Here is a 144,179-nt window from a genome sequence, read left to right on the forward strand (position 1 = left end):
AGTTTTTGCTGAGGAGGACAAGGAAGCGACTTGTCCCTGACCGTGAACATCCACAAGCGACGCGCTGCTTTTACATTTACCAGTTTCAGAAGAGGAGGCAAAAGAGCTAGAGGCTGAGTCTGCAATGTAAGCCAAAACTTGCTGTTGCTGCTCCGGCTTTAAAAGCGTTTTTCCTACTCCCAGAAAAGAGAGCGTTCGAGGCCTTGTGTAGCCAGACGACGAAACTGGCTGCACAGCTCCAGACTTAGGTGGAATATTTTTATCCCCACGACCACCTGATGCTCCACTACCACTACCATCATTACCAGCTGACAATGAACGCCCACGGCCACGACCTCTTGCACCAGACTTCCTCATTGTTTTAAAAAATTAACCAAAGTAACTTTATTTGTTGCTGTCAAACAACTTACACGGTGAGCTATAACTTCAGTATGATTTCTATATCCCTTAACAGGTTGGTGAGACCACAAGGAAAATCAGGCACAATGTTACACACTCTGTTTTCTGTGGCACAAAATCACAGAGATGACACACACGCAGGACTGTCACTCAAGCACTAATGTCAATATTATTCTCCCACCTAATTTTTTTTTTTTTTTTTTCCTCAGGGAGACTTTAGAAACCAAATAAGATAAAATGTTTTTTTCAGGGACAATTTAGAAACCAAATACTAATTAAAAAAAAAAAAAAAAAAAATAGCCTTTCTATGGCCCACAATTAGAGAGAGAGAGGTGGCACACCCGGGAGTCAAGACTGGCACACAAGCTGAAAGGGCAATATTACTCTCCCACTGTTTTTTTATGTATTTTTTTTTTCAGGGAGACTTTAGAAACCCAATAATATTTAAAAAAGGAAAAAAATAAATAGGCTTTCTATGGCCCACAATTAGAGAGAGAGAGGTGGCACACCCAGGAGTCAAGACTGGCACACAAGCTGAAAGGGCAATATTACTCTCCCACTGTTTTTTTATGTTTTTTTTTTTTTTTCAGGGAGACTTTAGAAACCAAATAATATTAAACAAAGCAAAAAAATAAATAGGCTTTCTATGGCCCACAATTAGAGAGAGAGAGGTGGCACACCCAGGAGTCAAGACTGGCACACAAGCTGAAAGGGCAATATTACTCTCCCACTGTTTTTTTATGTATTTTTTTTTTCAGGGAGACTTTAGAAACCAAATAATATTAAAAAAAAGCAAAAAAATAAATAGGCTTTCTATGGCCCACAATTAGAGAGAGAGAGGTGGCACACCCAGGAGTCAAGACTGGCACACAAGCTGAAAGGGCAATATTACTCTCCCACTGTTTTTTTATGTATTTTTTTTTTTTCAGGGAGACTTTAGAAACCAAATAATATTAAAAAAAGCAAAAAAATAAATAGGCTTTCTATGGCCCACAATTAGAGAGAGAGAGGTGGCACACCCAGGAGTCAAGACTGGCACACAAGCTGAAAGGGCAATATTACTCTCCCACTGTTTTTTTATGTATTTTTTTTTTTCAGGGAGACTTTAGAAACCCAATAATATTATAAAAAAACAAAAAAATAAATAGGCTTTGTATGGCCCACTGAATGAGAGATGGCACACACAGGAGTGGCACACAAGCCCTGACTGAGGCCAATATTTTTCTCGCCCTGATTGATGTACTGTTTTTGTGTTGAGGTAGATTTTAGAACACAAATCTAGGAAAAAAATAAATAGGCTTTCTATGGCCCACAATTAGAGAGAGAGAGGTGGCACACCCAGGAGTCAAGACTGGCACACAAGCTGAAAGGGCAATATTACTCTCCCACTGTTTTTTTATGTATTTTTTTTTTTCAGGGAGACTTTAGAAACCAAATAATATTAAACAAAGCAAAAAAATAAATAGGCTTTCTATGGCCCACAATTAGAAAGAGAGAGGTGGCACACCCAGGAGTCAAGACTGGCACACAAGCTGAAAGGGCAATATTACTCTCCCACTGTTTTTTTATGTATTTTTTTTTTTTCAGGGAGACTTTAGAAACCAAATAATATTAAAAAAAGCAAAAAAATAAATAGGCTTTCTATGGCCCACAATTAGAGAGAGAGAGGTGGCACACCCAGGAGTCAAGACTGGCACACAAGCTGAAAGGACAATATTACTCTCCCACTGTTTTTTTATGTTTTTTTTTTTTTTCACGGAGACTTTAGAAACCCAATAATATTAAAAAAAACAAAAAAATAAATAGGCTTTGTATGGCCCACTGAATGAGAGATGGCACACACAGGAGTGGCACACAAGCCCTGACTGAGGCCAATATTTTTCTCCCACTGATTGATGTAGTGTTTTTGTGTTGAGGTAGATTTTAGAACGCAAATCAAGGAAAAAAATAAATAGGCTTTCTATGGCCCACTCAGTGAGAGATGGCACACACAGGGATGGCACTGTAGCAGAAATGCCAATCTTAATCTTCCACAAAAAAAAAAAAAACAGGGACTGTCCTACAATTACTATCTCCCTGCAGTAATGTAAGCCAGGTATGGCAGGCAGCAATAGGAGTGGACTGATGCACAAATTAAATAAAAAGTGTGGACAAACAAAAAAGATAGCTGTGCAGAAAGGAAGGAACAAGAGGATATGTGCTTTGAAAAAAGCAGTTGGTTTGCACAGTGGCATAAACACAGCAATACAGCTATCACGGAGCCTTCTAGGGCAGCCCAATGAGCTACAGCGCTGAGGGAAAAAAAAAAAAATAGCTTCCACTGTCCCTGCACACCGAAGGTGGTGTTGGACAGTGGAAATCGCTACAGCACAAGCGGTTTGGTGGTTAGTGGACCCTGCCTAACGCTATCCCTGCTTCTGACGAAGCGGCAGCAACCTCTCCCTAAGCTCAGATCAGCAGCAGTAAGATGGCGGTCGGCGGGAACGCCCCTTTATAGCCCCTGTGACGCCGCAGACAGCAAGCCAATCACTGCAATGCCCTTCTCTAAGATGGTGGGGACCAGGACCTATGTCATCACGCTGCCCACACTCTGCGTTCACCTTCATTGGCTGAGAAATGGCGCTTTTCGCGTCATTGAAACGCGACTTTGGTGCGAAAGTCGCGTACCGCATGGCCGACAAGCACAGGGGTCGGATCGGGTTTCATGAGACACCGACTTAGCCAAAAGTCGGCGACTTTTGAAAATGAACGACCCGTTTCGCTCAACCCTAGCCACAAGGACTATAACCCGCATCAGAACATTTGCGGCTCAGGAAATCGTAGATATGGTAAGTTTACTGAGTGAACTGCTACTATTTTCTTTGCTATTCTCCTTTGTTCATTCCCTGTTTAACTGTTTATCTCCCTGCGAGGAGTACCTTACTGTTAAATTAAACTGTTAACTCTTGCTCTGCCGTTCTTGCATCACTGCATCCCGCAACCTGCTTACACCCACATTGTGTAGAGCAGGCTGTCAGTAAATTTGCAGGGGGAGTGATTATGTTGTGTTCATTTTGTAATGAATGGTGACTATTACAGCTCCATGTCCCACCCCGATGACGGGAAGTGAGCGGCTTCAGAAAGAGTGTACCTTAATTTTCTCCCTTTAGCCGCTGCTCTAGTTGTATTGCCAAACATGATGAAAACGCTACCTACCTGCAGATTTCTACTATGCTTGCAGGCGAATAGTGTTTATATAGGGGAAATGTAAACTTTCAGTAGTTAATTAAAATGAGAACAAAAATATATACAATAACAAGTGTATAAAGAAATACAAACACTATAATAGTGAAGATGGAATCTACAATGACTGGTGCAAACTCAATACAACATAAACCTATAAAGAATTGAGTTCATCCTTCTCCTCTATGCCTTGCGTTTATCACATCACCTGGTATAGCAAAGTCAGGAGGGAGTGTCATAGCCTGTATAAAATCACAAGTAGGGAACGCAGGCGGCCATTTTAGGATGATAGGGCATAGTAGCATACAGCTCAGCCATAGAAATAGGGAAAAAATATCTGTCAAACAGTGATCATATTCTACAGATAGTGTATGACAACACAGAGGATACAATCCATAAATAGTGAGATCACTATGATATTACAAAGGCTGTGTTTGCACGAAAGACCTTAAAAGGTATTGTATACAGTCCTAAGAAACGTCATAGTGTCATATGCTTCCTTTGAGACTATTTGGAATGCTTACAATTCGTCAAAAATCAAACTTTTTTGAAAAATTCTGCAAAGCTGGTGATTTCTAATTTCAAAAGGTTTTCTTATCTATAATGGTGTCGTGCCAAGTGGTATAGGTATCTGGTGTATAGCTGCTAAAAACATAGTAATGTTACATTCTGTAAATCTTCTCAAGTTGTCTCTTGAACACATGCATAATGACCAATGTGCTAGAAGGGCATATAAAAATAAGAGCACTGAATGTTTCCGAAAAAAAAAAATCAGCTAATAAACCATTACAACGTTATTTTATGGTTTCTGACATAGCTGCCAGCTAAATAAAGTGAGAACGTTCTCACAATGAATGTAATTACAATAATCACATTTACAGGGTAAATAATGACAGCTACCTTCAAAGCCGATGTGTGTTTTATGTATAATTGCTGCGTTCCACAATTTAATAGGCATTTAAAAAGATCTATCACTGGACAGAATATCCGCTCAATGATGCAGAAGGATATTAGCTTCCTTTCTTATGACGTAGATGCATTCAGCTAATCAGAGGCTGCCAACCTAAGAAATGGATATCTTATCAGAAATCAATAGGAAAAAGCGCCTTTCCTATACTTCTCCTGCGCCTTAATTCTGCCCCATTTTTTTTTTCTGTAGAAATGATTTAAGATGTTCCCATAGCAAATATTAGTAATATAAACACAACTTATTTCACTATTTTTCAAATGGATTTTACCTTAAGCCTAGTACTTTATATAATGAGCCATTGTATCTAATAATTATAATAATGTAATTCTCCAAATATATAGAGAGTAAATGTACAATATGAGGAATTATATTATAGTAGTGTATTGATTTTGCTCCCACAAACTATATAATAATATAAAACTTAAAAAATATATATATTAACAAAATTAGGAATTGCATTATATTACCGCACTGCTAAGACCTTGCAAACTGCATGTGCTGTGAATGATAGCAGCCACTTCGGCTTTGCAAGAAAAGTGTTCTGGTGACCTCTTGTGGTAAAATAGTGATAATGCTATTAAATATGACAAATTATAATGCTATTATTTAGGAAAGGGAAATATAACATTGGTCAGAGTCAAAATTTCTTATTTCTATATTTTAGGAGGTAAAAAAATTCAGAATGTGCAGGTACGGAAAAATAAAAAGTCTGGTATTTTGATGAGCTTTTTGTGGTTGCTTTTTTGCTTCACAGCCCTTACTATAAATAATTTTATATTTTGATCTGACTTTTGAGGATGTGGCACTAAGAAAACTGATTATTTATATTAATTTGTTTTTGTTTTTGTTTTTTGGGGAAAAAAACAGTAATCAATGTTTTAATTTTTTTATTTTTACACAAGTGTTTTTGTAACTTTTTTAAAACCTTTAAACTTGAACTGCAATATCAAACTTGATAGCTTGCCCTATATACTGAAATACTTCAGCATTGCAGTATAAAGTGAAATAATCTATTATCTATGAACCCACCCATAGACTTCCAGTAGTCCCCTGAGTGGTAGCACCTTCTTAATTCACGTGACAGAGATTGACAGTGACATTTTGTTGGTTAAATACTTGTCTTCGATTGCTGCTGTTAGAAGCAGGTGCCTCCTTGTATAATACAGCTGCCGCCCTCCCTGTATGTTGCGGGTTTAGCTCCTGTGGTTTGTTATCTATGATTGTTTGCTATGTGCACCATAGACAGTTTTTCTTTTATCCGCACTTTTTTATGCACGTTCTAAAGGCCCCGTCTCACATAGCGATTTACCAACAATCACGACCAGCGATACGACCTGGCCGTGATCGTTGGTAAGTCGCTGTGTGGTCGCTGGGGAGCTGTCACACAGACAGCTCTCTCCAGCGACCAACGATCAGGGGAACGACTTCGGCATCGTTGAAACTGTCTTCAACGATGCCGAAGTCCCCCTGCAGCACCCGGGTAACCAGGGTAAACATCGGGTTACTAAGCGCAGGGCCGCGCTTAGTAACCCGATGTTTACCCTGGTTACCAAAAAAAACAAACAGTACATACTCACCATCTGATGTCCGTCAGGTCCCTTGCCGTCTGCTTCCTGCTCTGACAGTGCCGCCGTACAGTGAGAGCAGAGCAGAGCGCAGCGGTGACGTCACTGCTGTGCTCTCGCTGTACGGCCGGATCTCAGTCAGAGCAGGAAGCGGACAGCAAGGGACCTGACGGACATCAGAATGTGAGTATGTACTGTTTGGTTTTTTTTTACATTTACGCTGGTAACCAGGGTAAACATCGGGTTACTAAGCGCGGCCCTGCGCTTAGTAACCCGATGTTTACCCTGGTTACCAGTGAAGACATCGCTGGATCGGTGTCACACACACCGATTCAGCGATGTCAGCGGGGCCTCAACAACCAAAAAAAGGTCCAGGCCATTCCGACACGACCAGCGATCTCGCAGCAGGGGCCTGATCGCTGGTACGTGTCACACATAGCGAGATCGCTATGGAGGTCGCTGTTGCGTCACAAAACTAGTGACTCAGCAGCGATCTCGCTAGCGATCTCGCTATGTGAGACGGGGCCTTTAAGCCGAATAAAGTTGTAAATCTACCAAGAAGGAGAAGTATAATAGCATTTTCCCACAGCAGCTTTAGTCTTTGTTTTATGTATGCACCAGAAATGATTTTGGCACATATGATAAACAGATCCATAGACCCCCATTTACCCAGTGAAGGTTAATTTGGTCTTCTTTCAGTTCCATATAGCTGCACAATAAATGTACAAAATGTACTGTACAATATTCATTTTTTTGCAATGGATTTCTAATGGGTGACAGAAACTACAATATGGTATCTACTACAATCTGAACTGCTGAATATACAGTACAACACATAGCAAACGCTGCACAGTGTGCCAGCTTTGCCATAAAGAACCTCCTGATGCTGCCATTCACAGGGCTTTATTGGGAAGCCCGCATGGCCAGAGCCGGCGTTAGCACCCGGCACACCTGGGCAAGTGCCAGAGCCCTGAGCAGGTGAGGGGGCCAACTGTCTGTCGGGGGCCGCATGCTATGGGGGCAAGGGGCCTGTGCCAGTGCTGGTGCCCACGAGTGGACCCCCCGCTTGTGATACTTACTTCTCCCCGCTCCACCGCTGCGGCATCTTCTGCATCTTCTGACTGTGATGATCAGGTCAGAGGGTGAGATGACATCACGTCTGTGTGCCCTCTGTCTGAACAGTCACAGTGCAGAGAGCCGGAAGACGCCAATGCTGAGAAGTCCGTAGCAGAGCAGCGGCCAGTGAACAGAGGTGAGTATTTTTTTTATGTTTTGAGCAATATATGGGGCCAAATATACACTGGAGCATCATATATGGGCATATTATACACTAGAGGATCATATATGGGCCCATCATACACTAGAGGATCATATATAGGGCCTATTATACATTGGAGCATCATATATGGGGCTCATTATACACTGGAGCATCATATATGGGGCTCATTATACACTGGAACATCATATATGGGGTCCAATATATTAGAGAGTTATATGGTTCCCATCATACATTGAAGCACCATATATGGGGCCCATTATACATGGAGCATTGTATGGGCCCATCATACACTGGAGCATCATATATGTGGCCCATTATATATGGAGCATTACATGGACCCATCATACACTTTAGCATCATATATGGGTCCATAATACATTGAAGCACCATATATGGGGCCCATTATACACAGTGCATCATATATGCGGACCATTATACACTGGAGCATCATATATGGGCCCATCATACACTGGAGCATCATATATGGTCCCATTATACACTGGAGCAAGCAACATATATGGGGCCCATTATACACTGGAGCATCAAATTTGGGGCCCATTATACACTGGAGTATCATATATGGGCCCATCATACATTGAAGCATCATATATGGGCCCATTATACACTGGAGCTTCATATATGGGGTTCATTATACACAGGGGCATCATATATGAATCCCATTATATATGGAGCATTACATGGGCCCATCATACATTAAAGCATCATATATGGGGCCCATTATATTTGGAGCATCATAAGAGGCCCATTGTATATGGAGCATCATATGGGGCCCATTACATATTGAGTATTATATAGGGCCTATTCTGTATGGAGCATTATATGGGGCCATTCTGTATGGAGCAATATATGGGGCCCATCATATACTTTATGGAGCATTATATGGCACTCATTATACTGTATGGAGCAATATATTGGGCTCATTATACTCTATGGGTCCCAACCTATACTGTATAGAGCATTTTATGAGACCCATTATATATGGAGCAATATATGGGGCACATCATATACTGGAACATTATATGGAGCCCATCATACGCTGTATAAAACATTATATGGGACCCATCATAAATGGAGCAAAATATGGAGCCAATTATCCAGTATAGAGCAGTATATGGGGCTCATTATACTGTATGGAGCAATATATGGGGCTCATTATGCTGTATGCAACAATATATAGGGCTCATTATTCTGTAAGAAGCAATATATGTATGCAACATTATATGGGGCTCACCATTTTGTATAGAGCAATATATGTGGCTCAGTATACTGTATGGTGCAATATATGCGGCTCATTACACTGTATGGAGCATTATATGGGGACCTTTATTCTGTATGGAGCAATATATGGGGCTCATTATACTGTAAGCAGCAATATATTGGGCTCATTATTCTGTATGGAGCAATGTATGTGGCTCATTATACTGTATGGAGCATTATATGGGGCTCTTTATTCTGTATGGAGCAATATATGGGGCTCATTATTCTGTAAGGAGCACTATATGTATAGAGAATTATATGGGGCTCATTATTCTGTACGGAGCAATATATGTGGCTCAGTATACTGTATGGTGCAATATATGTGGCTCATTACACTGTATGGAGCATTATATGGGGAACTTTATTCTGTATGGAGCAATATATGGGGCTCATTATTCTGTATGAAGCAATATATGGATCTCATTATTCTGTATGGAGCAATATATGGGCTCATTATTCTGTATGGAGCAATATATGGGGCCCATAATACTGTATGGAGCAATATATGGGGCTCATTATTCTGTATGGAGCAATATATGAGGCTCATTATTCTGTATGAAGCAATATATAGATCTCATTATTCTGTATGGAGCAATATATGGATCTCATTATTCTGTATGGAGCACTATGTGGTACCCATAATACTGTATGGAGTACTATACTGTCTGTTTTTGTTGTCTATAGATATCACTCATGTAATGTAAGAAGTAAGTGAAATCTTTGACATTGTTTTAGTCCTATATTTTTCTGCTGTATCTGTGCATCATGAATTGTGGTATGTGTCAAAGGCAGGGGCGTAACGACCGCGGTCGCAGCGGTCGCCATTGCGACCGGGCCCCGCAGGTCAGGGGCCCCGGGCCGGCAGGTCAGGGCAGGGCCGGGCTGGACATCGGGCACTTCTGGCAAATGCCAGAAGAGCCGATGCCAGTAGTGGGCCGCTGCACTGTTCCTCCCCCCCCCCCCCGCCGCCGCCGCCGCCGCCGCCGCATTTAACTATACCGGCGTCTATGACACCGGTATAGTTCAATGCAATGATGGAGGAGAGCGTCACCTGACGCTCCCTCTCCCATCATTCCCCGCTCTGCCTCTGACAGTACACTGTGGGTGCGCGATGACGTCATATCATCGCGCACCTGCAGTGTCCTGGGCAGACTGCAGCCACCAGGAGCAGCGCGGGCAAAAGGAAAGGTGAGGAGAGTTTTTTTTTTTCTTTTTCACCGGACTGTGGGGCCATTATCGGGGGGGGGGGGGGGAGATGAGATGCGGGCTGTGCTCTATATACCCCTGTGCTGGCTGTGCTCTATATACCCCTGTGCGGGCTGTGCTGTATATACCCCTGTGCGGGCTGTGCTGTATATACCCCTGTGCTGGCTGTGCTCTATATACCCCTGTGCTGGCTGTGCTGCATATACCCCTGTGCGGGCTCTGCTGTATATACCCCTGTGTGGGCTCTGCTGTATATACCCCTGTGCGGGCTGTGCTGTATATACCCCTGTGCGGGCTGTGCTGTATATACCCCTGTGCTGGCTGTGCTCTATATACCCCTGTGCTGGCTGTGCTGCATATACCCCTGTGCGGGCTCTGCTGTATATACCCCTGTGTGGGCTCTGCTGTATATACCCCTGTGCGGGCTGTGCTCTATATACCCCTGTGCGGGCTGTGCTCTATATACCCCTGTGCGGGCTGTGCTGTATATACCCCTGTGCGGGCTCTGCTGTATATACCCCTGTGCGGGCTGTGCTGTATATACCCCTGTGCGGGCTGTGCTGTATATACCCCTGTGCGGGCTCTGCTGTATATACCCCTGTGCGGGCTCTGCTGTATATATCCCTGTGCGGGCTGTGCTGTATATATCCCTGTGCGGGCTGTGCTCTATATACCCCTGTGCGGGCTGTGCTGGATATACCACTGTGCGGGCTGTGCTGTATATACCACTGTGCGGGCTCTGCTGTATATACCCCTGTGCGGGCTGTGCTGTATATACCCCTGTGCGGGCTGTGCTGTATATACCCCTGTGTGGGCTGTGCTGGATATACCCCTGTGCGGGCTGTGCTGTATATACCCCTGTGTGGGCTGTGCTCTATATACCCCTGTGCGGGCTGTGCTGTATATACCCCTGTGCGGGCTGTGCTGGATATACCACTGTGCGGGCTGTGCTGTATATACCACTGTGCAGGCTCTGCTGTATATACCCCTGTGCAGGCTGTGCTGTATATACCCCTGTGCGGGCTGTGCTGTATATACCCCTGTGTGGGCTGTGCTGGATATACCCCTGTGCGGGCTGTGCTGTATATACCCCTGTGCGGGCTGTGCTGTATATACCCCTGTGCGGGCTGTGCTGTATATACCCCTGTGCGGGCTGTGCTGTATATACCCCTGTGCGGGCTGTGCTGTATATACCCCTGTGCGGGCTGTGCTGTATTTACCCCTGTGCGGGCTGTGCTGTATATACCACTGTGCGGGCTGTGCTGTATATACCACTGTGCGGGCTCTGCTGTATATACCCCTGTGCGGGCTGTGCTGTATATACCCCTGTGCGGGCTGTGCTGTATATACCCCTGTGTGGGCTGTGCTGGATATACCCCTGTGCGGGCTGTGCTGTATATACCCCTGTGCGGGCTGTGCTGTATATACCCCTGTGCGGGCTGTGCTGTATATACCCCTGTGCGGGCTGTGCTGTATATACCCCTGTGCGGGCTGTGCTGTATATACCACTGTGCGGGCTGTGCTCTATATACCCCTGTGCTGGCTGTGCTGCATATACCCCTGTGCGGGCTCTGCTGTATATACCCCTGTGTGGGCTCTGCTGTATATACCCCTGTGCGGGCTGTGCTGTATATACCCCTGTGCGGGCTGTGCTGTATATACCCCTGTGCTGGCTGTGCTGTATTTACCCCTGTGCGGGCTGTGCTGTATATACCACTGTGCGGGCTGTGCTGTATATACCACTGTGCGGGCTGTGCTGTACATACCACTGTGCGGGCTGTGCTGTATATACCACTGTGCGGGCTGTGCTGGATATACCACTGTGCGGGCTGTGCTGGATATACCACTGTGCGGGCTGTGCTGGATATACCACTGTGCGGGCTGTGCTGGCACCCAACACCATGTTGCAGTGCAGGAGATTCCTGCAACAGTCCGAGGCGTATCTAGGGGAAGGGGGTGGGGGGGCGTCACGGAGGTAGGGGGGGGGGGCGTCACGGAGGTAGGGGGGGGGGCCCCATTTGGAAGTTCGCACCGGGGCCCATAACTTTGTAGTTACGCCACTGGTCAAAGGATATCACTGAGACTCTTTAGCCTGGGGCATATGAAAACCTGGAGCCGGTCCTGCGTGTGGCCATGCCATTAGCATGCACACTGTAATTCAGCAGTGTGTGAAATGGCTCCAGATATAGATAGATAGATAGATAGATAGATAGATAGATAGATAGATAGATAGATAGACAAAAAGGAACACAGCAGCACATGTGCATGAATCAATTCATGTATGCCCATCAACCACGGCAAAATTGTAGGCTTAGCCTGAGAGTGACATGTTTTGTCCATAGTTGTAGGCTGGTGGCCCAAAAGTGGCATGTACAGTAGATTAGGACCCATCAGAGGGAAGGTCACCTTGCCGTGGTTGATGGGCATACATGATAAGGCCAATTTATTTTCATCTATTACTGTAACGTTTATGAAAATAAAAATGTGAAAAAATTTGTGAAAAAATATTTTTGAGAAGTATAATCTATATTGAATATTTGTCTGTGTTTTCACATGGCCTAGATTCATGCACATGTGCTGCTGTGTTCTTTGATCTCTACTTTGCAGCATTTTTGCATATACTGTAAGTAAAACATCTTTTCAGTGGTTATACATTCTAAGATTTTCTATATTCCAAAATAAATAATAATAATATCCACATGACATTTTGTTAATTTCTTATGTCAATTTGCTCTTGGATTTCCACAGATTGCATGTTGTTATTTTGGAATCTGTAGGGTTAATAGAATTTTTTCTGATTGTATTAGTTACAGTTGTGATTCCACAGCTAGTGACAGCTCTTATTGATTTCATTCAGGTGTCACTCCATATTTTGGACTTTTCAGGAACTAGCACTCAAATACAATCACCTTCACACAGTTGAGCTTCAGCCAAAACAGCTTCTCGTACAATATTTTGTCCATAGAAGGAGGATGATCAGAAAAAACAAACAAGTGAAAAACAATGAAGCACCTGTACACCATAACAAATTGCTCAATTCCTACCACATTAATACTGCATGGCTAATACACTAGCTTCACCCCTTGGCATTTTTCGTATTTTGTTACCCCACAATCTGGAATTTCACTGTTTTTTAAGGTTTGCATCAGTTGATGTAAAGAACATGCCTACAACTATGAACGTTTGGTTTCATTTTTATTGTGAAGCAAACAAAAAATAGGATAAAATAACTGAAAACTTCACTGTGCATAACTATTCAGCCCCCTAAAGTCATTACTTTGTAGAGACTCTTTTGCAGCAATTACAGCTGCAAGTGATTTAGGATATGTTTTTATGAGCTTTCCACATTTTGTCACTGGGATTCTTGCCCAAACTGCTCTAGCTCCTTCAAGATAGATGTTTTTTTCTGATATATGTGCAGCGCCCCAGAGTCCTGGTCGTTGCAGTACTGATGCTCCGCCGCTAAGGGGGGTGTTGGTACGTCTGATTGCAATAAAGGAGTTCACCTGACCAGGTATCACACACACTACACTTCACACTCTGGCCACCAGGAGGAGTGGTTCTATCTAGTAGGCCACTCCTCACACTTTGGTAAAACTGGGGGTTGGACAAGAAGACAGGGAGAAGCAACTGGGAGAAGCTAGAGAGAGGACCTGTCAGGGATGGGATCCTGGCAGACTCCTAAGTAAGACAAGAAGTAAGAAACGGGAATACAGCAAAGAGGCGAGAGAACCAGAAGGAGTCGTGCTGTAAGATCGAGGCAACATCTTTCTGAGGCGCAAACGATCGGTGGCCGGAACGCCGAGCAAGTAAGAGACTCTAAGCATTACTTCAAACCACGGCCGGACAGCCAATTATAGGTTGGCTGTCTCACTTAAACACCTAAGCAGACAACGGAGGCAGCTGTGGGAGAGGGGCGACTCTAGGGTCCCGGAAGAACTCCAGGCCTACCCCGTCATACGGGTGCGTCCTAACCATATCACCTGGGGGACAGAGGGAACGAATATCAGAGACAGACACAGCCGTTGTGAGGACTATCCCGGGGTGCTCAGAAGGGAAGGACTACAACACACAGGCGCTAGAAGGTAGACACTGATTCCCACCTGTTAAGGGAACTCCAGATGTGCCATTGGACTGGCCGGTCTCAGACAGCCCTGTTAACAGTGCTCTGGATTGAGTACCTCGAGACCTTCAGTAAAGAGGTAAAGAGACTGTACCCCTGTATCCTTGTTATTCACCGCGGCTTGCACCACACCACAACCTCACCCCTCTCCACTTTCACTGGACGCCCCTCAGCAGGGTCACAGGCCGGGTCTAGCCCAGGACTGAGAAAGTGAGGCCCGGTACCGGGTGCCCCTCGGCCCTGCGGCAGTGGGGGCGCTCCAACTTGGCGTCACGAACAGGATCTACTTAAGCCTGAAGAATCAGGTCATGTGTGCCTTGGAACTGTGATTTATTGTGCTTGGACTTTGACTTATTGCAAAGACTGTGCATTACTATTGCCGCCAGAGTTCCCACCACAATTCGCCATCGCCGCGCACGGAGGGAGGAGCCTTAGCTTCGTGGGCGGAACTGGTCAAAAAGAGCGCGGAACGAGAAAGCACGGTAAAGTGCCAACCCCGGAAGAGGGACCCCGACCTCCAGCAGGTTAGTAGGAGGAAGGGACGGCCATGTCTGAGTCGGGAGGAGCGGAGGCGGCGGTCGCAGCCGTGGACACAGAGGCAGCTCCGGTCCTCGGAGCGGACGTAGTCGCGGCCCTCATACCACCACCGGTTGCCGCAGAGCCCGCTGCCCTCATCAGCCAGTCGGACACTGCTGCTACCACAAATGCCATAATGCCCTTCTCTATGCCGTACCTGCCCGGGGCGGCCTGGCTCCTGCGATACTCCGGGGAGTCGCATACATTCACTGACTTTAAAGAAGGGATCTGCAGCGTACTTGAGTTCTATCCCCTGTCTGAGCCTCAGAAGGTTCATATGATAATCGGCCAACTCTTTGGGGCGGCTCTGAGAGAAGTGAAGTCCTGGCCCGCCGCGGATAAGGGAACTGCACAGCAGGTTTTTGCAAAGCTTAAAGCCACCTTCGATACCCGTACTGCTACGGAAATTAAATTGACTTTCTATGGATGCAAACAGAGACCGCAGGATAGCTTACGGGAATATGCCCTTAATCTCCAGGAGGCGTTGCGGGCCATTAAGCAGAGGGACCCCGGCAGCATGCAGGATGAGGATAAACTCCTGAAAGAGCGGTTCATTGAGGGGCTCCTGTGCAGTCACCAAAGGGGCCAATTGCACTTCCTGGCCATGCAGAATCCAGACTTGACTTTTGCGCAATTCAAGGATAAAGCTATCCAGGCGCTGCAGGAGCGACAGCCCAGCCGTGCAGTGCCACCCAGGCATCCTGCTCTCACATACCACCAAGAGGTGGCGTCGGATGCCCCAGTCTCCGCCGACGCCGATGCCTAGAGCCTAGAGGACGACTCCCCTGCAGGACTCCGCCTCCAGATGCAAGAGCTGACCAAGAGCGTTGCTGCCCTAGCCCGGACGGTGCAGTCCCTACAGGAGGCCCCCAAGGCGAAGATCCACCTGGCCTCCAAACCAGAGGATGTCCCCTGGATGCAACAGAGGAGGACTCCGCCGACCAGAGGCCGGGACGACGATCGCTTCCATCGAGACGGACGACCTATCTGCCGCCGCTGTCACCAGGTGGGCCACCTTGCAAGGTATTGTCCTTTAAACGAGCAACCCCTGGGGCAAAGGGCCAACCCCCAGGAGTAGGACGATCAGGCCAGCAGCATTGGAGAGCCAAATACGTTGGAGGACGACCAGTTCTTCCTGTCGTGATCGACGGTATCCCCATGAACGCTCTGCTGGACACCGGTTCTCAGGTGACGACTATGCCTTACGTGCTTTATAAACGGTATTGGGAGGACACCGATATTACTCGTGGCCCCGATGATGATTTCACCATAATAGCCAGTAATGGTCAGCCATTGCCACAAGTGGGGTATAAAGAGGTCACCATCAAGGTGGGGCGGGTGGAATTGAAGGGCCAGGGGATTGTAATTGTTGATATTGACCGCCGTGAATGTAATCCCATGATGACTATTGGCATCAATGTTATAGAAAATTGTCTTGCAGAAGTTATCGTCTTGTTGCAACAGGTAGCAGAAACTGCTGGCTACAGTGAATAACGCGCCCTGCAAAAAGAAATCAGAGCTCTGATGCAGAGACAGCAGGTAGAGCTGACTGGTGGTGAAATTGGTCATGTCACTGTGAGTGATTCAAACCCTTTCGCAATACCTCCCAGGAGTGAGATGTTGATATGGTGTCGGGCAGCCATAGGCCTCAGGGGTAAGGACTACCAGGCCCTGGTAGAACCCATCTATTCAGACAATAGGCCCACTCTCCTAACAGCCAGGGGGGTGGTCGACGTCCGCCAGGGGAGGGTGCCAGTACGTGTCCTTAATTGCGGGGAGTAAGAGGTCCATCTCACCAAGTATGTCACGCTCGCCAAACTGTTCGCCATCAATCATAGTGTGATACAGACACCTGGACCCTTGGCCCCGTCTAACTTGGCGGGGGACAACGGTTCTGCAGGGCACCCGAAAGATTGGTGTCGGAAATTGCACGTGGGCACTGACTCCACCCCATCCCATCAGAAACAGGGGGCCTACAGGGTGGTTCACGAGTACGAGCGGGTATTTAGCAAACACCCCTTAGATTTTGGACAGGTGAAAGGGATCCAACATCATATCCCCACGGGAGATCACCGGCCCATAAAAGAGAGATACCGCGCTGTACCCCCAGCTCATTACCAGTGTGCTAAGGACATGTTGCGAGAAATGAAGGAGGCTGGGGTGGTGAGAGACAGTTGTAGCCCCTGGGCAGCTCCGTTAGTCCTTGTTAAAAAGAAAGATGGCACAATGAGGATGTGCGTTGATTACAGGCAGTTGAATCGCATTACACATAAGGACGCATACCCACTGCCCAGGATAGAGGAGTCTCTGGCTGCCCTAAAGTCTGCTAACTATTTCTCTACCTTAGATCTCACCAGTGGGTACTGGCAGGTTCCCGTGGCAGAGGCGGACAAAGAGAAGACGGCCTTCACGACACCGATGGGTCTCTGCGAATTGAACTACATGCCCTTCGGATTGTGCAATGCCCCAGGGACGTTCCAGAGGATGATGGAGTGCTGTCTGGGGCACAAGAACTTTGAAACCGTACTGCTATATTTGGATGATGTCATTGTCTTCTCTAAGACCTACGAAGACCATCTGAAGCACCTGGCTGAGGTGTTTGAAGCCCTGTCCAACTTTGGCTTAAAGGTGAAACCGTCCAAATGTCATCTGCTGAAGCCCAAAGTGCAGTACCTGGGCCATGTGGTGAGCGCTGAAGGAGTAGCCCCAGACCCCAACAAGGTCACAGTGATCCAAGACTGGCCAAAGCCCAGCAATCTCCACAAAGTCCGGCAGTTCCTCGGGCTGGTAGGCTATTACCGAAGGTTCAATAAGGACTTCACCAAGAATGCCGCGCCCTTGCAAGACCTGTTGGTGGGCCAATGAAAGAAGACCAAGGGGAAGAACGCCCCATTTGATTGGAACGAGGGGCTAAAAGGATCCTTCACGTGTTTGAAGTCGGCACTGACGGGAGAAGAGGTACTGGCCTACCCCGAATACGACCAACCGTTTGTGCTGTACACGGATGCCAGCAATGTGGGATTGGGAGCCATGCTGTCCCAGGTCCAAAAAGGCAAGGAGAGGGTGATCGCTTACGCCAGCAGGAAGCTCCGTCCCACGGAAAGGAACCCTGACAACTACAGTTCCTTTAAACTGGAGTTCCTTGCCATCGTCTGGGCAGTGACAGAGAGGTTCAAACACTACCTGGCCTTGGCGAAATTCACCGTCTTCACGGATAATAATCCGCTGACGCACTTGGATACAGCCAAACTCGGGGCCTTGGAACAGCGGTGGATGGCCCGGCTGTCCAACTATGACTTCACCATCAAGTACCGGGCAGGACGCAAGAATGCGAATGCCGATGCCTTGTCCCAGATGCCCAATTTGCCAGAAACGGGGGAGGACCTGGAGGCACTTGAAGAGGTAGAGTTGCCTGCGTTCCATAGCCCCAAAGCCGCTCAGTACTCCCATCATGTGAAGAACCGGTACAAGAATCAACAGGATGCCACGCTGAATCCCCTGCCCCATCACGGATGGGCAGAGACCCAGGATGGTGACACCGCGGTCCGTCGGGTGAAAGAGCTCCTGAAGCAGGCAGGGTTGCATCCCGGCCCAGATGATCCACAGGAGACACGACAGCTGTGGAAGGGGAGAAGCAAACTGTTTATCCATGATGGCAAGCTGTGCCGGAGGAGGATCGACCCGCGTACTCATGAATTGGTATGGCAGATAGTGGTGCCGAGGCGAGATGCGCCCATGGTTCTGGGAGCCTACCACGATGGAGCCGGACACTTCGGATGGAAGAAGCTGGAGAGGCTACTCCGAGGGAGGTTCTATTGGATTGGCATGAAGAGAGCCATTGAGAAGTGGTGTCGGGAGTGCGGTCCATGTAGCCTACGCAGGAAGGACTGTGACAGCCAACGGGCTCCCTTGCAGCCCATCATCACCAAACGGCCGCTCGAACTGGTCGCGCTGGATCATGTGAAGCTGACACCTAGCCGGTCGGGCTATATCTACGCTCTTACCATCGTAGATCACTACTCCAGATTTTTGGTGGTTGTACCTGTCAAGGATCTAACGGCCAGGACAGCTGCCAAGGCCTTCCAGCAGAACTTTTGTAGGCCCCATGGGTACCCGGAGAAGGTACTGACTGATCAGGGACCAGCATTCGAAGCAGAGGTGTTCCAAGAGTTCTGCCATCTGTATGGGTGTAAGAAGATCAGAACCACACCGTACCATCCCCAAACCAACGGGATGTGTGAAAAGATGAAACAAGTGGTGATCGACTTACTGAAGACCTTGCCCGTAGAGGAGCGGAACCTGTGGCCAACAAAGTTGCCTGACTTGGTGGACATATACAATCATATCCCAGTAAATTCCACCAACTTTACTCCAGCATACCTGATGCGAGGAAGATCTAGCAAGTTACCCGTTAACCTGGACATGGGGGTCCTAGTCCCCGCAGATACCTCGCCGGATGCAGATTGGGATGCAGAAAGGCAGCGAAGGTACCGCAAAGTACAGGAATGCGAAGAAAGAAGTCTCGCCCAGGCTAGACAAAAACAAGAAAGAGACTACAACCAGCATGCTCCTGCGATTCCCTTGTCACCCGGTGAGCACGTACTCAAACGAAAGAGGAGGCTACACAAACTCGACGACCAATGGGAAGCGGAACCGTATACTGTCCTGCCATCCGATTTCGACAACATGAAGGTTTGTCTCATCAGCAAGGATGGAGGGGAGACCTCGACGGCGATATCCAGGGACCACCTTAAAGTCTGCCCTGATAAGTTGAGAGAGAGGGAAACGGATCCAGGAACCTCCCCACCTGTAGAAAAGGAGAAGATGATACACACTGTTCTCGGTGATTTTCCCCAGTCCTGGACTCAGATAAATCAGGCAATCATGGTACCTGTTCTAACGTTCCGCCAGCCGGACCCACCAGAACTAATTGTGGTGCCAGATCATCCAGGCCCGCAATCTCAGCAAGCCCTACCTGAAGATGCCATGCCATCCGTTGAACCGGCAAATCCTCCCTCTGCTATCGGCGAATCTGCCTGTTATGATCCTTAGTGGTTGAGGATCACGAATTACACCAGCTAAGTAACAAACATAGGACAAGCTCTAGGGAGGTGGCAAACTGGACTGACCGCAAATCTGAACCTATCCAAACACACTAGAAGTAGCCGGTGAACGTGCCTAAAAATCCTAGACGTCTCGAGCCAGCCTGAGGAACTAACTACCCCTAGAGAGAAAGAAAGACCTCTCTTGCCTAAAGAGAAATAATCCCCAAAGATATAGAAGCCCCCAACAAATAATAACGGTGAGGTAAGAGGAAGGCACATACACAGGGGTGAAAACAGATTCAGCAAATGAGGCCCACTAATACTAGATAGCAGAAAATAGTAAAGGGGTCTGTGCGGTCAGTAAAAACCCTTACAAATATCCACACTGAGATTTCAAGAACCCCCGCACCAACTAACGGTGTGGGGGGAGAAACTCAGTCCCCTAGAGCAACCAGCAAGCGAGGAGATCACATCTTAGCAAGCTGGACAAGAAACATGATGAATGCTGATAATCAAAAAATGAACGGACAAAAACTTAGCTTGTCTTGGAGAGGCTGGGAGCAAGGTAATCACAAGGAATCTGAAGAGCACTGAATACATTGATAGCAGGCAAGGAACTGAGTATGCAGGTGAGCTAAATAGGAAACCAACCAGGATAACGAACCAGCTGATGCAACCAACCTGCAGAAAGACAACACTACACAGTACCGCTTGTGACCACTAGAGGGAGCCTAAAAATAGAGTTCACAACATCTGCCGTACCCACTGTTGGTAGCAGCAGCCCTGAGAGCTCCAGCCTGCCAGTGCTACCCAGACTCACTAGAAGCATAGCTAGAAGACAGTGCACTACACCAGCGGTAGCAAGCATAGCAGGCCCTGTTAGGCCAATAGCAACCCCTGCGCTGCGAAGGTCTACACGCAGCACCAAGAATCAAACTCCCCTCCGCTACAAAACTTGTAGGTATTAGTGAGGGCTGCTATTTAGTTGAAAATGTTTGTGTGCATATCTTTTGTTACAGGTTTTAAAATGGACAACGGAGTAATGGACAGTGAATTGCTCCAAAAACTTCTAAAAGGGGACCCCTTTGTTTAACCGGGGTCCCCGCTGTTTCAACCACTGAACTGAGAGTCATAAACTGTGCATGACCTAACTTTCGCAACGTTCAAGAGTCCTCACCTCCCATAAAGGGAAGCACTGTTATGTTTAATTGTTTATAATATTTCAAAATTTTGTGTTTTCTGTTAACATGTATTGTTGTTCTTACTTTCCCAGTCCGGGAGTACTGGATTTAACCGGGGGGGAGTGCAGCGCCCCAGAGTTCCTGGTCGTTGCAGTACTGATGCTCCGCCGCTAAGGGGGGTGTTGGTACATCTGATTGCAATAAAGGAGTTCACCTGACCAGGTATCACACACACTACACTTCACACTCTGGCCACCAGGAGGAGTGGTTCTATCTAGTAGACCACTCCTCACACTTTGGTAAAACTGGGGGTTGGACAAGAAGACAGGGAGAAGCAACTGGGAGAAGCTAGAGAGAGGACCTGTCAGGGATGGGATCCTGGCAGACTCCTAAGTAAGGACAAGAAGTAAGAAACGGGAATACAGCAAAGAGGTGAGAGAACCAGAAGGAGTAGTTCTGTAAGATCGAGGCAACATCTTTCTGAGGCGCAAACAATCGGTGGCCGGAACGCCAAGCAAGTAAGAGACTCTAAGCATTACTTCAAACCACGGCCGGACAGCCAATTATAGGTTGGCTGTCTCACTTAAACACCTAAGCAGACAACGGAGGCAGCTGTGGGAGAGGGGCAACTCTAAGGTCCCGGAAGAACTCCAGGCCTACCCCGTCATACGGGTGCGTCCTAACCATATCACCTGGGGGACGGAGAGAACGAATATCAGAGACAGACACAGCAGTTGTGAGGACTATCCCGGGGTGCTCAGCAGGGAAGGACTACAACACACAGGCGCTAGAAGGTAGACACTGATTCCCACCTGATAAGGGAACTCCGGATGTGCCATCGGACCGGCCAGTCTCAGACAGCCCTGTTAACAGTGCTCTGGATTGAGTACCTCGAGACCTTCAGTAAAGAGGTAAAGAGACTGCACCCCAGTGTCCTCTTTATTCACCACGGCTTGCACCACACCACAACCTCACCCCTCTCCACTTTCACTGGACGCCCCTCAGCAGGGTCATGGGCCGGGTCTAGCCACCGTGACAACCCCAGGACTGAGAAAGCGAGGCCCGGTACCGGGTGCCCCTCGGCCCTGCGGCAGTGGGGGCGCTCCATATGGAATAACTAAATCCGAATCAGCCATTGCTCCCTGCATTTCCTCAGCTCTGCATGCGTTTGGTTCTGCTGTAAGTTATCAGGGATCTCCACTGCTGGCTAACCCCATTTAATGTCCTCAACTTGTCTAGTTATCAGACTGCATCAATCCACCCTGGAATCAGTTGTTACCGACACATACTTAATTTGGTTAGCGCATACAGTTCAGGTGACAGGGGGACAGGAGTTTTCCTCTCATTTTTTAGCAGGGTCCTTTAGGATTAATTTTTAAAAATTGTAGAGGAATTGTGCAAAAATCCTTTAATTCTCTGCAACATGTTAAGTAATAGCTCACAGTCCGACTGGAACAAAGTCCCCTTGTCAGGAGGCAACAAGGCTATCAATAAAGGATATATAGGGTGAAAGGGGTTCTGTGCCTTCACTTTTGGATACGACTACTTTGTATTATATGATTGAGAAAAAAAGGTGCATACAAATGGGTCTGGCTTTCAAATTAGCTAGTTTTTAGTGATGAGCGAATATACTCGTTACTCGAGATTTTCCAAGCATGCTCGGGTGTCCTCCGAGTATTTTTTGGTGCTCGGAGATTTAGTTTTCATCGCTGCAGCTGAATCATTTACATCTGTTAACCAGCATAAGTACATGTGGGGGTTGCCTGGTTACTAGGGAATCCCCACATGTAATCAAGCTGGGTAAGAGATGTAAATCATTCAGCTGCGGTGAGGAAAACTAAATCTCTGAGCACTAAAAAATACTCGGAGGACCCCCAAGCATGCTCGGGAAATCTCGAGTAACGAGTATATTCGCTCATCACTACTAGTTTTTCTAACACACAGAGAAACCGGTTATAAAAAATTAGATTTCTAACCCTGGGTGGAGCCATTTCTCCAAAGTGTCCCAGGAGCCATTCTTCCACATAAGACTAACAGATCACATTTTTCTCTTACAAATTGTGAGCAGCCTGCGAGACTTAAACCTGCTCCCATAGCTGCAGCTTCTCCATGCTTGTCTCCATAGAGCACGTTGGGGACTTCATTGATTGGTGACTAAAATTCAGGCCCAGCATTTGAAAGCCCGTGTCAGCTCTGCCTCTTCCCTGGATTTTGCTCTGTTGCTTATAGTGTCCTGCCTATAGGAAATCAAGATTTATTACTACCTATATTTCCAATAAAGTCACTATATAATATTCAATATTATTGCAAAATAACAGAAATATTACCAGATATATAGTCATTTCCTCTACATACCAACAGGTTGGAGCCAAAATGCGGGACTGGCTATTGAAGCCACAACCACATCATCATTATAATAGACTCAAATTTATCAGAATTTACAATAACCTGTGGGGACATATTTATAAGATATTTTATATACATTGGAAAATGTTAAAAATTTCATCCCCATTACCTGATGGCTAGATATACACCCAATCTCGCAAAACTCGCAATGTTGCATATGCCTTAATTTGCCCTTGTCCTCAGGTTTATATCACATGAACTGCTCAAGAACTACACACAAAAATATCAATATCAATCTAGCATGATAAAATTTGGCAAAAGGAAAGACTTTGTCTCCAGCTGTTCTGCATTTCCTGCAGGCCAACCATTGCAAAACTCATGGACTATGTGTATTTGGCATACAGAGCGTTCAGGCCAACACTTGACGCGGTGACTCTCAGGGTGAACTACTTAGACTGCTGTAGGCTGAAGTCCAGGTTGATTTATAATCTGAACTCAGCTGCACCCTTGGATATTAAGGAGGATTTGTTTTCTGGCTTCCTTATTAAATGATTTTGCCATTACAGATTTTTCTGGGCATCTTGTTCTCATATATTCCATTGATTGGTCTTACTTTCATGTATAGTTGCTTGTGCAGACTTTCAGACCATCTGGGTGTTTGACCATGTGCACATGCGTTTGTATTTTTATTCAAGGCTTCACAATTCTATACGTTATGATCTCTTTGGCTACTTTACCCTTCAGGACCCTTTGGTTTACATTCACATAACTACACATGTCTGCATAATCGCTATCTGGGTACTTACCCATTTATTGATTGATATTCACGCCTGGTTACCAATCCACTGACATTGAATATTTTTCTTTATGTTTAATAATCATATTTATTCACTTTTTGGAAGCAGGTTTTATATCATGTACGTTTACAATTTGTATCATGTATTACTTCATATTCCTTTTTACACTTCACCAGTTCATTTGGGCTCCTGGTAAGTGTGGCTGCATGCGTGTTGTCGGGACCACACTCAGTCGGAGCAGCCTTTGGAAGTGGGGAATCACCAGAAATAATACACAAGACACGTCTCGTATAGTATATCACTGGGAAGCCTCTGAAGCACGCCTGCCTTCAAGGTGCTATCCCCTCTTTATATAGTTGTACAGGTAGTTTCAGTGGTTATACAAGTTTTGCTTGTTTAAACAAAGAGAGAAAAGAGAAGACAAAAGAAAACAGTTTCGGCTATGTGATAGTTTCACAACAAACAAAACAGTACAGTTTCGCCTAAGTGGCAGTTTCACAAACAAAAAATAGGATTTCACACTATGGCTAAAATGTCCTTGAATGGACAGGTCAATATTGATCACAAATTCTTTTTGGTTCATTGAGGTAACCATTTTTGTTCCGCTCTTCACAATCCCCCCTTTGACATATTCCATTCAAAACCTTGTCATATAGACGATTATTTTAGTCATTCTTTTTGTGATAAAAAAAACAAAAAACTTTATATTCTCGCATCCATTACACAAAATTTATTTGTGCATACCGAGATACCCTTGAATACAACCTTGAATAATACATATATAATTACAATAACTATAACTGTATGTATTAGGCTTTGCATAATCCCGGTAACCCACCCACCAATCCCCCTGAACCAATTGGCCGGGTTAAGAAAAGAAAAGGTATCTGACCACCAGCTATCCTTATTTTGGTCATTGTCTTTGTCATACTGATCCCTGAGTCGTTGTACGTCTTCTAATTTAAATCTCATACTCATAGTACTATTCGGGTCTATATAATGACAGCAGGTGGGTCCGATGATTTGACACATACCCCCTTGTGAGGCAGTTAGGTAATCCAATACCAGGGTATGTTGGTTAGTGACTATTATAAGCTGATTCTGTACAGCTATACTAGTATTTAATATGTCCAATATATCCCAGATCTGGTCATCTAGATAATCCGTGGCTCTAACTAGTTTATCCCACATCTGTGTTAACATAGGATAAATAAAAATGGTACTAGCAATTTTGTTGGGAATTCCCATTTGTACTATATGTGGCCTCCCCGAGGGACGTGGTGAGTTATCTGCAGCTCTTTTATACAGTGTGTGCTTGGGCACGGCTTGCATATTCACTTGTTTGTTCAAAGGGGCTAGAGAATTCAATTTTTCCCATGCCTCCGTTGAGGTTAACATTATTAACATCAATATCATGAGTCATACTGCTTTTTTGCAATGGCTTGCATGTATCCATGATGCCTTTCCTTCAAGCTTGACTGCTGTTGGAGTTGTTAACAGGACTTGGAAAGGTCCGTCAAATCTCGGTTCCAGAGTCTTTCTGGTGTGTCTTTTCACGTAGATTTGATCACCAGGTTCCAACTTGTGGCCTCCTTCGAGATTTTCTGGATCTGGAAGGGAAGCAAAAACTTGCGAATGCACTTTAGTTAAACGTTTTTGTAATTCTTGTACATAAGCAGTTAAAGTCTCAGTATTCAACATCAGTTGTTGTGGAAAATAACAACCCAAATTTGCTGCTCTACCAAAAAGAATCTCATGTGGTGACAGCTTAGCCTTCCCCCTTGGGGCGTTTCGGATGGAATACAGGGCAAGTGGTAGACACTCGGTCCAAGGCTTTCCTGTTTCTGCCATGGCCTTCTGGATTTTTAATTTTATTGTTCCATTTAATCTTTCCACTTTACCTGAACTCTGTGGGTGATACGGAGTGTGAAACTGGTTTTCTACTCCCAACATTTTCATAACATTCTGGAATATTTCTCCAGTAAAATGGGTACCCCTATCTGACTTGATCACCTCAGGCATGCCGTAACGGGGTATCAGTTCATGTGCTATTTTAATGGCAGTAGTTTTTGCTGAGGCTTTACGAACTGGATAAGCCTCTGGCCACCCTGAGAACATGTCCACACACACAAGCACATATTCGTATCCATTGTACCTAGGAAGCTGGATGTAGTCGATCTGGAGTCTTTGAAAGGGATACAGTGGTCTTACATGATGCTTGGTTGGGGTTTTAATGGTCTGACCTGGATTGTGTGCCAGGCATATAGCGCATGCAGCACACATGTTCCGAGCGAAATTACCAAAGCCTGGAGCCAACCACCTTTCTTTTACCTTGAGCGTCATACCGTTTGCCGATACATGCGTAGGTAGGTGGAGGTCACTCGCCACTGCGGGGTACCAGGCTCTGGGTAAACACAACAAAGTTCCTTTTTTCCATAATCCTTGCTGATCTTCTGCCCCTTTTTTCTGCCACTGCCCTCTTTCTTCGTCGTCTACCTGTTTCTGAGCTTCCTTCAATCTCTCCTCATCATCTTCAGAGCTATCTAGTGTGTGGGCATGATGTAAGGGTTTACGTGCTGCCTGTTTTGCTGCTTTGTCGGCTTTATCGTTACCCCTGGCTTCCTCGGTGTCGAGTCTCACATGTGCAGCTACCTTTATCACCGCTATTTCTTTAGTTTCTTGTGCTGCCTCCAGAATCTGTCTAATGAGGGAGGCATGTTTAACAGGTTGGCCTGAAGCAGTCATATAACCTCTGGCTCTCCATATTACGCCAAAATCGAAAATAATGCCATGTGCATATCTAGAATCAGTGTATATGTTTGCTGTCTGATCTTTGGCTATTTTTAGAGCTTCAACTAATGCCGTAAGTTCTGCTTCTTGTGCAGACTGATTAGCAGGGAGAGGTTCTGCTTTCAGCACTTCATGCTGAGTTACTACCGCATAACCTGTATGAAATTGTCCATTCATATCTGCATATCTACTGCCATCTATGAAAAGTTCAAATGTAGCATTACAGAGTGGCTTGTCACGTACATTACGTAAGCCCTGAGTCTCTTGTTCCATTAATTGTACACAATCATGCATTGACTCTGATGGGTCAAAGGAGTTGGAGAGTGCAGTTTCCTCAGGTATGGTACCCCCCTCAGACTCTAAAGGGAGCAAAGACGCGAGATTAAGAGTCTGAACCCTGGCAAAGGAAATGTTGGGCGGCAGTAGTAGGGAACATTGGAGACGGAGGTGTCTGGCCATTGAAATATGTTTAGGTTGGACCTGGTTAAGAATGCCATGTACATCATGAGTGGTCTGAACTAGAAGTGGGTGATCAAGAACAATCTCAGAAGCTTTATCTAATAACAGTGAAATTGCGGCTACTACTCTTACACAAGAAGGTGCGGCTCTAGCTACAGGGTCCAGATGAGCTGATATGTATGCCACAGGTCTCTGTTTGTTTCCATGTTTTTGTGTGAGCACCCCTGTAGCATGTGAGGATATCTCAGCCGCCATCAATTGAAAAGGTTTAGTGTAGTCTGGGAGTCCCAGAGCCGGAGCTGATACCAGTGCTGTTTTCAAAGAGGAAAATGACTGTTTAGCCTCTTCACTGAGTGAATATGGCGTGTTGGCAATACAGTCATATAAAGACTGCATGAGTTGACTTGCATGTATGATCCACTGTCTACAGTGTGAAACAATACCCAGGAAAGCACGCAGCTGTTTGTGATTCCTGGGTTCAAGCATGTTACGTATGGCTTCCGTACGTTGAGGTGTGAGGTGTCTGATGCCCTGTGATATGCAGTGACCTAAGAACACGACTGTTTGTTGACAAGCCTGGAGTTTCTGTCTATTTACTTTACAGCCTTCTTGCGCTAGGAAAATTAAGAAATTAACAGTTGAGGTAACTGCCGTCTGCTCATCAGGGCAACAAATAAGTAAGTCATCTACATACTGTAGAATGACTACTCCTGGTTCTGGGGTGAAATTTTTCAGCACGGTCTGCATTGCTTCAGAGTACAAAGTTGGTGAGTGTACCATACCTTGTGGCAATCTTGTCCATGCTAATTGTTTACCCTTGAATGTAAAGTGAAATTGTAGAAAGCATATAAGGAACCCAAACAATAGAACCATCATGGTACCATGCAGGGAAACCTAAATGGATACACGTGTGCAGGACACACCAAAAAGTAACATAACCACAAAAGAAAAAATAGTGTACCAGTCCTAACGTAGAAAAAATCAATTTTATTAAAGCTATAAAACATGAGACAAATCAAACAGTGACAGTAATGGGTTAAAACCGGCGCACAGGCCGTAGCTACAACAAAAGAGGAACAACATGGCACCCATTATAGAAAACATACTGGTACAGGCCCATATGGAGACCATCCATAGGCTAATAGTCTATATATACTCCATAATCCACTGTGGGAACGCTCATGAACAGAACAACATAAGGGCTGAAACGTACCGATGTAAGTAAAGGATAAATATACAGCAGGTACCGTGATGTCCCCTTCCTCCCCCCGTTGTAGCTACGGCCTGTGCGCCGGTTTTAACCCATTACTGTCACTGTTTGATTTGTCTCATGTTTTATAGCTTTAATAAAATTGATTTTTTCTACGTTAGGACTGGTACACTATTTTTTCTTTTGTGGTTACCTTGAATGTAAAGGCAAACAAATGCCAACAGTTCTTATGTAGTGGCACAGAAAAAAATGCGTTTGATAAGTCAATTACCGTAAAATATGCAGCAGTGCTGGGAATTTGAGACAGTAAGGTATGAGGATTCGGTACCACAGGGGTGACCGGTGCCAAAACCTTATTGATTTCCCGTAGGTCGTGCACCATGCGATATTTCACCATAGTTTCTTTGGAGGAAACTTTCTTTTTAACAGGATATAAGGGTGTATTGGCGGGTGACCTGATTTCTACCAAAACACCTTGTAATACATAATCCTGAATTTGTTGAGAAATCGCCAGTTCTTGCTGGGCGCTGATGGGGTATTGCCTAAGCTGAGGTAAAATGGTTCCCGGGGCAGTTTCTAACAGTATAGGAGCTACTGATAAGAATCCTACATCAGTGTCTCCTTTTGCCCATAGGCTGTCAGGAACCCGAGACAAGTCAATTTTTGCTTGTTGAGTGCAAATTTCGGGAAAATCCTCCATTGCCTGTATTCTAACATATTGTTCCAGAGTTTCTGCATCTTCAGGGATGGTCAGCATAACTGTGCCATTTTCTCTAAAATGGATGTTTGCGTGCATTTTACTTAAGACATCAGTACCCAGCAAGCAGGTAGGTGCACCTTTAGCAAATAAAAATTTGGATACAAAGGTTTTAGGGCCAAAGCTCACATTTAAAGGTTTTGTAAAAGGCAACGCCTGAATTTTACCATCATACCCTTCTGCATATGTTACCTTTGAGGATATATTGTCAGGATATGGTAAAAAGTCTTGATTTAAAATGGAGGATGTTGCTCCCGTATCTATCAGAAAAGGTACATTTTTACCCTCAACCTCAACTTGTATTATTGGTCTTCTAGAAGGAAGAGAGACCTGCATAACCTTCAGTCATTCTGAGCTGTCTGTTTGATCAGGCGCTGGGTTATTTATCCTATTTTTGGGTACAAAGGTTCCTGAATCTATATCTGCTTTTCTCTTCCTACATTCCCTTTGGAAATGTCCTGGCTTCTTACAGTAATGACAAGTAAACTTTTGATTAGCAGAGCCAGTATTAGCCTGTGCAATTCTTACTGGCTTAGAATTTTCTCTTAAGTCCATTTCTATCCCTACAGCTTTCTGTCTAGCCAGGTGTGGGTCTTCCAAGGTTCTCCAATCAGGGGTTGCGGCCTTAAGCTTTTCCTTCACTTTTGGAGACAATCCATCTATAAAGGTTTTTGTAACTAACCTCATCATTCCTGAAGCGGTTAGATCCATGCCTTCATCTCTGAAATTATTTTCTACACTTAGATAATATTCGTCTACTGATTGTCCAGATTTCTGAGCCACCACTCCCGTTGTTCCTCTCTGCCTCTGTTTTTCCCTCATGAAGACCATTAAGTGATCTATAAATTGCGTACCTGATTCTATCGTTTGTAAGGCACCATCTCCTGCCTGGGGCCTATGTACCTGTAGATTTGCTAATAGCTCCTGGAAGAGTCCAGGAGTCATTTTCATTCTACATAATTCTTCTCCATCTGCCCAAACTCCAGCGTGAGTCTGCATAATTTGCTGTATATATTGTGCAAATCTAACTGGACACTGGGTGGGATCTGGTGCGTTATGCAAGAGAGACATGCCTTCAGCGGGGGGGACCAAGGGAAATATTGTCGAGTTTGGTGATATCTAGTTCCCATTACTCCGTCAGCACCAGGTTCCCTAAAGGGTCTTGGTACTACCCTAACAGGGGCAAGTACAGCGCCATGTCTAGGTGTACCACAGGCTAGGCAATCATTTCTCCAATCTGGATTTTGTTGTCCACAGTGCGGACATACCCATCCTCCTGGTCCGGCTAAACTTTGAGGTGGTGTTTGGAGAAAAGATGGGGCATGTGGGTTAAGGTATGGGGGTGGGGTGTTCTTATATTCCACATTTTGTTTTTCTCCATAGCCTGCGGGTCTAATACACCACTTTTTATTCTGTTGATTATATGTCCATCCCTCTTTTTCTGCTACCCTAGAGACATCAATCAACGCTTGGATCTGATCTATCCATTTCTTGTCTCTGATTATGCCTTTTTTTTTTCCTGAATTCCTTCCCATTTTTTCCTACTAAAGGCTTCTGCCTTAGTAACTCCAAACTTACTAAAAATCTTTCTCAGCCCCTTAGTGGCATCTTCACCACTTCTCTCCTTTATGATAGTATAGATATCTAATTCTTCTGGTTCCGACTTTGTTTGCTTATTCCCAATTTTCTTATCCTGAGCTTTTTTCTTTTCTTGCCCTAGGTGGCGTTTGGGTATGAGAATACCTCGTTACCTTCTTCCTAAGGAGCTAGGATGTTTAACGGCTTCTGCGTACCGTGCTGATGTAAGAAAATCCTGATTCCTACACCTATAGCAAACAACATAAATGCAACCAGACAGAGGATCAAAATACAACGTATCTTGTCCCAGGCTAATTTATCTGTCCTGGGCTCATACTATCATACACTTATCCGTCACCAGGTTTTCGTCAAAGACAGGATCAGAGATTGAACATAGGCGCGGAGGTCTCCCCGAAAGGACGCAACCACGTTGCCCAGTGGGACAGTCACTTCTTCTGTTTCAACACCCTGGGCGGCTTATAGGGCTATTCCCAACTTCCACACACCTTCTATTCACATTCACTCTCATTCAATGCCGTACTCCATGAGGTGGTCAATTCCTAAGTAGTTCAAGAACCCGAGCTATAGGTATCCTCCTCTACTAGAACTACCCGCTAAAGGACACGACACAGAAAATCTTACGGACAGTGCAGGGCAGATATAAGAGATCTAACAGTGTCTCTTACCTGGCCAGGTTTTTATTCATCTGCCGTCCATTATCCCAGATTCTCTTTTCGTTCGCATTCTGCCGGTGTTCTTGAAGGAGTACACAGACCTCGGGTCCCTGTTCGGGCGCCAGGAAATGTCGGGACCACTCTCAGTCGGAGCAGCCTTTGGAAGTGGGGAATCACCAGAAATAATACACCAGACACTTCTCGTATAGTATATCACTGGGAAGCCTCTGAAGCACGCCTGCCTTCAAGGTGCTATCCCCTCTTTATATAGTTGTACAGGTAGTTTCAGTGGTTATACAAGTTTTGCTTGTTTAAACAAAGAGAGAAAAGAGAAGACAAAAGAAAACAGTTTCGGCTATGTGATAGTTTCACAACAAACAAAACAGTACAGTTTCGCCTAAGTGGCAGTTTCACAAACAAAAAATAGGATTTCACACTATGGCTAAAATGTCCTTGAATGGACAGGTCAATATTGATCACAAATTCTTTTTGGTTCATTGAGGTAACCATTTTTGTTCCGCTCTTCACAGTGTGCTTAAATAACATCATGGTGCCCTTGACTTGGCAGGAGCAATCACATCCCCATTATACCTCTATGTCACCATACCTTCTTGGCCATTATACTTTTTAGAGTCTCACATTTGACCCTCTTCTTCATTGACATGCCACACACATTTTTTCACTTTGTTGACAGTGTGCCATGAGCCCCTCCACAGGATTACCCCTGTAATATATATTATTTTAATTTAGCTTATTATCTGTCCTTTATCATGTACATTTCAAGTGGCATTTTTATGAATTCATTCTCTGCATACTTTTTCAGTTGATTATGCTTGCTTTTTTTTTTTTTTTACTTTGTGCACCTGCATGTTGCACTATTGAACTTTTATAACCACTGTTATTACCATATTTATTTGTGTCATTTTCTTCAAAAAATATTTTACCCTTTTCGTGTCATATTAATACAAACATTGTTATATGCATATATAATAGAGGTATTATTTTGTATAAATATTTTAGTAATGTCACTGTATAGAGGTTCTTTATAAAGGCATCTAACGGCAGTACACAAAGTGCCAAAGTACACAAAGTAATGCTGAGCTGCAAGAATTCTATATGCCTTAATAACTGCACATACTGTACAAATCTATGGGGAAGCTGTGGATTTTTGTTGTTGTTGTAATATTCAATTATTGTACAAAACTTTATTTCCAATCTGCCTGCACGAAAATGTAAAATAAGCGCATATGTCTGTAACATTGCTGAATTTTGTGATTTCTCATGTATTTATAGCTCACACTTGCCAAAATATTAAAAAGTACAGTTAAAAGAAAAATACTCACACCTAGAAGTAGTCCCGATTAGCTCCTATTTTCATGGTCAATTGCAGTTGTCAGAGTCTGTCTATCCCCTATATTTGTAATGAGAAGATCCTGCAGTTAATTAGAACATTGCACTTCTGCAGAAAACTTCAATTCTAAAGACCATTTCTCCAAAGTAATAGAAAGCTTTAAACTCATCAAAATGTCACACAGAATAAAGTCAGTATCAGTGCCCTTGTCATTTCATTTAAGAAACTATACAAGAGTTTATTTCTCAACTAATTTCCTCTTAAAGTATTAAATACTTTTTGTGTTCTTTAAAAACACATGTTCCCCCAGCAACAAATGTACACTTTTAAAGCTTAAAGTACACAAAATATTAATAGATCCTTCACTAGCTGCATCAATGAAATTTTCAGTTACCGTCATATGTGTTTTATTATATGTGAATGCTCTTGCTTGGGGCTCTTCTGATAGTATCAGAGGGTTGTATAAAGCATCAAACTTGTCAAGCTGCTTTATTTTTTTCAGTTCTATATCTTTTTTCTTTACTCTTTTATGACATCGCCATTTTACTTTTTTTGTTTTTTATTTTTTCTCCTCCTTTTCTAAACAAGAGCCATAACATATTTTTTTCTGTCAATATAGCCTTTTGAGGGATTTTTTTTTTATTTGTACTTTTGAGGCAAAAAATAGAAGAAAACGAGATATGTAGACAAAATTGATCACCTTACATAATTTTTATTAATTTTAGCAAAAACAAGACCAAACCACAATAAAAAGTTTAAAAGCATTTAAAAAGCACAAAACTGGATATTATTAGTGATGAGCGAAAATACTCGTTGCTCGGGTTTTCCAGAGCACGCTTGGGTGATCTCCGAGTATTTGTTAGTGCTCGGAGGTTTAGCTTTCTTTGAGGCAGCTGAATGATTTACAGCTGCTACACAGCTTGAATACATGTGAGGATTCCCTAGCAACCAGGCAACCCCCACATGTACTCAGGCTGGCTAATAGCTGTAAATCATTCAGCTGCGGAGATGAAAACTAATTCTCCGAACACTAACAAATACTCTGAGATCACCCGAGCGTGCTCTGGAAAACCTGAGCCACGAGTACACTCGCTCATCACTAGATATTATACAACAAACACCAAACTAGTCTATGTAAAGATCAGGTGTATCTACAGGTGCATCTCACAAAATTAGAATATCATTAAAAAGTTAATTTATTTCAGTTTTTCAATACAAAAAGTGAAACTCATATATTAGATAGAGTCATTACAGATTGATGTATTTCAAGTGTTTATTTCTGTTAATGTTAATGATTGTGGCTTACAGCCAATAAAAACCTAAATGTCATTGTCTCAGTAAATTAGAATACTTTATAACACCAGCTTGAAAAAAATGATTTTAAAATCCAAAATGTTGGCCTACTGAAATATGTATTCAGTAGGGTTGAGCGAAACGGATCGGTCATTTTCATAAGTCGCCGACTTTTGGCAAAGTCGGGTTTCATGAAACCTGACCTGATCCCAGCGTGGGATCGGCCATGCGGTACACGATCTTCGCGCCAAAGTCGCATTTCCTATGACGCTTAAAGCACCATTTCTCAGCCAATGAAGGTGCATGCAGAGTGTGCGCAGCGTGATGACATAGGTCCTGGTCCCCACCATCTTAGAGAAGGGCATGGTAGTGATTGGCTTGCTTTCTGCGGCGTCACAGGGGCTATAAAGGGGCGTTCCCGCCGACCGCCATGTTACTGCTGCTGATCTGAGCATAGGGAGAGGTTGCTGCCGCTTCGTCAGAAGCAGGGATAGCGTTAGGCAGGGTAAATTAAGCCCCAAACCGCTTGTGCTGTAGCGATTTCCACTGTCCAACACCACCTTTTCTTTTTGGGACAGTGGAGGCTCGATTTCTGTGCAACAGCTCTGTAGGTTATAAGACTCCCTGATAGCTGCGTTGCTGTGTGTACGCCGCTGTACAAACCAACTGCTTTTTTCAAAGCACAAATCCTGTTGCTCCTTCCTTTCTGCACAGCTATCTTGTTTGATTGTCCACACTTTTGACTTTTGTGTGCAGCAGTCCTTTTTATTGCTGCCTGACATACTTTTCTGATATAACTGTAGGGAGATAGTAGTTGTAGTACAGTCCCTTTTTTTTTTTTTTTGTTATATCTCTTCAAGCCACTTTTTGCCACAGAAAATATACTCTAATACAGTGGCCCAGATTTCTTCACAATTCTCCCAGAAAAAAAAAAAAAGTGGGAGATTAAGATTGGCATATCTGCATTAGTGCCAGTCCTGTGTGTGGCATCTGTCTTTGTTTTTCTGCCACAGAAAACCTACTGTGTAACAGTGGGCCTGATTTCTTCACAATTCTCCCAGAAAAAAAAATAAAAGTGGGAGATTATGATTGGCAAATCTGCATTAGTGCCAGTCCTGTGTGTGGCATCTGTCTTTGTTTTTCTGCCACAGAAAACCTACTGTGTAACAGTGGGCCTGATTTCTTCACAATTCTCCCAGAAAAAAAAATAAAAGTGGGAGATTAAGATTGGCAAATCTGCATTAGTGCCAGTCCTGTGTGTGGCATCTGTCTTTGTTTTTCTGCCACAGAAAACCTACTGTGTAAAGGCCCCGTCACACATAGCGACGCTGCAGCGATACAGACAACGATGCCGATCGCTGCAGCGTCGCTGTTTAGTCGCTGTGTGGTCGCTGGGGAGCTGTCACACAGACCGCTCTCCAGCGACCAACGATGCCGAGGTCCCCGGGGAACCAGGGTAAACATCGGGTTGCTAAGCGCAGGGCCGCGCTTAGTAACCCGATGTTTACCCTGGTTACCAGTGTAAAATGTAAAATAACAAACAGTACATACTCACCTTCGCGTCCCCCGGCGTCCGCTTTCTGCACTGACTGAGCGCCGGCCCTAACAGCAGAGCGGTGACGTCACCGCTGTGCTGTGCTTTCACTTTCTGGCCGGCAGTCAGTCAGTGCGGGAAGCGGACGGCAAGGGACCTGACGGACACCGGAATGTGAGTAATGCTGGCGGCATAGAAAACAAAATAAAAATAAAAAACTGAAGTCAGATACCATTACCCATCATGGTGCAGTGCGATGGAGCCGGGACCCACTCCCCAACATACATTTCAGTACAAGATGACCTTCTTCAGGGGGTATCTGACTTCAGTTTTTTATTTTTATTTTGTTTTCTGTGCCGCCAGCATAACATCGATATCTAGAGAGGGGTGAGCAAGGAGTATGAAGGCAATATGGGGGCCCCTATGCATTTAGTGGTAGCTTGTAGCACCTGCGGGAGTGCCCTTGCTAAATTTTGATTACACCTTTCTTCTGCAGTTAACCCCATCTTTTCTAAGAGTACTATGTCTATGGTGGCACAATAAATGTTACAAGCCCTTGGTGCACTGCTTTGCAGCCGGTACCCTATATCTTGGGATTTCTTGGTCACTGACCCATTGTTTATTTATTAGTCTATTTGGCTGCTTTACACGTTGCTTGTTTTATGTATCTCCGCATTGTGTGTTTTACATGGTTTAAATAAAGGTATTTTTTGTATTTTTGATAAACTAGCTAAGACTCAGTTTTCCTTTTTATATAATATATGGTCAGAGTCGCTATTTCACAATATGCAATGGGCATATAGATGTAGACTTATACATCGCACTATATATATGCAATAATGACTTGGAGAGGTTATATATTATTTAGCTGTGATTATATGTTATATAGTCGTGTTACACTCCCCTCACTTCTTGTAACCTACAAATGTACAAAGATATTATAGTCACCATGTGACAAGTGGGCCTGTGTACCTTCAAATGCCAGGGCTGAATTTTAGTCCCAGTCTGGCCCTGGTCTCCTCCCTGCAGGCCCCAGATTCAAAATGGCCACCGGGCTCCTTCCGGGTCCTGCAGGGAGGTGGCTTACAAGAGCCTGCTCAGACCAGGCGCCGGCAAGCCTCCCTGCAGTGCCTGTCAGATCGCTGATCTGACACAGTGCATTGCAAAGTGTCAGATCAGCGATCTGACACTATATTGTGATATCCCCCCTGGGGCAATGTTATAAAAGAAAAATCCTAAATAAAGAAAAAAAAACATATATTATTCCAATAAATACATTTCTTTCTCTAAATAAAAGAAAAAAACAATAAAAGTACACATATTTAGTATCGCCACATCCGTAACGACCCCACCTACCGACCTATAAAACTGTCCCACTAGTTAACCCCTTAAGTGTACACCATAAAAAAGAGGCAAAAAACGCTTTATTATTATACCGCCAAAAAAAGGTGGAATAATTTGCGATCAAAAAGACGGATATAAATAACCATGGTACCACTGAAAATGTCATCTTGTCCCGCAAAAAACAAGCCACGATACAGCTTCATCAGGGAAAAAGTAAAAAAGTTATAGTCCTCAGAATAAAGCGATGCAAAAATAATTATTTTTTATTTAAAATAGTTGGCATCCTATCTCAATTCCAGTCAATTTTTCATTGAAAAGTCAAACTGCGCTCATTCCCTTCCGAGCTCTGCCATGCGCCCAAACAGTGGTTTACCCCCACATATGGGGTATTGGCATACTCAGGACAAATTGTAAAAAAACTTTTGGGGTCCAATTTCTCCTGTTACCCTTGGTAAAATAAAACAAATTGGAGCTGATGTAAATTTTTTGTGAAAAAAGTTAAATGTTAATTTTTTTTTTTAAACATTCCAAAAATTCCTGTGAAACACCTGAAGGGTAAATAAACTTCTTGAATGTGGTTTTGAACACCTTGAGGGGTGCAGTTTTTAGAATGGTGCCATACTTGGGTATTTTCTATCATATGGACCCCTCAAAGTGACTTCAAATGTGATGTGGTCCCTTAAAAAAAAATGGTGTTGTAAAAATGAGAAATTGCTGGTCAACTTTTAACCCTTATAACTCCCTAACAAAAAAAAAAAATTGTTCCAAAATTGTGCTGATCTAAAGTGGACATGTGGGAAATGTTACTTATTAAGTATTTTGTGTGACATATCTGTGATTTAAGGGCATAAAAATTCAAAGTTGGAAAATTGCAAAATTTTCTAAATCTTTACCAAATTTCCATTTTTTTCACAAATAAACGCAGTTAATATCAAAGAAATTTTACCACTATCATGAAGTACAATATGTCATGAGAAAACATTGTCAGAATCATCAGTATCCATTGAAGCGTTCCAGAGGTATAACCTCATAAAGGGACAGTGGTCAGAATTGTAAAAATTGGCCCGGTCATTAATGTGCAAACCACCCTTCGGGGTTAAGGGGTTAATGGATCAGTTTTCCCATATGCTTCAATGATAAAAAATGGACCCAGTTGAAGCCAATTTTAGTCTACACTAAAGGTACCTTCACACGAAGCGACGCTGCAGCGATAGCGACAACGATGTCGATCGCTGCAGCGTCGCTGTTTGGTCGCTGGAGAGCTGTCACACAGACCGCTCTCCAGCGATCAACTATGCCGAGGTCCCCTGGTAACCAGGGTAAACATCGGGTAACTAAGCGCAGGGCCGCGCTTAGTAACCCGATGTTTACCCTGGTTACCAGCGTAAAATCTAAAAAAAACAAACAGCACATACTTACATTCACGTCCCCCTGCGTCCACTTCCTGACTGACTGAGCGCCGTACAGTGAGAGCAGAGCGGTGACGTCACCGCTGTGCTGCTTTCACTTTCACTTTGCGGCGCTGAGTCAGAGGAGGAAGCAGACTGCAGGGGACGCAATGTGAGTATGTGCTGTTTGTTTTTTTTACATTTTACGCTAGTAACCAGGGTAAACATCGGGTAACTAAGCGCGGCCCTGCGCTTAGTAACCCGATGTTTACCCTGGTTACCAGTGTAAAATATCGCTGGTATCGTTGCTTTTGCTTTCAAACACAACGATACACAGCGATCGGACGACCAAATAAAGTTCTGGACTTTATTCAGCGACCAGCGACATCACAGCAGGATCCTGATCGCTGCTGCGTGTCAAACTAAACGATATCGCTAGCGAGGACGCTGCAACGTCACGGATTGCTAGCGATATCGTTATAATGTCGTTTCGTGTGAAGGTACCTTAAGTCTACTGAACATAACTTTAGTCTACACAACTATTTTGTTTGGGGATCACTGCTGGATTCGTTCCAAGTAATGATTACCTGACATGTGAGCGCAGCCTTAACAGGAAAGGCCATGTGTGTAAGGGAGAGATAGCAACAATAGTAAAACAAGTTGCAACCATGGATTGAAGAAAACACAGCAAGGAGAGAAATGAAACCCTTGGTACCCCAGATTTGTGACATAGAGAAGAAGGAGGTCGGGTCAGCTGTATACAAACCCAAGGGGTCCAGGTATCAATATGGTTATAAAGGAAGACCCTGAGACATTATGGAAGTAAGAATAGGGCCAGCATAAAAGGGTCTAGGAAGTCAAGTTAAGGAATATGAGTCTATTATTATTATTATTTATTATTATAGCGCCATTTATTCCATGGCGCTTTACATGTGAGGAGGGGTATACATAATAAAAACACGTACAGTAATATTAAACAATACAGGTCATGACTGGTACAGTAGGAGAGAGGACCCTGCCCGTGAGGGCTCACAATCTGCAAGGGATGGGTGAGGATACAATAGGTGAGGGTAGAGCTGCTCGTGCAGCGGTTTGGTCGATTTGTGGTTACTGCAGTTTGCAGGCTTGTCGGAAGAGGTAGGTCTTCAGGTCTTTTTTGAAGGTTTCAATTGTAGGCGAGAGTCTGATATGTTATGGTAGAGAGTTCCAGAGTAGGGGTGATGCACAAGAGAAATCTTGTATGCAATTGTGGGAAGAGGAGATAAGAGGGGAGTAGAGAAGGAGATCTTGTGAGGATCGGAGGTTGCATGCAGGTAAGTACCGGAAGACGAGGTCACAAATGTATGGAGGAGATAGGTTGTGTATGGCTTTGTATGTTATGGTTAGGGTTTTGTACTGGAGTCTCTGGGCAATGGGGAGCCAGTGAAGGGATTGACAGAGGGGAGAGGCTGGGTAATAGTGGGGGGACATGTGGATTAGTCAGGCAGCAGAGTTTAGAATAGATTGAAGGGGTGCGAGAGTGTTCGAGGGGAGTCCACAGAGCAGGAGGTTGCAGTAGTCAAGGCATGAGATGATGAGGGCATGGACTAGGGTTTTTTCAGATTCTTGGTTTAGGAATGTACGGATCCATGAAATATTTTTGAGTTGAAGGAGGTAGGAAGTGGAAAGGGCTTAGATATGTGGTTTATTAGGAGAGATCAGTGTCAAGGATTACGCCGAGGCAGCAAGCTTGTGGGACTGGGGAGAATAGACAGCGTTTACTGTAATGGATAGGTTCATTGGGGGGGTCTCGTAAGATGGGGAAAATATGATGAATTCTGCTTTGTCCATGTTAAGTTTTAGAAATCTAGCGGAGAAGAAGGATGAAATAGTGGACAGACATTGAGGGATTCTGGTTAGTAGGGTGATGATATCTGGTCCAGAGATGTAGATCTGTGTGTCATCAGCATAGAGGTGATACTGAAAGCCATGAGATTCTATGAGCTGTCCCAGGCCGAAGGTGTAAATGGAGAAGAGCAGGGGCCCTAGGACTGAACCTTGCGGGACTCTGACAGATAGGGGGCAAGGTGAGGAGGTGGTGTGTGAGTGGGAGACACTGAATGTCCGGTCTGTTAGGTATGACGAGATTCAGGATAGGGCCAAGTCTGTGATGCCAAGGGATGAGAGGGTCTGTAGTAATAGGGAATGGTCCACTGTGTCAAAGGCAGAGGACAGGTCCAGGAGGAGGAGCAGGAGGTCTATCTAGACAGTATCAATGAGGTACTACATTGAAGCTGGGAGAAGACCCCCATCACCTCTTATTTGCACACTCTGGTGTGGGCACACATGCTATGGGCTTGATATCAACAAACTGAAGGGATGAGTGATGGTGTTCCTGGACTAGTCTAAGTACATCTGCTCCAAGATTAAACATTATTTTTAAATACAGTCCAATTACTTTTAGGTGAAATAAAGGCATCATTAAAATCAGCAGCAGCCAGACACTCATAGATAGGACTCAGCATTCACCTCCCACTCCTAGTACATTATAGAGGAAAATCCCATTGAAAGTTTCCATTTAGATTAGTTTACATAAAACCAGAGTCTATCTACAGAAGCCTCGAGCCGAGTGCTGAGTCCTCCCAAGACACATTAGTGTCTTGCTGTCTTCAACCTACCAATGCTGATTGACCTTTTCTTCCGTATACTGTGCATAAAGAGATTAGCTGCATAGAGAAAAAGATGTCCAACTGGGGTGGGTGGGCTGGGATCAAAGGCTCATAAATATTGAGGACAACAGAGTGCATTTGCATACATTGAGTGAACTACAAAGTTCGGCTCATGCTAAAGCAGATAATCTTTAATTTTGAGATTTCCAGTATTTGGTAAAATACTGCGAGTGAGAACTCCTTTAAATAGAATGAAAAGAGGTAAGGGGCAGTAATGGATTGTGTAAAAGGAGGTACTAAAGGTTTAAGGAATTAGATAGTTATGGTGACAGAAGAGTCAGGATCAAGGGTGAGGTTTTGAAGGTGGAGGGCATTTCAAGTTTGTAATGGCAGTGTTCAGGGTTCTCTTTATATGGTTAGTTCATTTTAATAGCTATGCTAATTATGGTAGACTACTCAGAGCATGGTTCCAGTGGAATTAAACAATATATCTTCCAGAGTTAAAGGGGTTGCCCGGAACTAGGATAGGTCATCAATATCTGATCAGTGGGGTATGAGACACCCAGCACTCCTGCCTATCAGCTGCTTCCAATGCGATAAGTGCTCGGTTGCGGAGCTGCACAGCACAGCTCCAGCAATTGTACAGTGGCTGAAACCAGTTACTGCATATCCAGGCTATATTCAAATCAAAAAGGGTTAGATGTGCAGCACCTGGCCAAGGCCGCTATTCTGTTGGCATACCTGTGCTGTACAGCTCTGCAACTGAGCAGCTACGGCACCGGCAGCAGCTGAATGGTGGGGGTGCCAGGTGTCGCACCCCCACCGATCAGACATCGGATAGGCCATCAATGTTAAAAGGTTGTCTGTTTATAATGGTCCTGCAGTGTGCCTCCATTGTCCTCCCCTCTCACTTTATTACTCGTGTCATTAATCTAAGTGACTGAGAAATATTTATTATGTAAATATATTTACTATGGTCATAGACAGCTGCTATGGCCTCTATACCCAAGACGTGCAGTGTGTGCATCCTTATTTAATTAGTTTTGGAATTATGTTAGTGGATCGAAAGATGTCAACATTTCCATATTCAATAGCATAAGATAAAACCATAATATTGATGTATTGTATCCTCTACTTTCTCTAAAATGGTGGAACTGTAAAATCCGTCTTTGCCTTATTTAAAGAGTTACTTTGAAAATGTTTATGTTCATTATTTCCTAAAGAAGTGTCCATTACTGTTTTTTATATACAAATCAAGTACACTGAATTATTACATACACCTGACATAACAGCTGATTTAGGCCACATTCACACAGTCAGTATTTTGTCAGTATTTTACATCAGTATTTGTAAGCCAAAACCAGAAAAGGGTGAAAATGCAGAAGTGGTGACGTGTTTCTATTAGGGTACTGTCTCACAGTGGCACTTTTGTCGCTACGACGGTACGATCTGTGACGTTCCAGCGATATCCATATGATATCGCTGTGTCTGACACGCAGCAGCGATCAGGGACCCTGCTGAGAATCGTACGTCGTAGCAGATCGTTTGGAACTTTCTTTCGTCGCTGGATTTCCCACTGTCATCGTTGGATCGGTGTGTGTGACACCGATCCAACGATGCGTTCGCTTGTAACCAGGGTAAACATTGGGTTACTAAGCGCAGGGCCGCGCTTAGTAACCCGATGTTTACCCTGGTTACCATCGTAAAAGTAAAAAAAAAAAAATGTACATACTCACATTCCGGTGTCCGTCAGGTCCCTTGCAGTCTGCTTCCCGCTCTGACTGACTGCCGGCCGGAAAGTAAGAGCAGAGCACAGCGGTGACGTCACCTCTGTGATCTGCTTTCACTTTACGGCCGGGAGTCAGTCAGAGCGGGAAGCAGACTGCGAGGGACCTCACGGACACCGGAATGTGAGTATGTACTGTTTTTTTTTTTTTTACTTTTACGATGGTAACCAGGGTAAACATCGGGTTACTAAGCGCGGCCCTGCGCTTAGTAACCCGATGTTTACCCTGGTTACCCGGGGCCTTCGGCATCGTTGGTCGCTGGAGAGTGGTCTGTGTGACAGCTCTCTAGCGACCACACAACAACTTTCCAACGATCACGGCCAGGTCGTATCGCTGGTCGTGATTGTTGGAAAGTTGCAGAGTGTGACAGTACCCTTATACTTTTCCTCTGATTGTTCCTCTCTTGATTTTGGTTTACACTGTTGTTCCAAATTATTATGCATAAAGAGTTTAGGAGTGATAAGGTTAGAATTTTTTTGTTTGTCATTTAAACTCATTGATGGTGATGTGTGTCAGGGCTCTTTATATCACTGAAAGCAATTGCAGATACCTGTGCAAATTAGTTTGGCAGGTGTGTCCAAATAAAGGCAAGACTACTTAAGAAGGCTGTTCCACATTATTAAGCAGCCTACATTTTTGGCCAAAATGGGAAAGAAAAAGGATGTGTCGGCTGCTGAGAAGCAACAAATTGTGGAGTATTTAGGTCAAGGCATGACTACAATCAACATTGCCAAGACACTTCATCGTGATCATCGCACAATCAAGAAGTATGTAGCTGATTCCCAGCCCACACGTGTGCGTGCTGATAAGGAAAAATTGAGGACCCTTTCCAACAGGCAATTGCGTAAGGTTAAAAGAGCAGCTGCAAAAATGCCTGGTCATAGCAGCAGACAAGTTTTTGAAGCTGCTGGTGCCTCCAACGTCCCCAGAACAACAAGATGCAGGGTCCTTCAGAGGTGCGTATACCATCCTGTCGACCACCTCTATCCACTGCACACAAGCAGAAACAGCTCCAGTGGGCCAAACGATACATGAAGACTGACTTCCAAACTGTTTTGTTCACCGATGAGTGCCGTGCAACGCTCAATGGTCCAGATGGATGGAGTGGAGGATGGCTGGTTGATGGACACCCAATGAAAACACGGCTAAGGCGCCAACAAGGAGGAGGTGGAGTAATGTTTTGGGCTGGAATCATGGGGAGAGAGATTGTCGGCCCCTTTATGATCCCTGAAGGGGTAAAGATGAACTCCATAATCTATGTGGAGTTTCTAAAAACACTTCCTGCCAGGGTTCAAGAGGAAGAACCGTGCTTTCCGCAGCAAGATCATTTTCACGCATGATAATGCACCGTCTCATGCTGCAAAAAACACATCTGCATCTCTGGCTGCTACGGGCATAAAAGAGGACAAACTTATGGTGTGGCCACCATCTTCCCCTGGCCTCAACCCCATTGAGAACCTCTGGAGCATCATCAAAAGGAGTATCTATGATGGCAGGAGGCAGTTCACATCTAAGCAACAGCTCTGGGAGGGTATTCTGTCCACATGCAAAACAATTGAAGCAGAAACCATCCAAAAACTGACAAATTCAATGGACGAGAGAGTTCAGAAGCTTCTTTCGAACAAGGGGTCCTATGTGCAAATGTAACATCACCTAGAATAAAGTTTTCACTTGAAAACTGTTTGATTTCATTTTGTAATAAGCTAATAATGCTTATAACTTCACAATTGACCATTTTTTTGTTCAAAATAAAATAAAAAAGGTTGAAAACTCTGCTGTGCATAATAATTTGGAACATGCATTTTGAGTGTTTATTTTTTTTTAAAAGATACTGTTTTCATAGGCAGTTTGTTCCAAAACATTGCAATTATACTAGAATAGTAGATGACTGGAAAATAACTGACTGCAATTCAGATAGGTAATTTAGAGAAAATATGAGGAAATATTATTTGCATAATAATTTGGAACACAGTGTATAAATACTGATGTAAAATACTGACCAAATACTGTGTGAATGTGGCCTTATTGTATATCGCTGCAATCCAGAGCAAGATATTTCATTACTATTGATTGATAAAGCCATTCCTTATTGTATGTAACAAGTAACAATTTACAGTTACATTTAAAGAACTCGAGTTACAGTGTGGTCAATAGGTCAATGTCAGATTTAGATGGCAAAATGAATTAAATGATGTTATAACAGGAGAATTTGACCGATTTGACTTTACTACTAATTCTTTTCTAAGAATACTAGCTGCGGGCACATTATATAAAGGAATAATAACATTTCTCAAAGCAAAAGCTCCATTTTATCATTTATCATTGTATGACACTAAGCTATTGAACTTTATAAATGGCAATAATTATACTACTTTGAATCAATTTAATATACTTCTTTAGGTCTTCTTCTAAGGGGATTATCCTCTTTGTGTTATAAAAGAAAGAGTTGCACATCACTCACCATCCTATAGTCCATTAAGCTTTACTCACCTTCCCTGGGTCCAGCGCTGAGTCTCTGGTCCTACTCCTTGTGTCCGTATTAGCTGCAGTGCTGATGTCCCCAACCTCACTAACATGCTCATTCCAGCCCTAACCAATCTCTTCAACCTATCGCTATCTTCTGGTACCTTCCCCTCTGCCTTCAAACATGCCACCATCACACCCACTCTCAAAAAAACTAACCTTGACCCAACCGCTATGCCCAGCTACCACCCCATATCACTGCTCCCGTTTGCTTCAAAACTCCTTGAGCAGCATGTCCATGCTCAAATTTCCTCCCACCTCTCATCTAACTCTCTCCTTGACAACCTCCAATCTGGCTTCCACCCCAACCACTCCACCGAAACTGCCCTGACAAAAATTACTAATGACTTACTCACAGCCAAAGCTAACAGACAGTTCTCCATCCTCCTTCTTCTTGACCTGTCCTCTGCTTTTGACACAGTTGATCACTGCCTACTGCTACAGATTTTTTCTTCCCTTGGCATCAAAGACCTTGCCCTGTCCTGGATTGCCTCATACCTTTCCGACCGCACATTTAGTGTTTCCCACTCCCACACTACCTCCTCATCCTGCCCTCTCTCTGTTGGAGTCCCTCAAGGCTCTGTCCTAGGGCCCCTACTTTTTCCATCTATACCCTTGGCCTAGGGCAACTCATAAAGTCCCATGGCTTCCAGTACCACCTGTATGCGGACGACACTCAGATCTACCTCTCTGGCTCAGATGTCGCCTCTCTTCTGTCCAGAATCCCGGAGTTTCTGTCAGCCATATCCTCCTTCTTCACCTCTCGCTTCCTAAAACTCAATGTAGACAAAACCGAACTAATCATCTTTCCCCCATGTCACGTATTCCCCTACCTGATCTATCTATTATGGTAAATGGCATCACGTTTTCTCCCGCACCTGAAATCCGCTGCCTCGGGGTAACTCTCGACTCTGCCTTGTCCTTCAAACCGCACATTCAAACTCTTGCCACCTCCTGTCGCCTCTAACTCAAAAATATTGCCAGAATCCGTCCCTTCCTCACCCCACAATCTACTAAGACTCTTGTGCTTGCCCTTATCATCTCCCGCCTCGACTACTGCAACACCCTCCTCTGTGGCCTCCCCGCTAACTCTCTTGCACCACTCCAGTCTGTCCTCAACTCTGCTGCCCGGCTAATCCACCTCTCTCCTCGCTACTCCCCTGCTTCTCCCCTTTGCAAATCCCTCCACTGGCTCCCAATTCCCCAATGAATCCAGTTCAAACTACAAACACTGATCTACAAAGTCATCCACAACTTGTCCCCTCCCTATATCTCTGAACTAATCTCCCAATACCTCCCCTCACGTAATCTCCGATCCTCCCAAGACCTCCTACTCTCCACCACACTTATTCGGTCCTCACACAACTGCCTCCAAGATTTCTCCCGAATATCCCCCATCCTCTAGAATTCCATGCCTCAACACGTCCGACAATCCAACACCCTCGGATCCTACAGACGGAACCTGAAAACCCATCTCTTCAAGAAAGCCTACAGCCTGCAATACCCATTCTGCCGCCTCGCCATTGCCAGAGCAGCCCCCTCACCACCGCAAGAGCTGCTGCACCTCCGACCTTCTGTCTCTTCCCCACTATCCCATAGAAAGTAAGTCCGCAAGGACAGGGTCTTCTCCCCTCTGTACCAGTCTGTCACTGTAAACTTGATTACTGTAAACGATATTTATAACCCTGTATGTAACCCCTTTCTCATGTACAGCACCATGGAATTAATGGTGCTATATAAATAAATAATAATAATAATAATAATAATAATAATGTCACTAACACCAGCTAATCACTGAGCTCAGTGGCTTTCCCAGTGTAGATGGAAAGTCTCATTCATGAGCTCATTGATTGGCTGTCGTATTGTCAAAGTGATGTGTCAGCACTGAAGTCCGTAACTGACACCTGGAGAAGGACCAGAGACTCAGCGCTGGACCCAGGCAATAGGATTAAAGTTTTGGCTTTATAACAAACTGCACCAGGTAGCCAGGATTTTTTGAACAGGGGAAACCACTTTCATTCATGTGAATACTTTTCTGCCCAATGATGACAAAAGTATTCTCAGAGTGATACCTTTATTGGCTAACCAGAAAATAATGTTTGCAAGCTTTCAGAGCACATTGGCTCCTTCTTCAGGCAAGATTACAAATAGATTAATAAGAAAAAGGCACAACATTTAAATGTTACTACAGTAGGACATTTGTTCATGAGGTGGGAGGTGTGATGCCTCCTAAAGATAAGCCAAGGAAATCAAATTAGGCATTTTGTTACAAATGGAGAGGTGGTGGGAATGTACCTCTTGGTTATCTGGTGGAGGTGTGAATTGTATCCATGTAGTGACCCATAAATCCAGATGTTAAATTGAGTCCTAGCATCAAAGAATTGAACATCCTTATCAGTTTGAATTCCAAAATTTTTCTTTCTCTGTCATCCTTAAAATTACTTTTTAGTATTAAGACTTTTAAGTCTGTCATACTGTGTCCAGGTCCAGAGAAATGTTTTCCCACAGGCGTGTCCATTTCATTTCTGATTGTGTGTCTGTGTAGGTTCATCCTTCTTTGTAGTTTTTGCATGCTTTCCCCAATACAGATACTTCCAGGGCATCTCATACATTGTATCATGTACACCACAATGGAGGATGTACATGAAAAGAAACCCGTGACTTTATAGTCCTGATTTATGCTTGGCACGCGGACTATATTTGTTGGTAATATGTGGGTACAAGTTTTGCATTTTTTTATTGTTACATGGGAATGTGCCAGTCACTGATGGTGACTGACAAGGAGATTCCTTAAGTTAAGGGGCTGTTTGTAGGAGAGAGGTGGTAGTTCTGGGAATATGTCTTTTCATTTGTGGTCTCTATGAAATATGGGTTGGAGATCAGCACTAATCTTCCTTAGGATGCTCATGTGCGGGTTGTGTGTGACCACAAGAGGTACCCTGTTGTTGTCCTCTCTCAATTTGTAATCCAGGAAGCCGCTTCTTGGGATCCTTGTAGCCCTGTGGATCTGTTCATCTATTACCAGTGGATTGTATCCTTGTTGTAGGAATGTATTCCTCAGTGATCGCAGCTGTAGTTCCCTGTCTTTACTGTCTGAACAGATCTGAATATACCTCAGAACTTGACTGTAGATGATGGATTTTTTTGTGTGACTTGGATGAAAGCTGTTCCATCTAAGATATGCTGAACGTCCTGAGTAGGGTTGAGCGACTTTCATTTTTTAAAGATCGAGTCGGGTTTTGTGAAACCCGACCTTGTCCAGAGTCGAGTCGAGTGCAGTCGGCCGATTATCGCTAAAAGTCGGGGATCGACCGAAACATAAAACCCAATGCAAGTCAATGGGGAAGCATAGTCGGCAGTGAGTGGAGGTCAGGAAAACACCTACAGTGCCCATTTTAATGCCAAAAACATCCATTCTTGTTTCTGAAGCTTGTCAATCTTAATTAACTTTATAATAATAGTTGTTCAATGGAACTTGGGGGTCATTTGGCAAAAGTTGTGGGGGGTAGGGCTGGTTCAAGGTTTTAGTGGGCCCAGGAATCGTGGACTACGTCACGGCGGTGGAGCAGGGAGAGGTAAGTATTTCAACGTTGCAAATGCTGTGATCCTGAGCAAGCAGGGGGGCACATTCGTTCGCATTGGCACTGGCACAGGGCCCCTCAAAGTACAGCAGTGTGTTTGCACGGCGGGGGCGCCTCCCACCAGCAGCGACACTTTTGCGTACTCTGAGGGGCCCTGTGCCAGTGACGTCGCCAACGAGTATGCCCCCCCACCTGATGAAGGAACCTGCACTTTCATCTGCACCTTCCTCTTTGTCCCTGTGTAAGGTGGTATAACATGCGGGAAGGGGAACCTTACTTTCAGCAGGGTCAGATTCTGGCTGTGTAGAGTGCAAGGGGAATGTAGTGGTCTAGGTCAATGTACCAGCAGACTCATCTAGCAGTGGCTGGGCAATGGGCAGGATGAGGAGGAAACAGATATAGGGCCAAAGAATAAAGTAGGCTAAATGCAGTTCAAAATTGGTAACAGGACTAAACAGGCGGCATTGCTTTGTTCAGTGGAGTAGCAAACCCAGGAGCAGCAGACACTGTTTTAAGGGCCCAAACACACAAATAGGCCAAATGCAGTTTAATATCTGATACTTTAGGCCAAAAGCCTAAGACTGAAGCTCAGCTTTATTCAGTTGAGGGCAAACACCAGGGAGGGGCAGACACTGTTAGTAGGCCCTAACCACCAATTTTTAAAAACACAGCACTTAATGAGAGCCAGAAGGTTGAAGCTCAGCTTTATTCAGTTGAGGACAAACACCAGGCAGGGGCAGACACCGTTAGTAGGCCGTACCAAAGTTGAAGGCCAAATGCAGTTTAATATCTGATACTATAGGCCGAAAGCCAGAAGGTGGAAGCTCAGCTTTATTCAGTTGAGGGCAAACACCAGGGAGGGGCAGACACCGTTAGTAGGCCCTAACCACCAATTTTTAAAAACACAGCACTTAATGAGAGCCAGAAGGTTGAAGCTCAGCTTTATTCAGTTGAGGACAAACACCAGGCAGGGGCAGACACCGTTAGTAGGCCGTAACCAAAGTTGAAGGCCAAATGCAGTTTAATATCTGATACTATAGGCCGAAAGCCAGAAGGTGGAAGCTCAGCTTTATTCAGTTGAGGGCAAACACCAGGGAGGGGCAGACACCGTTAGTAGGCCCTAACCACCAATTTTTAAAAACACAGCACTTAATGAGAGCCAGAAGGTTGAAGCTCAGCTTTATTCAGTTGAGGACAAACAACAGGCAGGGGCAGACACCGTTAGTAGGCCGTAACCAAAGTTGAAGGCCAAATGCAGTTTAATTTCTGATACTATAGGCCAAAAGCCAGAAGGTGGAAGCTCCGATTTAGACAGTGGAGGACAATTTGAATTAGGGACTGCAGACAGACTTAGTAGGCTGTCCCCTGTGGACCATGCATCCACCACATTAACCCATTGCGCCGTAATGGACACGTAATCTTCCGTGGCCATGCCTACAGGTCCATGCGTCTGTTGTCAAGTGCACCTTTGTACTCACAGATTGCCAGAGTGCATGGACAATGCGGTCTTTTACATGCTGGTGGAGGGTTGGGATGGCTTTTCTCGCAAAAGAAGTGTCGACTGGTTAGCTTGTAGCGTGGTACAGCGTAGTCCATCATGGCCTTATTAATAGTAAATAAAATATATAACTAGGCTCTATGAACTTTTAAATAGGTTACAGGGGTACACGGGCAGCATTGGTGTGGTCAGTGGAGGAGTATTGCAAGTAGGGGCCGCAGACAGGCTAACAAAGGCCTAAAATAACAAACAATAGGCAGGCATGGCAGTTTTAAATCGGTTACATGGATACACAGGCAGGCACTCCAGGCAGCATTGTGGTCAGTGGAGGAGTATTGCAAGTAGGGGCCGCAGACAGGCTATCAAAGGCCTAAAATAACAAACAATAGGCAGGCATGGCAGTTTTAAATCGGTTACATGGATACACAGGCAGGCAGCATTGTGGTCAGTGGAGGAGTATTGCAAGTAGGGGCCGCAGACAGGCTATCAAAGGCCTAAAATAACAAACAATAGGCAGGCATGGCAGTTTTAAATTGGTTACATGGATACACAGGCAGGCACTCCAGGCAGCATTGTGGTCAGTGGAGGAGTATTGTAAGTAGGGGCCGCAGACAGGCTATCAAAGGCCTAAAATAACAAACAATAGGCAGGCATGGCAGTTTTAAATCGGTTACATGGATACACAGGCAGGCACTCCAGGCAGCATTGTGGTCAGTGGAGGAGTATTGAAAGTAGGGGCCGCAGACAGGCTAACAAAGGCCTAAAATAACAAACAATAGGCAGGCATGGCAGTTTTAAATTGGTTACATGGATACACAGGCAGGCACTCCAGGCAGCATTGTGGTCAGTGGAGGAGTATTGAAAGTAGGGGCCGCAGACAGGCTAACAAAGGCCTAAAATAACAAACAATAGGCAGGCATGGCAGTTTTAAATCGGTTACATGGATACACAGGCAGGCAGCATTGTGGTCAGTGCAGGAGTATTGCAAGTAAGGGCCGCAGACAGGCTATCAAAGGCCTAAAATAACAAACAATAGGCAGGCATGGCAGTTTTAAATCGGTTACATGGATACACAGGCAGGCAGCATTGTGGTCAGTGGAGGAGTATTGCAAGTAGGGGCCGCAGAAAGGCTATCAAAGGCCTAAAATAACAAACAATAGGCAGGCATGGCAGTTTAAAATCGGTTACATGGATACACAGGCAGGCACTCCAGGCAGCATTGTGGTCAGTGGAGAAGTATTGCAAGTAGGGGCCGCAGACAGGCTATCAAAGGCCTAAAATAACAAACAATAGGCAGGCATGGCAGTTTTAAATCGGTTACATGGATACACAGGCAGGCACTCCAGGCAGCATTGTGGTCAGTGGAGGAGTATTGAAAGTAGGGGCCGCAGACAGGCTAAGAAAGGCCTAAAATAACAAACAATAGGCAGGCATGGCAGTTTTAAATCGGTTACATGGATACACAGGCAGGCAGCATTGTGGTCAGTGGAGGAGTATTGCAAGTAGGGGCCGCAGACAGGCTATCAAAGGCCTTAAATAACAAACAATAGGCTGGCATGGCAGTTTTAAATCGGTTACCTGGATACACAGGCAGGCAGCATTGTGGTCAGTGGAGGAGTATTGCAAGTAGGGGCCGCAGACAGGCTATCAAAGGCCTAAAATAACAAACAATAGGCAGGCATGGCAGTTTAAAATCGGTTACATGGATACACAGGCAGGCACTCCAGGCAGCATTGTGGTCAGTGGAGGAGTATTGAAAGTAGGGGCCGCAGACAGGCTATCAAAGGCCTAAAATAACAAACAATAGGCAGGCATGGCAGTTTTAAATTGGTTACATGGATACACAGGCAGGCACTCCAGGCAGCATTGTGGTCAGTGGAGGAGTATTGAAAGTAGGGGCCGCAGACAGGCTAAGAAAGGCCTAAAATAACAAACAATAGGCAGGCATGGCAGTTTTAAATCGGTTACATGGATACACAGGCAGGCAGCATTGTGGTCAGTGCAGGAGTATTGCAAGTAAGGGCCGCAGACAGGCTATCAAAGGCCTAAAATAACAAACAATAGGCAGGCATGGCAGTTTTAAATCGGTTACATGGATACACAGGCAGGCAGCATTGTGGTCAGTGGAGGAGTATTGCAAGTAGGGGCCGCAGAAAGGCTATCAAAGGCCTAAAATAACAAACAATAGGCAGGCATGGCAGTTTAAAATCGGTTACATGGATACACAGGCAGGCACTCCAGGCAGCATTGTGGTCAGTGGAGAAGTATTGCAAGTAGGGGCCGCAGACAGGCTATCAAAGGCCTAAAATAACAAACAATAGGCAGGCATGGCAGTTTTAAATCGGTTACATGGATACACAGGCAGGCACTCCAGGCAGCATTGTGGTCAGTGGAGGAGTATTGAAAGTAGGGGCCGCAGACAGGCTAAGAAAGGCCTAAAATAACAAACAATAGGCAGGCATGGCAGTTTTAAATCGGTTACATGGATACACAGGCAGGCAGCATTGTGGTCAGTGGAGGAGTATTGCAAGTAGGGGCCGCAGACAGGCTATCAAAGGCCTTAAATAACAAACAATAGGCTGGCATGGCAGTTTTAAATCGGTTACCTGGATACACAGGCAGGCAGCATTGTGGTCAGTGGAGGAGTATTGCAAGTAGGGGCCGCAGACAGGCTATCAAAGGCCTTAAATAACAAACAATAGGCTGGCATGGCAGTTTAAAATCGGTTACATGGATACACAGGCAGGCACTCCAGGCAGCATTGTGGTCAGTGGAGGAGTATTGAAAGTAGGGGCCGCAGACAGGCTATCAAAGGCCTAAAATAACAAACAATAGGCAGGCATCGCAGTTTAAAATCGGTTACATGGATACACAGGCAGGCACTCCAGGCAGCATTGTGGTCAGTGGAGGAGTATTGCAAGTAGGGGCCGCAGACAGGCTATCAAAGGCCTAAAATAACAAACAATAGGCAGGCATGGCAGTTTTAAATCGGTTACATGGATACACAGGCAGGCAGCATTGTGGTCAGTGGAGGAGTATTGCAAGTAGGGGCCGCAGACAGGCTATCAAAGGCCTAAAATAACAAACAATAGGCAGGCATGGCAGTTTTAAATCGATTACATGGATACACAGGCAGGCAGCATTGTGGTCAGTGGAGGAGTATTGCAAGAAGTGTCTGACACAGTTAGTACTCCCAAAAAATAAATAGATGTTAATGTCTCGCAAAACAACTATAAATAAAAAAAAGGGTGGCATGCTTAGGTACAGGGGTGGGCTCATCTGCAGAGTTTATGACAAAGTAATTTGGCAGTAAATTAGTATTTACTGGTGTCAATATAGGACTACTTTAACTATCATCATAGATGTCAACAAATTGGTATTGATTGCAGTGCCAGGCATTGAATGATGTCAGCGCATAGACTAAACATTGGTGGAGCTGTGCGAGATAATTTGGCACGTGGCAGAGCACAGTTTGAGCTGGGGGGGGGAACTCTCTTGTGGCCGGCGGTACCGCCCCAGGGCCCCTCATGTTACAACGGTGTGTCTGACGTTGGGTGCGCACCACCACCGCCAGAGACACTACATTGTACTATGAGGGACCCAGTGGCAGTGCCATCGACCAAAAGCGAGCACAGTCACCCACCTCTTCTGACAAACAGCACTGTAACTAACGGGTGCTTGCGCCAAGTGTTGAGAGTGAGACAACGGCCCCGTGGGGGGAGTTTTCCCATTGGGGGATGTGTAAACATGTCATATGCTGGTCAAACAGCTGCTGCAAATTAAGAGATTTGAACACTCAGTAAGACCAGTCCACAAGCAAGACCTTTTTATAGGAAAGCTAGGTGTCAGCCGGGAAAGGTGGGGCAAAATAATTTGAAATCCAGGAGTGGTTCATTTTAATGAAGGTGAGATCATCCACATTTTGGGTAGCCAGACGAGTCCTTTTTTCGGTTAATATTGAACCAGCAGCACTGAATACTCTTTCTGATAGCACACTAGCTGCTGGGCAAGCAAGCTCCTGCAACGCATATTCTGCCAATTCAGGCCAGGTGTCTAATTTGGATGCCCAGTAATCAAATGGGAATGACGGTTGAGGGAGAACATCAATAAGGGCTGAAAAATAGTTAGTAACCATACTGGACAAATGTTGTCTCCTGTCACTTTGAATAGATGCTGCAGTACCTGTCCTGTCTGCCGTCATTGCGAAATCACTCCACAACCTGGTCAGAAAACCCCTCTGTCCAACGCCACTTCTGATCTGTGCACCTCTAACACCTCTGCCCTGTAGCCCCCTGCAGCTCGTGTGAGAACCATCACCGGCGCTGTGTGCTGGGAATGCCTGAATCAAACGGTCTACAAGAGTAGCTTGTTTGGTTGCTAATATTTGTTCGAGGTTCTCATGTGGCATAATATTTTGCAATTTGCCTTTATAGCGAGGGTCAAGGATGCAGGCCAACCAGTAATCGTCATCGCTCATCATTTTAATAATGCGTGGGTCCTTTTTGAGGATACGTAAGGCATAATCCGCCATGTGGGCCAAAGTTCCAGTTGGCAAATCTTCGGTTGTGCTGGTTTGAGGGGCAGTTACAGGCAAATCTACGTCACTTGTCTCCCTTACAAAAACAGAACCCGGCCTTGCAACGCCACTAATTTCTGTTGGCCCAGGAGAAGCTTCCTCATTAAAAAAGTACTCATCCCCATCATCCTCCTCGTCCTCCTCCTCCTCTTCGCGCGCTACCGCGTCCTCTACACGGCCATGACCAGACAATGGCTGACTGTCATCAAGGCTTTCCTCTTCCTCGGCTGCAGACGCCTGCTCCTTTATGTGCGTCAAACTTTGCATCAGCAGACGCATTAGGGGGATGCTCATGCTTATTATTGCGTTGTCTGCACTAACCAGCCGTGTGCATTCCTCAAAACACTGAAGGACTTGACACAGGTCTTGTAGCTTCGACCACTGCACACCTGACAACTCCATGTCTGCCATCCAACTGCCTGCCCGTGTATCCTCCCACAAATACATAACAGCACGCCTCTGTTCGCACACTCTCTGAAACATGTGCAGTGTGGAGTTCCACCTTGTTGCAACATCGATGATTAGGTGATGCTGAGGAAGGTTCAAAGAACGCTGATAGTTCTGCATACAGCTGGAGTGTACAGGCGAACGGCGGATATGCGAGCAAAGTCTGCACACTTTGAGGAGCAGGTCGGGTAACCCCGGATAACTTTTCAGGAAGCACTGCACCACCAGGTTTAAGGTGTGAGCCAGGCAAGGAATGTGTTTCAGTTGGGAAAGGGCTATGGCAGCCATGAAATTCCTTCCGTTATCACTCACTACCTTGCCTGCCTCAAGATGTACAGTGCCCAGCCATGACTGAGTTTCTTTCTGCAAGAACTCGGACAGAACTTCCGCGGTGTGTCTGTTGTCACCCAAACACTTCATTGCCAATACAGCCTGCTGACGCTTGCCACTAGCTGTCCCATAACGGCACACCTGGTGTGCAACAGTGGCAGCTGTGGATGGAGTGGATGTGCGACTGCGGTCTGTGGACGAGCTCTCGCTTCTGCAGGAGGAGGAGGAAGAGGAGGAGGGGGGGCGAACGCCTACAGCCAACTCTTTCCTTGACCGTGGGCTAGGCAGAACTGTCCCAATATTGCTGTCCCCTGTGGAGCCTGCATCCACCACATTCACCCAGTGTGCCGTGATGGACATGTAACGTCCCTGGCCATGCCTACTGGTCCATGCATCTGTTGTCAGGTGCACCTTTGTAGTCACAGACTGCCTGAGTGCATGGACGATGCGGTCTGTAACATGCTGTTGGAGGGCTGGGATGGCTTTTCTAGAAAAGAAGTGCCAACTGGGTAGCTCGTAGCGTGGTACAGCGTAGTCCATCAGCGCTTTGAAAGCTTCGCTTTCAACTAACCGGTAGGGCATCATCTCTAATGAGATTAGTCTAGCAATGTGGGCGTTCAAACCCTGTGTACGCGGATGCGAGGATGAGTACTTCCTTTTCCTAACAAGAGTCTCATGTAGGGTGAGCTGGACTGGAGAGCTGGAGATCGTGGAACTAGCGGTGGTGCCGGTGGACATGGGTGAGTGAGAGAGGGTTGGAGATGGTATTCTTGCCGGTGCCCTACATGCAGTGTTTCCTACTACTAACCTGGTGATTCCCTGACTGCTTTGGCCTGGCGACGAAAGCTGCACAGATACTGCAGGTGGTGTGGGAAATGGTCGGCTTACAGGGAGGGAAGGGATGTAGCGTTGCTGACTAGCTTCATTGGCCGAGGGTGCTGCAACCTTTAGGGACGTTTGGTAGTTAGTCCAGGCTTGCAAATGCATGGTGGATAAATGTCTATGCATGCAACTTGTATTTAGACTTTTAAGATTCTGACCTCTGATAAGGTTGTTGAACATTTTTGACAGATGACTTTGCGCTGATCATTTGGATGTTGTTTAAAAAAATGCCAGACTGCACTCTTTCTACTATCGGATACCTTTTCAGGCATTGCAGACTGAGCTTCCTCCAACTGGTTTTGGTTTTGCCACGCATTTTTGGCCAGATACGGGCCCGGTAGATGGAACCTGTTGTGATGTTGATGCCTGCTGCGGCTCCTCCTCCTCCGCTTCAGAACTACTGCCGCCTGCACCCTGTTCCCCCAATGGCTGCCAATCGGGGTCCACAACTGGGTCATCTATGACCTCCTCTTCTATGTTGTGTGCAACTTCGTCTGTGTCACCGTGTAAGCCGGTGGTATTGCGTTTGTGACGGAGCACCATAGTCTCCGCTGGTTTTGATTCTGCCTCAGTACACTGCGAGGGCAATGTTCTGGTCTGAGTCAAAGGAACAGCATAGTAATCTGGCTGTGGCTGTGCATCTGTGCACTCCATGTCCGATTCAACTTCTAATGGGCATGGCCTGTTAACTGTTTCACTGTGTAACGCAGGAACGGTATGTGTAAAAAGCTCCATGGAGTAACCTGTTGTGTCGACTGACGCATCCTTCACTGTTGTTTTTAGTGAAGGACACAAGGAAGCGACTTGTTCCTGACCGGGAGCATCCACTGACGATGCACTGCTCTGACATTTGGCACTTTCCGAGGAGGAGGCGAAAGAGTTAGAGGCAGAGTCAGCAATGAAAGCCAATACTTGTTCCTCCTGCTCCGGCTTCAAAAGTGGTTTTCCTACTCCCAGAAAAGAGAGCGTTCGAGGCCTTGTGTAGCCAGACAACGAACCTGGCTCAACAACTCGAGACTTAGGTGCTGTACTGCTTTTACCATGACCACCTGATGCTCCACCACCACTACCATCATTACCAGCTGACAATGACCACCCACGGCCATGACCTCTTCCACTAGACTTCCTCATTGTTTGCAAAACGTAACCAAAGTAACGCTATTGGTTACTGTAAAACAACTTATCAGGTGAACTCAAACTTCTGTAGGATTTATATATACCTTTGTAGGTGCCTGACACTGAAAGGAAAATCAGGCTCAATGTTACACACTAGGTTTTCTGTGCCCCAATAATTTGAGACAGATGGCACACACAGGACCAGCACTCAAGCAGAAATGCCAATCTTAATCTCCCACTATTTTTTTTTTTTCTGGGAGAATTTACCCTAAAAAAAAAAAAATGGCCAAGTATTACACAGTGTTTTCGGTGCCACACAATGAGAGACAGATGCCACACACAGCAATGGCACGGAGGCAGACTTGCCAATATGTATCTCCCACTAATTTTTTTTTTGGAAAAGGGAGAATTTAGCAAAAAAAAAAAAGGGCCAAGTATTACACAGTGTTTTCGGTGGCACACAATGAGAGACAGATACCACACACAGCAATGGCATGGAGGCAGACTTGCCAATATTTATCTCCCACTAATTTTTTTTTTGGAAAAGGGAGAATGTAGCAAAAAAAAAAAAGGGCCAAGTATTACACAGTGTTTTCGGTGCCACACAATGAGAGACAGATGCCACACACAGCAATGGCACGGAGGCAGACTTGCCAATATTTATCTCCCACTAATTTTTTTTTTTGAAAAGGGAGAATGTACCCCCCCCCCCAAAAAAAGGCCAAGTATTACACAGTGTTTTCGGTGCCACACAATGAGCGACAGATACCACACACAGCAATGGCACGGAGGCAGACTTGCCAATATTTATCTCCCTGCAGTTATCTCAGAAAAGTATGGCAGGCAGCTATAAAAAGGACTGCTGCACACAAAAGTGTGGACAAACACACAAGATAGCTGTGCAGAAAGGAAGGAAAAACAGGATTTGTGCTTTGAAAAAAGCAGTTGGTTTGCACAGCGGCGTACACACAGGCACAGCAACGCAGCTATCAGGGTCAGGGAGCCTTCTAGTGCAGCCCAATGAGCTACAGCGCTGAGGAAAAAAAAATGTAGCTTCCACTGTCCCTGCAATCAAAAGGTGGTGTTGGACAGTGGAAATCGCTACAGCACAAGCGGTTTGTAGCTTTATGTACCCTGCCTATCACTATCCCTGCTTCCGAAGAAGCTGCAGCAACCTCTCCCTACGCTCAGATCAGCAGCAGTAAGATGGCGGCCGGCGGGAACGCCCCTTTATAGCCCCTGTGACGCCGCAGAAAGCAAGCCAATCACTGCAATGCCCTTCTCTAAGATGGTGGGGACTGAGATCTATGTCATCACGCTGCCCACACTCTGCGTCCACCTTCATTGGCTGAGAAATGGCGCTTTTAGCGTCATTGAAACGCGACTTTGGCGCGAAAGTCGCGTACCGCATTGCAGACCCCACACAGGGATCGGCTCGGTTTCATGAGACGCCGACTTTGCCAAAAGTCGGCGACTTATGAAAATGAACGATCCGTTTCGCTCAACCCTAGTCCTGAGGGTTTATGGTATATTGATGTTTGTATGGCGTTGTCCTTGATGTATATGGTCATGTCCAGAAAATGTATTTGGGACTTTGAAAAGTTGAGGGTGAGCTTGATGGTTGGATGGCACCTGTTGAAGTTATTGTGGAAGGTGAGCAGATCATCTTTTGAGCCTGTCCAGATTATTAGCAGATCATCAATGTAGCGGAAGTATGCAAGAGGTTTAATAGAGCAAGATGACAAAAACTCCTCTAGTTTCGCCATAAATAGGTTAGCATATTGTGGGGACATTTTTCTTCCTATGGCGCTGCCCATACACTGTTGGTATAAATTGTTCCCAAAAGAAAAATAGTTGTGCTGGAGCACAAACCTGATAAATCGCAGTGTTGGTTCTGTGGCTAGATTTGTTTTTCTGAAGGAAATATTTGCATGCTGTAATTCCATCCTCATGAGGAATGTTGGAATAGAAAGACTCTACATCCATGGCGCTAGTATTGTGTCCTCTGGAAGTGGGCCCAGCGCTGACAATTTGCAAAGAATATATCCATGGTGTCCTGGATATAGCTGGATGTGCGTCTCACCAAGGGTTTCAGAATGTTCTCCACCCAGCTTGAGATATTCTCAGTTAAAGTCCCAATACCATAGATGATAGGCCTCCCAGGATTACCCTCTTTGTGTATTTTATTCAAGATGTAGAAGATACCTGTTTGGGGATTGTCTGGTATTAGTTCCAGCCATGAGGATGAAGTAGAATCAAATCCACTGATAATATTTGTTAGTTCCTCTGTATATTTTTTGGTGGGATCTCCCTGAAGTGGAGTATAGTATTTTGTATCCAAGAGTTGTCTGTTTGCTTCCTGGATGTAATCTGTCATGTTCATTATGACTACAGATCCTTCTTTGTCTGCTGGTTTGATGATGATATCATTGTTTGCTTTTAAGGATTGTATGGCTTTTCTTTCCTCTATACTGATGTTATGTGGCACTTTATGGTATCTGTCCAAAATGTCAGATTTAACTTTTTACGGAAACAGTCTATGTAGTGATCCAGAGTTTGGTTGTGCCCAGGTTGCGGGGTCCAGTTTGTCCTCTTTTTCTTTTTTGCTGTGTCATTCACATTGTCTTGTGATGTGATATCTGCATGGTTATGAAATAATTCTTTGAGTCGCAATCTGAGGAAGAATTCCTTGATATCACTACAGAACTGAGCCCTATCAAGCTGTTTTGTAGGACAGAATGCTAGTCCCTTTGATATAACTTGCATTTCTCCTGAGCTTTGCTCATATTGTGAGAGGTTTACAACAGAAGGGTTATCCAGGATTATTAACCCCTTAATCCCATATGACGTACTATCCCGTCGAGGTGGGGTGGGCCTTAATTCCCACCGACGGGATAGTACGTCATAGCCGATCGGCCGCGCTCACGGGGGGAGCGCGGCCGATCGCGGCCAGGTGTCAGCTGCCTATCGCAGCTGACATCCGGCACTATGTGCCAGGAGCGATCACAAACCGCCCCCGGCACATTAACCCCCGGCACACCGCAATCAAACATGATCGCGGTGTACCGGCGGTACAGGGAAGCATCGCGCAGGGAGGGGGCTCCCTGCGTGCTTCCCTGAGACGATCGGTACAAGGGAATGTACTCACCTTGTACCGAGCGTCTTCTCCATGCAGGCCCCGGATCCAAAATGGCCGCGGGGCTGCATCCGGGTCCTGCAGGGAGTACTTCTGGGTCGGAGCAGGCAGCAGAGCAGCCTGCTCCGATGAAAGTATGATCGCCGATCTGATAGAGTGCTATGCAAACTATCAGATCGGCGATCTGTGATGTCCCCCCTGGGACAAAGTAAAAAAGTAAAAAAAAAAATTTTCACATGTGTAAAAAATAATAATAAAAAAAATTCCTAAATAAAGAAGAAAAAAAAAATAATAATATTCCCATAAATACTTTTCTTTATCTAAAAAAAACAAAAAAAACAATAAAAGTACACATATTTAGTATCGCCGCATCCGTAATGACCCAACCTATAAAACTGTCCCACTAGTTAACCCCTTCAGTGAACACCGTAAGAAAAAAAACGAGCCAAAAAAACAACTCTTTATTATCATACCGCCGAACATAAAGTGGAATAACACGCGATCAAAAAGACGGATATAAGTAACCATGGTACCGCTGAAAACGTCATCTTGTCCCGCAAAAAACGAGCCACCATAAAGCATCATAACCAAAAAGATAAAAAAGTTATAGTCCTCAGAATAAAGCGATGCCAAAATAATTATTTTTTCTATAAAATAGCTTTTATCGTATAAAAGCGCCAAAACATAAAAAAAATTATATAAATGAGATATCGCTGTAATCGTACTGACCCGATGAATAAAACTGCTTTATCAATTTTACCAAACGTGGAACGGTATAAACGCCTCCCCCAAAAGAAATTCATGAATAGCTGGTTTTTGGTCATTCTGCCTCACAAAAATCGGAATAAAAAGCGATCAAAAACTGTCACATGTCCGAAAATGTTACCAATAAAAACGTCAACTCGTCCCGCAAAAAACAAGACCTCACATGACTCTGTGGACCAAAATACGGAAAAATTATAGGTCTCAAAATGTGGAGACGCAAAAACCTTTTTGCTATAAAAAGCGTCTTTTGGTGTGTGACAGCTGCCAATCATAAAAATCCGATATAAAAAACGCTATAAAAGTAAATCAAACCCCCTTCATCACCCCCTTAGTTAGGGAAAAATAATAAAATTAAAAAATGTATTTATTTCCATTTTCCCATTAGGGCTAGGGTTAGGGTTAGGGCTAGGGTTAGGGTTAGGGCTAGGGTTAGGACTAGGGTTATGGCTAGGGTTAGGGTTGGAGCTAGGGTTGGAGCTAAAGTTAGGGTTGGGGCTAAAGTTAGCGATAGGGTTGGGGCTAAAGTTAGGGTTAGGGTTGGGGCTAAAGTTAGGGTTAGGGTTGGGGCTAAAGTTAGGGTTAGGGTTTGGATTACATTTACGGTTGGGATTAGGGTTGGGATTAGAATTAGGGGTATGTCAGGGTTAGGGGTGTGGTTAGGGTTACAGATGGGATTAGGGTTAGGGGTGTGTTTGGATTAGAGTTTCAGGTAGAATTGGGGAGTTTCCACTGTTCAGGCACATCAGGGGCTCTCCAAACGTGACATGGCGTCCGATCTCAATTCCAGACAATTCTGCGTTGAAAAAGTAAAACATTGCTCCTTCCCTTCCGAGCTTTCCCGTGCGCCCAACCAGGGGTTTACCCCAACATATGGGGCATCAGCGTACTCGGGACAAATTGGACAACAAAATTTGCGGTCCAAGTTCCCTTGTTATCCTTGGGAAAATAAAAATGTGGGGGGCTAAAAATCATTTTTCTGAAAAAAAAAAAGAATTTTTATTTTCACGGATCTGCGTTATAAACTATAGTGAAACACTTTGGGGTTCAAAGTTCTCACAACACATCTAGATAAGTTCCTTGGGAGGTCCAGTTTCCAATATGGGGTCACTTGTAGGGGGTTTGTACTGTTTGGGTACATCAGGGGCTCTGGAAATGCAACGTGACGCCTGCAGACCAATCAATCCAAGTCTGCATTCCAAATGGCGCTCCCTCCCTTCCGAGCTCTGCCATGCACCCAAACAATGGTTTACACCCATATATGGGGTATCAGCGTACTCAGGACAAATTGCACAACAATTTTTGGGGTCCAATTTCTTCTCTTACCCTTGGGAAAATAAAAAATTGGGGGCGAAAAGATCATTTTTGTGAAAAAATATGATTTTTTATTTTTACGGCTCTGCATTATAAACTTCTGTGAAGCACTTGGTGGGTCAAAGTGCTCACCACACATCTAGATAAGTTCCTTAGGGGGTCCACTTTCCAAAATGGTCTCACTTGTGGGTGATTTCATTGTTTAGGCACATCAGGGGCTCTCCAAAAGCAACATGGCGTCCCATATAAATTCCAGTAAATTTTGCATTGAAAAGTCAAATGGCGCTCCTTCCCTTCCGAGCTCTGCCATGCACCCAAACAATGGTTTACACCCACATATGGGGTATCAGCATACTCAGGACAAATTGCACAACAATTTTTTGGGTCAAATTTCTTCTCTTACCCTTGGGAAAATAAAAAATTGGGGGTGAAAGGATCATTTTTGTGAAAAAATATGATTTTTTATTTTTACGGCTCTGCATTATAAACTTCTGTGAAGCACTTGGTAGGTCAAAGTGCTCACCACACATCTAGATAAGTTCCTTAGGGGGTCTACTTTCCAAAATGGTGTCACTTGTGGGGGGTTTCAATGTTTAGGCACATCAGGGGCTCTCCAAACGCAACATGGCATCCCATATAAATTCCAGTCAATTTTGCATTGAAAAGTCAAATGGGGCTCCTTTCCTTCCGAGCTCTGCCATGCGCCCAAACAGTGGTTTACCCCCACATATGGGGTATTAGCGTACTCAGGACAAATTGTACAACAACTTTTGTGGTCCATTTTCTCCTGTTACCCTTGGTAAAATAAAACAAATTGGAGCTGAAATACATTTTGTGTGAAAAAAAGTTAAATGTTCATTTTTATTTAAACAGTCCAAAAATTCCTGTGAAACACCTGAAGGGTTAATAAACTTCTTGAAAGTGGTTTTGAGCACCTTGAGGGGTGCAGTTTTTAGAATGGTATCACACTTGGGTATTTTCTATCATATAGACCCCTCAAAATGACTTCAAATGAGATGTGGTCCCTAAAAAAAAAAAGGTGTTGTAAAAATGAGAAATTTCTGGTCAACTTTTAACCCTTATAACTCCCTAACAAAAAAAATTTTGGTTCCAAAATTGTGCTGATGTAAAGTAGACATGTGGGAAATGTTATTTATTAAGTATTTTGCATGACATATCTCTGTGATTTAAGGGCATAAAAATTCAAAGTTGGAAAATTGTGAAATTTTCTAAATTTTCGCCAAATTTCCATTTTTTTCACAAATAAACCCAAGTTATATCGAATAAATTTTACCAATAACATGAAGCAGAATATCACACGAGAAAACTGTGTCAGAATTGCCAAGATCCGTTGAAGCGTTCCAGAGTTATAACCTCATAAAGAGACAGTGGTCAGAATTGTAAAAATTGGCCCGGTCATTAACGTGCAAACCACCCTCGGGGCTTAAGGGGTTAAAAAGGTACTAAAAGGAAGAGAATGAGCCAATGTACAAATATTTATACTCACTTGCTAATTTCCTTGCCACTCCAGTACCCCTTCTCTCATACGGATTGGGATATATGCACCCTTATGATCAAGTTTGGTGTAACAATGGGCTCCCAAAGGCTGTTTATTGAGAACATAGGTTTAAAGTGAACTTGTCACCGGGTTTGGCCGATACGAGTTATGGCCACCTCCTCTCAGGGCTGATATACTGCATTATGGAATGCGGTATATAAGCCCCTGATCCAACCTGTAAGAGAAGAAAAATAACTTTTATTATACTCACCTGCGGGGCGGTCCGGTTTGATAGGCGTTGCTGGTCTTGGTCCACCGCCTCCCATCTTCTTACGATACCCGTCCTCCTGCTTGCTTTATGTGGATGAGGCTCCTCAGCATCGTGTTCCTGTGAATACATACTTATCTGCCCTGTTGAGGGCAGAGCTAAGTCCTGCAGTGCGCAGGCACTGAGCCTCTCTGACCTTTTCTCGCACCTGCGCACTGCATGCATCAGCAGTATTCCTAATCATAACTATACGTGGATCATGTTGCAGATAGTGCAGCAAAAAGGCAATGATATGTCTGGCTCTACCATGAAGTTCAAGCCCATGATGTGTTGGTGGCTGGGTAATAATGAGGCTAATTTCCTCTGTCCCCTCCTGCCAACCACAAAGAACAGAGAAGGGAGGATTATTCTCTTCATCTGACAGTTACTCGCCCATCATCTCTTCCTCCTCCATTTGTTCCTCGGATCTTGCACCTTCGATAATGGTTTGTCTGTTATCACCGGCCCCCCTTGATTGCAGTAATCCACCCTCCCTTGGCACCTGCCTGTGTGACAACAGTCTGGAACTTAGAGACAATGTTATCCCTTTTGCAATCTCCTCTGCTTCTTCCTATTCTTCTGGGACCACCGTCTCCGCCCGCAGGCTATTCAAAGTCTGCTCCAGCATATAGATGACCGGAATAGCGATGCTGATGATGGCGTCTTCAGCACTAACCATCTTAGCAGCCTTTTCAAAACTATGCAGAAGGGTGCGTTAATCTGTGCCCTCTCTGTAAACATGATATGCCCCACGTCCGTACTGTGTTGACCCAGTATATACAACATGACATACTGCATTAGGGCTCATTGCTGCTGCCACAATCACTGCAACATGTGCAGAGTGGAATTCCACCGTGTCGGCACATCGCATATCAACCTGTTAATTGGCATGGACAAAGACCTCTGTATCGATGCATATCAATAAACTGAGGGGTGCAAACGGAGGAAATGAGCACACAACTTACATACTATCTGGAGCAGCTCACCCAGGCCAGGATGGTGGTGGAGAAAACACTGTACCACCAGGTTGAGGACGTGAGCCATGCAAGGCACATATGTGAGCTTGCCTCATCATAGGGCTGCCACAAGGTTCGCACCATTATCGGACATGGCCTTCCCTGGATGCAGGTTCAGCAGAGACAGCCATTGATCAAACTCAGCCTGGAGAGCTGTCCACAAATTTTCAGCTCTATGACTGCAATGTCCAAGGCATATCAATTTTAATACTCCTGATTGCGGTGAGCCCTGGCTGCACAGTACAGAGGTGGTAGTGATACGCTCTCTACTGTTGGAACACATGTCTCATTAAAGCAGAGGTTGAGGACACAGGTGGAGGTCCTAGAGGAGATAGAGAAAGGCAGAAGCAGTGGAGTAAGTGTAAAATGTAGATGTTTGTCCTGCAAGCCTTCGGGATTCCAAGACTTGTGGAGCAGCACCTGCCCCCACAGCCACCAGAGTCTCCCAGTGCCCAGTCAGCGAAATGTAACGTCTTTGGCCATGCTTACTAGTGTCTGTGTTGAAATGCACCCTGGCAGACAGAGATTTAATTAAGGAATGGGTGATGTTGTATGTGAGCTCCGTGTAGGTCCACGGTCTCTCCAGGTGTTTCCAGGAAGACTCCACTGGCAGGAGCTTCCAACATCGACCGTCCAGGATCTACAGCACACAGGCCACTCTATGCCAAAGCCTCACCATGTGCTGTTCAGGAATCCTACTCCCAGGACTTCCAACACAGGCTTCCAGGACCTTGCACTTGGACCAAACAAATCCAAACACTGGAACCATGTGATCCACACCCTGGTCACATTATATACCTTTAATCACTCCCCTAGGTGGGAGTGTGTGTGTAGCTAGTTTGACCCGCCCATCTCTCATAACTAGCCTTGCCAGCCTCTCTTTATAATTACACAATTACAGTGGTGTTCAAAAGTCCTGCATAGGATAAATTGAATTTTCAAGTTTTAAATGTTTTCTGTCGAATATCTTCGATGCTAATATGACATATTATATATGGTTTTGTTCAGAATACAATTTTGCATTCTCTCCCTGTAATATTTTTAGCTTTTGAAGCAGTTTTGCCTGAAATTATTGCAAAAATATGGGAATTGAAAGCACAACTAAATATTGTACAGCTTCAGATCCAAAATTAGCCAATCACAGATGAGGTTCTTGTGACCAATCATAACCTGGATATGGCAGCCAATCACATTGCATCACATCTGCTGCTTTGTTTGTTTGTTTTATCTGTTGGTCTATCTAGTGAATCATACTGTAGAGTTTTATGATGGGAGCCTTCAGATTTTTGTCAGTGGAGGATCGTGGGCATTGAAATATTTAAAATGGAGGAAGGAGGAGTGGGAAAAAGTGCTATTTAGTGATGAAAGCACTTTTTGCATTTTAGGAAATGATAGCAAGTCTTATATGAGAAGGTTCCCACATGAAGAGTACAAGCCAGAGTGTTTGAGCTTCTCTGTGAAACATCCGATGAAAGCAATGGTCTGGGGCTGTATGGCAGCCAATGGTGTTGGAAGGCTTCATATTGTGGAGGGTATGGTTAATGCAAAAAAATGCATAGACATCCTTAATAAAAAAAAATGCTGCCTTCTGCTCAACACCTGTTTTCAGGGGATTATATCTTCCAGGATAATAATGCTCCTTGTCACAGAGCTAAGACAGTAACGGAATGGAAAAAAAAGAACAAGGTGGCTACTATTGACTGGCCAGCTCAGTCCCCGGACCTCAATCCAATAAAAAATTTGGGGCACAAGGTATCATTAGTAGTGTTGAGCGATACCGTCCGATACTTGAAAGTATCGGTATCGGAAAGTATCGGCCGATACCGGCAAAGTATCGGATCTAATCCGATACCGATACCCGATACCAATACAAGTCAATGGGACTCAAGTATTGGAAGGTATCCCTGATGGTTCCCAGGGTCTGAAGGAGAGGAAACTCTCCTTCAGGCCCTGGGATCCATATTAATGTGTAAAATAAAGAATTAAAATAAAAAATATTGATATACTCACCGGAAAGAAGCAGGGCGCGTCCGAGGGTGAGTATATACCTAATAGGAATATACTCACCCTCGGCTTCTTTCCGGCAGCCTTCCTTCCTAAGAATGAGCACGTTCTGGGCCTTAGATTACGTCACGGCTTGTGATTGGTCGCGGCCGCTCATGTGACCGCCACGTGACCAATCACAAGCCGTGACGTAATTCTCAGGTCCTAAATTCCTAATTCTGAACGCGCTCATTTTAAGCAAAGAAGGCTGCCGGTTACCAGCAGTGATGTCCAGGGGTCTCAGGAGAGGTGAGTATATCAGTATTTTTTATTTTAATTCTTTATTTTACACATTAATATGGATCCCAGGGCCTGAAGGAGAGTTTCCTCTCTTTCAGACCCTGGGAACCATACACTGGGAACTTCCGATTCCGATTCCCGATACCACAAAAGTATCGGATCTCGGTATCGGAATTCCAATACAGCAAATATCGGCCGATACCCGATACTTGCGGTATCGGAATGCTCAACACTAATCATTAGAGATATCTAAAAAATAGCCAAGGACCAAGAGTGAGTTGATTGAGGCTCTGATACAGGCCTGGAACCACATCATCACTCGTGAACATCTGCAGAAGCTTGTTCACTCAATGCCACAGAGATGCAAGCTGGTGCTCAAGAGCAAAGGCTGGCCAATAAAGTATTAGAAGCTAAAGATGCACTAAAAAAGCCCTTTTCAGGACTCTGAATTAAATAAAAAATAATAAATCTTAAAAAGTAAAATTTAAGTCTGTGTGAACGTGCATTGGAAGTTAATGAACTTAGAAACCTGTTCACCATTCTACACACTGTACTGGTGTAGGTATGGTTATGCTGTAAAAAAAATTATCAAAAATGCGCATACCATAACAATTTATACACTTGGGACATTCAAAAATGAGTATGGCATACAATGAGGGATTACAAAAACATATATGTTCCACCAGTTTCACTGTAGAGATGCAGAAGTATGAAACATATAGTTTTCTTCACGCCTATGCAGGACTTTTGAACACCATTGTACTTGTGGGACTACAGGTCCCAGAACAAAACATCGCTTCAGGCTGACAGCGGAGAGTTTCTTTCTCTGCGACACACATACCGACCATTCACAACAATGACGGGCTTTGTCTCACCATGACATCCAGGCATGCAACTGCCATGCACTCTCCCGTCCTCAATACGCCTCCGTGCGTATACTGGGGAGACCATACAGCGCCCCGTACCTGTAACAGGGGTCACTGTATCACGCTGCCAATAATTACAATTTCCAATATCATAATTCTTTTCTGCAGATAGAAACTTTTGTGAAAAGAAGGAACATGAATGGAGTTGAGTGAGAAATGGAATATATACTTTCACCATGAAAGGATGTTCTAGGTTAGGTTGGACCAATACAGGGTCAGATGAGAAACATTCCCTTAACTCTGTGAAGGCTTGCATAATCTAAGGCTTCCATTTAACCCAATGATCCCCATTCATAGCCAAGTCAGTAAGCAGTTTGATAATCTCAGAAAAACTTTTAATAAATTTATGATAATAGTTTGCAAACCTCTGCAAGGCCTTCTGAAATTTGGGTTGTACTCACTCATTAACAGTTTGAGCCTTTGAGGATTCCATTCAGAAACCTTTAACTGACAAGCTATACCCCAGGAAAGTTTTTTTCTTGGACCAAGAAAACAAATTTTTCTAGATTAGCAAATAAAATGTTTCTGTGAGTTTTTGGAGTACAGTACATACATGTTGGATGTGTAACTCAATATTAAGTGAATAAACCAAGATGTCATCCAGATAGAAAACCACATATTGACCATTAAAAAAATGTTGAAACACAGCCGACTCCTTGCATAGCCTAAAAAAATGATACACAATACTTATAATTACCCTTAGGTGTTTTAAATTATGTACTTCATCTATCTCTTTCTCTTATTCTCTTTCTCAGGTTATGCGCACCACAGCCATCAAGCTTGGTGAACCAATGGGTTCCCAACAGCTGGTGATAAAGATTAGAGGTTTAAATAGGCAGAAAGAGGGATTCCTGGGCCTCCATCTCATGGACTCCAAAGCAACTGTATGGTATGCTATTGTAGGGACTATGCTCATGCTTTCAATCCCTATCTTTATGGCTAAGCTATGACATCCTCTCACTATCCAGATTCACCACAAAATGATTGCTGCATTTCCAGCATTGGTTTTATATAGACTATGATTGTCCTTCTTGATTACCTGTGCCATGTCATGTGATGTAATAAATGCAAAGCATTATGGGGAAGCCCATCAGGCTATGCCCGAGATCAAGTGATCCTGCTCTAGATGATGCCATTTTATGTAATGTGAAAAAAGTGGTGGCCATTTTTGGCTATTTGCACAAAGCACATGTTCAAATTTGGTGGGAAAGCATTATTTGAATGTGGTGGCATGGTTGAGTTCCTAAAAGTTATATATGAGTTTAATTTGATCATAATTGGTTTGATGATCTTTAATGCCATACTTTGGGTAGCATCTTGTGTAGGATGTTTTTAGCACCCCTGCCACCACCATACAGTGTTTAATAAGACTATATAGTGGCAAAAAAATCCTGCTGTAACATAACAGGGATATACAATAAATAATACCATTTGTGGATGTCACAACCCTAAGGTGCAGAGCCAGGGAGGATGTAAAATCCTTCAGAATGGTAGAGTGATGCACAATTTAGGCACTATTTTCCCTCTGCACCAGTTTTGATAAGGCCCCTTCATTGGGCTCATTTATTTGAGCACAAAGCATAAGCCGATAGAATTAGTCATTGCATTAATCTGTTATCACCACTAGAGGTCAATGTTTTCCAACTTCTAGAAATATTGTTTTTCGCTGGATAATTCTCATACAATTTATGAGACTATTCTGAACTTTTCCATTAACCATCTCGGAGAAACTGTAAATCATTTTTGTTCCGTTTGATGTAAAATGCATTCCTAGTGTCCTAGTCAACAATTTGCAATTACATATCTGAAAAGAATATTCAGGTTCAAAGAAATTTGAAGAAAAATGTTTGAATTAAATCTTTGTTAGGGTTTTCTGTTAGCTAAATGGTAACACATGTCAAAATGTATCTAAATCTATATCAGAAATATCAGCAATAGTAATGGAATACAAAACTGATAGGTATAGGTGCATTGATGAAAACTAATAATTCAGGGGCACAGTTATGAGGGTACAGGGGCTGTAGTTGTACAACCCTGGTGTAATAGAGAAACCAAGATAAGAAGAAACCATAATTATAAATAGTACATTGTATACATTGAAGCAGTTTCAAGTTACAAAGAAGTTTCTCATCACATTGGTTTTAGTCCGTTGGTTGATAGCATATCAGGGACATCACATAGTATGAGGCTCCCACCGGGTCCACACACACTATGCAACAGCAACACACAAATACACATTAATCTCTTCTATGTCAACATGCACAGATCTGCTACATCAACACATGCAGTGGGGAAAATAAGTATCTGATACGCTGCCAATTTAGCAAGTTTTCCGACCTACATACAATGGAGAGGTCTGTAATTTTTAGCATAGGTAGACTTCAACTGTGAGAGACAGAATCTAAACATAAAACCCAGAAAATCACATTGTATGATTTTTACATAATTAATTTGCATTTTATTGCATGAAATAAGTATCTGTTACAACAGAAAAAACTGAACTTAATATTTGCAATTACAGAGATCAGACATTTCCTTTAGTTTTTGACCAAGTTTGCACACACTGCAGCAGGGATTTTAGCCCACTCCTCCTTATATATCATTTCTCAATCATTCAGGTTTTGGGGCTGTTGCTGGGCAACATTGAGTTTCAGGTCTGGAGACTGGCTAGGCCACTCCAGGACCTTGAAGGACCTTCTTACGGAGCTTCTCCAAAGTTGCCCTGGCTGTGTAAAACCGGGTCATTGTCATGCGGGAAGACCCAGCCATGACCCATCTTCAATGCTCTTACTGAGGGAAGGAGGTTATTTGCCAAAATCTCACAATACATGACCACACCCATCCTCCCTTCAATGCAGTGCAGTTGTCATGTTCCCTTTGCAGAAAAGCACCCCCAAAATATGATGTTTCCTCCACCATAGTTCATGGTTTGAATGCTGTTCTTTGGGTTGTATTCACCCTTCTTCTTCCTCCAAACGCGACAAGTAAAGTTGATACCAAAAAGTTATATTTTTGTCTCATCTGACCAGATTACCTTCTCCCATGCCTCCTCTGGATCATCCAGATGGTCATTAGTGAACTTCAAACAGGCCTAGACAAGTGCAGGCCTGAGCAGGGGACCTTGCTTGCCCTGCAGGATTTAATCTATGAGGGCGTAGTGTGTTACTAGCGGTAATTTTTAAGACTGTGGTCCAGCTCTCTTCAGGTCATTGACAAGGTTCTCCCATGGTGTTCTGAGCTGATTCCTGACTTTTTTCAGAATTATCCTTTCCCCATGAGGCGAAATGTTGAATGGAGCCCCAGACCAACGAAGATTGATGGTCATCTTGCGTTTATTCCATTTTCTAATAATTGTACAAACAGTTGTTGCCTTCCAACCTAGCTGCTTGCCTATTGTCCTGTAGCCCATCCCTGGAGTCCTTAGACAGCTCTTTGGTCTTAGCCATAGTGGAGTGATTGGAGTGGGATTGATTGAGTGTGTGGACAGGGGTCTTTTATGCAGGTCATGAGTTCAAACAGGTGCAAATAATACAGGTAATGAGTGCAGAGTAGGCGCGTTCCTTAAAGAAAAACTAACAGGTCTGTGAGAGACAGAATTCTTTCTGGTTGGTAGGTGATCAAATACTTATTTCACGCAACAAAAGACAATTTTATTATATAAAAATTTTACAATGTGATTTTCTGGCTTACAGCCAATGAAAACCCAAAAGTCAAAATCTCGGTAAATTAGAATACTTTGTAACACCAGCTTGAAAAATGATTTTAAAATTCGAAATGTTGGCCTACTGAAATGTATGTTCAGTAAATGCACTCAATACTTGATCTGGGCTCCTTTAGCATCAATTACTGCATCAATGCGGCATGGCATGGAGGCGATCAGCCTGTGACCCTGCTGAGGTGTTATGGAAGCCCAGGTTGCTTTGATAGCAGCTTTCAGCTCGTCTGCATTGTTGGGTCTGGTGCCTCTCATCTTCCTCTTGACAATACCCCATAGATTCTCTATAGGGTTAAGGTCAGACAAGATTGCTGGCCAATCAAGCACAGTGATACTGTTGTTTTTAAACCAGGTATTGGTACTTTTGGCAGTGTGGACAGGTGCCATTTCCTGTTGGAGAATGAAATTTCCATCTACAATAAGCTTGTCAGCAGAGGGAAGCATGAAGTGCTCTAAAAGTTCCTGGTAGACGGCTTTGCTGACTTTTGTCTTGATAAAACACAGTGGACCTACACCAGCAGATGACATGGCTCTGCAAACCATCACTGATTGTAGAAACTTCACAGTAGACCTCAAGCAGCTTGGGAGTTTGATTTCCAAGGTCTAGTGTGAAGCATCCAAGTATATTCTGGACATATGCCAAGTCAGCAGTCTTCCCCATGATAGTGGAGACTAAGGGACCTTTTTAAAATCATAAGAAGCCTTTGCAGGTGTTTTTTGTCAATTATTCTAATTTAACGAGATAATGACTTTTGGGTTATCATTAGCTGTAAGCCATAATCATCAACATAAACAGAAATAAACACTTGAAATAGATCACACTGTTTGTAATGAGGCTACCTTATATATGTGTTTCACTTTTTGTATTGAAGAACTGAAATAAATTAACTTTTTGATGATATTCTAATTTTGTGAGAAGCATCTGTATGCCAAGATGTAAATCAATTAATAAAATGTAAATGAAATGCAGATAGTAGCCAGTGTGCAAGAGGCATTAGAGAGAGGGAATGTACAGTGGGTACGGAAAGTAGTCAGACCCCTTTATATTTTTCAGTCTTTGTTTCATTGCAGCCAAACTCAAGAAAGTTCTTTTTTTCTCATTAATGCACACTCTGCACCCCATCTTGACTGAAGAAAAACAGAAATGTAGTTATTTTTTAAAATTTATTAAAAAAGAAAAACTGAAATATCACATGGTCATAAGTATTCAGACCCGTTGCTCTGTATTGAGCAGAAGCACCTTTTTGAGCTAGAACAGCCATGAGTCTTCTTGGGAATGATGCAACAAGTTTTTCACACCTGGATTTGGGGATCCTCTGCCATTCTTCCTTGCAGATCCTCTCCAGTTTCATCAGGTTGGATGGTGATCGTTGGTGGACAGCCATTTTCAGGTCTCTCCAGAGATGCTCAATTGGGTTTAGGTCAGGGCTCTGGCTGGGCCAGTCAAGAATGGTCACAGAGTTGTTCTGAAGCCACTCCTTTGTTGTTTTAGCTGTGTGCTTAGGGTCATTGTCTGGTTGGAAGGTGAACCTTCAACCAAGTCTGAGGTCCAGTGCACTCTAGAAGAGGTTTTCAACCAGGATATCTCTGTACTTGGCCGCATTCATGTTTCCTTCAATGACAACCAGTTGTCCTGTCGCTGCAGCTGAAAAAAACACCCCCATAGCATGATGCTGCCACCACCATGTTTCACTGCTAGGATTTGGAAGGTGATGAGCAGTGCCTGGTTTTCTCCACACATACAGGTTGGAATTATCACCAAAATGGTCTATCTTTGTCTCAACAGATCAGAGAATCTTATTTCTCATATTCTGTGAGTCCTTCATGTGTTTTCTAGCAAACTCTATGAGGGCTTTCATATGTGCTGCACTGAGGAGAGGCTACTGTCGGGCCACTTTGCCATAAAGGCCTAACTGGTGGAGGGCTGCAGTGATAGTTGACTTTGTGGATCTTTCTCCCATCCCCCTACTGCTTCTCTGGAGCTCAGCCACAGTGATCTTTTGGGTTCTTCTTTACCTATCTCATCAAGGCTCCTCTCCCACGATTGCTCAGTTTGGCTGGATGGCCAGGTCTAGGAAGACTTCTGGTGGTCCCAAACTTCTTCCATTTAAGGATTATGGATACCACTGTGCTCTTATGAACCTTGAGTATTGCAGAAATTCTTTTGCAACTTTGGCCAGATCTGTGCCTTGCCACAATTCTATCTCTGAACTCCTTGGCCAGTTCCTTTGACCTCATGATTCTCATTTGGTCTGACATGAACTGTGAGCTGTGAGGTCTTATATAGACAGGTGTGTGCCTTTCCAAATCAAGTCCTATCAGTTTATTTAAACACAGCTGGACTCCAATGAAGGAGTAGAACCATCTCAAGGAGGATCACAAGGAAATGGACAGCATGTGACTTAAATATGAGTGTCTGAGCAAAGGGTCTGAATACTTATGACCATGTGATATTTCAATTTTTCTTTCTTAATACAGTAAATTTGCAAAAATTACAACATTTCTGTTTTTTCAGCCAATATGGGGTACAGAGGATACATTAATATGAAAAAATGAACTTTTTTGAATTTACCAAATGGCTGCAATGAAACAAAGAGTGAAAAATTTAAAGGGTTCTGAATACTTTCAGTACCCACTGTATATTACCTGGGTTATCAGCTGTGCAAGTCGGGCGCACACCCTGATAGGCGTTTCGGAACTTGTCCTTCATCATCCAGAGACTGAAATTGTGTCCATTATTCTTTGCAAAATAGCTCTAGCTAAGTGAGCCTAGATATAAAAGCAAATCTTGCTACATATTCTCAATGGGATTTAGGACTGGACTGTGACTGGATCATTCAAACCCATGAATATGATTTGATCTTATCTATTCCATTCTAGTTCTGGCAGTATGTTTTAGGTTGTTGTCTTGCTGGAAGGTACACCTACGCCCCAGTCTTAAGTCTTTTGCAGCCTCTAACAGGTTTTCCTCAAGGATTGCCCGGTATTTAGCTGTGTTTAGCTCTATCCCATCAACTCTGACCAGCTTCCTTGTCCCTGCTGAGAAAAGCATCCCCACAGCATGATGCTGCCACCACCATGTTTGGCGGTTAGGATGGTGTTTTCATGATGATTTGCTGTTTTAGGTTTCCAGCCACACATAGTGTTTTGCATTTAACCAAAAAAAGTTCTACTTTGGTTTGATCAGAGCACCTATTTTGACAAGATAGCTGTGTCTCCTATATGGTGTTTTGCAATCTGCAAATGGTTCTTCTAATATCTTGCTTTCAAAAATGGCTTTCTTCTTGCCACTCTTGCCAGATTTGTGGTGTATAGTACTAATAGTTGTCCTCTGGAAACACATTCTGCCACCTGAGCTGTTGATCGTTGCAGTTCCACCAAAGTCACGATGGGCCCCTTGGCTGCTTCTCTAGTTAACTACTTGCTTGGAATATTAGTTTAGGTGACAGCCATGTCTTTGTGGGTTTGCAATTATGCCATTCTCTGATGGACTGAACAATGCTCTATGACCTGATAAGACTTGTCTATTTTTTTATAACCTAACCCAGTTTTATGTTTCTCCACAACTTTATCTTTGACTTGTCTGGTTTGTTTCTTGTTTTTTAAGTATGCCGTTTGGTCATTAATGTTCTCAAACAAAGTTTGGAGACTTTCACAAAATAACTGTAGTTATACTGAGAATAAATTACACACAGGTAGACTCAATTATATTTTACCAATTATGAGATTCCCAGATAAGAAGGCTTACACCCCTACTTTGGCCACCATGTCTTTATTGAAATTTCAATTCAAAGCTCTAAATGCTAACCCAGACCCTGATATCTCATTCATGGTACATGGCTGACTTCTGCTGTGCCATTATCAAATTTCTTCAGTAGGTAAATTGATACCACGTTTCCTGTTGTTTGCCCATAATTTTGGAAATTATTTGTACTCCAAGTTGGGTCTTCTTCAAGCGTGGTGCCTGTTGCAGTATGGCTCCCAGACCGGCAGGCCTGCATTTACTTTTAGTTAACTACCAGTTTTACTATCGTTACATTTTTCTAATACTAGTGCTCTACCAAGCTGATTTTTGGGCAACCTGTGTCTGGCTGGGAAAAAAAAAATGAGCTGTTGCATGAGGTATCAGGGCTCCCAGCACAGCTGACCTACATTTGTCACTCACCCAAATAGTCTTATGTTAAACTTAAATTCAAAGCTCTAAATGCTGGCCCAGACCCTAATACCACATGCATGGTGTTTTGCTGACTGCTGCTGTGCCGTTATAAAATGTTCTACTGTGGGTTAATTGATCAGACACCTACCTGTGTTGTTATCCTTACATTTTTCTACCAATAGTAGCTTATGAAATTGATGGTGTGCCGTCTGAGTGTGGCTGAGAAGCTAAAGAAATTGAGCTGTTCCATGAGGTATCTGGGCTCCCAGCCAAGAAGGCTTACACGGTTCCCTTTGCCACCACATCTTAGTTGAAACTTCAATTCAAAGCCGAAAATGATGTCCCAAACACTGATATCTCATGCATTTCTTATAGCTGACTGCTTCTGTGGGTCGATTCTACTGTGGGTCAGTTGATCAGTCAACTACCTGTGTTGCTTTCCTTACATATTTCTACCAATAGTACTGTATGAAACTGATGTTTGTGCCATCTGAGTGTGGCTTGAATTAAAAAAAATGGAGATGTTGCATGAGGTATCTGGTCTCCCAGCCAATAAGGGTTACACGGTTCCCTTAACCACCAGGTCCTCATTAAAACTTCAGTTTCAAGCTGTAAATGCTGAGCCTGATTCCTCATGCATGGGTCATGGATGACTGCTTTTGTGCCATTATATGAGGTTCTGCTGTGGGTTAATTGATCAGTCAACTACTTGTGCTACTGGAGCACCCCCAAACGCAGGGCTGCGGGGTACTCGATACCGGGCCTCTCTGTCTCGGTCTTCGGGTGTCACGGTGGCCTGACCCGGTCCGTGACCCTGCTAAGGGGCGTCCAATTAAAGGTGGTGGTGCGTGGTGCGATGAAATAACGAGGACACAGGGTTGCAGTCTCTTTACCTCTTTACTGAAGGCTTCGGCATCCGCAATCCACAGCATTGCAAACAGGGCTGGCTGAGACCGGCCGGTCCGAAGGCACATCCAGAGTTCCCTTTGCAGGTGGAAATCAGTGCCTACCTACTAGCGCCTGGGTGTTGTAGTACTTCCCTGCTGAGCACCACGGGATTGTCCTCACAACTGTCGTGTATGTTTCTGATGTTCTTTCTCTCTCCGTCCCCCAGATGATATGGATAGGACGCACCCGTATGACGGGGTAGGCCTGGAGCTATTTTATAGGGACCCTAGAGACGCCCCTCTCCCACAATTTGCCTCCATTGTCTTCATTAGGTGAATTAGGTGAGACAGCCAACCTATAATTAACTGTCCTGCCGTTGGTTTGAAGTAATGCTTAGAGCCCAATACTTCCTCGGCGTTCCGGCCACCGGCTATGTGCCTCAGTAGGATGTTGCCGATCTCGGGGAACGACTCCTACTGGTTCTTTCACCTTTGTGCTGTGATTTCGTTTCTCACTTCTCCACAATAAACCTCGCTTCTTGTCCTTTCTTAAGATACTGCCGCAATGTTGTGCAGGCGCGGCTCCGTAACGATCTGTCCTGTTCGCTAGGCCACTGTCAGGATCCCACCCCTGACAGGGACCCCCCTGAATCTTCCCAAGCAACCTCTTCTCTCACTAGGTGTTGCCTGGGCAAAACCCAGTCAGCTTCTCTCCTAACTTCCTATCCAGCCTCCAGTTTTACCAAAGTGTGAGGAGTGGCCTAATACATAGAACCCTTTTCTCCCCCTGGTGGCCAGAGTGTGAAGTGTAATGTGTGACTGTGATACCTGATCAGGTGAACTCCTTTAGTGCAATCAGACGTACCATCACTCCCCTTAGTGGTAGAGCGACGTTACTGCAACGACCAGGTCTCTGGGGCGCTGCACTACTATTCTTACATTTTTCTACCAATAGTAGTCTATGAAATGGATGTTTCTGCCACGTGACTGTGGTTAGGAAACTTAAAAAAATTGAGCTGTTGCATGAGGTATCAGGTCTCCCAGTTAGCAAGGCTTAGGGTATGTGTACACGTTGCGGATTCGTGCGCGGATTTTTCCGCTCAGATTCCGAAAAATCGGCAGGTAAAACGTCCTTCATTTTACCTGCGGATTTACCTCGGTTTTTGTGTGGATTTCACCTGCATTTTTACACCTGCGGATTCCAATTATGGAACAGGTGTAAAACGCTGAGGAATCCGCTCAAAGAATTGACATGCTGCGGAAAATAAACTGCAGAGTTTCTGCGCTGAATTTTCCGCAGCATGTGCACTGTGGATTTGGTTTTCCATAGGTTTACATGGTACTGTAAACCGCATAGAAAACTGCTGCAAATCCGCAGTATCAAGTCCGCTGCGGATCTGTAGTCAAATCCGCAACGTGTGTCAGACTCTTACACTGCTCCCTAAACCATCAGGTCCTCATTGAAGCTCCACTTCCGAGCAAATGCTGGGCCAGACCCTGAAACCTCATGCATGGCCCATGGCTGACAGATGCAGTGCCATTTCTAAATTTCTACTGTGGGTTAATTGATGCCAGTTTTCATGGTGCCTACCCCTAATTTTAGCTGTTTTTCAAATAGCCAGATAGGGTAACGTCACTTGAACCTTAGTAAGGCTGTATTTGCAATAAAGAGCTCAAAATGAGATCAATAAAGTTGTAGCAGACCTTACATCTATTTTCAGAGTTGGTAGAAGCTTTGCAATATTGAGGTTTGCAGTGAATAATAAATCATGTCGAAAAATTTACAAAGCTTGTGAATTCACATCTCAAGCAGTTCAAATATCTCTATCTCTAAACTTAATTCCTTCACGACGTTGTTATTTTCTGTTTTTTTTATTTATGTTTCCTCGCCCCTTCTTTGTAGAAGCATGACAATCATCACTTTTGTAGCTAAGTGATGACTTAGTTTTTGCACCCTGAGCAAATGATTTTACTGAAAAATGATAAAGGTTGCACCATGATTTACCAACAATGGTTACTCTAGAACATTGAAGATGCATTACTGTCATAGAAAATGTGACAAAAAGGAAAAAAAGCGCTATATAATGTATATATGAAATATTCATCTGCAAAATTTGCTATGAAAAATACAGTAGAAAAGAAGGTACTTAGTGCATAGATTGGCCAATACATGTGTGCCCAACTGCCAAGTCAGGGCGTCCTTCGAAAGTTGGGTCCTTGTCCTGTTTTGTCACCTCTCCTGGGCAAAAAAGCCTACAATTTATGGGTCAGGAGTGTGTTGTAAACTGTGTTTCTGGGCTCCCTCTGGTGGTCACTAACGGTATTGTGTTAGGCATGTCTTGTTGCAGGCCTGAGCTCCAGCTGTGTCATTAAGCAGCGGGTGTTCCCTATTTGAGTCTCCTCTGGACTCAGTCTCTTGCCTGGCATCGTTGTATCCAGACCTATATGGTCTCCTCCGGATTCCTTTCAGTCTGCCTCATGCAAGAAAAGCTAAGTCTGTTTTGTACATTTGGATCGTTTGCATTATTCAGTGTTTTTGTCCAGCTTGCTTTACATTTGGTTTTCTGACTCGCTGGAAGCTCTAGGGGGCTGATATTCTCCCTCCACATCGTCAGTCGGTGTGGGAGTTCTTGAATGTTCAGCGTGGATGTTTTTGTAGGGTTTTCTGCTAACCGCATAGTTCACTATCTATTTTCTACTATTTAGACTATTGGGCCTCACTTTGCTGAACCTAGTTCATCTCTACGTTTGTGCTTTCCTCTTGCCTCACCGTTATTATTTGTTGGGGGCTTTCTATATCTTTGGGGTTCAATTTCTCTGGAGGCAAGTGAGGTCTTATTTTTCCTCTCTAGGGGTAGTCAGTTCTCCGGCTGGCTCGAGACGTCTAGAACCAACGTAGGCATGTTCACCGGCTACTTCTAGTTGTTTGTGTCAGGATCAGGTATGCGGTTAGCCCAGTTTCCACCTCCCTAGAGCAGTACTTATATTTTTGCTTTCTTGCCGGAATATCTGAGATCCTCAGCCATTGGGATCATAACAGAATGCCAGGCCGAAAGAAAATGTTTAATGCATCGCAGAAGCGGGATTAAAAAGAAGTTCTGAGTTTTTTTTTTTTGCTGCAGTTTGCCTAGCTTCTTCCATCCCCTTTTTCTCTGAGTGGCTGAAACTCTGCTGCAGATATGAATGTCCAGACTCTGACTTCTAGTGTGGATCAGCTTGCTGCTAGGGTGCAAAACATTCAGGATTTTGTTATCCATAGTCCTATGTCTGAACCAAAAATACCTATTCCTGTGCCGTGTTTTGGAGATAGATCTAAATTCCTGAATTTCAGGAATAATTGTAAATTGTTTCTGTCTCTGAAACCTCGTTCCTCTGGTGATTCCGCTCAGCAAGTTAGGATTGTTATTTCCTTCTTGCGCGGCGACCCTCAGGATTGGGCCTTCTCTCTGGCGCCAGGAGATCCTGCATTGGTGAATGTTGATGCGTTTTTCCTGGCGCTTGGTTTGCTTTATGAGGAGCCTAATCTTGAAAATCAGGCTGAAAAAATGTTGCTGGCTATCTCTCAGGGTCAGGATGAAGCTGAGGTATATTGCCAAAAATTTCGGAAATGGTCCGTGCTTACTCAATGGAATGAGTGTGCACTGGCCGCAAATTTCAGAAATGGTCTTTCTGAAGCCATTAAAGATGTGATGGTGGGGTTTCCTATCCCTACAGGTCTGAATGACTCAATGGCTCTGGCCATTCAAATTGATCGACGTTTGCGGGAGCGCAAATCTGTTAATCCTTTGGCGGTGCTGTCTGAACAGTCACCTGATTCTATGCAATGTGACAGAATTTTGACCAGAGCCGAGCGACAAAATCATAGACGTCAAAATGGGTTGTGTTTTTACTGTGGTGATTCAACACATGTTATCTCAGCATGCTCTAAACGTTTAAAAAAAAAAGTTAATCCTGTCGCCATTGGTACTTTTCAGCCTAAGTTTATTTTGTCGGTGACTTTAATTTGTTCATTATCTTCTTACTCAGTTATGGCTTTTGTGGATTCTGGTGCTGCTTTAAGTCTGATGGATTTGTCGTTTGCCAAGCGCTGCGGTTTTGTCCTGGAGCCTTTGGAAAATCCTATTCCTCTTAGAGGAATTGATTCTATGCCATTGGCAGAGAATAAACCTCAGTATTGGACGTAAGTGACCATGTGCATGACTCCTGTACATCAGGAGGTGATTCGTTTTCTGGTACTGCATAAAATGCATGATGTTGTCGTTTTGGGTCTGCCATGGATGCAGGCCCATAATCCAGTTTTAGATTGGAAAGCTATGACTGTGTCTAGTTGGGGGTGTCAGGGGATTCATGGCGATTCTCCATTGGTGTCTATTGCTTCTTCTACTCCTTCTGAGATCCCTGAGTTTTTGTCAGACTTTCAGGATGTATTTAATGAGGCCAGGTCCAGTGCCCTTCCTCCTCATAGGGACTGTGATTGTGCTATAGATTTGATTCCTGGTAGTAAGTTTCCTAAGGGACGACTCTTTAATTTATCTGTGCCAGAGCATGCCGCGATGCGGAGTTATATAAAGGAGTCTTTGGAGAAGGGACATATTCGCCCATCCTCGTCCCCTCTTGGTGCAGGATTCTTTTTTGTGGGCAAGAAAGACGGGTCTCTGAGACCTTGTATTGATTATCGTCTTCTGAATAAGATCACGGTTAAATTTCAGTATCCTTTGCCATTGTTGTCTGATTTGTTTGCTCGGATTAAGGGATCCAGTTGGTTCACCAAGATAGATCTTCGTGGTGCGTATAACCTTGTGCGCATAAAGCAGGGAGATGAATGGAAAACGGCATTTAATACGCCCGAGGGTCATTTTGAGTACCTGGTGATGCCTTTCGGATTATCTAATGCTCCTTCTGTGTTTCAGTCCTTCATGCATGACATCTTCCGGAAATATCTGGATAAATTTATGATTATTTATCTGGATGATATTTTGGTTTTTTCTGATGATTGGGAGTCCCATGTGAACCAGGTCAGGATGGTGTTTCAGGTTCTGCGGGAGAATGCTCTATTTGTGAAGGGCTCAAAATGTATCTTTGGGGTACAGAAGGTTTCTTTTTTGGGTTTTATTTTTTCCCCTTCTACTGTGGAGATGGACCCAGTCAAGGTCCATGCCATTCACGACTGGACTCAGCCCACGTCTGTTAAGAGTCTGCAGAAGTTCTTGGGCTTTGCTAATTTTTACCGTCGTTTTATCGCTAATTTCTCCAGCGTGGTTAAACCTTTGACGGATATGACTAAGAAGGGTTCTGATGTTGCGAACTGGTCTCCTGCGGCCGTGGAGGCCTTTCGGGAGCTGAAGCGTCGGTTTACTTCAGCGCCAGTCTTGTGCCAGCCGGATGTCTCTCTTCCCTTCCAGGTTGAAGTTGATGCTTCTGAGATTGGTGCAGGGGCTGTTTTGTCACAAAAAAGTTCTGATGGCTCCGTGATGAAGCCATGCGCCTTCTTTTCAAGGAAATTTTTGCCTGCTGAGCGGAACTACGATGTTGGTAATCGGGAGTTGTTGGCTATGAAGTGGGCATTTGAGGAGTGGCGACATTGGCTCGAGGGAGCTAGACATCGTGTGGTGGTCTTAACTGATCATAAAAATCTGATTTACCTCGAGTCTGCCAAGCGCCTGAATCCTAGACAGGCTCGTTGGTCGTTGTTTTTCTCCCGTTTTGACTTTGTGGTCTCGTACCTGCCTGGTTCGAAGAACGTGAAGGCTGATGCACTTTCTAGGAGTTTTGTGCCTGACTCTCCAGGAGTCTCTGAGCCGGCTGGTATTCTCAGAGAGGGAGTGATTTTGTCTGCCATTTCCCCAGATTTGCGACGAGGGCTGCAAAAATTTCAGACTGATAGGCCTGATCGTTGTCCACCGGAGAGATTGTTTGTCCCTGATGGATGGACCAGCAGGGTTATTTCTGAGGTTCATTCTTCAGTGTTGGCAGGACATCCTGGGATTTTCGGTACCAGAGATTTGGTGGCTAGGTCCTTTTGGTGGCCTTCCTTGTCGCGGGATGTGCGTTCTTTTGTGCAGTCTTGTGGGATTTGTGCTCGGGCTAAGCCTTGTTGTTCTCGTGCCAGCGGGTTGCTTTTACCCTTGCCTATCCCAAAGAGGCCTTGGACACACATTTCCATGGATTTCATTTCGGATCTTCCGGTATCTCAGAAGATGTCTGTCATCTGGGTGGTGTGCGATCGTTTTTCTAAAATGGTCCATTTGGTGCCCTTGTGTTGTGAAATTGGATTTTGGGCTCCCCCGGTGGCCACTGGTGGAATTGAACTGGTGTGCATCATCCCCTCTGTTCACCTGTTTCCATCAGGATCTGGGAGTCGCTATTTAACCTTGCTCCTCTGTCACTTCCATGCCGGTCAACATTGTAATCAGAAGCCTTTCTGTGCATGTTCCTGCTGCTAGACAACTCCCAGCTAAGTTGGACTTTAGTCCTCATTTGTTTTTGCATTTTGTTCCAGTTCACTGCTGTAGTTTCGTTTCTGTGTCTGGAAAGCTCTTGTGATCTGAAATTGCCACTCTGATGTTATGAGTTAATACTAGAGTCTTAAAGTAATTTCAGGATGGTATTTTGATAGGGTTTTCAGCTGACCATGAAAGTGCCCTTTCTGTCTTCCTGCTATCTAGTAAGCGGACCTCAATTTTGCTAAACCTATTTTCATACTACGTTTGTCATTTCATCTAAAATCACCGCCAATATATGTGGGGGCCTCTGTCTGCCTATCGGTGAAACTTCTCTAGAGGTGAGCCAGGACTATATTTTCCTCTGCCAGGATTAGTTAGTCCTCCGGCCGGCGCTTGGCGTCTAGGGATAAAAAACGTAGGCAACGCTACCCGGCTACTGTTAGTTGTGCGGCAGGTTTAGTTCATGGTCAGTTTAGTTTCCATCCTTCCAAGAGCTAGTACTTATGTTTGCTGGGCTATGTTCTCTTGCCATTGAGAACCATAACAGTTTGACCGGCCAAAAAAGGGTTAAATTAATTGACAGAGAAAGGAGAGAAAAGAGAAGTCTGCTGAAGATTTTTTTTTTTTTTTTTCCCTTCCCTTCAGTTCTGAGTGGAGTGTGCTTGTAATTGAATCTCTTGCAAGTCTGCCTATATTGCAGCCTTTCTCTCTCTCTCTCTCCTTCTAATCCTGGAATGGCTCTGTGTTCACCTGTTTAAAATGGATATTCAGAGTTTAGCTGCAGGTTTGAATAATCTCACCACGAAAGTTCAAAATTTACAAGATTTTGTTGTTCATGTTCCTATATCTGAACCTAGAATTCCTTTGCCTGAATTTTTCTCGGGGAATAGATCTTGCTTTCAAAATTTCAAAAATAATTGCAAGTTGTTTTTGTCCCTGAAATCTCGCTCTGCTGGAGATCCTGCTCAGCAGGTCAGGATTGTGATTTCCTTGCTCCGGGGCGACCCTCAGGATTTGGCTTTTGCATTGGCTCCAGGGGATCCTGCGTTGCTCAATGTGGATGCGTTTTTTCTGGCCTTGGGGTTGCTTTATGAGGAACCTCAGTTAGAGCTTCAGGCGGAAAAGGCCTTGATGTCCCTACCTCAGGGGCAAGACGAAGCTGAAATATACTGCCAGAAATTCCGTAAATGGGCTGTGCTTACTCAGTGGAATGAGTGCGCCCTGGCGGCGAATTTCAGAGAGGGTCTCTCTGATGCCATTAAGGATGTTGGGAATCAGGAGCTTTTGGCCATGAAGTGGGCTTTTGAGGAGTGGCGTCATTGGCTTGAGGGGGCTAGACATCAGGTGGTGGTATTGACTGACCACAAAAATCTAATTTATCTTGAGTCCGCCAGACGCCTGAATCCTAGACAGGCGCGCTGGTCGTTGTTTTTCTCTCGGTTTAATTTTGTGGTGTCCTACCTGCCAGGTTCTAAGAATGTTAAGGCGGATGCCCTTTCTAGGAGTTTTGAGCCTGACTCCCCTGGTAACTCTGAACCTACAGGTATCCTTAAGGATGGAGTGATATTGTCTGCCGTTTCTCCAGACCTGCGGTGGGCCTTGCAGGAGTTTCAGGCGGATAGACCTGATCGTTGCCCACCTGGTAGACTGTTTGTTCCTGATGATTGGACCAGTAAAGTCATTTCTGAGGTTCATTCTTCTGCGTTGACAGGTCATCCTGGAATCTTTGGTACCAGGGATTTGGTGGCAAGGTCCTTCTGGTGGCCTTCCCTGTCTCGAGATGTGCGAGGCTTTGTGCAGTCTTGTGACGTTTGTGCTCGGGCCAAGCCTTGTTGTTCTCGGGCTAGTGGATTGTTGTTGCCCTTGCCTATCCCGAAGAGGCCCTGGACGCACATCTCGATGGATTTTATTTCGGATCTTCCTGTTTCTCAGAAGATGTCTGTCATCTGGGTGGTGTGTGACCGTTTCTCTAAGATGGTCCATTTGGTTCCCCTGCCTAAGTTGCCTTCTTCTTCCGAGTTGGTTCCTCTGTTTTTTCAAAATGTGGTCCGTTTGCATGGTATTCCGGAGAATATCGTTTCTGACAGAGGAACCCAATTCGTGTCTAGATTTTGGCGAGCATTCTGTGCTAGGATGGGCATAGATTTGTCTTTCTCGTCTGCTTTCCATCCTCAGACTAATGGCCAGACCGAGCGGATGAATCAGACCTTGGAGACATATTTGAGGTGTTTTGTGTCTGCAGATCAGGATGATTGGGTTGCTTTTTTGCCTTTAGCGGAGTTTGCCCTCAATAATCGGGCCAGCTCTGCCACCTTGGTGTCTCCTTTTTTCTGTAATTCGGGGTTTCATCCTCGATTTTCTTCTGGTCAGGTGGAATCTTCGGATTGTCCTGGAGTGGATGCTGTGGTGGAGAGGTTGCATCAGATTTGGGGGCAGGTAGTGGACAATTTGAAGTTGTCCCAGGAGAAGACTCAGCTTTTTGCCAACCGCCGGCGTCGGGTTGGTCCTCGGCTTTGTGTTGGGGACTTGGTGTGGTTGTCTTCTCGTTTTGTCCCTATGAGGGTTTCTTCTCCTAAGTTTAAGCCTCGGTTCATCGGCCCGTACAAGATATTGGAGATTCTTAACCCTGTGTCCTTCCGTTTGGACCTCCCTGCATCTTTTTCTATTCATAATGTTTTTCATCGGTCATTGTTGCGCAGGTATGAGGTACCGGTTGTGCCTTCCGTTGAGCCTCCTGCTCCGGTGTTGGTTGAGGGCGAGTTGGAGTACGTTGTGGAAAAAATCTTGGACTCCCGTGTTTCCAGACGGAAACTCCAGTATCTGGTCAAATGGAAGGGATACGGTCAGGAGGATAATTCTTGGGTGACTGCCTCTGATGTTCATGCCTCCGATCTGGTCCGTGCCTTTCATAGGGCTCATCCTGATCGCCCTGGTGGTTCTGGTGAGGGTTCGGTGCCCCCTCCTTGAGGGGGGGGTACTGTTGTGAAATTGGATTTTGGGCTCCCCCGGTGGCCACTGGTGGAATTGAACTGGTGTGCATCATCCCCTCTGTTCACCTGTTTCCATCAGGATCTGGGAGTCGCTATTTAACCTTGCTCCTCTGTCACTTCCATGCCGGTCAACATTGTAATCAGAAGCCTTTCTGTGCATGTTCCTGCTGCTAGACAACTCCCAGCTAAGTTGGACTTTAGTCCTCATTTGTTTTTGCATTTTGTTCCAGTTCACTGCTGTAGTTTCGTTTCTGTGTCTGGAAAGCTCTTGTGATCTGAAATTGCCACTCTGATGTTATGAGTTAATACTAGAGTCTTAAAGTAATTTCAGGATGGTATTTTGATAGGGTTTTCAGCTGACCATGAAAGTGCCCTTTCTGTCTTCCTGCTATCTAGTAAGCGGACCTCAATTTTGCTAAACCTATTTTCATACTACGTTTGTCATTTCATCTAAAATCACCGCCAATATATGTGGGGGCCTCTGTCTGCCTATCGGTGAAACTTCTCTAGAGGTGAGCCAGGACTATATTTTCCTCTGCCAGGATTAGTTAGTCCTCCGGCCGGCGCTGGGCGTCTAGGGATAAAAAACGTAGGCAACGCTACCCGGCTACTGTTAGTTGTGCGGCAGGTTTAGTTCATGGTCAGTTTAGTTTCCATCCTTCCAAGAGCTAGTACTTATGTTTGCTGGGCTATGTTCTCTTGCCATTGAGAACCATAACACCCTTGCCTAAGTTGCCTTCCTCCTCTGATTTGGTCCCTTTGTTCTTTCAGAATGTGGTTCGTTTGCATGGCATCCCTGAGAATATTGTATCTGACAGAGGATCCCAGTTTGTGTCCAGATTCTGGCGATCCTTTTGTGCTAAGATGGGTATTGATTTGTCTTTTTCGTCGGCTTTTCATCCTCAGACTAATGGCCAGACCGAGCGAACTAATCAGACGTTGGAGACTTATTTGAGATGTTTTGTTTCTGCTGATCAGGATGACTGGGTTACCTTTTTGCCACTGGCCGAGTTTGCCCTTAATAATCGGGCTAGTTCTGCCACCTTGGTTTCACCCTTTTTTTGCAACTCTGGTTTTCATCCTCGTTTCTCCTCGGGTCAGGTTGAGCCTTCTGACTGTCCTGGGGTTGATTCTGTGGTGGATAGGTTGCAGCGGATTTGGAACCATGTGGTGGACAATTTGAAATTGTCACAGGACAGGGCCCAGCGTTTTGCCAACCGCCGCCGCGGTGTGGGTCCCCGACTTCATGTTGGGGATTTGGTTTGGTTGTCTTCTCGGCATGTTCCTTTGAAAGTCTCCTCTCCTAAGTTCAAGCCTCGCTTTATCGGTCCTTATAAGATTTTGGAAATCCTTAACCCGGTGTCTTTTCGCTTGGACCTTCCAGCGTCATTTGCTATTCATAATGTGTGTTCCATAGGTCCTTGTTGCGGCGGTACGTGGCGCCTATGGTTCCTGCTGTTGAGCCTCCTGCCCCGGTTTTGGTTGAGGGCGAGTTGGAGTACGTGGTGGAGAAGATTCTGGATTCTCGTATTTCTAGACGGAAACTCCAGTATTTAGTTAAATGGAAAGGCTATGGTCAGGAGGATAACTCCTGGGTTGTTGCCTCTGATGTTCATGCGGCTGATTTGGTTCATGCCTTTCATGCTGCTCATCCTGATCGCCCTGGGGGTCTTGGTGAGGGTTTGGTGACCCCTCCTCAAGGGGGGGTACTGTTGTGAACTGTGTTTCTGGGCTCCCTCTGGTGGTCACTAACGGTATTGTGTTTGGCATGTCTTGTTGCAGGCCTGAGCTCCAGCTGTGTCGTTAAGCAGCGGGTGTTCCCTATTTGAGTCTCCTCTGGACTCAGTCTCTTGCCTGGCATCATTGTATCCAGACCTATATGGTCTCCTCCGGATTCCTTTCAGTCTGCCTCATGCAAGAAAAGCTAAGTCTGTTTTGTGCATTTGGATCGTTTGCATTATTCAGTGTTTTTGTCCAGCTTGCTTTACATTTGGTTTTCTGACTCGCTGGAAGCTCTAGGGGGCTGATATTCTCCCTCCACATCATCAGTCGGTGTGGGGGTTCTTGAATGTTCAGCGTGGATGTTTTTGTAGGGTTTTCTGCTAACCGCATAGTCCACTATCTATTTTCTACTATTTAGACTATTGGGCCTCACTTTGCTGAATCTAGTTCATCTCTACGTTTGTGCTTTCCTCTTGCCTCACCGTTATTATTTGTTGGGGGCTTTCTATATCTTTGGGGTTCAATTTCTCTGGAGGCAAGTGAGGTCTTATTTTTCCTCTCTAGGGGTAGTCAGTTCTCCAGCTGGCTCGAGACGTCTAGAACCAACGTAGGCACGTTCACCGGCTACTTCTAGTTGTTTGTGTTAGGATCAGGTATGCGGTTAGCCCAGTTTCCACCTCCCTAGAGCAGTACTTATATTTTTGCTTTCTTGCCGGAATATCAGAGATCCTCAGCCATTGGGATCATAACAGGAGTGGACCAGCTAACTACTTAAAATCACCTGTGGCTGATGGGAGTGGGAGTGCACATGTGCAAAAAGGCTTTTGGGCTGTGTGCACACGATGCAGATTTAGTGCAGTTCTGCAGCATTTTTTTCTGCTGCAGAAACGCTGCAGATCTGCACTGTGATTTACAGTACAATGTAAATCAATGTGAAAAAAAAGCTGTGCACATGGTGCAGAAAAATCAGCGCAGAAACGCTTCAGATTTCAAAGAAGTGCATGTCACTTCTGTTGTGCGTTTCTGCAGCGTTTCTGCACCCCTCCATTAATAGAAATCCGCAGTGGTAAAATCTGCAGAAAATCCGCACAAAAAATGCATCAAAACCACGCAAAAAACGCATCAAAAATGAGCAAAAAGCGCATCAAAAACGCAGCTGCGGATTCTGCCAGAAGATGCAGATTTTGTGCAGAAAATTCTGCACCAATACTGCATCGTGTGCACACAGCCTAATACAAGTACGTTTTCTCCAAATGTTTTTACTGATATCATTTTGGGGAAAATTCAATGTTTTGATCGCCTCTTATTGCATTTTATTGCAATGTTTTGCAGCGTTATCATACAAAAATTATGATTAAACTTGACGTGTATCCACTAGGAGACTCCCTCGTCAAAGCCAAGGCGAAACGCGCATCGGGCTGTGCTGGTTCAAACACCTGGGTATGTCTTTGTTTAGCAAGTGAATATTTTTTTGACTGTGTGTTAGCACTAGGAATGTATATTGCACAGTGGCACTTTTCCATTAGCGAATGCTATATTAATCACCGCTGTTCCTAATATTTTGATCAATATCACTGATATTTATTATTAATATATATTACAGTATTATGGCATAATTAGATTTGAAGTGAAATATTATATTCTAATCATTGTATTTATTGTTGATTCATTATAATTTGATATATACTATATATATTTTTTGCGCTACAAAAATATCACATAATAGTCTATTATTATTGGACAGTGGGATACAATTTTCTAAAAATCCTTTTTAAATATTTAAATATCACTTGCTAGTTTTTGCAATATATTTTGTACTCACTTTATGTAATTTATCATATGTATGTAACTATTCATGCCCTAGTGCTGATTCCAGCATTTTTATTGCCACTTGGTGGCCCTTTTCCCTTGTTAAATGCATATATGTTTTGTCATGATGTAAATAATAAAAACATATATATTTTTTCAAACAATGAAGTGTGTATCATATGTATAGGTGTATAATGTTTTGCAGCGGCCAAAAAAAAAATAATTCTGGCATTTTGATTTTGATTATCGTTATGATTAGGGTTGAGCGAAACGGGTCGGCAATTTTCAGAAGTCGCCGACTTTTGGCAAAGTCGGGTTTCATGAAACCCGACCCGACCCCTGTGTGTTGTCGGCCATGAGGTCGGCGATCTTCTGAATCTGGAATCGGAATTCCGATACCGATTCCCGATATGTTTAAGATATCGGGAATTGGTATCGGAATTCAGATTTAAGTGTAAAATAAAGAATTAAAATAAAAAATATCGCCATACTTACCCTCTGACGGGCCCTGGTACTAACCGGGAACCTTCCTTCCTTAGAATCAGCCTTCCAGGACCTTGCGGTGACGTCGCGGTGACGTCGCGGCTTGTGATTGGTCGCGCGGCCCCCATGTGACCGCTCGCGCGACCAATCACAAGCCGCGACGTCACCGTGACGTCACCGAAGGCCCTGGAAGGGCTGATTCTTAGGAAGGAAGGCTGTCGGAAAGAAGCAGGGCGTGTCCGAGGGTGAGTATATACCTAATAGGAATATACTCACCCTCGGCTTCGTTCCGGCAGCCTTCCTTCCTAAGAATCAGCCCTTCCAGGGCCTTCGGTGACGTCACGGTGACGTCGCGGCTTGTGATTGGTCGCGCGAGCGGTCACATGGGGGCCGCGCGACCAATCACAAGCCGCGACGTCACCGCGACGTCACCGCAAGGTCTTGGAAGGCTGATTCTAAGGAAGGAAGGTTCCCGGTTAGTACCAGGGCCCGTCAGAGTGTAAGTATAGCGATATTTTTTATTTTAATTCTTTATTTTACACTTAAATATGGATCCCAGGGCCTGAAGGAGAGTTTCCGCTCCTTCAGACCCTGGGAACCATTGGAAACCCAATGCACTGCATTGGGTTTCGAGTTTCGGCCGACCCCGACCCCGACTTTTTTATAGGATCGGCCGATTTCACTCGACCCGACTTTTGAAAAAGTCGGGTTTCGTGAAACCCGACCCGATCCTATAAAAGTAAAGGTCGCTCAACCCTAGTTATGATGTTTACCAATCAGATTAATTTATTTTATATTTTGATAGATCAAACTTTTACAAATGCAATGATACCAAATATGTATTTTTTATTGTTTTATATTTAATGTGGCAAAAGAGGGGTAATTTGAACTTTTGTAATTTTTTATTTTTTTTATTTTCATATTTAAAAAATAGAAATTCTCACTTTTTACTGTATTTTTTCAATTCCCTTTGGGAATCTGAAGCTGGAATCGTCCAATTGCTTGTGCTATGCAGAAGATTCCATCAGCTTTGCTATGTACAGCATGTTCACAGCTTGTGAAAGTATTCACCCAGTTAGCTTTTCATATATTTTGCTGCTTTGTAACCTGTGTTTAAACAGCAATTGCTGCAAAAGGAGACTGTACAAAGTGCTGACTTTAGAGGGTGAATAGTGAGGGTATGTGCACACGCTGCGGATTTTGCTGCGGGTCCGCAGAGGATTGGCCGCTGCAGATTCGCAGCAGTTTTCCATGCGTTTACAGTACCATGTAAGGCTGCGTGCACATGTTGCGAAAAGTCTTGCGGATTTTTCCAGACTGATTTTGGTAAATTCGCAGGAAATCCGCAGTGCGGATTTCCTGTGGAATTACAGCGGATTTACCTCTGTTTTTTGTGGGTTTTGTGCATATTTCACCTGCGGTTTTACACGTGCGGATTCCTATTATGGAGCAGGTGTAAACCGCTGCAGAATCCGGACAAAGAAGTGACATAACAGCGGAATAAACAACGTAGCGTTTCCGGGCATTTTATTCTGCACCATGTGCACTGCGGATTTTGTTTTCCATAGGTTTACATGGTACTGTAAACACATGAAAAACTGCTGCGAATCTGCAGTGGCCAATCTGCTGCAGATCCGCAGCAAAATCAGCAGCGTGTGCACATACCTTGAACCTATGGAAAAATACCTTGAACCTCTGGAAAAATCCGCAAGACTTTCCGCAACATGTGCACATAGCCTTAGGGTATGCACACACATTGCAGATTTGCCTGTGGAATTTTCTGTGCAGATTCTTCCTTCTCTTCCCAGAAAACACAGGTGCGGATTTGCTGCGTTTTTGCTGCATTTGTTATGTGTTTTTTATGCGTTTTTTCAAGCGTTTTTCTTGCAGATTTTTTCTGCGTTTTTGTAACCTAAGGCTAAGTGCGCATGTTGCAGAATTGCCACGGAAATTTCTGCAGCAATTCTGTAACTCCTGCCGTGGGTATATCGCATGCGGAATTGGCATGCGGTTTCCCGCCAAACACTAGCGTTATACAAGTGTAATTAGCTTGCAGAATGCTAGTGTTTTCCAAGCGATCTGCAGCATTGCTTGGAAAACTGATTGACAGGTTGGTCACACTTGTCAAACATAGTGTTTGACAAGTGTGACCAACTTTTTACTATTGATGCTGCCTATGCAATAGTAAAAGAGTGTTAAAAATAATAAAAAAAATTAAAATCATGATATTCTCACCTTCCGGCGTCCCCCGGCAGGCTTCCCACTCCTTGCGATGCTCCAGTCCCAGTAATGCATTGCGGCATGACCCCAGATGACGTGCGGTCTCGAGAGACCGCTACGTCATCACAGGTCATTTTCGCAATGCATTACTGTGATCGGAGCGTCATGAGGAGCAGGAAGCCTGCCGGGGGAGGCCGGAAGGTGAGAATATCATGATTTTTTATTTTAATTCTTTTTTTAACAATTATATGGTTCCCAGGGCTTGGAGGAAAGTCTCCTCTCCTCCACCCTGGGTACCGTCTGCACATGATCCGCTTACTTCCCGCATGGTGGGCATAGCCCCATGCGGAAAGTAAGCACAGCAATGCATTCCTATGTGTGCGGAATCCCCGCGATTCCGCACAAAGAATGAACATGCTAAGTTTTTTTCCGGAATGCGATTCCACTGCGGAAAAAAACGCAGCATGTGCACAAAAAATGCGGAATGCACTCTAAAAATAGGATGCTTAATGTGAGCGTTTTTATAGCGAAAAAAATGCAAAAAAAAAGCGGAAAAACATGAACGTGTGCACATAGCCTAAATAAAGCTAACATACTTAAAAAAAAAATTGTGATTTCATTTCTTGTCCAAGCTCTTCATTTACATAATCCATTGAAGAGTACTGTTTACCCAGATAGATAGATAGATAGATAGATAGATAGATAGATAGATAGATAGATAGAAAGATAGAAAGATAATAGATAGATAGATGATAGATAGATATGCAGCGCCCCAGAGTCCTGGTCGTTGCAGTATTGTCGCTCTGCCGCTAAGGGGAGTGATGGTACATCTGATGGCACTAAAGGAGTTCACCTGACCAGGTATCACAGTCACATATTACACTTCACACTCTGGCTACCAGGGGGAGCAAAAGATTCTATGTATTAGGCCACTCCTCACACTCTGGTAAAACTGGGGGTTGGATAGGAAGTTAGGGAGAAGCTGACTGGGTTTTGCCCAGGTAACATCCAGTGAGAGAAGAGGTTGCTTGGAAGGACTCAGGGAGGTCCCTGTCAGGGGTGGGATCCTGACAGTGGCCTAGCACAGGACAGATAGTTACAGAGCTGTGCCTGCACCTCATTGCGGTGGCATCTCAAGAAAGGACACGAAGCGAAGTATATTGTGGAGAAGTGAGAAACGAGATCACAGCACAAAGGCGATAGAACCAGAAGGAGTCATGCCCTGAGATCGGCAACATCCTTCTGAGGTGCGTAGCCGGTGGCTGGAACGCCGAGGAAGTAATAGACTCTACGCATTACTTTAAACTACGGCAGGGCAGTTAACTCTAGGTTGGCTGCCTCACCTTTACACCTAATGAAGACAACGGAGGCAATTGTGGGAGAGGGGCATCTCTAGGGTCCCTATAAAGTAACTCCAGGCCTACCCCCGTCATACGGGTGCGTCCTATCCAAACCACCTGGGGGACGGAGAGAGAGAACAGAAACATACACGACAGTTGTGAGGACTATCCCGTGGTGCTCAGCAGGGAGGTACTACAACACCCAGGCGCTAGTAGGAAGGCTACTGATTTCCATCTGCAAAGGGAACTCTGGATGTGCCTTCGGACGGCCGGTCTCAGCCTGCCCTGTTAGCAGTGCTCTGGATTGCGGATGCCGAAGCCTTCAGTAAAGAGGTAAAGACACTGCAACCCTGTGTCCTTGTCATTTACTGCAACCTACACCATTACCACCTACTCATCAAGGGAAGCCCTGGGGACATACTTCACCTGTGGGAAGTTACAATATTTAGCTGCCATTCTATCACCCCAGCGGACCCCTAGCAGCATCGGTCACCCTGACCGAATACCACAGGTGGCGTCACGAACACTTGACAAACTTTCACCTACACCTTTAATTGGGCGCCCCTTAGCAGGGCCACGGACCGGGTCAGGCCACCGTGACATCCCCAGAACCGAGGGACCCGGTACCGAGTACCCCGCTGCCCTGCGTTTGGGGGCCGCTCCAGATAGATAGATAGATAGATAGATAGATAGATAGATAGATAGATAAATACCAAGCCCAATGTTTAGTTATAAACATAATAAAATGGTACATAGAGAGTTAAATAAAGACACACACACAAAATCTGCATTAGGCCAGGGTCAAACTTGCGAGAAACTCACACGAGTTTCGCACCTCAGTACCTGGCACTGCCGCCTGCATTCGGGACCAGAGCGTTCAGCTGCATAGAAATACATGCAGCTGCACACTCTGGTCCCAAGTGCTGGTGGCAGTGTCGGGTATTGAGGTGCGAGACTCGTGCGAGTTTCTCGCAAGTGTGACCCCGGCCTGAAATGCAATATCTGTTTAATTTTAAAAAATGGAAAAAAATTGCGTGTGTTCCCTCGTAATTTTCAAGTCCAGAGTGGGAAAGCCAGTGACTGGGGGCCTGTGTTTATAGCCTGGGAAGCGGGTAATACCAATGGATTTTCCCAGGCTATGAATATCAGCCCACAGCTGTATATTTAGCCTTTACTGGCTATTAAAATAGGGGGACCTAAAAAAAAAATTATGTGGGGTCCCCCTATAATTTATAGCCAAAAAGGCTACGCAGACAGCTGGGGCTGATATTCATAGCCTAGAGAAGGGCCATGGATATTGGCCCCCCGGTTACAAATACCAGCTCCCAGCTGCCCCAGAAATGGTGCATCTTAGCCTCTCTTGTTATGGACTGGTAATTTAGGAGCGACATGCGACTAGCTCTGGGCAGGTGGTAACTATACAGACCGCAGTCCCTGATCTTAACACAACACTAGCAGTAGCCGTGGAATGTTCCTGTCACTCCCTGAACATCTCGTCACAGCCGGAGAACTAGCTACCCATAAAGGAAGAAATAGTAAAGCTATCTTGCCTCAGAGAAAATCCCCAAAGGATAGGACAGCCCCCCACAAATATTGGCTGTGAGAGGAGAAGGAAATGACATACGTAGTATGAAACAAGATTTAGCAAAGGAGGCCAATTCTAGCTAGATAGACAGTAAGGAAAGAAACACTGTGCGGTCAGTAATAAAAACTAGAAAAAGTCCACCGCAGAGATATGCAAAAATCTCCACACCTGACTAAAGGTGTGGAGGGCAAAATCTGCAGCCCAGAGCTTCCAGCTTAGCTAAATAGATACATACTGATAAGCTGGACAAATGAACAAAACATAAATGTGCTGAACAATAAGTCCACAACAAGTGGACTGCAAAAGGACAAGCAAGGACTTAACTTTGCTGAACAGGTCAGAGAGTCAGGGAAATCCAAGAGCCGTGCCTCCAGGCAAGAACAATTGGCAACTGGCATTGATTGAGGGATAAAGCCAGACTAAAATAGCCGAGCAGAAAGAAGATCAGTGGAAGCAGCTGCTGATACTAAATCCAAGAAGCAGCTATACCACTCAAAACCACAGGAGGGAGCCCAAGAGCAGAATTCACAGAAGTGCTACTTACAACCACCGGAGGGAGCCCAAGAGCGGAATTCACAACACTCTCTCTTCCCACTGCCCTGTAGCGGTGGCATATGGGGTAATAAGGGGTTAATATCATCTATGTACTGTAAGGTGATATCAAGCCCGGTTAGTAATGGAGAAGCGTCACTAACACACCTATCCATTACTAATCCTATAGTAGTGAAAGAGTTAAAAAAACGCAACCAGAAAAAAGTATTTTAATATTCTTAATTTCGCCATACTTACAACCACGTCTAATTCCCTGAAGCCATCGATCGCCTGCAAAAAGTAAAAAAATAATAAACCAGCCGTATACTCCCTGTCCGACATAGTCCAATCAATAACGAGGGTCCCACGACGATCTCCCCTATAGAACAGTGACATCAGGAGATGTGACCGCTCTATAGGCCTTCAGTGACACACTGACAGGAGACAATGGCTCCTGCAGTGTTATCCACTGAGGGTTCAATGAGTTTATTGCTCTTACTTTAAAGCAGTGATGCGTGAGAATTTTCCCACGCAGCTGCGCTGCAAGTGACAGTATGAACTATACTGTACTCACAGCGACGGAGGGATACAGTGAGGAAGGATACCTTCCGTCATTGTATTGCCAGAGCCCCTGGAGAGCGGTTGCATCTGCTGATGTGACAGCTCTCCACGGGAGAGCGTCATGGAACACTCGTTATTACATGGATTACTGCGGATCAGGGAGTATATTGTTGGTTTATTATTTTTATATTTCTTGCAGGTGATCGAGGGCTTTGGGGACTAGGTGATTGATAAGTATGTACTCTATTTTGTATGAACTGTATGTCTATATGTGTGTACTGCATGTTGTATGTTGTATGTACTGTATGTACTGTATATGTGTGTATGTGTTATTTTTATTACACTTAAACACAGTAGCTGGATGATGGGACTATACTGTCCCATCATCCGGTTACCTGTCACTGTAGCAGGCATCGTCTCTTCGGACGATGCCTGCCTACATACAGACCCGCACAAACATACAGCCCCACGCACACCCACACAGACAAACACAGCCCCGCAGACCCCCGCACAGCCCCGTGATTCCAGCACAGCCCGCTATCTCTGCACAGCCCCACAATCCCCGTACAGCCCTGCAGACCCCCGCACAGCTCCACACAGCCCCGCAGACCCCCACACACAGACACACACACACATAGCCCCGCAGATCCTGCGGTTTTACTGCAGATTTAACTGAATCAATGGAAGTCAATGGGTGCACGAACACAACAGATCCGCAAAAAGAATTGACATGATCCTTTTTTGAATCTGCTGACTTTCCAGTAAGGAATTTTCCGCACCATTAGCACAGCATTTTTTTCCCCCATTGATTTACATTGTACTGTAAATCACTTGCGGATCTGCAGGGTTTCTGCGCAGAAAAAACGCTGTGCACATAGCCTTATGCACACTGAACATTTCAGCAATTGTGTCTTATTTGTTATTTGCATCACAATAAACAAAGAAAAGCAAATGTCCATAGTTGTAGGCATGTTCTTTACATGAACAGATGCAAACCCTGAAAAAAAAACTGAAATTCCAGGTTGTGAGGTAGCAAAACACGAAAAATGCAAAGGGAGGTGAATATTTTTGCAAGCCACTGTATAGCTAAAATCAAATTCACGATCTCTTATGAATGCCAACCACAGGCTGACTTTAACAGGGTGATCACAATGACAGGCACAGGGGTCTTCAGCAGACCTCCAGCTGTCATGGCAACCCATCGGTGACCTGTAATCATGTGTCACGGGATGGGAGCACAAAAATGCCACCCCCTGTCATCGTGTGTTAAATGCTGCTGTCACAGATTAACAGGTTAACAGCAGCGGACAGAGTTCCGCTCTACCGGCGGCTGTTAAAGGCACATAATGGCTGACTAAGTCTGAAATGTATCATACTATTTAGATGATGAAAAATATTTACTTTTTCCACTAATACAGTCTTACACGTTAACTTTTTTCTTCTTTATGTTATTTTTTCTAATGCTGCAATGCATGACTGAAACACCAGAAAAATAAAAAGTAATATATTTCTGTTCCATTTGTTTTCCCAATAGGCGGCTGAATTGCGTTGGCTTTGTGACTGTTATTAGTCATATTTTGGTATGTATGACAGAGTCTCTATGGGCTTTATTTCCACCATGCACAGAGTAACATGGGCGTGATTCCGCAGCATAGAATCAGATATAAGATTTCAGACTAGTTGCATGCCAGGGGTAAAAAACAGAAATTAAAGCATTTTCAATAATTAACGACATATGACATTTCATGACCAAAATTATTAGTAACTATATTGTTTGTGGCATATTGGCAATCTTGTGATGTTTATTGCTCTACTCCATGCCAATGATACTCTATATCTGGACTAAAAGCAATTTGTGCTTGCTAAATATTTTGGCCCCAATTCCTCATTACTTTTTCTCCACTTTTCTGAAGTAATTTTCTCTTTTTCAGCTGTTCTAGTATTTGTGCCTTATTTTCTATGTTTTGTACTACTTTTTACAATGTCTTTCTTTTTCAAGTCTTTTGGTGATTTATCCTTGATATCTTTGCTTACCCAGATGTTTTAGACAGATTAACAAAATGCAACTTTTACCAAAATTTGTAATTTTTGGCATATTTCACGGTTTCTGAAGATTTTTCAATTCGGTGTATTTTTGCAATCGCTTTAAGGGATTTACAACTTTTGGTGCTAAAAAGTCACAAAAACTTTTTAAAGGCAAAAATGGTCAGTTTTGGATTGTGATACTGTATTTAGTGACATTGTTTATGGTATTCAGTTATATTTCTCATACTGCATCACTGAGGCAACGTTTTTAATTGTAGAAGCCACACCAAAATTCTGTAAAACATTTATGGCATGCAGCTTATGGTCATGCAGTGGATTTACAAACCAGTTGCAGAATTCCTCAGTGGATTTCAATTTTTCACATTTAAAATCTCCAACAAAATCAATCTGAGCTCCAACAGTTTTTTTTAAATCAGAGTTTTTTCAGTTTAGTTAGAGTATTAGTTTTTACCATCAGAGTTTGGCCAAAAAAGTTTCATCAATTTTTCTCGGAAGAGAAACAGCAAAAAAGTTTTTCTATCTTTTCCTATTTAGCAGTCTGTGAAAAGCAGACAGCACTAGGATGGCATCTGAGTGATGTCCGATTTTCTTCAAGGACTTATAGACTTGCATTGCTGATTTTGATCCGACACTCAGAACAACATTGGACATTTCTCCATGATTTTGCAAAAACCACTCTGCCTACAAAATAATCAGTGAACAGCCTCACAGACTTGTCAGCTACAACTGATATGCGTGAAAAACACGGATAACACTAATAAGAAAAGCTGACGTGAATGAGCCCAACATTGTGTTGCAAATTTTGGTCTAAAGTTTGAGTCTCTGCACATGTTGCTGATTTGTCACTTTTTTATTCTGTGCAGATTTGTCACAAAAACTGAAGGGTTTCCTGATTCCAGCAAAGTGAATATGAATCCTGAAGTCTCATGCACACGTTGCTTATTTTTGACTTGCAGATTTAACTCTGCAGCATGTCAATCCATCCAGCGTTTTTGCTCCAGAATTCACTCATTCTGAGTGGGGAAACATTTGCATGAAAAAAGCAAGTAAAACAGCATAAAAAAACACAAGAGATGCAGAAATTTCTGCACCAAATACTTAACGTGTGCACATACCCTTGTGCTAATTGCACAGTGTGAAGGATGACACCAGAGAGATCACTATTCTATCTAAGTGATCAAGTGGTGCGCTCTCCTCACTTGCACATACGTGATCTTTCGCACCCCCTGGGGACACGTAGGATCGGCTTGGCACAGTTTTATCAATACATTGCTTGTCCACACAGGCCCAGGAAGGCATGGGGAGTGAGAGAATGTGGCCCATGCAGTCACTGAGGTGGCACCACACTCGCTCACAACCCCGATAGGCTGAAAAGCACTTTTCACTAGCACCGCCAAACAGGAAAAAGTGAGAGGATAGCGGCACACCACTGCTGAAAAAAAAAAAAAAAAATAGCAGTGAAACAGCATTATATCGGGTCAGAAACCAGCCCCGTAGCATGGAAAGTTAAATCGAGATCATGGACGTGTGGATTTGTGGATCGAGATAAAAAAGGGACCCACGGTTAAGTTGTATATTTCATCGCCTTAAGGGCATACTAGATAAAACACTATAGACACAATGATTAGACATATACAATGGTCAGATATGCAAATATATTAGTGGTAGGACAAAGTATGCAGAATATAAGAGTCAATTACCAGTCAGATGAAAAGCCTGACTCGTGGGGGAGGGGTTGCCTTAAGGGAGGATAGTGGTCCCCTCTGTTCATTCTCCCCACACAGTGTGTCATCAGTTCCTCCCCAGAGAAAAAGCAATAGGCCATAGTTTACATGAGCATATAACCCCTTTGTGTCCCTCCCCTCCTGCGCTGAATCTAAGTCTCCTCACCTTACCTCTAGCAGCTAAAATCTAAAACCTACAGTGGACCATAACTCCTTAATGGATGGTCCATGGAGAAGGTTTTGGCACCATTGGATCCGACCGGGCCCCTCATACACATTGAGACCAAACACAGATTTGATACCTGGCTCCTACTAGATAATCTATGTAACTTCCCACCCTGGGATGCAAGAGCGGATCGAGACACTGGAAGACATTTGGCTTCTTCCAGAGATCTCGAAAATGTAATTGGTGAGTGACTAGAGAGTATGATAAGTCCATATGGAGCACCCCCAGACTCAGGGCCGCGGGGTACTCGGTACCGGGCCTCTCTGTCTCGGTCCTGGGGTTGTCACGGTGGCTAGACCCGGTCCGTGACCCTGCTAAGGGGCGTCCAATAAAAGGGGTGATGATGGTGCGTGGTGCAAGGCGCGATGAATAACGAGGACCCTGCTAACAGGGCTGGCTGAGACCGGCCGGTCCGAAGGCACATCCAGAGTTCCCTTTGCAGGTGGAAATCAGTGCCTACCTACTAGCGCCTGTGTGTTGTAGTCCTTCCCTGCTGAGCACCACGGGATAGTCCTCACAACTGTTGTGTCTGTTTCTGATGTTCTTTCTCTCTCCGTCCCCCAGATGATATGGCTAGGACGCACCCGTATGACGGGGTAGGCCTGGAGTTATTTTATAGGGACTCTAGAGATGCCCCTCTCCCACAATTGCCTCCGGTGTCTTCGTTAGGTGTAAAAGGGTGAGACAACCAACCTGAAGTTAACTGTCCTGCCGTAGTTCGAAGTAATGCGTAGAGCCTGTTACTTCCTCGGTGCTCTGGCCACCGGCTATGCGCCTCAGTAGGATGTTGCCACGATCTTAAGGCACGACTCCTACTGGTTCAATTCTCCATTGTGCTGTGATCTCGCTTCTCACTTCTCCACAATAAACCTCGCTTTGTGTCCTTTCTAAGAAGCCTGCCGCTATATCATTCAAGCACGGCTCTGTAACGATCTGTCCTTTTCGCTAGGCCACTGTCAGGATCCCACCCCTTACAGGTCCTCTCCCGAACTCTCCCGGGCTGCTTTTTCTCTAACTTCCTGTCCAACCCCCAGTTTTACCAGAGCGTGAGGAGTGGCCTACTAGATAGAACCACTCCCCCTGGTGGCCGGAGTGTGAAGTCTAGTGTGAGTGTTACCTGATCAGGTGAACTCCTTTAGTGCAATCAGACGTAACATCACCCCCCTTAGCAGCAGAGCGACATTACTGCAACGACCAGGACTCTGGGGCACTGCACATATTATCCTTATGAAATTCTAGCTGTCTGAACAAAGCAGTAACACTGCATGGACACCATTTTGCAAACAAACCTTTTGTCCTTAGCTTAGCTGTCTCAAGGTGTGAGATGTGTCACTCACAGCATTTTGAGGCTTGACCACCTGCTGAGTTAGGTGTCCTGTTACCGCTGTACAAAGGAAGGGGTTTTTAAAATCCAATACCAAATAGGAATCAAATTATTGAGATGAAATGATATCTCCAATATTCTTCACACATAGCATATGATTTCATACTGTCTGTGAATTCTACCTGATACAGACCAATAATAGCATTAGTCAAAGCAAAGCCATGTATCACTCTATTTACATTGGAAATAATGAAGAATGGAGAACAATTCTGCTAATACAAAAAGTGATCATAGTAATAAAACGTCCCCTGTGTATCTTGAATTTACATGCATATTATTCTGTCTATTACTATTACTCCATTATATCATTCACAACAATTGTTTTCTTACTGTCTAACAAAGGATCCTTTCTTCAGTCAAAGAAGTTTTAGTTTGACTAACAGTTTGTGACTCTATGTGGCTGCAGATTGCTGAATACCTATGGTGTAGAATAAGCACACTGTTGGGATTTTCCTTTATCATGAGCTAAAGTAGTTGTCATGTGATTTGCAATTTGCATAGCCTTCGTCATGTGCTGACTAGCAGCTTTTATTGCTTCTGTCAGCATTTTATTGTCGTCATGTGACCACAGCTATGCAAATCACATCTTTGAGGTCACATACTGTCACTATCTAGAGCATTAAATAAAGGGGAACACTGAGAGTGTGCATTTTGTATGATTAGCAGAGCACTAAAGGGGTTACCATGGAAGATATTTGTCACCTGTACACAGGCTAGGTCACAAATGTCTGATTGCTGAGGGGCCACTCATCTATAGAATAGGGGTCAAGATCCTGGTCTATGTTCAACTATGAAGCTCTATTTAATGCCAGTGGAACTGAATGGGGGGATCTGGATCCTTGTTCTAGTCATTCATATGGGTCCCAATAGCAGGACCACTAGCAGTCTGATGTTAGTCCCCAAGTGATCAGTTTTTACATGCAGAGGGATATACAATTGGATATACCTTTATGCTAAACTGGGCTAGCAGTATCTAAGACATTATCTGTTTTTCACTGTTAAGACCCTTTTATGGGCTGATAATTGGTAAATGTTCTTTAGCAGTTTAAATGAGGCAATTTGATTATTTGTATGCCATCATAAACAGTCCAATCACTTAAGGAATCAGGGTTTACTTGTTTGTTCGGTGATCGTTTATATGGGCCTATAACAGGAGTGTTCTTCGGCCCCTGTCAAAAGTTTTTATCTAGAGAGCTGTAAATCCAGAACAGAACTTAATTTAAAAAAAAGCGTAGTAACTTATGACTAGAGAAAAAACAGTTAATTCACAAATGTATTAAGTAAATATTTCATATTAACAGAAAAAGAGTTAAAGGAGAGCTGTGGTTTGAGCCAAAATACAATTTTCCTTGTATTATCGAGGTATACAATTTTCCAATATACTTTCAGCATCAATTCCTCTGTGTTTTCAAGATCATTGCTTGAAGTCAATCTGTCGAAACAGTCTTTGGATGAAATGTGTCTTGCTAAATTTAAACATACACGGTTGGTAAAGTTATGGCGCAGATCTGTGTCTTACAGCAAGGTATTAATACATATCTACATTTCATCATTTTCAATGTTTCTAGATTCAATTGAAGGGCAACAGAGGCTGCAATCTATAAATTGTTACGCTTGTAGGGTTATAGGATTTAAAGAGATCATGTCATTCCCAAAACTCAAATGAAGCCAATTATACAGATGCAGTGTAGCTTTTACTTATTTAGCTTTATATATTACATATACAGCTCTGGTAAAAATTAAGAGACCACTACTTCAAAACCCTGTCAAGGGCAGCCCAAACTCCAGACCTGAACCCCATTGAAAACCTCTGGAAAGTAATCAAGAAGATGATGGAAAGTCACAGCCCATCAAACAAAGAAGAACTGCTTACATTTTTGCACCAGAAGCAGTGTGAAAAACTGGTGGAAAGCATGCCAAGATGCATGAAAGCTGTGATTAAAAATCATGGTTATTCCACAAAATATTGATTTCTGAACTTTCCCTGAGTTAAAACTTTAGTATTGTTGTTTCTAAGGCTAAGTGCACACGTTGCAGAATTGCCACGGTAATTTCCTGCCGCGGGTATATCGCATGCATAATTGGCATGCATATTCCTGCTAAACACTAGCGCTTTGCAAGCATAATTTGCTTGCAGAATGCTAGCATTTTTCAAGCGATCTGTAGATTGCATGGGAATGTGGTTTTTAAGAGTTTTTATGCATCTCTACTGCAGCAAAAAACGGGGCAGAAGCACATAAAAAACGCAATGTGGGCACACAGCCTTACATCCTCTCATTTACAAACTTCTGCGCACCACATTATGTTGATTGAGAGACAATCCCTTAAGGGTGTTACTATTTTATAGTAAATCTTACTATTACGTCAAAACGTGTTAAGGTATGTCACTGGCCCACATGTCCACAGTATTTAGGATCTCCATGTTTGTGCTGGACCCATCTGATGCCCATGTTAAACAGGAAGTACCGTATTTTCCGGCGTATAAGATGACCTTTTAACCCCTGAAAATCTTCTTAAAAGTCGGGGGTCGTCTTATACGCCGGGTGTCATCTTATAGGGTGGGAGGAAGGACATCTCCGAAATGCGCGTCAGGGTGGGTCTGGAGTGGACACGCTCCCCATATCATCTGCTGGTATGGTATTTATCTGGGCTGCTATTCACTTACATTAGCGATATTAACTATCTTGTTACCTTTATCTGCGGGCTCCTGTTTTACTACAATATACGGTTATTACCATGGAGTTTGCGTAGTTCACTTTGTGTCTTAAGCTCCCAGTATACTGTACCTGGCTAGTGCTGTGGGGCGCTTAGTCTGTCTCCATGTGTTTCTTTACATTGTGTTTGTAGTTTTTAACCCACTACTATCTCTGTATTCCTTGTATTGCTATATATTTATATATTTAATAAAGATATTGGTTATTATATCTTGGACTTCATTGCACCATTCCTTTTAAGTTTTCTATATGGTGGGTGGGGGGGAGTGGTCCCGATGACGAAGAGAGGGGGCGTCTCACAGGGAAGGAGCAAGTGGAGTATCCCCCTTTTACCTCATTGTGGCAGCAATGCTCTCTGTGCTGGGGGGGGGCAGCGGCAGCGGCTCCTCTTTGTGCAGTGTGGGGGCTCTGCGCTGGGGGGTTGCGGCGTATCTTTGTGCAGCGTCGGGGTTCCGCCGGCATTTCCTCTAAGCCCGGAGGCTCCGGCATCTCCATTGCTGCAATGTGGTGGCATCCGGGAAAATGGCCCTGGGGGCGGTGCATGCTCAGATTCAGATCTTGTCTCGAGATCTCGGGAGACGAGATCTGAATCTGAGCATGCACCAACCCCAGCGGTCATTTTCCCAGAGGCCACCGCTGCTCCCCAGCACAGAGCCTCCACACTGCACAAAGAGGAGCCGCCGCCGCCCCCAGCACAGAGACCCCACGCTGCACAAAGAAGAGCCGCCGCCCCCCAGCACAGAGAGCATCGCTGCCACAATGAGGTAATAGGGGGATACTCCACTTACACCTTCCCTGTGAGACGCCCCCTCTCTTTGTCATCGGAACCACTCCACCCTACTATATGCACATTGGTCACCCGCCCTATAAGCCGACACACGGCGTATAAGAAGACCCCCAACTTTTAAGAAGAATTTATATTTTAACTAAAAAAGTTGGGGTCATCTTATATGCCCAGTCGTCTTATACGCCGGAAAATACGGTAAGTAGGAAGAAGGATTATGAGTGCTTATAACCACGATTATGTCACTTGTTGTGGCACAGGATGTCACATTATGATATGCTATTAAAAGTTTTTACAAAATAGACAGCCCCTTTAAGGTATTAAATAATTAAATACATTTGTCCGGTCCTACATATGTGCTGTAAAAATAGAGTCTATGATACCAGTATAAACAAATGTTATACTGTATATTACCCCAGAAACATTAAAATTTTCCTCTATATATTGATCCTGATAATTCAGAGGTAGCCATTAACCCCTTCCCGACCTGTGACACAGCGTATGCGTCATGAAAGTCGGTGCCAATCCGACCTGTGACGCATATGCTGTGTCACAGAATGATCGCGTCCCTGCAGATCGGGTGAAAGTGTTAACTCCAATTTCACCCGATCTGCAGGGACAGGGGGAGCGGTACTTTAGCCCAGGGCTACGATCGCTCTGATTGGCTGTTGAAAGTGCAACAGCCAATCAGAGCAATTTGTAATATTTCACCTATGAAAAGTGGTGAAATATTACAATCCAGCCATGACCAATACTGCAATATCATCGGCCATGGCTGGAAACCCTGATTTGCCCCCCCACCACCACCACCGATCTCCTCCCCAGTCCTCCGTTCTGTGGTCCGCTCCCCTCCGTCCTCCTGTCCACTCCCCTGTCCTCCTGTTTTCTCCCCCGTGCTCCGATCCACCCCCCTGTGCTCCGATCCACCCCCCGTGCTCCCCCCCACCCCCTCATACTTACCAAGCTTCCCGGTGTCCGTCCGTCTCTTCCATGGGTGCCGCCATCTTCCAAAATGGCGGGCGCATGCGTAGTGCGCCCGCCGAATCTGCCTGCCGGCGTTATCAAAATAAAAAAAATAGTAAATGAACCCCCCCCTTTATCACCCCCATAGGTAGGGACAACAATAAAATAAAGAAAATATTTAGCTTTTATTTTTTTTTCCACTAGGGTTAGAACTAGGGTTAGAACTAGGGTTAGGGTTAGGGTTAGGGCTAGGGTTAGGTCTAGGGCTAGGGTTAGGGTTAGGGTATGGCTATGCACACGTATTCTGGTCCTCTGCGGATTTTTCTACAGCGGATTTGATAAATCCGCAGTGCAAAACCGCTGCGGACTTATCGCGGATTCAACATGGTTTTTCTGCGGTTTTTCTGCGGATTTCACTGTGGTTTTACAACTGCGGTTTTCTATTGGAGCAGTTGTAAAACCCCTGCGGAATCCGCAGAAAGAAGTGACATGCTGCGGAATGTAAACCGCTGCGTTTCCGCGCAGTTTTTTCATGGGAAACTGCTGCGGACCCGCAGCTGCGGAAACACTGCGGATTCGCAGCATTTTCCGCAGCGTGTGCACATAGCCTTAGAATTAGGCTATGTGCACACGGTGCGGATTTGGCTGCGGATCCGCAGCGGATTGGCCGCTGCGGATTTGTAGCAGTTTTCCAACAGGTTTACAGCTCCATGTAAACCTATGGAAAACCAAATCCGCTGTGCCCATGGTGTGGAAACACTGCGTTGTATTTTCCGCAGCATGTCAATTCTTTGGTCGGATTCCGCAGCGTTTTACACCTGTTCCTCAATAGGAATCCGCACGTGAAATCCGCACAAAAACCACTGGAAATCCATGGTAAATCCGCAGGTAAAACCCAGTGCCTTTTACCTGTGGATTTTTCAAAAATGGTGTGGAAAAATCTCACATGAATCCGCAACGTGGGCACATAGCCTTAGGGTTAGGGTTGGAATTAGAGTTAGGGTTGGAATTAGGGCTAGGGTTGGAAATAGGGTTAAGATTAGGCTTGTGGTTAGGGTTATGGTTAGTGGTGTGTTGGGGTTAGGGTTGTGGTTAGGGTTGGGATTAGGGTTAGAGTTAGGGTTGGGATTAGGGTTAGGAGTGTGTTGGGGTAAGGGTTGTTGTTAAGGGTGTGTTGGGATTAGGGTTGTGGTTAGGGTTATGGCTAGAGTTGGGATTAGGGTTAGGGGTGTGTTGGGGTTAGTGTTGGAGTTAGAATTGAGGGGTTTCCACTGTTTAGGCACATCAGGGGTCTCCAAACGCAACATGGCGCCACCATTGATTCGAGCCAATCTTGCGTTCAAAAAGTCAAATGGTGCTCCCTCCCTTCCGAGCCCCGACGTGCGCCCAAACAGTGGTTTACCCCCACATATGGAGTACCAGCATACTCGGAACAAACTGGGCAACAACTATAGGGGTCCAATTTCATCTGTTACCCTTGTGAAAATAAAAAAATTGCATGTTAAATCATCATTTTTGAGGAAAGAAAAATGATTTTCTATTTTCACGGTTCTGCGTTGTAAACTTCTGTGAAGCACTTGAGGGTTCAAAGTGCTCACCACATATCTAGATAAGTTCCTTTGGGGGTCTAGTTTCCAAAATAGGGTCACTTGTGGGGGGTTTCTACTGTTTAGGCACATCAGGGGCTCTGCAAATGCAACGTGATGCCCGCAGACCATTCCATCAAAGTCTGCATTTCAAAACGTCACTACTTCCCTTCCGAGCCCCGACGTGTGCCCAAACAGTGGTTTATCCCCACATATGGGGTACGAGCATACTTGGGACAAACTGGGAAACAACTATTAGGGTCCAATTTCTCCTTTTACCCTTGTGAAAATAAAAAATTGCCTGCTAAAACATCATTTTTGAGGAAAGAAAAATGATTTTTTATTTCCACAGCTCTGCGTTGTAAACTTCTGTGAAGCACTTGGGGGTTCAAAGTACTCACCACATATCTAGATAAGTTCCTTGGGGGATCTAGTTTCCAAAATGGGGTCACTTGTGGGGGGCTTCTACTGTTTAGGCACATCAGGGGCTCTGCAAATGCAATGTGACGCCCGCAGACCATTCCATCAAAGTCTGCATTTCAAAACGTCACTACTTCCCTTCCGAGCCCTGACGTGTACCCAAACAGTGGTTTACCCCCACATATGGGGTACCAGCATACTTGGGACAAGCTGGGCAACAACTATTGGGGTCCAATTTCTCCTTTTACCCTTGCGAAAATAAAAAATTGCTTGCTAAAACATCATTTTTGAGGAAAGAAAAATGATATTTATTTTCACGGCTCTGCGTTATAAACTTCTGTGAAGCACTTGGGGGTTTAAAGTGATCACCGCACATCTAGATTAGTTCCATGGGAGGTCTAGTTTCCAAAATGGGATCACATGTGGGGGAGCTCCAATGTTTAGGCACACAGGGTCTCTCCAAACGTGACATGGTGTCCGCTAACGATTGAAGCTAATTTTTCATTCAAAAAGTCAAATGGCGCTCCTTCCCTTCCAAGCCCTGCCGTGTGCCCAAACAGTGGTTTACCCCCACATGTAAGGTATCAGTGTACTCAGGAGAAATTGCCCAATAAATTTTAGGATCCATTTTATCCTGTTGCCCATGTGGAAATAAACAAATTGAGGCTAAAAGAAATTTTTTGTGAAAAAAAAGTACTTTTTCATTTTTACGGATCAATTTGTGAAGCACCTGGGGGTTCAAAGTGCTCACTATGCATCTAGATAAGTTTCTTGGGGGGGTCTAGTTTCCAAAATGGGGTCACGTGTGGGGGAGCTCCAATGTTTAGGCACACAGGGGCTCTCCAAACGCGACATGGTGTCTGCTAACGATTGGAGCTAATTTTTCATTCAAAAGTCAAATGGCGCTCCTTCCCTTCCGAGCCTTGCCGTGTGCACAAACAGTGGTTTGTGACCACATATGAGGTATCGGTGTACTCAGAAGAAATTGCCCAATACATTTTAGGATCTATTTTATCCTGTTGCCCATGTGGAAATGAACAAATTGAGGCTAAAAGAATTTTTTTGTGAAAAAAAAATACTTTTTTATTTTTACGGATCAATTTGTGAAGCACTTGGGGGTTAAAAGTGCTCACTATGCATCTAGATAAGTTCCTTTGGGGGTCTAGTTTCCAAAATGGGGTCACTTGTGGGGGAGCTCCAATGTTTAGGCACACAGGGGCTCTCCAAATGCGACATGGTGTCCGCTAAAGATTGGAGCCAATTTTTCATTGAAAAAGTCAAATGGCGCACTTTCCCTTCCGAGCCCTGTCTTGCGCCCAAACAGTGGTTCCCCCCCTACATATGGGGTATCGGCTTACTCAGCACAAATTGTACAATAACTTTTGGGGCCCAGTTTCTCTTTTTATGCTTGGGAAAATAAAAAAATTGTTGCTAAAAGATCATTTTTGTGACTAAAAAGTTAAATGTTCATTTTTTCCTTCCATGTTGCTTCTGCTGCTGTGAAGCACCTGAAGGGTTAATCAACTTCTTGAATGTGGTTTTGATCACCTTGAGGGGTGCAGTTTTTAGAATGGTGTCACTTTTAGGTATTTTCAGCCATGTAGACCCCTCAAACTGACTTCAAATGTGAGGTGGTCCCAAAAAAAATGGTTTTGTAAATTTCGCTGTAAAAATGAGAAATCGCTGGTCAAATTTTAACCCTTATAACTTCCTAACAAAAAAAAATTTAGTTTCCAAAATTGTGCCGATGTAAAGTAGATATGTGGGTAACATTATTTAATAACTATTTTGTGTCACATAACTCTCTCGTTTGACAGAATAAAAATTCAAAATTTGAAAATTGCAAAATTTTCAAAATTTTAGCCAAATTCCCATTTTTTTCACAAATAAATGCAAAAATTATCGACCTAAATTTACCACTAACGTGAAGCCCAATATGTCACGAAAAAACAATCTCAGAACCGCTAGGATCCGTTGAAGCGTTCCTGAGTTATTACCTCATAAAGGGACACTGGTCAGAATTGCAAAAAACGGCCAGGTCATTAAGGTCAAAATAGGCTGGGTCATGAAGGGGTTAATTGTCTTTGTTGCATAGATTACAAGCGATGTCACAATGCTGTGCAGGGGAGGATACAGACTGGCCAGCTGACTGAGCCTTTTATGGGTTGAAGTTAAGGAGAGTAAAAATGTCAGGTATGTTATGTAGATAATTAGTGAACTCTAGTAATTAGTAAAAGTATCTATTACATTTGAGGTTTTATCATGGTCAAATCTTATAAAAAATGAAAACACACTGTAATGTATAGCAAAAGGCTAAAATCTGAATGTTATTATTATTATTATTACTAGAAGAAGGCCCAGTGTTATTGCATCGGGAGGGCGGTAATGTCACGATGGGGGCAGGCTTTGCTGCATTGAGAATCTCTCCCCCCATGTGCTCACCCACCTATCCACTCTCTCTTTCCCCATGTGCTGACTTCTCCCGTCTGTGCTCTTTTCTTTGACCTGTCTACCCCATGTGCTATCCCCCTGGTTTGCTATCTCTTTCCTTCCTGTGCTGTGTTTTCCCCTCATGTGCTGTCCCATTTGAGCTGTCTCCCCCCTGTGCTCTGTCTCTCTTACCCCTGTGCGCTTTCTCTCTCCCCCCAACAGCTGTCTTCTCTCATGTCATTTCTTCTTTGACCTGTGTAATACTGACATTACAGCAGGAAATTGCAGAGGATACATTTTTGAGGTAAAATTTTGTTTAAATGCAGTCAGTGAAATATTTTACCTGACAAAATGAATCCTCTGTGATCCCCTGCTGTAATGTCAGTATTGTCCTTTGCTTCCTCTCCTGCCAAGGAGATGTGGTGTGCTCAGTACACGGTCAGACACAGACAATTTTTAAAATGAACTTTCGTTCGTGGGAAAACTCCTTTAATGTGACCGGCTTCCTCTACCTGTAGACACGTCGCGCATCTGCTGCCGGGATCAGCCTATTGATTCACTGCCCCTGTGTGGAATACGCACAGGCGCAGTAAATCAGACAGCTGCCATCTTTGTGCAGAAAGATAGCGGTAGTTGCATTAAAACTGTGCATGCGCTCCTCCTGTACAAAGATGGCGGCGATCAGTGAATCATTCGTCTGATCCTGGCGGCGGCGTGTTTGCAACAGTGTTCCGCTGGTGGTACCGTGCAAGAGGCTGCATATGATATATACAGTGTGTGTGTGAATGTGTGGTGCGTACGACGTATACAGTGTGAGTTTGTGTGTGTGGTGCGTACGACATATACAGTGTGTGTGTGTGTGGTGCATACGCCATATACAGTGTGTGCGTGTGTGTATGTGGTACAATGGTGTTCCGCTGGTGGTACCGCGCAAGAGGCTGGTACCACCAGCAGTTTCCATATTGAGACACCCATCATTTGGAATTCTGGGATCCGGACACATCTGGACGGAACAGGATGTGAAGACATTACAAGGTAAGTATATACACTGTGTTCCAAATTATTATGCACGAAGAGTTTAGGAGTGATAAGGTTAGAATTTTTTTGTTTGTCATTTAAACTCATTGATAGTGATGTGTGTCAGGGCTCTTTATATCACTGAAAGCAATTGCAGATACCTGTGCAAATTAGTTTGGCAGGTGTGTCCAAATAAAGGCAAGACTACTTAAGAAGGCTGTTCCAAATTATTAAGCAGCCTACATTTTTTGCCAAAATTGGAAAGAAAAAGGATGTGTCGGCTGCTGAGAAGCAACAAATTGTGGAGTATTTAGGTCAAGGCATGACTACAATCAACATTGCCAAGACACTTCATCGTGATCATCACACAATCAAGAAGTATGTAGCTGATTCCCAGCACACACGTGTGCGTGCTGATAAGGAAAAATTGAGGAGGTAAGGTTAAAAGAGCAGCTGCAAAAATGCCTTGTCATAGCAGCAGACAAGTTTTTGAAGCTGCTGGTGCCTCCAACGTCCCCAGAACAACAAGGTGTAGGGTCCTTCAGAGGTTTGCAGCTGTGCGTAAGCCATCCTGTCGACCACCTCTATCCACTGCACACAAGCAGAAACGGCTCCAGTGGGCCAAACGATACATGAAGACTGACTTCCAAACTGTTTTGTTCACCGATGAGTGCCGTGCAACGCTCGATGGTCCAGATGGATGGAGTGGAGGATGGCTGGTTGATGGACACCCCATGAAAACACGGCTAAGGAGCCAACAAGGAGGAAGTGGAGTAATGTTTTGGGCTGGAATCATGGGGAAAGAGATTGTCGGCCTCTTTATGATCCCTGAGGGGGTAAAGATGAACTCCTTAATCTATGTGGAGTTTCTAAAACAACACTTCCTGCCATGGTTCAAGAGGAAGAACCGTGCTTTCCGCAGCAAGATCATTTTCATGCATGATAATGCACCGTCTCATGCTGCAAAAAACACATCTGCATCTCTGGCTGCTATGGGCATAAAAGAGGACAAACTTATGGTGTGGCCACCATCTTCCCCTGACCTCAACCCCATTGAGAACCTCTGGAGCATCATCAAAAGTAGTGTCTATGGTGGCAGGAGGCAGTTCACATCTAAGTAACAGCTCTGGGAGGGTATTCTGTCCACATGCAAAACAATTGAAGCAGAAACCATCCAAAAACTGACAAATTCAATGGACGAGAGAGTTCAGAAGCTTCTTTCGAACAAGGGGTCCTATGTGCAAATATAACATCACCTAGAATAAAGTTTTCACTTGAAAACTGTTTGACTTCATTTTGTAATAAGCTGATAATGCTTATAACTTCACAATTGACCATTTTTTTGTTCAAAATAAAAAAAAGGTTGAAAACTCTGCTGTGCATAATAATTTGGAACATGCATTTTGAGTGTTTATTTTTTTTTAAAAGATACTGTTTTCATAGGCAGTTTATTCCAAAACATTGCAATTATACTAGAATAGCAGATGACTAGAAAATAACAATGACTGCAATTCAGATAGGTAATTTAGAGAAAATATGAGGAAATATTATTTTCATAATAATTTGGAACACAGTGTATTAAGATTATTATTATTATTATTTATTTACAGTATATATATTTTTATGTTATATCCACTACACGTGGCAATGATAATTCAATATGTGGTTATAAGAGATTTTAATCTAATAACAGCATTGACCTTCCATGTGTCATCTCAATAGGGGTATACCATTTATTACATAGGTCTTATACAGCGGTGATGTCACAATGTGTGCCCGGTAGATATAGAACATTTATCTAATGAAGTTTCCGGTACAATCCTGTGGCGCGTTGTCTGAAGAAGCATAACAAACCGCAATATCCCAGGATCAAGACTACCTGAACTTTTTGGGGGGAGAGCGAAGGAGGGTATTTCATCGATACTCTTCTAGTATTCGATACTGGATAATTGACACCCTAGATGGTTCTGCAGCCTCCAAATAATCAAACAACTTATAGTGTGATATGTACGATACATAACATGATAAGTTGAGCGAACCAACATCAGAGGGTTCTACACGACTTCCGCTTGTCTCCCTCTCTCTTGCTCCTACCTGGGGGTGCCTCACCATAGCGTTTACACCTTGCAATTTCAGGGATTCTCACATATTGTCTCAATTGAACAGCTTTACCCTGCGAGAGCAGCCATTTTGTCTTCTTTTTTCAGCTTAGACTCTATGTTGTGCAGGGGAAAAGATGATCAGCTGACTTATCTGTTTTTAGGGTGAAGAAAAATTGATAGCGAGATGTCAGGTTTGTATTTTGGGACATATTATAGTTTTGTATATTCACAATGTATTGTCAATGCCCCAGAATCAATGATTATTTTTTGGAGGTCACTTATTTGGTTTGTAGCTTTGTATAGGGGTTAGATTAGAAATATAACTCTTTACAGTGTAAAAAAATAGTTTATAATGTATTTCTATTATTTTTTCACACAGGTACTGATAAAACAGGGATAATTCTAGTGGCCTTTTTCATATCCGTAATAGCTGTAGCTATAATTGTATGCATTGTGCGTTTTATCTGGTAAGTTACCAATCCCATCTATGTATAATAGTCTTTACTATAAGGTTACAGACACGTCTATTTATTCCATATGTGTGATCTTCAGCCTGTAGTAAATACTGTATATTAGGGGTAGAGATACCGTTTTGACCCGTTTTGGTCCATTGCCCGTGTGTGACAGTGATGTCTGCTCCCCTTAGAGGAAACTTTGAGAAGTAATTCAGGAATGTATGATATAATCAGTGAGAACAAGAGTCCAGGTCAAAAATAGAAAACATAAAATAATTTGAGCTCTAGATATTAGGCTCCGTGCCCATGATCAGGAATAGCAGCGTTCTACATTAGAAGCACTAGAAATAGAAATCCCATGCCCACGGTGCTTCTACTAACCACTGCGTAAACTCACCCGCGGTGCAGGTTTATGAGCCGAAGCATGTCAATTTCTGAAGCTGAGACGCTAGTCTCCGCTGCAGATTTCGACCAATTGAGTGTCATTACATGAGTTGAATTCACATCTACTGACAAACAAGTGCAGCAATGGGAATGCAGTGAAAATACACTGCCTCCAAAACATTGCTATTCCTGATCGTGGGGACGCACCCTTATACGCAGTCTGAAAAACTTCTATGAATTGTAAATATTTGCGGCATTAAAGGACACAAAAATTTTACAAATATATACATATTGCTCTCCACAAGCTTGTTTTATCAGCAATTTTCTGTGGTATCATGAAGTTAAATCTTTCATTGTACTTGTATTTAAAGGGTAAAAGTGCAAGCATGTAGGAGAGATGCTGAGGTCATGGAAGCATTACGCTCTGACTCAGGTAATGATAACAGAAATAAATAAATGATATTTACTGATGGGGCCTTTCTTAATATGAGAAAGCTAACAAATGAACAATGCAGAAAGATATTGTGAACAGGTTACTAGGATGCATCATGCAGATGGCGAGGAGGCGGGATTAACCAACTAACTTATTTATTTCCCTAACACGGAAATGAAGGTGTTAATTATGAAAACAGTCATTTGATCAGATACAGTGTAACAAGTTATACAATATAGCAGTAATGGAGCTAACAGCAATTAACACAATGATAGGCCCGCAATAAGTCCTTCAAGCAGTTTTGTTTGTTATACTGGTGCTAACAGGGTCACCGGTATTTCCCACTAGGTCGTAAGTTTCTAATAGCCAGTCACTCAATACTCTATATGGGCTCATCACATTCACTGTCCCTGTTCCCTTCTGCTGCACCGCCCCATCCCATACCATTTACTGTGCGACTACACTGGCAGTAACTGCCCAGTTCACTTGCATCTCCTGGTCGCTATGGCACGTCTGGCCCCGTACGATGATCAGAGTTCGACCTTAGGTGCTTTACTTGTAGTGGTCAGGCTCCGCGTCTTGATTAGTACAGTCTGGGCTTCGGGTCCTGACCATTATAGTCTGGACTTCTTTGCTTGACCCACAATGTCCCACTGATCTTGGTCCCCGGCCAGTTCTCAGTTGCTTTGCCTCTGTGTTCCACCATTCACACATCCTTACTCTCTCAAAGGTTGGTGACAACTGCCTTCCTGCCTTGTCGCTCCACCCTTTTATATTTGATAACTACGCCACAGCTACCATCTGACCCTGTGCTCTCTTCAACTTCACTCCCTCAGAAATACTTCCTCCATCTTCTGGTTCCTCCATACTCAGCTTGCTCAGTAGATGGCAAGATTTGGTTGCAATGCCACAGAACTTTGATGAACCACATTTTCAACTCCCTACCCCCTTACAATATTTCAATGCAGAAAAGTTTAATTTGACAGCGAAAGAAAAAGAGAAAGAGAGAGAGAGAAAGAGAGAGATTAAGAGAGAAAGAGAGAGTAACAGAAAAAGAGCAAGAGAAAAAGTGAGACAAACATTATTAGCACAATCCCAATGATATAAACAGTGATCATAGGAATGAATTTGTTACCATATTTTCAGTTAGCCATTAAAAGGTATCAACCACTGAGGAGTCTCAATTCTAAATATTTTTCATAAGAATTAAGTAATTAAACCTTCTCCTGTGTTTCTTGTTTTTACGTGCACATTGCTCTACCTATCAAACTAAAGGGTTGTCCAATACTCAGACAGCCTCCTCTCTAATCATTATATTTTCCAATGCAAAATAAAATCAGCCTGTGCTCACCACCGGTGCTGGCACTACTCTAGCAATATCGCACCAGGTCTCCTGGAGTTCACGTGACATTGTTACAACACATGAGCTCGGCAGTAAATCACAACTACTAGTGATGAAAGGTGCCAAAGGATGACAATCTTGTCCAAAGGAAGTGAGAACAAAGCAGCTGCTGGTTGGCTGCAGAGGCGATGGGACATATCAATGTCACACAAGCCCTGTGAAACATGGCTCTTACATCCATGGAATGGTACTGGCACTAGAAGTAAGTACAGGCTGCTTTTACATAAGATGGGGGAATATAGTAATTGAGATGGGGTTGTCCAAGTAGTGGACAACCACATCAATCCGTTAGTCATTTACAAAAAATGTTTCTTGCTGTTCATTAGAGAATCCCTTCAGCTACATTGATGAGACAGAAGTCATAGATTGGGTCACATCTGTGACTGGTTAAATGAAGAAAAAATATTTGTCAGATAAGAACATCAAGATCTGAAGCAACAACATCAAAGTTTTTCTGATAATCAGCAAACATCAGTTAAATATTCAAAAATAAAGCTATGCATGAAAGAAAACAAGAGCATGACATTTTTCTTCCATATTCGCATATTATACATCATATTTAGAAAACATAAAGCAGTAAAAAGACCATAGTGGATGTAGCAAAAATCTTTGAACACTAAAAAATGGATATAGACAATAATTGCTTGATGGGAAATATAGTGCTGCTTGAAACTGAATATTCCCTGAAAAATGTTCAAAAACTTGGTGAAACCCAGTGGTCCAAATTGTGAGTCTGATGCATCAGGTAAGCGCTCATAATGTATTTGTTATGATTTATGTATGTCAGAAACCATGAAGCAGAGTGCAGTGGCAAAACCAACTCTGTTTATCAGCAGTAATATAGATAATGTGCATACAAATATCAATTTAAACATATGCACCATGTTCCAAATTATTATGCAAATTACATTTTATTCGGATTATCCTAAATGGTCGGTGCAAATGACAGTCAGTCTAATAAAAGTCATCACCCGTTAGATTATACATCGAATTTTATTGAAGAAACCTACCAATGATAACAGTATAATCTCCAAAATGAGTAAAAACTCAAAATGCACTGTTCCAAATTATTAGGCACAGTAGAATTTCTAAACATTTGAAATGTTTTAAAGAACTGAAAATGCTCATTTCTTGAATTTGCATCATTAGGAGTTCACATTCACTGAACAAAAAAGCTATTTAACTCCAAAACATCCTAACAGGCCAAGTTATATGATAACATAGGAACCCTTCTTTGATATCACCTTCACAATTCTTGCATCCATTGAATTTGTGAGTTTTTGGAGAGCTTCTGCTTGTATTTCTTTGCATGAAGTCAGAATAGCCTCCCAGAGCTGCTGTTTTGATGTGAACTGCCTCCCACCCTCATAGATCTTTTGCTTGATGATACTCCAAAGGTTCTCTATTGGGTTGAGGTCAAGGGAAGATGGTGGCCACACCATGAGTTTTTCTCCTCTTATGCCCATAGCAGGCAATGACTCAGAGGTATTCTTTGCAGCATAAGATTGCATGATTGTCATGCATGAACATGATTTTGCTTCTGAAGGCACGTTTCTGCTTTTTATACCATGGAAGAAAGTTGCCAATCAGAATCTCTATATGCTTTGCAGAGGTCATTTTCACACCTTCAGGAACCTTAAAGTGCCCTACCAGCTGTTTCCCCATGATTTCGGCCCAAAGTATGACTCCTCCACCTCCTTGCTGATGTCGTAGCCTTGTCGGGGCATGGTGGTCTTCCACCAACCATCCACTACTCCATCCATCCGGACCATCCAGGGTTGCTCGACACTCATCAGTAACAAGACTTTTTGAAAATTAGTCTTCATGTATGTCTGGGCCCACTGCGACCGTTTCTGCTTGTGAACACTGTTTAGGGGTGGCCGAATAGTAGGTTTATGCATCACAGCAAGCCTTTGAAGGATCCTACACCTTGAGGTTCAAGGGACTCCAGAGGCACAAGCAGCTTCAAATAACTGTTTGCTGCTTTGTAATGGTATTTTGGCAGTTGCTCTCTTAATCCAATGAATGTGTCTGGCAGAAACCTTCCTCATTATGCCTTTATCTGCATGAACTCTGTCTGTGCTCTGTTTCAGTCACAAATCTCTTCACAGTATGATGATCACTCTTAAGTTTTTGTGAAATATCTAATGTTTTCATACCTTGTCCAAGGCATTGCACTATTTAACGCTTTTCAGCAGCAGAGAGATCCTTTTTATTTCCCATATTGCTTGAAATCTGTGGCCTGCTTAATAATGTGGAACATCATTTTTAAGTAGTTTTCCTTTAATTAGAATCACCTAGAAACTAATCACCACATGTGTTTAAGATTGATTTCAGTGATCCATTGAGCCCTGAGACACAATACCATCCACGAGTTTATTTGAAAAACAAAACAATTAAATCTTTATGACACTTAAATCCAATTTGCATAATAATTTGGATCATGGTGTAGTGTCATCCCCAACCTGCTTGTTCTTGACTCATTCCCACCTGTCCTTACTTGTGCATTTCACCCTGTACCTGCCATGCCTATCCGTATACCAGCCTGCACCTGCCTAGTCCATCTGTATACCAGACTGCACCTGCTGTGCCTATCCATATACTAGCTTGCACCTGCCGTGCCCATCCATATACCAGCCTGCACCTGCCAGTGCCTATCTGTATACCAGCCATAACAGCCTGCACCTGCCAGTGTCTATCTGTATACCAGCTGTACCTGTAATTACCTGCAGTTCCTGTGTTCATGCCGTACAAGCATCAGCTCCTATCTGGGCTATTCCAACTTCCTGTCCCTTGGGTGTCAACTGTCGTGCGTCCAACGTCAGAAGTCAACCCTAACCCCACCTCTAGGGGTTATATGGAAGAGTCAGGTGTTCACCTAGTTGCACCCCTGCAGGCTCTCCTCAGGCCACGGCATAGTGTTTCCACCACTCCCGTTACAGCACCATTCTTATCTTTCCTTCTTCCTATCAGATGAATCTCTGTTTTATTCACAAACTGCTAATTTTACCTTCTTCTGTGCATAATACATTAATGTTTGTGGTTTTTGTTCAGTATCTTGAGAGTTTCTCTGCCTCTCTCTATTAGTAAGGTGTGAGCTGATTGACCACCCTAAAATGGCTTCTTCATTACCTGCCACAGCTTTTATATTGGCTATGATAGATCTCTTACTTGACTGCACAACTATGTAATATGATGGCTGCAAGGCATTATGGAGAAGTCTACATGGTTAATCATTAGTTCATGGGTGCCCTTTGTGCCTGATGCAATATTCTGCAATGTGTAATTGGACATTATTATTATTATTATTATTTATTTATATAGCACCATTAATTCCATGGTGCTGTACATGAGAAAGGGGTTACATACAGGGTTATAGATATTTACAGTAAACAGGTTTACAGTGACGGACTGGTACAGAGGGGAGAGGACCCTGTGCTTGCAGACTTACATTCTAGTTTGCAATTCATACAAATTACATTTCAAATTGTTCAAATGTGCCAGTGCCTATGAATTTAATAAGATTTTACATGAATTTGATTTGCACCAAATCAATTCACTCATTTCTACAAAATAGAGATATTTTTGGAAAGCTTGTTAAAATACACATTGCAAACCTATTGCTGCTCCCAAAATAAAGATAATTTTTGAAAATCTTTTTAAAAGGCTACAGCTTATTTATTTAAGAATCAACAAATCTTTTGCTACAGTACAAACAAGCATAATTTTTGGACCATTGCTTACAAAATTTATGGCTTCTACTGCATACATAGCTTGTGTATAAACACCGGCATGGCAGTCATTTGCCTCTACCTCCTTCACTCCCCAAAAAAGTGTTGTTTTCTTAATCATTTTTACATTTTTAACAAGCATAAAAAGTCAGTCAGTGCTGAATGTTTGAAATAGTTTACCCTTTGGTATCATCTGTTTACCCATAGCCATATCCATAGGTTGTGTTTGCCTCAAAGAGCTTTAACGGGATTGAATAAAGTCCTATAAGATGTCAGAATTACATGTCTTTTATGATAATTCAAAACGTTGCAGTATTGCTATTCAAATCAATTTTTGAGGAAAATTTTGACGGATGTAACAAATTAAAACTTCAAAAGATTATCAGAACCCTACTTACAGTTATGGTTGGCCAACCCTTTAAATCTGTTTTCTCAAGAAAAATGCTATATTAGAGGATGTAAATAAGTCTAAAAGTGGGAAACAGAGCGCACAATAGGGTGATACCCTTTGGAGGAAGAGTAGGAGAGTGTTGGTTACACTCACCTGGTGGAGCTGTGACAGGCACAACTGCTATGTAGTCATGAAGAGAAACAGTTTCTTCTGCCCTGTGGCTAGTAGATGAATCCTCCAGGAGATGTTAGATCTAGTTGGATGAACACTTAGGGGGGCTGTGCTGTTGGAGTAAATCAATTCTTCAGAACTGATTTATTCCAGCAGCAAAGCCCACTTATGTGTTCATCAAACTGGATCCATTATTAGTGGATGTGGGTGAATAATCAATGCATTCACATACTCACCCAGCACAGAATTTTAAGTATTAGACCCCATGCCTATGATGTACAGTATTGGACCACCATCAGTCCAAGAATGCAAACAAATGGCCTTTCTGTGCTACCATACAACTTTTCTTGGGTGTTTTATTTACAGAGCAGGGGTATAACTGGTGCCTTGCAGCTTAGGGGGCCCAAAAGGTCCTGATGTCCCTACGAAAAGGCTATTACTGTTAATGACCTGCGATAGTTGGGGACCCTGTTGGATATTTTGTATTGGGGCCCACGATCTTCAAAATACACAACTGGTGATCATCATTATATGTCATTTTCTATTATAATTTTATAATCATAACTGTAATAAACCCATTTACAGCCACTTTTTTTTTAAGTGTGCAACATCTTCCCATATTTGTAGACCAGATTATTGCATCGATGAACAATCTGCTGATCCAAAACATATTTGTGGATATATTCCGTGCTGCTGAATGAATAAAGACGTCAGTCCAGAGATGGATAGATGAAAGATATTCGTGGTTTATTCTATATTGCTTCCTGAAGAAGAAGTGTTTGAAACTTCGAAACAAGTAGAATAAGCCACAAATTTCTTTCTTGTATTCATCTCTGGACTGACGTCTTTATTCATTCAGCAGTGCAGAACATAACCACAAATATCCTTTTTCATCCAGACACCAACGGTCACTTGCCGACCTGTGGGTTTGCTGAAGCTGTCATTTATACCTAAAAACTTCAGACACCGGATGTATCAGGTTAGCATAATCTGATTAGACATGTTTAATTTTATCGGGTAAGACCCTATTTGCCCTATTTTCTCTACAGTTTTCTATTGAGCCAAAACATAGCATTGCTTGCTTCTCTTTTGTGCATTGCAGACATGTCCTAATACAATGTTGAAAAACACAATGGAGCAACCATCAGCTCACCGGGTTGAGAAATTCCAGGCATAGGGGTGCGGTGCACAGGGACTTCAGGCTGGTTTCCTGAGTAAATGAACCGTGAAGAAAATGGGAAAATCCAGCAAAAGTCATAAAATTTCACATTAGTAGATTTAAAACATGAAAAGGAAAAATTTTAAAAACATGATAACGGTTGACCGTTATCAAGTTTTGTTTTTGTTTTTTTTTCTTTTCATGTTTTAAATCTACTAATGAATGTGAAGTTTTATGACTTTTGCAGTTGCTGGATTTTCCCATTTTCTTCAATGTCCTAATGCAATCTTAGGTTTTAAACCAAGCGTTTTTAATATAGAACCTTAACCACCGTCCTCCTGGGTTGGCAAGAGTAACATCGTACTGGCAACCTCACAGGGATTCCTACCTCCTTACTGCTGGCTGCACTGGTACCATACATCAACCACAGCACACTTTCCCAGACAGAAAATTACATGCCTCTGTTATTTTTTCTCAAACTAATATTAACTTTCTGATGTGCACAGAACGTGCACCAGTCGGATGGAGAAATAATGCCAGGACGGAATGATTAATGCCTTCCCAGAAGAAAGAGACAATTTACAGCACTGAATTCTTTTTATCAGCCGACACATTCTTCATACAAAGTGCTGTTCTAATGTGATTAGCAGACAGCCATATTCTGATCACTAATGGATGTAGTCTCCTCTATAGAAGCACAATGACTGGCAGATATAGTTTCTCTCCTGTAGAAGCAAGGAAAAAAGGCTAAATTCAATTAATCTGATCCTGAATAAATGACCTTCGGCAGTCATGCTCGTTTCTATTAGTATAATATGGAAAGAGGAGAAAAACAGTAAGCCGGTAATTTAATGCAAGCTCCAAATATGTCTGGGAGATAAAGCAATTTGTCACTGTATAAACTTCTAGAAATCCAATTCTCAACTAATATACTTAAAGGGTCAGTATGTAATGTAAAAACCATTCACACAATGCAGCCATGTAGAAGTACGGGCAATTAAGAACTCCACAGCTAAAAGCTACTATATATCAAATTCTTCCGTGTAAGTACACCAGTGGTCTATCAGTAAACCATTAGTATAAAAGTATTATTCAACGTCATGGCCACATAAACAAGCTTCTGGATGAAATGCTTTGTTTTGTAAAATGGCATAGTAAAGGTTAAGACTAAAATAATTCTGCAATTCTCTAGCATACGTTGGGGTGAATTTATTATCATGGAATTAATTTTCGAAGTAGATTTAGGTGAAGTCTGTGCTGTTGTTCGTTGCAACAAATTTATCTATGTTTTGTGATTTCTTTTAGACAATTGTATTCATCTTTAATTATAAGACTGTTGTCTATAACGGTTTTTCCACATTTTTACAACTTTACCCCACTCCCTGCTGGAGTGAGACTTGTGACAATTTTTCCACATTTTTTGAAAGTTATACTTCATTACAGTTTGTTTGTATAGCTAACCAAACTTACTTTCCAATCCATTTTCAAAAGTGATAAGAGCGGCATAAAATAAAAAAAGGGCAAATTTTTACATAAGGCTATGTGCACACGTTCAGGATTTTTAGCGTTCTTTTAGCGTTTTTTCGTCCGTTTTCTGCCGTTTTACATAAGCATCCCATCATTTTTAATGCATTCCGCATTTTTTGTGCACATGCTGTGTTTTTTTCCGCGGCGGAATCGCATTCTGGAAAAAAATGCAGCATATTCATTCTTTGTGCAGAATCGCGGGGATTCTGCACACATAAGGATGCATTGATCTGCTTACTTCCTGCATGGAGTTATGCCCACCATGCGGGGAGTAAGAGGATCATGTGCGGTTGGTACCTAGGGTGGAGGAGAGGAGACTCCCTGTTAAAAAAAAAAGAATTTAAGTAAAAAATCGTGATATTCTCACCTTCCGATGTCCCTCGCAGCCTTCCCGCTTCTCGCGATACTCCCGTTCCCAGTAATGACTTGCGACAATGACCTGTGATGACGTAGCGGTCTCGCGAGACCGCTACATCATCTGGGGTCATTGCCACAAGGCATTACTGGGAAGGTAGCTGCCGGGAGCATCGCGAGGAGCGGGAAGGCTGCGGGGGATGCCAGAAGGTGAGAATATCACAATCAGTGATGTCAATCAGTTTTCCAAGTGATGCTACAGATCGCTTTGAAAACGCTAGCATTCTTAAAGCTAATTACACTTACAAAACGCTGGTGTTTAGTGGGAATATGCATGCCAATTCTGCATGAGTATTTCCCACAGCAAGGAGTTGCAGAATTGCTGCCGAAATTTCCGCGGTAATTCTGCAACATGTGCACATGGCCTAAAGCGAACCTGTCAGCAGGAATTTGCTAAGTAAACTACATGCATTGTCAGATTGGTAATGTTAAGCTGATTATAATGATACCTGGGGTCAAGAATCTGTGTTCTTGTTCTTGTGTAATCAGGGTTAGAATGTTTCAGTTAAGGTACCGTTACACTAAACGACTTACCAACGATCACGACCAGCGATACGACCTGGCCGTGATCGTTGGTAAGTCGTTGTGTGGTCGCTGGGGAGCTGTCACACAGACAGCTCTCTCCAGTGACCCACAATCAGGGGAACAACTTCGGCATCGTTGAAACTGTCTTCAACTATGCCGAAGTCCCCCTGCAGCACCTGGGTAACCAGGGTAAACATCGGGTTACTAAGTGCAGGGCCGCGCTTAGTAACCCGATATTTACCCTGGTTACCATTGTAAAAGTAAAAAAAAAAAAACAGTACATACTCACATTCTGATGTCTGTCACGTCCCCCGGCATCCACAGGGTTACAAGCTGCTGCTCAGAGCTTCCTGCTCTGAATGTATCAGCACCGGCAGTAAAGCAGAGCATAGCAGTGACGTCACCCTGGTTACAAGTGAACACATCGCTGGATCGGCGTCACACACGCCGATCCAGCGATGGACAGCGGGTGATCAGCGACGAAATAAAGTTCTGGACTTCTAGCTCCGACCTGCGATATCACAGCGGGATCCAGATCGCTGCTGCGTGTCAAACACAACGAGATCGCTATCCTGGACGCTGCAACGTCATGGATCGTCGTCGTTTTCGCTGCAAAGTCGCTTAGTGTGAAGGTACCTTTAATGATATGCCCATGGTCCTTATAGAGACAGACAGAGAGAGAGACAGACTGTTGTACTTCCAGGTGGGCCTGTAGATAGGTCTTTCCTTGGTTTCTCTGGCTTAGAACAGGAAGATAAGACTCTGCCTACAGTCCCATCCTGGAGCACATGCATATCATTAACTGAAAACATCTAATCCTGATTACACAAAAATTACAAGATGGATTTCTTCACCCCAGGTATTATTTTAATCAGTTTAGCACTGCCAACCTGACAACGCCTGTAGTTTACTTAGCAAAATCCTGCTGACAGGTTCACTTTAAAAATGATGTCCAACAAAATTAATAACTTTTTATAAGAAAACTATTGAAAAAGCCATGATTAATTCACCCATTTGTGTTTTACTCAGTCACCACTTTTTATATTTTTGTGTTTATATGCTTTCAGACTTCTCCATTCTGCTGATCAGTGCAAGTCCCATTGGTTGGACTCCCACCAATCAGAAAGTTAGAACCTTTAACGTTGTACAAGGTGACATCGGATAGTACAACCTCCATTGGAAGAGTTCTCTGCCTTTTAGCTAGTTTCAAGTGTAGTAATGATCAAAAAGGCAGCTTTGGACTGGGTCACACCAGTAGATTCATACATTATGCACACAGGGTACTGTGCTCAGGACTATATAGTCATGCTGTGGAGAGCCTGCCTTTCAGGATCAAGGGCATTAGGTCAGGTAAATTTTAGGGCCCAAGGTGCAAAATGCCCCAGGAGTGGTGATCCTGGGGTGCTCTAACTCATTGAACGTGGGAAACCCACATGAGTTTTGACACATTTGGACTGCACTTCACCTATTTATACTTTTTGAGCACACACCCTTTTCAATGCCTTTTGGCTAGGATGGGGAGCTGACAATTTGATGGCTCCTAGTTTTTCTAGCCGGTTGCTGGGAGCATGGTTGTGTCTTTCTTGGCTGTGTGTAGGAGAGTCCACTATTCCCTAATTCGGGCTGTGACCTTCTGGCTCGTAGACATGGGGAATGGTTATTGTTTTTTCTAATGTTGGAGAGGGTTAAGATTGACCAGGCCCTAGTGCAAGTTTTGTGGCATCTTTGGTCCTTTTTTAGTGCACATGGGTATAGAATACAGTTCTCAGGCTCATAAATGGAAAAAAAAACACCTTGGATGGCTCCAGATGCTTCTTCTACCATGGATATTAATCTCTCCAACACTTAACCTCTCATTGTAGAAATTGTTAGGTGTCAGATCATCACCCCGCACTAGGGTTGAGCGAAACGGGTCGATCATTTTCAAAAGTCGCCGACTTTTGGCTAAGTCGGCGTCTCATGAAACCCGATCCGACCCCTGTGCTTGTCGGCCATGCGGTACGCGACTTTCGCGCCAAAGTCGCGTTTCAATGACGCGAAAAGCGCCATTTCTCAGCCAATGAAGGTGAACGCAGAGTGTGGGCAGCGTGATGACATAGATCCTGGTCCCCACCATCTTAGAGAAGGGCATTGCAGTGATTGGCTTGCTGTCTGCGGCGTCACAGGGGCTATAAAGGGGCGTTCCCGCCGACCGCCATCTTACTGCTGCTGATCTGAGCTTAGGGACAGGTTGCTGCCGCTTCGTCAGAAGCAGGGAGAGCGTTAGGCAGGGTCCACTAACCACCAAACCGCTTGTGCTGTAGCGATTTCCACTGTCCAACACCACCTTCGGTGTGCAGGAACAGTGGAAGCTATTTTTTTTTTTTCCCTCAGCGCTGTAGCTCATTGGGCTGCCCTAGAAGGCTCCGTGATAGCTGTATTGCTGTGTGTACGCCACTGTGGAAACCAACTGCTTTATTCAAAGCACATATCCTCTTGTTCCTTTCTGCACAGCTATCTTTTTTGTTTGTCCACACTTTTTATTTAATTTGTGCATCAGTCCACTCCTATTGCTGCCTGCCATACCTGGCTTAGATTACTGCAGGGAGATAGTAATTGTAGGACAGTCCCTGTTTTTTTTTTGTTTTTTTTGTGGGAGATTAAGATTGGCATTTCTGCTACAGTGCCATCCCTGTGTGTGCCATCTCTCACTGAGTGGGCCATAGAAAGCCTATTTATTTTTTCCGTGATTTGTGTTCTAAATTCTACCTCAACACAAAAACACTACATCAATCAGTGGTAGAAAAATATTGGCCTCAGTCAGGGCTTGTGTGCCACTGCTGTGTGTGCTATCTCTTATTCAGTGGGCTATAGAAAGCCTATTTATTTAATTATTTTTTTTCTTATTATTTGGTTTCTAAAGTCTCCCTGAAAAAAAAAAAAAAAATAAAAAAACAGTGGGAGAGTAATATTGCCCTTTCAGCTTGTGTGCCAGTCTTGACTCCTGGGTGTGCCACCTCTCTCTCTAATTGTGGGCCATAGAAAGCCTTTTTTTTTTTTTTTTTTTAAATATTATTGGGTTTCTAAAGTCTCCCTTAAAAAACAAAAAATACATAAAAAAACAGTGGGAGAGTAATATTGCCCTTTCAGCTTGTGTGCCAGTCTTGACTCCTGGGTGTGCCACCTCTCTCTCTCATTCAGTGGGCCATAGAAAGCCTTTTTTTTTTTTTTTTTTTAAATATTATTGGGTTTCTAAAGTCTCCCTTAAAAAACAAAAAATACATAAAAAAACAGTGGGAGAGTAATATTGCCCTTTCAGCTTGTGTGCCAGTCTTGACTCCTGGGTGTGCCACCTCTCTCTCTCATTCAGTGGGCCATAGAAAGGCTATTTATTTTTTTGGTTTTTTTAATATTATTTGGTTTCTAAAGTCTCCCTGAAAAAAAAAAAACATAAAAAAACAGTGGGAGAGTAATATTGCCCTTTCAGCTTGTGTGCCAGTCTTGACTCCTGGGTGTGCCACCTCTCTCTCTCATTCAGTGGGCCATAGAAAGGCTATTTATTTTTTTGGTTTTTTTAATATTATTTGGTTTCTAAAGTCTCCCTGAAAATAAAAAAAAAAAAACTTAAAAAAACAGTGGGAGAGTAATATTGCCCTTTCAGCTTGTGCGCCAGTCTTGACTCCTGGGTGTGCCACCTCTCTCTCTCTAATTGTGGGCCATAGAAAGCCTTTTTTTTCTTGTTTTTTTTTTAATATTATTTGGTTTCTAAAGTCTCCCTTAAAAAACAAAAAATACATAAAAAAACAGTGGGAGAGTAATATTGCCCTTTCAGCTTGTGTGCCAGTCTTGACTCCTGGGTGTGCCACCTCTCTCTCTCATTCAGTGGGCCATAGAAAGGCTATTTATTTTTTTGTTTTTTTTAATATTATTTGGTTTCTAAAGTCTCCCTGAAAATAAAAAAAAAAAAACTTAAAAAAACAGTGGGAGAGTAATATTGCCCTTTCAGCTTGTGTGCCAGTCTTGACTCCTGGGTGTGCCACCTCTCTCTCTCATTCAGTGGGCCATAGAAAGGCTATTTATTTTTTTGGTTTTTTTAATATTATTTGGTTTCTAAAGTCTCCCTGAAAAAAAAAAAAAAACATAAAAAAACAGTGGGAGAGTAATATTGCCCTTTCAGCTTGTGTGCCAGTCTTGACTCCTGGGTGTGCCACCTCTCTCTCTCTAATTGTGGGCCATAGAAAGCCTTTTTTTTTTGTTTTTTTTTAAATATTATTTGGTTTCTAAAGTCTCCCTTAAAAAACAAAAAATACATAAAAAAACAGTGGGAGAGTAATATTGCCCTTTCAGCTTGTGCGCCAGTCTTGACTCCTGGGTGTGCCACCTCTCTCTCTCATTCAGTGGGCCATAGAAAGGCTATTTATTTTTTTGGTTTTTTTAATATTATTTGGTTTCTAAAGTCTCCCTGAAAATAATAAAAAAAAAAACTTAAAAAAACAGTGGGAGAGTAATATTGCCCTTTCAGCTTGTGCGCCAGTCTTGACTCCTGGGTGTGCCACCTCTCTCTCTCTAATTGTGGGCCATAGAAAGCCTTTTTTTTTTTGTTTTTTTTTAATATTATTTGGTTTCTAAAGTCTCCCTTAAAAAACAAAAAATACATAAAAAAACAGTGGGAGAGTAATATTGCCCTTTCAGCTTGTGTGCCAGTCTTGACTCCTGGGTGTGCCACCTCTCTCTCTCATTCAGTGGGCCATAGAAAGGCTATTTATTTTTTTGTTTTTTTTAATATTATTTGGTTTCTAAAGTCTCCCTGAAAATAAAAAAAAAAAAACTTAAAAAAACAGTGGGAGAGTAATATTGCCCTTTCAGCTTGTGCGCCAGTCTTGACTCCTGGGTGTGCCACCTCTCTCTCTCATTCAGTGGGCCATAGAAAGCCTTTTTTTTTTTTTTAAATATTATTGGGTTTCTAAAGTCTCCCTTAAAAAACAAAAAATACATAAAAAAACAGTGGGAGAGTAATATTGCCCTTTCAGCTTGTGTGCCAGTCTTGACTCCTGGGTGTGCCACCTCTCTCTCTCATTCAGTGGGCCATAGAAAGCCTTTTTTTTTTTTTTTTAAATATTATTGGGTTTCTAAAGTCTCCCTTAAAAAACAAAAAATACATAAAAAAACAGTGGGAGAGTAATATTGCCCTTTCAGCTTGTGTGCCAGTCTTGACTCCTGGGTGTGCCACCTCTCTCTCTCATTCAGTGGGCCATAGAAAGGCTATTTATTTTTTTGGTTTTTTTAATATTATTTGGTTTCTAAAGTCTCCCTGAAAATAAAAAAAAAAAACTTAAAAAAACAGTGGGAGAGTAATATTGCCCTTTCAGCTTGTGTGCCAGTCTTGACTCCTGGGTGTGCCACCTCTCTCTCTCATTCAGTGGGCCATAGAAAGGCTATTTATTTTTTTGGTTTTTTTAATATTATTTGGTTTCTAAAGTCTCCCTGAAAATAAAAAAAAAAAAACTTAAAAAAACAGTGGGAGAGTAATATTGCCCTTTCAGCTTGTGCGCCAGTCTTGACTCCTGGGTGTGCCACCTCTCTCTCTCTAATTGTGGGCCATAGAAAGCCTTTTTTTGTTTGTTTGTTTTTTTGTTTTTTTTTTAATATTATTTGGTTTCTAAAGTCTCCCTGAGAAAAAAAAATAAATAAATTAGGTGGGAGATTAATATTGACATTAGTGCTTGAGTGACAGTCCTGCGTGTGTGTCATCTCTGTGATTTTGTGCCACAGAAAACAGAGTGTGTAACATTGTGCCTGATTTTCCTTGTGGTCTCACCAACCTGTTAAGGGATATTGAAATCATACTGAAGTTATAGCTCACCGTGTAAGTTGTTTGACAGCAACAAATAAAGTTACTTTGGTTAAGATTTTAAAACAATGAGGAAGTCTGGTGCAAGAGGTCGTCGTGGGCGTTCATTGTCAGCTGGTAATGATGGTAGTGGTAGTGGAGCATCAGGTGGTCGTGGGGATAAACATATTCCACCTAAGTCTGGAGCTGTGGAGCCAGTTTCGTCGTCAGGCTACACAAGGCCTCGAACGCTCTCTTTTCTGGGAGTAGGAAAACCGCTTTTAAAGGCGGAGCAGCAACAGCAAGTTTTGGCTTACATTGCAGACTCAGCCTCTAGCTCTTTTGCCTCCTCTTCCGAAACTGGTAAATGTAAAAGCAGCGCGTCGCTTGTGGATGTTCACGGTCAGGGACAAGTCGCTTCCTTGTCCTCCTCAGCAAAAACTACAACAAGAGAGAAGGATGCAGCAGGCGACACAACGGGTCACTCCATGGAGCTCTTTACACATACCGTCCCTGGCTTAGAAAGTGAAACATTTAACAGGCCATGCCCATTACAAGTATATTCTGACATGGAGTGCACTGATGCACAGCCACAGCCAGAGTACTATGCTGCTCCTTTGACTCAGACCACCACATTGCCCTCTCAGGGTACAGATCCACAATCAGACCCTGATGAGACTATGTTGCCCCGCCACGAACGCTATACCACCGACCGACACAGTGACACAGACGAAGTTGCACACGAGCTCGAAGAGGAGGTAATAGATGACCCAGTTATTGACCCCGATTGGCAGCCATTGGGGGAACAGGGTGCAGGCGGCAGTAGTTCAGAAGCGGAGGTGGAGGAGGGGCCGCAGCAGGCATCAACATCGCAACAGGTTCCATCTGCCGGGCCCGTATCTGGCCCAAAACGCGTGTCAAAGCCAAAACCTGTTGGAGGACAGCGTGGCCATCCGGTTAAAGCTCAGTCTGCAATCCCTGAAAAGGGATCCGAGTCTAGGAAGAGTGCAGTCTGGCATTTTTTTAAACAACATCCAACTGATCAGCGCAAAGTCATCTGTCAAAAATGTTCAACTAGCTTAAGCAGAGGTCAGAATCTGAAAAGTCTAAATACTAGTTGCATGCATAGACACTTAACCACCATGCATTTTCAAGCCTGGACTAACTACCAAACGTCCCTTAAGGTTGTAGCACCCTCGGCCAATGAAGCTAGTCAGCAACGCAACATCCCTTCCGTCACTGTAAGGCCACCATTTTCCGCACCACCGGCAATATCTGTGCAGGTTTCTTTGCCAGCCAAAAGCAGTCAGGGTCAGGGAACCACCAGTTTTGTAGGAGGAAATATTGCATCTAGGGCACCGGCGGAAACAATACCGTCTCCAACCGTCTCTCAGTCTGCCATGTACACCGGCACACCCAAAAGTTCCACGATCTCCAGCTCTCCAGTCCAGCTCACCCTACATGAGACTCTGGTTAGAAAAAGGAAGTACTTATCCTCGCATCCGCGTACACAGGGTTTTAACGCCCACATAGCTAGACTAATCTCGTTAGAGATGATGCCCTACCGGTTAGTTGAAAGCGAAGCTTTCAAAGCCCTGATGGAGTATGCTGAACCACGATACGAGCTACCCAGTCGACACTTTTTTTCCAGAAAAGCCATCCCAGCCCTGCACCAGCATGTTAAACAGCGCATCGTCCATGCACTCAGGCAATCTGTGAGTACAAAGGTGCACCTGACTACAGATGCATGGACCAGTAGGCATGGCCAGGGACGTTATGTGTCCATCACGGCACACTGGGTGAATGTGGTGGATGCAGGGTCCACAGGCGACATCAATTTAGGGACAGTTGTGCCTAGCCCACGGTCTAGGAAACAGTTGGCTGTAGGCGTTCGCACCCCCTCCTCCTCCTCCTCCTCGTCCTCCTGCAGAAGCTACAGCTCTTCCACAGAACGCAGTCTGCCAACCACTCCATCGGCAGATGACACTGTTGCACACCAGTTGTCCCATTATGGGCCAGCTACTGCCAAGCGTCAGCAGGCTGTATTGGCTATGAAGTGTTTGGGCGACAACAGACACACCGCGGAAGTTCTGTCCGAGTTCTTGCAACAAGAAACGCAGTCGTGGCTGGGCACAGTAGATCTTGAGGCAGGCAAGGTAGTGAGTGATAACGGAAGGAATTTCATGGCTGCCATCTCCCTTTCCCAACTAAAACACATTCCTTGCCTGGCTCACACCTTAAACCTGGTGGTGCAGTGCTTATTGAAAACTTATCCTGGGTTCTCCGACCTGCTCCTCAAAGTGCGTGCGCTTTGCTCACATATCCGACGTTCGCCTGTACACGCCAGCCGTATGCAGACCTATCAGCGGTCTTTGAACCTTCCCCAGTATCGCCTCATCATAGACGTTGCAACAAGGTGGAACTCAACACTGCACATGCTTCAGAGACTGTGCGAACAGAGGCGTGCTGTTATTTATTTGTGGGAGGATACACGGGCAGGCAGTAGGATGGCAGACATGGAGTTGTCAGGTGTGCAGTGGTCTAAGATACAAGACATGTGTCAAGTCCTTCAGTGTTTTGAGGAATGCACACGGCTGGTTAGTGCAGACAACGCCGTAATAAGCATGAGCATCCCCCTAATGCGTCTGCTGATGGAAAGTTTGACGCACATAAAGGAGCAGGCGTCTGCACCAGAGGAAGAGGAAAGCCTTGATGACAGTCAGCCATTGTCTGGTCAGGGCAGTGTACAGGACGAGGTAGCAGGCGAAGAGGAGGTGGAGGACGAGGAGGATGATGGGGATGAGTATATTTTTAATGCCGAACCTTTCCCGGGGGCACAGGAAATTGGTTGCGTGTCACGGCCGGGTTCTGGTTTTTTGAGGGACACAAGTGACGTAGATTTGCCTGCAACTGCCCCTCAACCAATCAGAACCGGAGATTTGACAACTGGAACTTTGGCCCACATGGCGGATTATGCCTTACGTATCCTAAAAAGGGACACACGCATTACGAAAATGATGAACGATGACGATTACTGGTTGGCCTGCCTCCTTGATCCACGCTATAAAGGCAAATTGCAAAATATTATGCCACATGAGAACTTGGAGCTAATATTAGCAACCAAACAATCAACTCTTGTTGACCGTTTGCTTCAGGCATTCCCAGCACACAGCGCACGTGATCGTTCTCACACGAGCTCCAGGGGGCAGCAGACTAGGAGTGTTAGGGGTGCACACATCAGAAGTGGCGTTGGACAGAGGGGTTTTCTGACCAGGTTGTGGAGTGATTTTGCTATGACCGCAGACAGGACAGGTACTGCTGCATCAATTGAAAGTGACAGGAGACAACATTTGTCCAGTATGGTTACTAACTATTTTTCATCCCTTATCGATGTTCTCCCTCAACCGTCATTCCCATTTGATTACTGGGCCTCCAAATTAGACACCTGGCCAGAATTGGCAGAATATGCATTGCAGGAGCTTGCTTGCCCGGCAGCAAGTGTCCTATCAGAAAGAGTATTCAGTGCTGCAGGTTCAATATTAACCAAAAAAAGGACTCGTCTGGCTACCCAAAATGTTGACGATCTAACATTCATTAAAATGAACCACAACTGGATTTCGAAATCTTTTGCCCCACCTTGCCCGGCCGACACCTAGCTTTCCTATGAAAAGCTCTTGCCTGTGAATTACTTTTCTAATGTCTAATTTGCTGCAGCTGATTGTACAGCATACGACATGTTTACACCTCCCTAAATGGCAAAACTCCCCACACGGGGCCGTGGTATCGCGACTTGGCGCAAGCACCCGTGAGACTGCTGTTTGTCTGAAGAGGTGGGTGTGCTCGCTTTTGGTTGACGGCATTGCTACTGGGTCCCTCATAGTACAATGTAGTGTCTCTGGCGGTGGCGGTGCGCACCCAACGTCAGACACACCGTTGTAACATGAGGGGCCCTGGGGCGGTCCCGCCGGCCTCAAGAGAGTTCCCCCCTACCCCAGCTCAAAATGTGCTCTACCACGTGCAAAATTATGTCGCACAGCTCCACCAATCTTTAGTCTATTCGCTGACATCATTCAATGTCTGGCACTGACAATACAAATTTGTAGACATCTATGATGCAACTTAAAGTAGTCTGTGTCTGTGTCCTATATTGGCACCATTAAATAGTTACTGCCAAATTACTATGTCAGAAACTCAGTAGATGAGCCCACCCCTGTACCTAAGTATGCCACCTTTTTTTTTGTTTTGGTTGTTTTGCGAGACATTAACATCTATTTATATTTTGGGAGTACTGGGACAGACACTCCTTGCACTACTCCTCCACTCACCACCAAGCTGCCTGTGTATCCATGTAACCGCTGTAAAGCTGCCATGAGCCTATTGTTTGTTATTTTAGGCCTTTGATAGCCTGTCTGCGGTCCCTACTTTAAATACTCCTCCACTCATCACCAGCTGCCTGCCCGTGTATCCATGTAACCGCTGTAAAACTGCCATGAGCCTATTGTTTGTTATTTTAGGCCTTTGATAGCCTGTCTGCGGTCCCTACTTTAAATACTCCTCCACTCACCACCAAGCTGTCTGTGTATCCATGTAACCGCTGTAAAACTGCCATGAGCCTATTGTTTGTTATTTTAGGCCTTTGATAGCCTGTCTGCGGTCCCTACTTTAAATAATCCTCCACTCATCACCAGCTGCCTGCCCGTGTATCCATGTAACCGCTGTAAAACTGCCATGAGCCTATTGTTTGTTATTTTAGGCCTTTGATAGCCTGTCTGCGGTCCCTACTTTAAATACTCCTCCACTCATCACCAGCTGCCTGCCCGTGTATCCATGTAACCGCTGTAAAACTGCCATGAGCCTATTGTTTGTTATTTTAGGCCTTTGATAGCCTGTCTGCGGTCCCTACTTTAAATACTCCTCCACTCACCACCAAGCTGCCTGTGTATCCATGTAACCGCTGTAAAACTGCCATGAGCCTATTGTTTGTTATTTTAGGCCTTTGATAGCCTGTCTGCGGTCCCTACTTTAAATACTCCTCCACTCACCACCAAGCTGCCCGTGTATCCATGTAACCGCTGTAAAACTGCCATGAGCCTATTGTTTGTTATTTTAGGCCTTTGATAGCCTGTCTGCGGTCCCTACTTTAAATACTCCTCCACTCATCACCAGCTGCCTGCCCGTGTATCCATGTAACCGCTGTAAAACTGCCATGAGCCTATTGTTTGTTATTTTAGGCCTTTGATAGCCTGTCTGCCGTCCCTACTTTAAATACTCCTCCACTCATCACCAGCTGCCTGCCCGTGTATCCATGTAACCGCTGTAAAACTGCCATGAGCCTATTGTTTGTTATTTTAGGCCTTTGATAGCCTGTCTGCGGTCCCTACTTTAAATACTCCTCCACTCACCACCAAGCTGCCTGTGTATCCATGTAACCGCTGTAAAACTGCCATGAGCCTATTGTTTGTTATTTTAGGCCTTTGATAGCCTGTCTGCGGTCCCTACTTTAAGTACTCCTCCACTCACCACCAAGCTGCCTGTGTATCCATGTAACCGCTGTAAAACTGCCATGAGCCTATTGTTTGTTATTTTAGGCCTTTGATAGCCTGTCTGCGGTCCCTACTTTAAATACTCCTCCACTCATCACCAGCTGCCTGCCCGTGTATCCATGTAACCGCTGTAAAACTGCCATGAGCCTATTGTTTGTTATTTTAGGCCTTTGATAGCCTGTCTGCGGTCCCTACTTTAAATACTCCTCCACTCACCACCAAGCTGCCTGTGTATCCATGTAACCGCTGTAAAACTGCCATGAGCCTATTGTTTGTTATTTTAGGCCTTTGATAGCCTGTCTGCGGTCCCTACTTTAAGTACTCCTCCACTCACCACCAAGCTGCCTGTGTATCCATGTAACCGCTGTAAAACTGCCATGAGCCTATTGTTTGTTATTTTAGGCCTTTGATAGCCTGTCTGCGGTCCCTACTTTAAATACTCCTCCACTCACCACCAAGCTGCCTGCCCGTGTATCCATGTAACCGCTGTAAAACTGCCATGAGCCTATTGTTTGTTATTTTAGGCCTTCGAAGCCTGTCTGCGGTCCCTCCTTCCACTAGGCCTCCACTGACCAGACCACTGCTGCCCGTGTACCCCTGGAACCAATTTTAAAGTGCCTACAGCCAGCCCATTTTATTGTGTTAGGCCTTCGAAGCCTGTCTGCGGTCCCTCCTTCCACTAGGCCTCCACTGACCAGACCACTGCTGCCCGTGTACCCCTGGAACCAATTTTAAAGTGCCTACAGCCAGCCCATTTTATTGTGTTAGGCCTTCGAAGCTTGTCTGCGGTCCCTCCTTCCACTAGGCCTCCACTGACCAGACCACTGCTGCCCGTGTACCCCTGGAACCAATTTTAAAGTGCCTACAGCCAGCCCATTTTATTGTGTTAGGCCTTCGAAGCCTGTCTGCGGTCCCTCCTTCCAATAGGCCTACACTGACAAAGGTACACCTGACAACAGACACATGGACCTGTAGGCATGGCCACGGAAGGTTACGTGTCCTTTGTGGCTCAATGGGTTAATGTATTGGATGCATGGTCCACACAGGGGACAGCCTGCTAAGTCTGTATGCAGTCCCTAATTCAAGTTGTCCTCAACTGAATAAAGCTGAGCTTCTACCTTCTGGCTCTCATTAAGTGTTTTTTAAAAAACAAAATGGTGGTTAGGGCCTACTAACGGCTTCTGCCCCTCCCTGGTGTTGCCCTCAACTGAATAAAGCTGAGCTTCAACCTTCTGGCTCTCATTAAGTGTTTTTTAAAAAACAAAATGGTGGTTAGGGCCTACTAACGGCTTCTGCCCCTCCCTGGTGTTGCCCTCAACTGAATAAAGCTGAGCTTCTACCTTCCGGCTCTGATTAACTGCTGTTTTTAAACACATTGCTGGTTCCGGCCTACTAACGGCTTCTGCCCCTCCCTGGTGTTGCCCTCAACTGAATAAAGCTGAGCTTCTACCTTCCGGCTCTGATTAACTGCTGTTTTTAAACACATTGCTGGTTCCGGCCTACTAACGGTGTCTGCCCCTGCCTGGTGTTGCCCTCAACTGAATAAAGCTGAGCTTCAACCTTCTGGCTCTCATTAAGTGTTTTTTAAAAAACAAAATGGTGGTTCCGGCCTACTAACGGTGTCTGCCCCTGCCTGGTGTTGCCCTCAACTGAATAAAGCTGAGCTTCAACCTTCTGGCTCTCATTAAGTGTTTTTTAAAAAACAAAATGGTGGTTCCGGCCTACTAACGGTGTCTGCCCCTGCCTGGTGTTGCCCTCAACTGAATAAAGCTGAGCTTCAACCTTCTGGCTCTCATTAAGTGTTTTTTAAAAAACAAAATGGTGGTTAGGGCCTACTAACGGCTTCTGCCCCTCCCTGGTGTTGCCCTCAACTGAATAAAGCTGAGCTTCTACCTTCCGGCTCTGATTAACTGCTGTTTTTAAACACATTGCTGGTTCCGGCCTACTAACGGTGTCTGCCCCTGCCTGGTGTTGCCCTCAACTGAATAAAGCTGAGCTTCAACCTTCTGGCTCTCATTAAGTGTTTTTTAAAAAACAAAATGGTGTTTAGGGCCTACTAACGGTGTCTGCCCCTCCCTGGTGTTGCCCTCAACTGAATAAAGCTGAGCTTCAACCTTCTGGCTCTCATTAAGTGTTTTTTAAAAAACAAAATGGTGGTTAGGGCCTACTAACGGTGTCTGCCCCTCCCTGGTGTTGTCCTCAACTGAACAAAGCTGAGCTTCCACATTCTGGCTTTCGGCCTATACTATCAGATATTAAACTGCATTTGGCCTACTAGTGTGGTTAGGCCCTTGAAACAGCGTCTGCTGCTCTTGGGTTTGCTACTCCACTGAACAAAGCAATGCCGCCTGTTTAGTCCTGTTACCAATTTTGATCTGCATTTAGCCTACTTTATTCTTTGGCCCTATATCTGTTTCCTCATCATCCTGCCCATTTCCCAGCCACTGCTAGATGAGTCTGCTGGTACATTGACCTAGACCACTACATTCCCCTTGTACTCTACACAGCCAGAATCTGACCCTGCTGAAAGTAAGGTTCCCCTTCCCGCATATTATACCACCTTACACAGGGACAAAGAGGAAGGTGCAGATGAAAGTGCAGGTTCCTTCATCAGGTGGGGGGGCATACTCGTTGGCGACGTCACTGGCACAGGGCCACTCAGAGTACGCAAAAGTGTCGCTGCTGGTGGGAGGCGCCCCCGCCATGCAAACACACCGCCGTACTTTGAGGGGCCCTGTGCCAGTGCCAATGCGAACGAGTGGGCCCCCCCTGCTTGCTCAGGATCACAGCACTTGCAACGTTGAAATACTTACCTCTCCCTGCTCCACCGCCATGACGTAGTCCATGTTTCCTGGGCCCACTAAAACCTTGAACCAGCCCTACCCCCACAACTTTTGCCAAATGACCCCCAATTTCCAGTGCCCAACTATTATTATAAAGTTAATTAAGATTGACAAGCTTCAGAAAACAAGAATGGATGTTTTTGGCAGTAAAATGTGCACTGTAGGTGTTTTCCTGGCCTCCACTCACTGCCGGCTATGCTTCCCCATTGACTTGCATTGGGTTTCGTGTTTCGGTCGATCCCCGACTTTTAGCGATAATCGGCCGACTTCACTCGACTCGACTCTGGACTAAATCGGGTTTCACAAAACCAGACTCGATCTTAAAAAAATGAAAGTCGCTCAACCCTACCCCGCACCAATATCCTGGGAGTCAGTAGAAAATATATTATTATGACTTTCATTCCAAAGTCCAAATTTCCATTTGACATCTACAGTTTCATGTTTGATTGCTTATTTTATTTCACCGTCATCTCCGGTATTCTGAAATACATGATCATATACCGTATATATAGTACAGACCAAAAGTTTGGACACAGCTTCTCATTTAAAGATTTTTCCGTATTTTCATGACTATGAAAATTGTACATTCACACTGAAGGCATCAAAACTATGAATTAACACATGTGGAATTATATACTTAACAAAAAAGTGTGAAACAACTGATAATATGTCTTATATTCTAGGTTCTTCAAAGTACACTTTATGCAGTTAATAGCCTCTGTGTCTGTACTGTTACATACTTAGGTAGTTAACTGGTTCATGCAGCTTTACATGAACACCCGAGCCTTACACTATGGCTGGTCCAAATAACTAAAGCAATTGTTACCATCCACCTCTCGTGTCTCCCCTTTTCCTCATAGATTGTAAGCTTGCGAGCAGCAGGGCCCTCATTCCTCCTGGTATCTGTTTTGAACTGTGATTTCTGTTATGCTGTAATGTCTGTTGTCTGTATAAGTCCCCTCTATAAGTTGTAAAGCGCTGCGGAATATGTTGGCGCTATATAAATAAAATTATTATTATTATTATTAAAGTAGCCACCTTTTGCTTTGAAGACTGCTTCAAATGAGAAGGTGTGTCCAAACTTTTGGTCTTTACTGTATATAAAAGGAGAATGCAGTTTAAATCAGAAAGCATGTTTTTACTAAGAGAACTGACAAAGAACAGTGCACCTCTGACACATAATTAAAAAAGGTACAGATTGTGTTATTCATTATTGTGTGAGCGTGCTTGGCTAACTCAGTGTTACCCATACCAATGCCCCGAACATAGGCTGAGAGTAATTATTATGCTATAGCCGTCAGCTTCACAAGTCTTACACTCAATGTTTATGCATGATTTCTCCTACAAGGAAATGTATCATCTAGATTGATTACTAATTAAATCCAGGTTAATGACGTATAATATTTCATTTCTTACCTGATTTTTTATTTTCTGATGGTATATTTTTTTATTCTATTTTCTGTACATGATTATGGGTTGCCATCTTACCTGAGGTGCTGTTGACAGCTTGTCCAGATTTGCTTTACATGTAGCATAGGAAGCAATGTAGAGGGAATTTGTTGACATTAATAAGATAGCTGTATAGGCACGCTCTAAGATCAGTAAGTGATCATTGTGCAGGGATGTGGTGGAGGTGAGCTGTGCCTATAATCTATTGTGAATAATGGATCCTGTATTATCTGTATATAGTTGATTGTACATTTCATTGTAATCCTCTCTGTGATAATTATGTGCCGAATGCTGAGAAGTTATCGTTACAAAACAGGAAGAGTCAATTTTAGAGCTCAGCTGTCAAAGTTAATAATATAAAAAGTGATATGAAAAATGTTTGAAAAATATTTTTCTATATGGTTTTAAAGGATATATGTGTGTATGTAAATGTGGAATGGTAGGCCAACATTATTAGGCTATGTTCACCTAGCCACTGGGTGGCCAACTGTCCACAAATTCCAGGACAGTTCATAAAAATAAGGCACTTCTTTGCTCTGTCTTTAAAAAAAATTGAAGGCATCCAGGATTTTAAAGGAAAAAAAAACTTATAGTATTATATTGACTGTAGTTGATATCATGTTAGAGTTTATAGTGAATGCAGCTGATGTTTTCACATCAGAATTATGGGCTGTAGACATGACTCACTTATAGTCATGATGATTTCTTACGATTTTCCAATGTCTGTAAAAAGTATTGACTGTCTGTGATTTATTAACCCCTTCCTGACTTTAGATGCACCCAGTACATCATAGAAGGGAATGACTTCAAATTAGATGTACTGGGTACGTCATGGCGATTTTGCTCGATCACCACTGGTGTTCAGCAAACATCATAGCTGACACCCGACTCTCACTGCCAGGAGTAGTGTAAGCACCGCTCTGGGCAGTTTAACCCCCCTAAATATCGATCACAGCATTTAGAACACAGGGAGAGGGTGGGAGCTCCATTCCGATCAGCGCCCATGCGATGCCGTCATGGGGGCCTGATCATTGCCATGGCGACCTGAAGTCATCCTGATTACATCCGGGTCACAGGCTAGCAAACTTGTTAGGCTACTTTCACATTTGCGTTTGGAGCCGCTGCGGAGGGCTGTGGACTTCCTCCGTGAAGCCCGGCGTCCGCCGCTAGCTCCGCCTACTTCTGCATGCGGCCGGCTTGCGACCTGGGTACCTATATTTAACATTAGGTACGCAGGTCGTGCCGCAGTATGCGGATGCTGCCGCATGCGTCGTTTTGACGATGCGGAGACCAGCGTAGGACGCAGCTCGTAGCAATTTTTTTTTTTTCCGCATCATCAAAACGACGCATGCGGCAGCATCCGCATACTGCGGCACGACCTGCGTACCTAATGTTAAATATAGGTACCCAGGTCGCAAGCCGGCCGCATGCAGAAGTAGGCGGAGCTAGCGGCGGAGGGCGGGGCTTCACGGAGGAAGTCCACAGCCCTCCGCAGCGGCTCCAAACGCAAATGTGAAAGTAGCCTTAGATCATGCTCAGTGCATAGTCTAAAAATATGACAGAAAGCATTGCAATGCTTCATAACAGCGATCTGGCACATGAAAGTGAAAGTCCCATAAAAAGATTAAGTAAAAAATGTAAAAAAAAAGTAAAAATAATTTAAAAAAATCACAAGATAATAAAAGCATTTGTCACACTAGTTAACCCATTCAGTGAACACCATAAGAAAAAAAGGGGCAAAAACAATGCTTTTTCATTATACTGCCGAACAAAAAGTGGAATAAAATGTTATCAATAAGATGAATGTAAATAAAAATGTTACAAACAGCTCAGTTAATGGAAAAATAAAAAGGCTATAACTTACAGAATACTGCGAAGCTAAAATATTTTTATTGTGTAAAAATGACAAAACTTAAAAAAATATATAAATGTGGTATTGCTATAATCATACTAACCCGAAGAATAAACCTGCAGTATCAAATTTACGACACTCAGAACGGCATAAAAAATAAACAATTCTTGAATTGTTGGTTTTTGTTCATTCTGCCTCCCAAAAATTTAAATAGAAAGCGATCAACAACAGTATGTGCCCGAAAATGGTGTTGAGGAGAGCCATAAGATCAAATACTTAATTAACCTCAAGACATAAGAGATTGAGTGAAGCAACCCATAACATGTATTGTTTAACCTTACATAAGTTTTCTCAGATTAAAGTGAGACCCTAAAGATGGCTGCCATTTCCTGTTTCATGAAAGAAATATATCTTGGTACCGTGTTAGCCAGTAGACTCTCAATTCTAAACAATTTCCTGTTTCAGCACACCATGTGCTGGTATCCAAGATGACGCCCACCCTGATAACCTCATGAATCCGCCCACAGTGACGCCCACCTTGATGACCTCATGGATCCGCCCACAGACTTGCTCATTGCCCAACCCACTAACCAATGGAATACATACAATCACTCCCAATTCAGAGCTAACCGAGCCCCCCTTACAGGGGTATATAAACCTGTGTTCTGACTGAGTTTACATCTGACTGTGTGTCGTCTGATGTTATTTCTTTAGTGCGCACCTGATCAATATCCATTAGGCCAGGAGTAGGCAACTAGAGTGAACTTTTCTTATTGTTCAACCTAACAATGGTACCAATAAAAAAGTCAACTCGGCTTGCAAAAAACAAGCCTTGACATCACTCTGTCGGCAGAAACAAAGTAAAATTATAACTCTCAAAATATGGCGATGTAAAAAATTTGTTTTTGTAATATAAAGCATCTTTTAATGTGTGATTGTTGCCAATCATAGAAAAGATATGTCTGGTCTCGCAGTAATCGCACCGACTCAAAGAATAAAGTCGTCTTATTACTTATACTACACGAGGAATGGTGTAAAAAATAAATAAAACCAATTGTTCACCTGCTGTAGATTTATTTCATTCTGCCTTCCAAACATTGCAGTAAGGATTGGCTCACCTGCGCTCTGCGCTGTATGCTTTCACTGGGGTTTCAATGTAAATCTCTGAAATATGTGATTCAGAATGATACTCCAATGGAAGACTCCCTAAAATGATTGCCCCAAAATGCGACAGATGAGAGCACTGTGGACTATGCCT

At 43.9% G+C, this 144,179-nt stretch overlaps 1 protein-coding gene across 1 annotated transcript; it reads left to right on the top strand.

The window, feature by feature from the left end:
• The first annotated feature begins 7,180 nt into the window (after positions 1-7,180).
• On the top strand, positions 7,181-117,207 carry LOC143799997 (uncharacterized). The gene is made up of 9 exons (XM_077281169.1): positions 7,181-7,408; positions 69,751-69,884; positions 90,241-90,348; positions 98,972-99,017; positions 111,380-111,477; positions 114,995-115,024; positions 115,213-115,300; positions 116,044-116,105; positions 116,942-117,207. Exons 6-9 carry the CDS (start codon positions 115,018-115,020, stop codon positions 117,205-117,207), a joined length of 423 nt encoding a protein of 140 aa, XP_077137284.1. The 5' UTR covers positions 7,181-7,408; positions 69,751-69,884; positions 90,241-90,348; positions 98,972-99,017; positions 111,380-111,477; positions 114,995-115,017.
• Positions 117,208-144,179: the final 26,972 nt, after the last annotated feature.

Source organism: Ranitomeya variabilis, chromosome 1, assembly GCF_051348905.1.
Source record: "Ranitomeya variabilis isolate aRanVar5 chromosome 1, aRanVar5.hap1, whole genome shotgun sequence".
Taxonomy (NCBI): Eukaryota; Metazoa; Chordata; class Amphibia; order Anura; family Dendrobatidae; genus Ranitomeya; species Ranitomeya variabilis.

Bases quoted from the DNA above. Each gene is read 5' to 3' on its own strand.
- LOC143799997 (XM_077281169.1), top strand. The intron at 115,301-116,043 runs GTAAGTTACCAA...TTGTATTTAAAG, and splicing joins TGCATTGTGCGTTTTATCTG to GGTAAAAGTGCAAGCATGTA. The intron at 116,106-116,941 runs GTAATGATAACA...TCACTCCCTCAG, and splicing joins AGCATTACGCTCTGACTCAG to AAATACTTCCTCCATCTTCT.